At 47.6% G+C, this 137,743-nt stretch overlaps 11 protein-coding genes and 1 long non-coding RNA gene across 16 annotated transcripts; 11 read left to right on the plus strand and 1 right to left on the minus strand.

Annotated features, from left to right (window-relative positions):
* The first annotated feature begins 4,454 nt into the window (after window positions 1–4,454).
* Window positions 4,455–9,530, plus strand: LOC139682636 (keratin, type I cytoskeletal 15-like). Of its 2 annotated transcripts, none has more exons than XM_071577110.1 (9): window positions 4,455–5,148; window positions 5,238–5,320; window positions 5,921–6,077; window positions 6,319–6,480; window positions 6,797–6,922; window positions 7,128–7,354; window positions 7,653–7,915; window positions 8,312–8,413; window positions 9,209–9,530. In XM_071577110.1, exons 1-9 carry the CDS (start codon window positions 4,531–4,533, stop codon window positions 9,232–9,234), a joined length of 1,764 nt encoding a protein of 587 aa, XP_071433211.1. In that variant the 5' UTR covers window positions 4,455–4,530; the 3' UTR covers window positions 9,235–9,530. The 2 variants fall into 2 exon arrangements, with proteins under 2 accessions (XP_071433211.1, XP_071433210.1); XM_071577109.1 differs by having other exon boundaries at window positions 4,456–5,148; window positions 7,128–7,366.
* A 5,059-nt stretch (window positions 9,531–14,589) lies between these two features.
* Window positions 14,590–33,720, plus strand: LOC139682964 (keratin, type I cytoskeletal 10-like). Its single transcript, XM_071577681.1, has 15 exons — window positions 14,590–15,365; window positions 16,109–16,191; window positions 16,641–16,797; window positions 17,397–17,558; window positions 17,903–18,028; window positions 18,239–18,465; window positions 19,165–19,526; window positions 29,947–30,593; window positions 31,196–31,278; window positions 31,431–31,587; window positions 31,773–31,934; window positions 32,106–32,231; window positions 32,323–32,549; window positions 33,073–33,164; window positions 33,484–33,720. The coding sequence occupies exons 1-15, from the start codon at window positions 14,676–14,678 to the stop codon at window positions 33,501–33,503; spliced, it is 3,321 nt and encodes a 1,106-aa protein (XP_071433782.1). The 5' UTR covers window positions 14,590–14,675; the 3' UTR covers window positions 33,504–33,720.
* On the plus strand, window positions 22,287–25,862 carry LOC139682619 (keratin, type I cytoskeletal 15-like). The gene is made up of 8 exons (XM_071577088.1): window positions 22,287–22,792; window positions 23,534–23,616; window positions 23,808–23,964; window positions 24,162–24,323; window positions 24,495–24,620; window positions 24,712–24,938; window positions 25,095–25,183; window positions 25,573–25,862. Exons 1-8 carry the CDS (start codon window positions 22,373–22,375, stop codon window positions 25,590–25,592), a joined length of 1,284 nt encoding a protein of 427 aa, XP_071433189.1. The 5' UTR covers window positions 22,287–22,372; the 3' UTR covers window positions 25,593–25,862.
* An 8,252-nt stretch (window positions 33,721–41,972) lies between the features above and the next one.
* On the plus strand, window positions 41,973–46,816 carry LOC139682620 (keratin, type I cytoskeletal 19). Its single transcript, XM_071577089.1, has 8 exons — window positions 41,973–42,474; window positions 43,802–43,884; window positions 44,150–44,306; window positions 44,532–44,693; window positions 44,825–44,950; window positions 45,047–45,267; window positions 46,009–46,037; window positions 46,541–46,816. The coding sequence occupies exons 1-8, from the start codon at window positions 42,040–42,042 to the stop codon at window positions 46,576–46,578; spliced, it is 1,251 nt and encodes a 416-aa protein (XP_071433190.1). The 5' UTR covers window positions 41,973–42,039; the 3' UTR covers window positions 46,579–46,816.
* A 3,247-nt stretch (window positions 46,817–50,063) lies between these two features.
* Window positions 50,064–55,063, plus strand: LOC139682618 (keratin, type I cytoskeletal 15-like). The gene is made up of 8 exons (XM_071577087.1): window positions 50,064–50,711; window positions 51,193–51,275; window positions 52,215–52,371; window positions 52,647–52,808; window positions 52,932–53,057; window positions 53,191–53,411; window positions 54,206–54,231; window positions 54,733–55,063. The coding sequence occupies exons 1-8, from the start codon at window positions 50,133–50,135 to the stop codon at window positions 54,816–54,818; spliced, it is 1,440 nt and encodes a 479-aa protein (XP_071433188.1). The 5' UTR covers window positions 50,064–50,132; the 3' UTR covers window positions 54,819–55,063.
* A 3,363-nt stretch (window positions 55,064–58,426) lies between these two features.
* Window positions 58,427–68,520, plus strand: LOC139682617 (keratin, type I cytoskeletal 23-like). The gene is made up of 8 exons (XM_071577085.1): window positions 58,427–59,056; window positions 62,458–62,540; window positions 63,745–63,901; window positions 65,381–65,542; window positions 65,635–65,760; window positions 66,482–66,702; window positions 67,375–67,400; window positions 68,013–68,520. The coding sequence occupies exons 1-8, from the start codon at window positions 58,427–58,429 to the stop codon at window positions 68,114–68,116; spliced, it is 1,509 nt and encodes a 502-aa protein (XP_071433186.1). The 3' UTR covers window positions 68,117–68,520.
* Window positions 68,521–76,278: 7,758 nt separating this feature from the next.
* On the plus strand, window positions 76,279–80,649 carry LOC139682621 (keratin, type I cytoskeletal 20-like). 2 transcript variants are annotated; one of them, XM_071577090.1, is made up of 8 exons: window positions 76,279–76,695; window positions 77,462–77,544; window positions 77,747–77,903; window positions 78,390–78,551; window positions 78,631–78,756; window positions 78,909–79,129; window positions 79,680–79,720; window positions 80,395–80,649. In XM_071577090.1, exons 1-8 carry the CDS (start codon window positions 76,279–76,281, stop codon window positions 80,490–80,492), a joined length of 1,305 nt encoding a protein of 434 aa, XP_071433191.1. In that variant the 3' UTR covers window positions 80,493–80,649. The 2 variants fall into 2 exon arrangements, with proteins under 2 accessions (XP_071433191.1, XP_071433192.1); XM_071577091.1 differs by lacking the exon at window positions 79,680–79,720 and adding an exon at window positions 79,828–79,854 and having other exon boundaries at window positions 80,402–80,649.
* Window positions 80,650–82,338: 1,689 nt separating this feature from the next.
* Window positions 82,339–86,019, plus strand: LOC139682616 (keratin, type I cytoskeletal 12-like). Its single transcript, XM_071577084.1, has 8 exons — window positions 82,339–83,040; window positions 83,319–83,401; window positions 83,631–83,787; window positions 84,056–84,217; window positions 84,316–84,441; window positions 84,798–85,015; window positions 85,280–85,362; window positions 85,572–86,019. Exons 1-8 carry the CDS (start codon window positions 82,357–82,359, stop codon window positions 85,667–85,669), a joined length of 1,611 nt encoding a protein of 536 aa, XP_071433185.1. The 5' UTR covers window positions 82,339–82,356; the 3' UTR covers window positions 85,670–86,019.
* On the minus strand, window positions 84,021–87,989 carry LOC139682623 (uncharacterized). The gene is made up of 3 exons (XR_011699659.1): window positions 87,860–87,989; window positions 86,238–86,280; window positions 84,021–84,998 (listed from the first exon to the last, which is right to left on the minus strand). It is a non-coding gene; the product is annotated as an uncharacterized lncRNA (long non-coding RNA).
* Window positions 87,693–94,833, plus strand: KRT222 (keratin 222). The gene is made up of 6 exons (XM_071577092.1): window positions 87,693–87,834; window positions 89,966–90,094; window positions 90,825–91,045; window positions 91,321–91,397; window positions 91,573–91,678; window positions 93,014–94,833. Exons 1-6 carry the CDS (start codon window positions 87,739–87,741, stop codon window positions 93,225–93,227), a joined length of 843 nt encoding a protein of 280 aa, XP_071433193.1. The 5' UTR covers window positions 87,693–87,738; the 3' UTR covers window positions 93,228–94,833.
* A 2,646-nt stretch (window positions 94,834–97,479) lies between these two features.
* Window positions 97,480–112,537, plus strand: SMARCE1 (SWI/SNF related BAF chromatin remodeling complex subunit E1). 2 transcript variants are annotated; one of them, XM_071577278.1, is made up of 11 exons: window positions 97,480–97,692; window positions 98,353–98,403; window positions 98,918–98,961; window positions 101,740–101,844; window positions 104,065–104,145; window positions 105,247–105,378; window positions 106,884–107,055; window positions 108,694–108,866; window positions 109,858–109,959; window positions 110,466–110,676; window positions 111,309–112,537. In XM_071577278.1, exons 2-11 carry the CDS (start codon window positions 98,397–98,399, stop codon window positions 111,518–111,520), a joined length of 1,239 nt encoding a protein of 412 aa, XP_071433379.1. In that variant the 5' UTR covers window positions 97,480–97,692; window positions 98,353–98,396; the 3' UTR covers window positions 111,521–112,537. The 2 variants fall into 2 exon arrangements, with proteins under 2 accessions (XP_071433379.1, XP_071433380.1); XM_071577279.1 differs by lacking the exon at window positions 101,740–101,844 and having other exon boundaries at window positions 97,482–97,692.
* A 4,762-nt stretch (window positions 112,538–117,299) lies between these two features.
* CCR7 (C-C motif chemokine receptor 7) lies at window positions 117,300–129,021 on the plus strand. 2 transcript variants are annotated; one of them, XM_071577580.1, is made up of 4 exons: window positions 117,300–117,376; window positions 117,754–119,440; window positions 124,382–124,431; window positions 125,707–129,021. In XM_071577580.1, the coding sequence occupies exons 2-4, from the start codon at window positions 119,431–119,433 to the stop codon at window positions 126,769–126,771; spliced, it is 1,125 nt and encodes a 374-aa protein (XP_071433681.1). In that variant the 5' UTR covers window positions 117,300–117,376; window positions 117,754–119,430; the 3' UTR covers window positions 126,772–129,021. The 2 variants fall into 2 exon arrangements, with proteins under 2 accessions (XP_071433681.1, XP_071433682.1); XM_071577581.1 differs by lacking the exon at window positions 124,382–124,431.
* The last annotated feature ends 8,722 nt before the right edge of the window (window positions 129,022–137,743 follow it).

Here is a 137,743-nt window from a genome sequence, read left to right on the forward strand (position 1 = left end):
ACCCCAGGTGTCCTCCTGTTCCCCCCAGGTGTTGTCCCGTGTGGGGGTGTGTGGGGCAGATGCCAGGCTGAAACTCACTCACAGATTTGCTAATACCTGTTTATGTTTTCCAACAGCACTGGAATATTTTGCATGGTGTTGTTAGGTGGGAGCACAGCGAAACTCAGGGTCTACACAGGAGTTGTAAATGTGCTGTACTGACCCTTTGCTAAGGGTCTTGCCAGTGGAGCAGTATCATCTGAGACCCCAGAGCCAGCTGAGCCAAGGGCTGCTTAGACCCAAAATGAAGCAGTTCCCAACCAAAAGGTTTGTGCTCTGAAAGTCTTTTATGACTCTGACTCACCTAATTGCTGTTCCTATCACAACCACCATCACTTGGTTGGGTGGTGGAGCTTTTGAAGGTGCCTTTTAAGGTTTCATCACTGCTCAGCTCTGCAATAGTGAGTGAGTAACAGATCAGGCAGAAGGGAGGCAGGAATTGTCTTCTCCTAAAGGAGGGATGTGCTGGATGGGGCACTCCTGACTGCCTGCCCTGGGGGGCAGCACGTGGACTCCCCATGCTGAGTCCAGCTGTGACTGACCACTGGGAACGTGCTGTGTGTGGAGCACTGGACACAACAGGGGCAGTTCCAGGGATATTCCCTGTGCCCACACACTGTGGGGTGTGGGTGGGTGCCAGGACTTACACCCTGTGTTGCAGAAGAGAGTGAGAGAGGTGGGGACTTTCTCACTTCAAAACAGATATTTTAAAACCCTTCACTTAAAAAAAAAAAAGCCTAAATATGTTTTGGCATCAGGGAATCACAAAAGCCCTCTGAGATCCTCGAGTCCAGCCCTTCTCCAGCACTGCCAAGGCCACCACTTGCAGATGGTGTTCACAGAATTTCACTGAGCTCTAGAGCCACACTGTGGTTTGGCTTGTGGGAATGAACCAAAGCTCACTGGTGAGAAGCCCCCTGCCAGGAGAAGAACAGAGCTCCATCTTTCCACAGAATAATTTCTAATGACAAAAATGCATTTAGAGAAAATCATATATGTCACTAGAAACTGTTGGAGCTGACAACATTTTCAACCCCAAATATTTCTGGATAGAACTGCTGCCAGGCACCCTCAGCTGAGTTAGTGGGGGAAAAAGATCCAAAGCACATTCTGTCCTCACTACAGAGTGAACAATTGGGAATTGTAAGTTGGGAATTACTTTTAACTTAGAACCCTCAGCTAATCCACTTATTAAAATAATGAACACATTTGACCCCTAAATCACATTTTCCAGTTTTCAAACACTGAGCTTTTTATTAGGAAGAGGGAAAACCCCTCCTCGTTTTGATTTTAGGGGAGGGGAGAACAGTTTCGTGCTAAGTGTGGGGCAGCTGAGCCTCACTGGGAGGAAGAGCAGCGTGCAAACAAGAGCAGTGCTCACCCTGCAACAGTCACACTGCAGGGCCTGGCTTTCTTCTCCACTATGGAGAAATCCTACAGGATTATCTGGTGATAATAAAACTGTCTGATGATAATATAATGGGAGGTAGTTTACAGCATATAATTATAAGAATGAGTCATACTCCCCAGGTAGATATTTTGTAGTTTTTCCCTGTGTAGCAACACAAGCAAATTGAATTTTCGTAAGACCTGACCAGAAGGAGAAAGGATGAAAAATGATCTCTCTGAAGCCCCAGAAAGGGTGGGCACCAGCCCAGGGATGCCCCCAGATGTGCTCAGCAACCCCAGTGGTTTGTCCCAAACACATCAGTGTGGGGAGGGCATGAATGTGGAGCTGGGAAAGGTGGTGCCAGGGGGCTGAGAGGAGCCAGCTGTGCCCACCCACCCCCCAGCCTGGGCTGTCCCCCAGCCCACCACGGCCCCGTGGCAGCCTCACCCCCTCCTGCTGCCACACACCCAAAGGAAAAGGCTCCATCCTCCCCAGCTCTGCTTCAGCCAACGCACATCTGGGTTGTGTGGAGCACTCAGGAATTCTGCCATCGAAGTGCCAGGTGAGCCCTTCAGACTTAAATAGTCCACCCTCCTCCTTGGGCAGGAGCTGGGAACAGTTTCATCACAGGAAAAGGAAGAGGCCTCATTGCAAACAACTGTGGGGCCACCTGCCTCCAAGGCATCTTCCTCCTCCTCCTCTTCCTCCGCCCCCACCCCCCTATTTTGACTCTGACCAAATTTTGGCTCTGCTACACTGAGCAGTCTCAGCCCCAGATTACAGAATGTTTTGCTGTCCCATTTCACTGGGGATCCTTCCAGTTCCTGCAGAGTTTATTGCAATGCTAAGATTTCCCAGCCCTCCAGCTGCACTTCAGCAGCATCTCTAGATTTTGCTGGAAACATTATCTAAGATCACCCAGGAAGCAAAATGTGTTGCAAGGGCCTGGACGATCCTATGAGACATAAGGAAATTACCACCTCATAAACCAGCTTCTACCTTACAGCATCTCTGTACTAAAGCATTCCTTTCAGGAAGCATTTGTTCAGTAACTTCTATCTCTAATCCTGGCCAGGATTTCCAGTCATCAGGGTTCTTCAGTTTTAAGGAGCTAAGCTTCACTCCTGAGGGATGTTGCCAGCACAAATTCTAGGGGGAAAATAGCATTAAATCTTCATTTCATGTATTAAACATAAAGCTTTTAAGTTGCACACCAGCATCCTCACTGATATTCAAACCATCCAAACATGTTCTGTAAAGGGAAGATGGGAAGCTTGGCCCACCTGAAAGGAATGACTGATACAAAAGATGTAATAAACACCTTTCCAGTTAAAAAAAAAAAAAAAAAACAAAACAAAACCCTTCTGCAGAATTATACAGAGAACACAGATTTGTACCCTATGTATCAGGGCTGTCAGCAGCTGGAAGCAACAGTTAGACAGGACAGAATCAAATGGCTCCATGAGCCAGAGCAGCTGGAAGTACACAAGAGAATTTTGTTTACTCTGAGAGAAAAGGGTTTCTCACTGTAATGAGCCAAAATTACCCCCCGTACTACATCAAATGTTGTAATGAACCATGTAAATTCCTACAATCCAGGGGAGACCTTGCTCCTTGGACGTTTCAGAGATGAAGTGGAGCAGAGGATGGAACGTGAGGTGTGTCCTGCTGTGTGGGCCAGGGAGTGCTGGGAGGCGCCTTCACAAAAAGCTGTTTCCACAACCACCTGCTGTAAAGCCATAAACAAACCTCTCAATTAGCAACAACCAACAGCACAAAGGCTGAGTGAGAAAACAGTAATATCCCAAATCAATACAGGGTGTCACACAAGGAGTTCCACTCTGAGGTGTGACAGGTGGCAGACTGGGATCTGCTGAGGACACACGTGCCTGGCAGGAGGACGGGGGTGAGAGGCACCCAGGGGAGAAATGTCACTGTCTGACGTTCAGGGTGCTGGGAGACCTCACAAATATTGGGCAAAGATATGATCTTATCTTGGGCAAGATAGAAAGTATTTCCTGCTTTTGGTTATGCTGTGTCTGTGGATGGAAAATAAATCTGAAGGAAAAAATGCTATTTGATGTGGTTTATTGACTTAATCCCCAAACCAGCAACTTCACCCCTCTCCTCCAAGTTTGTTTGTATTTGCACTGCGTGGGGACAACATCCAGATGAAATTGTGAGTTCTCTTCAGGAGCGAGAACATGATCTCTGACAATCCCAGCAATGTCAGGAAAGACCAGCCCAGGGCCAGGACAATTTCCCAGGTCTCTTGACCATCCTGTACCTGCATTTGGTCCAAGCACATGAAGGGCTATTCCCTGACACAACCTGCCACACTTCCATTCTCGCAGCCTGACACAGAGCTGTTCTGCCATTGTTATAATGCCATTTTCCATAATTAAATTGTTATTTATAAAACACAGTTGTTGAGGTGTGATCAGAATAATTGCTGACACGTGACAATTGCCAATGTTCTCTGAGTTTTTATGGGATATTACAAGGAAGTCAGAGTGGTTCATTGTATTTACAACACACATCCTGTGACAGGCTTTCCAAAGGCATAAAGCAATAAAGGACTAGAAACAAGGAGCAAAGGATAAATATAAACCTATGAAAATATCAGTTAACTATAAAAAACCCAGCCAGAATTCATTGACAAATATCTGAGCATTAGAATAGAAACAGGAACATCCATCACTGCCCTGTGTTGTGGCAGAGAGTTGTTGTGTTGAGAGGGATGTGACCAGGACAAGGTGAGTGGGATGAGTTTCTTTCGGATGACTGTAAGTCAGTGCACTAGATCTGCCCAAAGATCTCCCTAATTCAGAGCCACCCAACAGAAATTACACGTTCTGCATTAATAAACAAATGGTCACAAACACTTAGAGGAAAGGTTAAGCTTCCTGACACTGCCAAGCATGTCCCTTTGGCAAATTATGGCTTGCAGGTACACATGGAAAACGGGTACTCCCTCCCATGGCGACACCCTCTGTCTCAGGTATAAATGCAGAGGAGGCCAGTGGAATGTGGAGCTCTGATTCCAGGACAACTGTAAGACCAGCCTTGAGTTTTCACCTGAGTTATCTGCTGCTGCCACCATGAGTTGTGGCTCGAAGCAGCCCCTGAAAAGCTGCCTGCGAGGGAGCGGCGGTGGCGGTGCTGGCGGAGGGGGCAGCGGAGGGGGCAGCTCACATTCCTCGGCCTCCTCGAGGGGAATCTCCTCCAGGAGCAGCGCTGGGGGCAGGTTTTCTGGCAGCAGTTGTGGCAGAGGAAGCTCCCGGAGCAGCTGTGGTGGGGGAGCTGGTGGGTATGGGAGCATCAGGCGCAGTAGCTACGGAGGAGGGATGAGCAGCCACAGCTGCGGAGGAGCGATGGGTGGGGGATACTGTGGAGCAGGAATGGGAACAGGCTTCAGGTCAGGGGGCAGTGGGTTTGGTGCTGGTTATGGAGGATGCTTTGGTGGAGGGGGTGCTGCTTTCAGCGGTGGCAGCTTTGGCTTTCATGGAGGGAACGTGGGAATCCTCTCCAACGACGAGAAGCTGACCATGCAGAGCCTCAATGAGCGCCTGGCTTCCTACATGGAGACCGTCAGGAATCTGGAAAGGGAAAATGCTCAGCTTGAACAATTGATCAGGGAGTGGTACCAGAAGCAAGGTCCTACTGGCCCAAAGGACTACAGCCAGTATTATGGACAAATTGAAGAACTCCAAAACCAGGTAGGATGTTCTTTGCTGGAGAAGTTTAAGCACTGGGAGACTGAGAGGTTCTCAGGGAATGTCTTCCCAACATGCTGTTTCTCTTCTAGATTGTGGCTGCATCTGTGGAAACCCACAAGGTGCTTTTGGACCTGGATAACACAAAGATGACTGCAGAAGACTTTAGAATAAAGTAAATATATATTCCTCTTTTCCAGACACTGACTTCCTTCCTCCTGCTTTCCTGAACTTCATAAATTTAGTCCATAAACGAAGATCCATCCACAGGGACTTGGATTCATTCTGGTTCTCAGGCTGCACAACTGAAATAATTTGTGAAACTTCAAATTTTCAAAATTTCTAGAATGCTGCCTAAAACTGCAGAGCCAGAGCTTACAAAAAGTTTTGTTTTTAAGGAAATAAGAATAGTAATTTTCTGTCACTGAAAGTGAAGCAGATAGATGGAATCTGCACAAAGTTGCAGGTAAAAGAGATGATGAAAGAGATCACAGAATACATTTTAATATTAAAGTTCAGTATTAATATTACACTTTAAATGTATTAAGTATAAAGAATAATAACTTTATGTTATTAGGTAATATTCATGTTAAATATTAAATACTGTCTGAGGATTTCCTCATTCTGCTGGTTGGGAGATGCTACATGTTCCAAAGTACAGACACAAAAGCAGACACTGATACTGGAATAGGTGAACCATTCCATAAAAAACCAGTCAGCAGGAGGACTGGGATGGCAGGAGCAGGGCTGAGCTCTCTGCACGTCCCTGGCACAGGTACGAGACCGAGTATGGGCTGCGGCAGAACGTGGAGGCTGATCTGAACAGCCTGAGGCCCCTCCTGGACAGCCTGACCCTGGGCAGGTCCGACCTAGAGATGCAGTTTGAGTCTCTGAAGGAGGAGATCATCGACCTCAAGAAGAACCACGAGGAGGTAAGAGCAAAAAAACCAACAAACCCCACAAAGTGGAGGTGTGGGGAGGTGCTGCAGGTGAAATCCTGTGCATGAAAAACCCACCCAGGGGCAGGGCCAGGCTGTGCCAGGGTGCCCTGAGCTCAGCCCCTCAACAAGCAATGACTGTAACTGCAACACAAACCCCACCAGAATATACAAATGTATGTTGTTGAAAGGCTCTGTTTGTGTCCATTGTCCTGGGCCTGGGTTTTCTCTGCAGGAAATGAAGCAGCTGCAATCCCAGTCTGGTGGGGATGTGAATGTGAAGGTGAACTCTGCTCCAGGAGAGGATCTGCTGAAAAAACTCAATGACCTGAGACAAGAATACGAAGCCATTATTCAGAAGAACCGTGCAGAGGTTGAGAAGTGGTATGAAACCAAGGTAAATTGTGGCAGTTGGAATGTTCATGTCAAAACCACCAACTTTTGGTAGGAACTTCCTGTACGGAATGAGACAGCATCCATTGCTTTTAGGAAATAATGATAGAATCCCTTTGATCAAAATGAAGAAAATCACAAGGGTGCTTGAACTGCTCTGGCAAAACTTTGAGTTTGCACCTGAGTTATTTGCTGCTGCCACTATGGGCTGTGGCTCCAAGCATGCCCCAAAAACTGTTCCAGATGGTCCCAGGATAAACTGCCATGTTGACATTGTAAGTAAAACTCAGAAACTCCAATTCTGTACATTAATTTTGCAGATGGAGGAAGTCAGTCAGCAAGTCCACTCAAGTGGCCAGGAAGTGGAATCAAGCAACAAAAAGATCTCTGAGCTGAGACGTGAATTTCAGAGCCTGGAAATTGAGATGCAGTCGCAGATCAGTCTGGTGGGTAATGATTGCTCCTGGTCCTTGGACACACAGAGAACTCAGGGGTTGCTGGAAGGGCAGGAGGTTGGCTGTGGCTGGCACAACAGCCAGTGAGGATGCTTGGTGCCCCTGACACCACGTGAGATGTTTCTCATTTGGGGCACAGGAACGATCTGATCCTGCCACTGTCCCACCAACACTGCATGTTGCTTTCCCTCTGCAGATGGAGTCTTTGCAGTCCAGCCTGGAGGACACGGAGTGCCGCTATAACGTGCAGCTGCAGCAGCTGCAGGGCATGATCGGGCCCCTGGAGGAGGAGCTGGCCAGCATCCGCTGCGAGATGGAGAGCCAGAACGAGGAGTACAAGATGCTGCTGGGCATCAAGAGCCGCCTGGAGCAGGAGATCCAGCAGTACCGGGCCCTGCTGGAGAAGGGGCAGCACGGCCTGAGGTACAGAATTAGGTAATGACATCAATTAATTAACTTGCCATTACTACAATGAGGGGAGGAGGAAAGCAGTGATGTTTATCTTAGGAACTGATGTGACTGATTAACCATCAACACATTTACTACAACCACAGGAATTCACAGGGAATCCAAATCTGAGCTGGCAGCTGCAAAGCTGTACTTTTACAAAAGTATTTAGAATTATAATTTGCCATTTCTTCCCCCAAGCATCATGAGGAAGTGCCATTATCTGGGAAAATGAAAGGTAAGAAGGAGATAACAAGACTCTTCCTCCTTACAGCCATTCAGAGGAAGGAGCTGGTGGTGGATCTTCAGGAGGAGGAGGAGGTCATGGAGGAGGAAGCAGTGGAGGAGGAAGCAGTGAAGGAAGAACTGGAGGATCCTATGGAAGATCTTCCTCTTCTGAAAGTGGAGGAGGAGGGAGTGGAGGAAGAACAGGAGGTGGAATCTGTGGTAAAACTTCAGGTGGAGGAGGTGGCAAATCCTGCCTCTCCCGCTCTTCATCCTCCCAGTCTCAGCCTGGCAACTCTTCTGAAAGCCCAGGTAAAAATGGAATAAAAAAGTACATCCTGCTATTCATGATTCTTTCTGAGTAGCAGGAAAGGATATGACAACTTCCATCCTGGAAATATTTTGCCATTTTTTCCCAGTTGTGTTTTAAGGCCACTCTGACATCTGTTCTTTGTCAGTAACAAATCGACATGGCAGTGTTTGCACAGAGACTCAGCTGAAGGGGAAGGCATGAGGGGATGTAGGGAAGTCAGTGGTTAGAAATGTAACTGGTGTTAAGGGGGGATGGTTAAAAAACAGGGTAGGACACTTGGAACAACCCAGATATTTAAAATATAAGGGGCATTGGCTGCAAAATACTCAAGTGGCAAAAGACAGGGAGTGACCAAAAGGTCTGACCCATGTGTGATTTCCTGGCTGTGGTTCCAGGAGGTGCTGAAAACATGAAGCTCTGCCTGGAAGGGAACAAAACTCTGGAGAGAGGAGCAACCATGGAGGAAGTGTCTGAAGCCATAAAACACATGAGATTGGGTAAGGTTCTGGGTCCTGACAGCACCTCAGACAAATGCCTGAAAATGGGGAAAGTTAACAGGAAGTTGGAATTTTTAGAAAGGTTCACTTCCACTTTGGATTTTTTATGAAAAGATGGAAAATGGTCCTGCTTTGAGGCCTCAGCAGTCCCCCTCAGTCAGTCTGTCTCCCAAACACACCAGACTGAGAGTCATGATGTGAGAGTTGGCTCTTGCCCAAAGGGCCTGAAGCCATCAGAGCAGACAGCAGGAACAGTGCACACACTCCTCTGATGCTGAGAGCAAAGGCAGTGAATTCAGAAGGGGTTTGTGTCATGATATTTGGGAAAACTTTATTTTAAAAAGTTGATACATGGGCTTTGCAAACTCCTCTGTAAAAATTCACTCCTCTGATCAAACATCCCATCTGACCTGCAACACTGCCATTATTAATGTTTAGTAGGCAAGATTAAAATATATTACATGTCATCTGTCTCTAACTTAGGAACACTTGTTGCAAATATCCACACACACAAATGCAGATTTTAACTTCATCTGTATTTGATTTGTACTGCTCAGTCACTCTAAATGTAAAGTGATTTGCTCTCCCACACAGAAGCAGGTCCATGTAGTTAATTGCTAAAGCTGCACACAGAGGTACAAAGATAAGCCTGAAACTGCTCAAACCTTTCTGGACAGCTGGGAACAGCCCTGGAGAACTGCCCAGGAGACACTTGTGGGGCAACACAGGGTTAAAAGTGCTGAATGAGGTAATACTTCTTCAAAGAATTTCTTGCTTCTTTCCATCTTTCAACAGGGAGTTTTAGAAAGTCTGAGGAATGATTGGCAGGACCAGAATGTTCCCTGTCAGGACCTCCCCAGTGAGGCCTTTGGACCAAGCAAGACACCACAGGCACGGCCGAACTCGGCTCTGCCACAGGCAGGAGCCAACACTTGTTCAAGTTACTCAGCACTGCCCACTCCAGGGGCTCCTCAGAGCTCTCTGCATGTCCTGTCTGCTTCTTCCACCTGTATTTCTGTTCCAAATCAGTGTTACCTGAGTTTCTCTCTGCCGTGATTGGTGCTCCTGTGCAATAAATGCTAATAAATCTTTGCTTCTCTCTGACACAACCAGAAAACTGTGTCTGGTTCAAGTTCCTTTAGCAGAGATTTTTGTTTGAATCAGTTACAAATATCAGGCCCTACCTGTAGAACACACAATTGTGTGTCAGATTATCCGTAAGACCCAAAGTTTACAGTGACATATGGACCATTTCAGACTCACTGGGCAAAGCTTTGCAGACTACACTGCTGGGAACTGCTCCGGTGGGCCCTGTGATGGGAAAACTCACAGTCAACAAACCTACTCACTTCTGCTATTGACTTCCATCAGGGATGAGAGGGTGGGAATGACTATTCCCTAGAAAACCTCTTTAAAATATGAACTCCATGTGGAATTTCACTTGAAAATAACCCAGAGGGTTTTCTCACATGACAACTGCTCACGATACATCCTTCCTCCTGTGCACTGTCCACTCATCTGCTTGAACCCAGGCAGGAATGTCACTGCTGTGAGTCTTTCTCTCTCATTTTACAATCACAAGGTTTGTTTTTTTCCCTCCAAGGAAGGCATCAGCCGTGGAAGAAGGTTGGGAAACACAGGCTGAGTGGGAGGCCGTGGGAACGGGAATCCTGAGCGCCCGAATCCGGGCAGAGCTGTGCTGGTGATTCAGCGTTGCCTACGCCAGGCTCTCAGCCATGTGATTAGAATTGGAAAATTAAGACAGTAGCAAGAATTTTTTTTTCCTGACCAGTGTCTCTGAGGGCCTGAGGGCCCAGGTCACCTGCATGAAGGACTCCTGCCCGTGCTGATGTCCCTGACCTGTCACCATGGGGGCGATCATTTGCCAGGATACCCCAACTCCCACCTGTTGCAAAATCACCTTCTTTGTTTTAACCCCTTGCCCATCACATCACTCTTGTTCCTGATTTGCTCCCTGTCCCCTGAACCTGCTTCATCCAGTTGCCCTGCTCACTTTCCACCTCTGGCAGGCAGTGACAGACCTGTCTGTCCAGGGTACTCAACTGACAGCCCAAATTAAGGAATACTCCCAATCCAGGGGCCCTGCTTCTCACACCTCCCCTCAGAGCCTGCCAGGTTAACCTCAAAAATGTTCCTGCCCAGGGCCTGCTTCCTGGCTGTCCCAGGGTGAGTGACAGGCCATCCCCTGGCCTCTGGCCCCACAGTTTCTTACAAGACCCTTGAAGAAAATGCCAGTTTAAGGTTCTTTCCTTTATCCATTTTGTATTACAAAGTCTGCAGCTGGGTTACCACTGGCACTGGCTTACTGAGAGAACAGGCTGACGTGAAGGAACAGAGCTGGAAAACCCAAACCATTGCAAAGCAGGAGTAAGAAATACAGACATTGTAGCATCAGGTGTCAAAGCTTCGGGAAGGCTCAAAGTGGGGCCGCAGCGATACTGAGGAATGAGGAGAACTTTGCACTTGTTATTTGTATGCATTTCATTTGGGATTAATCAGCATAATAAGCTTTAATTTTATGAGCACAAAGTGTTGCAATTCGGATCCTTATCTGGTGTTCCTATTAGTGCTCTGAGAAGATAATTGTGGGACGTGTTGGAACAAGACCTTCAGAGCAACCTTGGGCAAAACTCCGTGTGCTCACTCAGTGCTGCGTGTTTGGCTCCAGAGCTCCCCAGAGGTCCATGTGTCCCTTTGCAGGCACAGATGTATTTCCAAACTGCCTCTGTGTGTGCTGTGCTGACCTCTCTGTTGCTGAGCACTGTCAGACCTGTTCATTGCCAGATGCTACCCGGGTCATATTCAGGGGCTGCAGAAGGAGAACGGCGAGTTCACCATGTCACTGAGCTGGGGAGAAGGAACTGGGCACCTCCCAGAGCCCACCTGGCTCAGTATGAGGGGCCCAGTGACTTTCCCTCCCTGCCATGAGAGGCAACACTGGGCTCAGAGAGATGTTAGTTTGAAAGGTTCACCCTTACAGAAATTTCTGGTAAGTGTGATGGGAAGGGGTCGTTAAACAGATGAAAAGAATAGACTTTAGCAGTTGCCTGAGGCATCAGTGACAGTGAACTAAGGGGAAATGTTTCAGTTTGTCAAGGCACAGGCACAAAACTGAGAACACATTTCCTCCAGGTCTGTTTTGAATGCAGCAGCTCCAGCCTGCTGGAAAATCCTCCCAGTCTTGCAGCACAGGCTGCTCTGAGTTTGTCATCACTCTGGGGCTTGGGGGTCACTGCTCTGACACCAACCACGAGGCCTGATGGAAAGGGAAACAACAACAGAATGAGAGTGAAGGAAGGTCAGCTGGGCTGCCCCTTGTGCTGGGCTGAGGAGATGCTGTGCACAGGGCTGGAACATTCCAGCAGCTGAGGCTGTGCAGTGCTCGTGGCTGGGGGAAGAAACATCCTTACTCTGCTCTGACTGGGAAACAGCAGTGCTATGTAACATATGGATGCTGGATCTACACAGAAACATTCATGATTCAACTGTGCATCACGTATGGGAAAGAGAGGAGAGAAGGTCCTAAAGCTGCCGTTTGCTTTTAGGTAATTCCATAAATTCACATCCCCCCAGGCATGTTAGAGGAAAGCCCCAGAGACCAAAGGTCTCTGAAGGCCCTTTAAATGAGCTCAGAAATGAAAACTTCATCCTGTGCACAGGGTAGATCTTCTCTTGTTTGTAAATATCTGCACAGTTAAATACTTAGTAATCAATAAATTAAAATAGGCCAGGAGGGAATTCAGTGTGTGCAACTTTACAGGAGCATGAAGTACTCACAGTTCACCTGTACTTTTCAGGCACCTCAGTGTCTGACTCTGGAGAGACAGAGTGACTGTGACAGAACCCAAACATCCCAAGGGCAACTCTCAGCTGCAGGAATATTTTGGAATATGGCCCATCCTCACCTCCAGCAGGGTTTCTATAGAACCTCCAAGATGAAACCAGTAACAAAAATTAAATCATAACAGTACTAAAGACAAAACAGGAACATCCTGTGAATATGTGACTTGAGAGCTACCAAAGATCTAAAGGCAAAAACGGTGATTTGTGATCTGCCTTTGTATATAAATAGTGGTAACAATACAGAGCTACAATGAGATGTCGAGGTTAGTGAAATTCTCCACCCTCAGTGCTTTCATTTCTTTCATTGCTTTGATTTTCAAAAGCATTTTCCAAACCTGCAATAAGAAGTGCCCTTTTTCCAGTATGGACAAACCCCTTTCATGAACAGATGGAAAAAGACACTGAGAAGCAAAATAGGAAACAATGTGGGTTTTCAAAAAATACAGAAACAGAGTAAGAGACTCTTGTTTTAATAATTCCAAGGAATGTTTTGCTCACTATCACTTACAAACCTATAGACTGTTCTAGCCTGGCTATGGACAGTATCTCTAAGGATTTTTCCCAAAGTCTGTGATGGGAATTTAAATGTGATGATCCATTTTACTCACCGCAGCAGAGTTTGTGACAAAGGGCCCCACTGACAAAGTGACATTCCCCAGACTCAGAGGCAAAACAGCACCAAAAAGAAAAAACATTTTGCCCATAGGAAACTCCATTTTTCTGCACCAAAACCAGACTGTGCAGAAGCAGAAACTGTTTATGCTGCTGGGGTGTCACTACCAGCCTCCAGCTGAGAATCAGGAGAAAATTATCCCATCACTAACCTGCTCAGAATCTTTCAACATCTTTGAGCCATTGAGAGATCAATAGCAAGATAAAATCGGGGAGCTTTTGAAAGCGATTGCCTAAGAAGCAATAGAGCAACTCTGGCACAGGCACAGAGCAAAGGCCAGGACGATGGATGAGGTTAGAAAATGGGAAATAAACCTGAACTTCCTACCAAGGCAGCCTTAGGAAAGCAAGGACTGCACTGCATGCCCATCTCCAAGAGCTGTTGGGGATGCTGGGAGCAGGACAGCAGAGCACAAATGGTGGTTCTGCAGGTGTTCCCTCTGCTCCTGCAGGTTTAGGGGCGATTGCTACACCTCTTACCTCCCCTACAGGCATTAGAGACACCATAACCCCACGGGAGGAGGGAGGGAGATGAAGACATTTCAGTCCCACAGAACAGAACTGTCACAGGGATCCTGTGCCCCCTCCTCTGAGCACACTGGGACAGTTTGGGTCCATCTACAGCAAACCACAAGCACTGGTGTTTGCACTTCTGCCTTCAGACACTGGCTCAGCATCCAACCTCCCAGGGGAGGATGGAAACGCTTCACTGAGGCTACTTCTGGGGATCAGGACAACACTACAGTGTGGGACCATTTCTTTTGTGGTCTCAACAGTCTGATTTCAACTGGGTTTTTTTTCAGGATTCTATTTTAGAACCTCAAGGATGTCTGCTTTAGGAGCAGTAGATATAATTACTTTATTACCTGTAATATATGACACTTTAACAATAGAGAGTGGGAGCTGCTTTATATTAAACGACAAAAAGTCTTCCCACACAGCAGTTTTTTGATAACTGCAATAATACAGCTTTTAATTAGGCTACAGTTTGCTTTATAATATGATTAAAGTATCCTTGATCTTCCTCCTATTTTAGAACAACAGCCCTTTAGTGAAAATTGTCCAATATTTCTTACTCTCTGAGTTCTAGGACTTGGCTGGCTGTGTGCTATCCTGGTCCTTTCTTCACAAAGGAGGGAGTTTGATTTTTAAATAAGGATTCCTCTGAATTGTTTGAAATAGCCTGCTCATATCACTAAATATGTTCTCTGAGTGCTGGCAGGGACACGAGTTGGATAATCTCTAGAGACAAGTCACACAGTCCTATTAATAAAACCCTTGCACTATCACATATGGTGAGAAAAGGAATATAAGGTGTGTAGAAAATCTGAAATACACAACATAGGAAAGATCTAAAGGAAACAAACAACAGTCATTGGCAATAGCAGACACAAAATCTTAGCAAAGAAAATACCTATTCCAGGAAAACCTGAATGAAAAGAATGTCACTCAGAAGAAGTGAGATGTTCACCCTTACCCGAGCCCCACAAGCCAAGTCGTGGGCTGGATTGCCTGCGATAGCTGCACAAAAATACTGTTCAGCAAATTATTCTTGGCACAAACAACAACTTTTGTAAATGCCCTGGGAGAGGGAAACACCCTGATGGTGACACCCAATGTCAAATGTATAAATACGGAGACCTGGGGATGAAACTTTGCAGTCCTGAAGCTTATCAGGCTGTGCAGCTAAATTTGGGTTGCGGTTTGACTCTCTCCTGCTGTCGCCATGAGCTGTGGCACCAAATCTTCGAGCAGTACCATTAGAATTAGCAGTGGAGGTGGAGGAGGTGGTGGTGGTGGTGGAAGGTGCAGTGGTGGAGGTGGTGGAGGGGGTAGGTCTGGTGGATACTCCTCAGTGTCCACTAGAAGATACACCTCTGGAGGCAGCGGAGGCTTTTCTGGGAGAAGCTTTGGTGGAGGAGGCTCCAGGAGCAGCTATGGAGGGGGATTCAGTGGTGGCAGCTGTGGGAGGATCAGCCGCGGCAGCTACAGCGGGAGAATGAGTGGTGGCAGCTATGGAGGAGGAATGAGCTGTGGCAGCATGGGAGGAGGATTTGGATCAGGAGGAGGTGGATTTGGGGGAATGGGAGGTGGTTACGGAGGTGGTGGATATAGTGGAGGTGGGTTTAGTGGCTTCGGGGGTAGCGGTGGCTTTGGTGGTGGTGGCAGCTTTGGTGGAGGCAGTTTTGGTGGGATGGGGTTCGGGGAGGACTCCGGATTGCTCTCCACAAACGAGAAGCTGACCATGCAGAACCTCAATGATCGCCTGGCCTCTTACATGGATAAAGTGCGACACTTGGAGGAAGAAAATGCTCAACTCGAGCAGCTGATCAGGCAGTGGTACCAAAGTCATGGCCCCTCTCAGGGCAAGGACTACAGCCAATATTACAGGACAATCGAAGAGCTGCAAAACCAGGTATGATGTACTTTGACTGACTTTGAACAGGTTCCTGTTGGAATGGCACTTGTTCCTGCAGCACAACATTCCCATTTGAGGTGATATTCCCTGTCCTGTGCTTCAGCCAGGACACAGAGCTGTGTGGGGATCAAGCCTGGCTGCCAGTTTTCCTCTGTGTGTTCTGGCACACGTGTTTGGTGTGGGTGGCATTGCTGGGTGCACTGGCAGACCAGTTCCAGTACCCCCATCCCAGGGCCTGCCCCATGCTCCCTTCCCTGCTGTGTTGCTGCTGCTCGTTCCTCACTCTCGTGAACAGCAGCTAAAATCATTGCTTGGGTTGTGCCACTACTGCCATATTAATTGGATACTTCTGTGCCTATACAGGATGAGCAGCAGGTGCAGTTAGTCCCATTCCAGCCTTCAGCCATTTAACAGTCCCATTTGTCCTGCATGAACATGGCTGTTGCCAAAAGCAATGGCATTTTTGTTTTCCCACTGGTTTTGAATACAAGAAGTCTATTTAGTTATTCTTTCTAACAAGGTAATTTTCATGGATATTTGTAAACCAAAATTGACAGTAGGGCACTTTGTTTTGTCTGGTAGCAATAAACTCTTGCATCTCAATAGCTCCTGCAACACTAGTCAGGCTTGACATGGCCCCAAAGCTGTTCTGCAAGGTGTTTGTGCACAGGAGTCCCTTCCCTCTGTGTGACAGACTGGAAAGACAACTGATGAAATAACACCTGCCCTCTCCCTTTCAGATTGTGGGTGCAAATGTGGACCTTAACAGGATTCTTCTTGACATCGACAACACCAGAATGACTGTGGATGACTTCAGACTGAAGTGAGTGTTTCTCTTCCTGGCTCCTTCCAGCTTGCCTCTTTTTACTCCCATGAGTTCCCATTGCCAATTAATCTTTGTAGAGGTTGGAGCCTCTCGACTCTGATGTCAGAACATGGCATTGTTGAGAAAAGCATTCTGAGGATTGCTTTGGGTTTTCACAATTTTTTTATCTAGACAAGTTCTTGAAGAGACAATTTAAGGGACTCCAATTGAAGTTTCTTCATCCTTGCACGGCAATTTTAAGCATAATGCTCATGGTATAAATCTCATAGAGAGAAACTGTACTGAATTCAAACAAATCTGTGGTAGAGAGAGAGAGAATTATGTCCTTTCTTTTAAGAATTGACAAATGGGATTAGAGACCAGAGATGTAGAATGGGGACTGCCCATAACTGTAATACCAAAGAGGTCTGGCAGCACTTTCACTCTCTGCCTTGTCTGTCATTCAGGTATGAGACTGAATACTCCCTCCACCAGAGTGTGGCAAGTGATATCAATGGATTACGCCCACTTTTGGATCAGCTGACTCTGGCCAGATCTGACTTGGAGACACAGTTTGAATCCCTGAGAGAGGAAATGGTCTATCTGAGGAGGAACCATGAAGAGGTAAGTTTCTCCACACTTCAATAATTAACAACAACACAACACTCAGAGAATTTCCCATGGATTTTTTCACCAGCAGTAACCAGGTTTTGGCCATTGGCTTTGATCATCCAACTTGACACAACCTGGCTTTGATTTTGAGGAGTGTGTAGAGTCCATAACTGCCCTCAGATGCTGTAATGGAACATGTGGGTCAATATACAGCAAAATGAGACCAGAAGAGTGAATGACTTTCAGTACAAAGTACAATTTGGTTGTTGAAGTCATGGAAGCAATACTGGACAGAATATATGGAGGAATCAAAAGGCTCCTCCCTGCAGTGAGATTTCCCACTGAGAAGAAAAGATTCCCACAAAGAACAACTCCTTATGACCCTCTGGAGGAAACGTCAGGGTCCCTGTGGACACAGTGCCTGGCTGTGAGGCACTGGAGCCTCAGGAATGGCTGAACTGGTCCTTGGCAAGGGCAGATGAGGCCCCTTTGCAGGAGTCATGGGCTGTGTGAGCACCTGGGTCCCTTTCCTTCCCTGTATTTGAACCGATGCCATTTCTTCTTACCTTCACCCTGTGAGAACCTCATGGGGCTTTGTGATTTTTTTTCAGGAAATGAAAGGCCTGCAGTCACAGACTGGTGGTGATGTCAGCGTGGAGGTCAATGCTACTCCTGGCATTAACCTAATGGAGAAACTGAACGAAATGCGCTGCGAGTACGAGAAGCTCATTGAGAACAACCGCAAGGAGGTGGAAAGCTGGTATGAAACCAAGGTAAGCACAGGGGGCTTTGGTAAGTAAATCATTCACAAACTACTGGACCTCTTTACATCCAGCAGACAACAAGCAATTTATCTTGTAATACTTAAGGGACATTACATGACTTGAAGCAGTTTCCTGTAACAGGTCAGTCCTGGAGTATCAGGTTATGTGGTAACGCACATAAAGCCTTGTGTTCCAGCAGCCAGGTGAATTACACAGGGTGTTGGCACAGTGGCTTGTGGGAAATAAAGAGTCTGCATTGCTTTTTCTTTCTTATTAATTGCTTTCTCAATGCTTGATAACCATACTATGTCTTATTATCAAAAATGCCTCAATTTTGTATGTGAATTTTTCAGATGGAAGAAGTTAATCAACAAGTCCACTCAAGTGGCCAGGAGATACAATCAAGCAACCAGCAGATCTCTGAGCTGAGACGTGAATATCAGAGCCTGGAAATTGAGCTGCAGTCTCAGCTCAGCATGGTAAGGAGAGGCACTTCACGTGTGACACAGGCTGTATGTGGGAAGAAGGGTTACACCCAGTAAGTAATCCATCCGAGGAGAATGGGGCACTGGATTACTTATCTTCACAATACGCTTTTTTCTGGCTTGTGAAGATCCCCTGTTTTTCCCCCCAAATAAGTTAAAGTCGCCACCGCCCCACCAACACTGAATGTTGCTTTCCCTTTGCAGACAGACTCTTTGCAGTCCAACCTGGAGGACACGGAGCGCCGCTACAACATGCAGCTGCAGCAGATCCAGTGCATGATCGGGCCCCTGGAGGAGGAGCTGGCCAGCATCCGCTGCGAGATGGAGAGCCAGAACGAGGAGTACAAGATGCTGCTGGGCATCAAGACCCGCCTGGAGCAGGAGATCCAGCAGTACCGGGTGCTGCTGGAGGAGGGGCAGCAGGACCTCGTGTACGTACTCTGGCAGAACACGGCACCGCGATCAGTCCCAGGCAGGAAACTCACAGCTGAGATTTGCAAGTCAGATTTGGTACTGAAATGGGGCTGATGCAGCTGGCCTTGGCCAATCTCTCAAATGTGGGAGGGATTTCACATTTGAGGGATTTCATTCTGTTCAGGATATAACTCATGAGGAAAAATTAATGCAGCAATTCTGAACTACCAACTTGGGGCTGGGCAGGGAAAGCCCCGTGCAGAGCCTTCCCTTTATCCTTCTTCCAGGATAGCCAGGAAAAAGACTGTAGGAAAAAAACCAAACCCATACTTTTCCAAACTTTCATAAAAATGTCTGGAGGTTTAATCTACTTCAGTTTCCCTTATGCAATGCTTGGAAGTGGTGCCTGAAAGAGCAGCTAAATCTTCATTCTCCACTTTCCAATTTTGAGCCATACTCTGTTAAAGCAGCAGTGCCAAATATTGCAAGTCTCTTGGCAGAACGTAGGAAAAGCAAAAGCTCTTGCATCCAAGCTGACATTGAAAAAGAGGCTGATTTTTGGCACTGCATCAGTTGTCTTGCTGCTGTGCTGGGTTTAACCAAGGTACAGCCCAGAGCAGTGCCAGGTTCTGGGCAGCAGAAATAGCTCAATTGCCTTTGGAGATGAAAATGCTTTTGATTAACTCTTTTCCCCCCTTCTTTCTCTCTCTTTGCAGAATCCCTTCAGGAGGAATGGGAGGAGGCATGGGAGGTGGTAGAATAGGAGGTGGTGGCTATTCTGGAGGAGGAAGAGGAGGAGGTGGTAGCATAAGTGGTGGATATGGAGGTGGTGGCAGTGGAATGGGGGGAGGAATGGGAGGAGGAATGGGAGGAGGAAGCTGTGGAGGAATGGGAGGAGGCAGTGGTGGAGGAGGAATGGGAGGAGGAAGTGGAGGAATGGGAGGGGGAAGCGGTGGTGGATGCAGTAGCATTGGAGGAGGAGGAGGAGGAGGAAGAACCTCGGGAGGCATCAGCAGTTCCCACTCCTACTCTTCATCTTCCCAGTCCCAGTCCTGCAGGAGTGGCGGTGAAAGCCAAGGTGAGAACTGTGCTATGGGCACACTGTCCTCTCAGTCCCATCCTGACTCTTTTATGCAGTAGTTTATAGGAACACTCTTCCAGAGTCAAACAGTACTGGATAAACTCAGATTTCTGAGAAGTGTGAGATTTACTGTTGTTATCAATGCTTTCCTCTGAGTGTGAAGGATCAACTCTGCTCCCAAAGGCCAGAGTCCATTTCTATTCCATTTTGTGGGTGCCATCAGCTGATCCTGTAGTTTAACCCCAGCTGTTTTCTTCATCCCTCTCACTCTTTGCAGAACCTCATAAATTTCATGGCCTTTGTGCCATGCTGGAGTTTTCCTTTATGCTTTTGGAATGTTTATGGTCACTCCCACATAATCCTGATGTCTGGGGAATGCTGGTGGCTCAGAAGTTCAGTGCCAGCACTGATGAAGTTCACTCTTGCTTTACCTCTAAACAGGGTATGGAAGAAAATCTTTTGACTAAGAGTACACATCAAGGATCCTCCAGTGCAAGACCTTTCAAACAGAACCTGGCCCAAATCCACTGCATTTCCCGTGTTCCCAAGGAAAGATGGTGCTCTGAACAGTTCCTGGGAGCTGCAGATGCCACCTGTCCCCTGCCCTGCATGCTCTGCGCTGCTTCTGCGTGCGATGCCTCGTGGCCCTGGTCACTCCAGCTGCTGCTTTACAGACCCAACCTGGACATACCCAGGTTGTTCTGAATCAGGAAAATGCCTCTAATAAAATTTCATTTCTGCCTGATGCAACCAGAATCTCTGTGTGGGGTTTTATTTCCATTCTGTAGGACTGAAAGGAAAAGGAAAACACAAAGCCTTGCCAAGACACTCCTCCAGGTAGAGAGGCTGATGATGCACTCCAGTAGTTGATAATGACATTTACAGTTAAAGCACAATTTCTCAGCTGTCAGGGCAGATCAGAATCTTCTTGGAGCAACTTGGGCTGTGCCTTTGTTTGTTAATAATGTGCCAGATACTCTCATGAGCTGAGCACTGAGACCCAAGAGACAAATATCAGCCCAGAAGGGGCTGTAGAACCTCAGTGCCCATAAGGCTGGGCAGCACACGAGTGCCCACAAAGGAACATGAATGACTACAGAGCCAGGCTGTAAAATGAAAGGAGTGTTTCAGTGTGTGATTCACAAAACTTAACAGACTGTCTTTGGTTTAACCTGGAATGACATGAATGAGTGATCTGGTTTTGAAATGATAAGAAAAAGAAGTGAAAAGGAAATTCAATTTACAGGATCTTTACAAAGTTCTCCTCCATAAATGTTAGCACTGACAGCAGTTGCCTTTGTTTTACATCCACGGGGCACAGTACTGGGTTTGTGTGGCAGGGTTTGGGTAGCAGGGGGAAAAGGGGTTTCTGTGAGAAGCTTCTGGAAGTTTCCCCATGTGCTCTGGAGCCAGTGCCAGGACAGACCCAGGGCTGAGCCTGCCTGTGGCAGTGGCAGCACCTCGGGGATAACAGAGCTACAGGCAAACAGAAGTGCACAACTGCAGCCAGGGAGGGCAGTGAGCTTATTTCTTCTCCTGTAACATGGAATCTCTTCCTGGAACATTCCCAGGTTGAATCCATCCCCTCTCTCTGTGGTTAAGCTCATTTTGAGGGGGCAAGTCCCAGCAGGTCCCACCAGCTCCTGGTGCTTCCCTCGCACAGCCCAGTGACGCTCCTGCAGGAGATATTTAACACACAGCTGGGAACCAATGAGCTGTTTCTGTTCAAGGCTCTGCTCAGTTTCGCAGAAGCTTCATTAGCAAAGGTGGAAAAAGCAGCTCACTGCACATCCCCTATTGCACAGGCAGTGGAAAAAAGTACACAAGTGTTTCTGGCTCTGTTGGGTGGTGCAAGATGTTCTGTCATAGTTGCAAAACACTCTCCACTGTAACAAGCTCAGGTAATGATTGTATTTTGTCAGATCTAATCTGTGGCACTTTTCATCAAAAATATTTTTCACTGTATTATATAATTCAGGGACTTATTCTGAGAAATAACTATTTCAATATGGTTATGAAAATATGCAAAGTCAAATATTTCCCCTCTCAATTCCCTGAGTCCATTTAAAAAAGTTAAAATAAAATTAAGAGCTCTTTGATAGGAAAAGATTTAATATGTTTTCCCTCACACAATACTATTTTCGTGGTTGTCACCTGGTTTTCTCAACAAGAATAAGGACTGTGATCCCCATCCTGCACATTCAGAGAGAGCTGAATTGCCAGCATGACATCCCTCAATACAGTGACAAATTCAGAGTGAAGTTCTGCCCTATAAGAGACATGGGAATGCAATTTTAAAAGTTTTTACTTCAGAGAATTAAAGTAGATTTCTAAATAACTAATATATATTTGGAATAAATCAAGAATGAAGATTCCCTTGGACATTGTCTGTGGTCGCAGGAGGATGACCAAAGCTGAACTACTGAGTTTCACCGCAGAGAAGACTGAAGGAGACAGACAAGGCACAGCCTTTTCTAGCTCCCATTACCAGCAAGACATTGTCAGATCAACAAAGCTGGGAGATATTCTATTATTCTACAAAATGTCCAACAAGGAGCCACCCACATAAAATTACAGTGCAGCTTGGTGTGAATCAACACAGACATACTTGAACCAAACGGTAATGCCTCTTCCTTACCTCAGAAAAAATTACCTCGGCACATCATTTTTTGGCATGAGCACTGGGGCTGGCAAAGCCCATGGGAAGCTGGACTGCCTGGCAGGTGACACCCACCCAGCCAGCTATAAAGAGCCACCGGCGAGGACGCCCCACTGCACTTGGGTTCCCTGTCTCTCGCTGTGCACTGCTTTGCTTCTGGCTCTGGATATCTGACCCATCCACCATGAGCTGCAGCATCAAGAGAACATCCAGCACCTCGTACCGGAGCGGAGGAGGAGGAGGTGGAGGCGCCTGTGCCGGCAGTGGCCGCAGCTCCTCCGTGTCCTGCAGGCGCTACGCCTCCTCCGTCATCGGCGGGGGCAGCTACGGCGCGGCAGCGTGTGGGGGCTATGGGGGCGGCCTGGCCGGGGGCTTTGGGAGCAGCTTTGGGGCTGGGGGCGACCTGCTGCTGGGCGGCAATGAGAAGGTCACCATGCAGAACCTCAACGACCGCCTGGCCACCTACCTGGACAAGGTGCGAAGGCTGGAGGAGGAGAACGCTCAGTTCGAGCACCACATCCGCGAGTGGTACAGGAAACAAGCTCCCAATGTTTCCAAGGACTACAGCTCCTACTACCAGGCCATTGAACAACTCCAAAACCAGGTAAGATCACCCTGGCTAATGTGGCTCCATGTCCCACAAGCTCCTGTCTCCTGTGAGGCCTTTCTCCTTCATCCTTCCTCTTTCCCCTGGCACTGGGCTCTATCGCCTGCTGGTGGTACCACAGACACAAACCTGCTGAGCTGCATCTTCCACCCCTTGGGTGAGCAAACCCTTGCAGCAGCCACAGGCAAAATGGACGTGCTCCAGGGGCACAGCCCGAGGCACCAGAGAGCTCTGCCAGCCACAGACGTGCTGGCACACGGAACCGAAATCCCACACTGTGCAGGTGGCTCCAAATCAGCTGTGGCTGGTTTCCAGCACTTCCCGCTGCCCCCACCCAGCTGGATGGACCACAAAGCCAAAGCACCTGGATGGCAGGATGTGAGCTCCCTTTGTCCCTGCACACTCCTACAGACACCAGAGGGAGGACTGAGGTCTTCCCTTATGATCAGCTTACATGGTATCAAGAAAATAGAATAAATGGACTATAAAGAAGCATGACACAAAGGAAGTGCTGAACACACTCCTTGGGACACACAGGGAACTGTCTCTGATGGACAGAGGGAAGTAAAGAGCAAGGATTTGGGAGAATGGTCTGTGACAGCACAAGCTCCCTTGAAAAGTAAATTTGGAGCTTTACCCTCCCATACGGCTCTTGAATTAATGCAGGAAACAATTCCAAGACCCACAACAACACCCTATCAAATCTTTAGGTCTTCTTTCCCCATTCCCCTTTTGCAGATCATTTCTGCCACTGTGGACAATAACAGGCTGCTGCTGGACATCGACAACAGCAAGATGACTGCCGAGGATTTCCGAATGAAGTGAGTACCTCCCTGCAAACATTGCATGTCTCTCAAATCCCATTTGGCATCTCAGGAGACCAAGGCACGAATGTCCTGGGTGGTGTTACTGAGTCCTCCTGTGTTGTTGGGATGCTGACCTTGGAAGGACGTGTGCTACTGACTATCAGCATCTCATTTCCCTATTTCTCTGTCTCTCATGTGTGACACAGGTATGAGAATGAGCTGGTCATCCGTCAGACCGTGGAGGCTGATATCAATGGCTTGAGAAATCTCATGGATGACCTGACTCTGGTTAGATCTTCCCTGGAATCCGAGCTGGAGAGCCTGAAGGATGAGCTGATTGGTCTGAAGAGAAACCATGAGGAGGTAGGATCTGATAATAAATAGAAAAGCCAGGACATAATCCTTTGATTCTTCAGGGTTCCCACAGTCACATATTGAGTCAATTCCACCTTATGCCATGGGATTGTCACTCCTTTGAACCTTGGCACTGCTTTATCCACAGACCCCACCACCAGAAATGACTTGTGTGTCTCTTGTGTCTCTCTCTGGACACTCTGCAGGAACTAAGGCAGCTTCAGTCTCAGACTGGTGGTGATGTGAGTGTGGAGGTCAATGCTGCCCCTGGAGAGGACTTGACAAAGATCCTGAATGACCTGAGAAATGAATATGAGCAGATCATCGAGAAGAACCGCAGGGAGGTGGAGCAGTGGTATGAAGTCAAGGTAGGCAGCAATGCCCAGAGCAGAATCCCCTTCAGAGGGACAGCCCAGACTCGCTGGCACTGGGACAGGATGGCAGGGACAGGGTCCCTGGAGAGCTGAGCTCTCACTCAGCAGACCTGCTCCCCAAGGGGACACTGTCACTCAGAAGGTTTCCCTGGTTTGACTCCGCAGATTGAAGAGGTCAATCGCCAGGTCACTTCCAGCAGCCAGGACATGCAGAGCAGCAGCCACCAGCTCACGGAGCTGCGGCGCGAGATGCAGAACCTGGAGATCGAGCTGCAGGCACAGCTCAGCACGGTACGTGGGCAAGGCCTGGGGCCCTGCCCTGCTCGGGGTGGGCAGGGAGCACCAGAGCTCCTCTCCTCAACTGCTGTGTTTGTCCTTCCAGAAAAGCTCCCTGGAAAACTCCCTGGCAGAAACAGAGACTCGCTATGGCTGCCTCCTGCAGCAGATGCAGGCACAGATCCACACCCTGGAGGAGGAGCTGGCCAGCATCCGCTGTGAGATGGAGACCCAGAGCCAGGAGTACAAGATGCTGCTGGGCATCAAGAGCCGCCTGGAGCAGGAGATCCAGCAGTACCGGGTGCTGCTGCAGGAGGGGCAGCAGGACCTTGTGTATGTATTGCATTTTATAGTGAGGGAATAGCAAGAAATCCTTGTGTCTTCATCTGCCAATAGAGACTTCTTGTCCCTGGAGCTACATCAACTTTTTTTTTGACTGAATATCCAGTGCTAAGGGATTTTTGTGAATTAATTACTGTCCTTTTGCAGTGCCTCCCAAGGAGTTTTCCAAGGAGCTGGAAAATCCTCCCAATCATATTCTACCTCCTACTCTCATTCCCAGTGTGGGGAGATGGCAGGTAAGACAACACTTTGTTACACGTGGTTATTAGTGGGTTACATTTGCCCCAATGGCTGCAATGTATTTTTTAAGAAAAAAGTTTTGTTCATTAGCCCAGGAGTGAGAGAACCTCATTACTCTGTCACAGCAGAATCAGGCATTAAATACAGCAAATTTTGCCCTTCCCTCTACCTAGTTATAAAATAAAGATAATAATCTTTACAGGATGGGATATATTTTTTTGCTTATTGGACTAATAAAACAGTACAGTTCTGAGGAAGCACTCAGGGTGCTGCTGGGCATGGAGCCTCTGCACGTCCTGCTGTCACCTGCCAGGTGTGAGAATTCCACTCAGCAGGAATGCTCAGACTTCCCCTCAAGGCAATTGTTTGCTCTGTGTTCACACAGGGCAGTCAAGAGTGTGTTAGAGCAGCAGCAGCAGCGGCCCTGGCACCCTCCAGCTGAGACACACCGACCGTGGGCAGCCAGAGATGGATGGACCTGGGCACTTCTGCATCTCAGCTGGGGCAGTGGGAAGGGCTTGGGATGGAGCCTGGTCACCTGCCCCAGCCCCTCCCTCTGCCCTGCAATGCTTGGCTCACTCAACTTGTCTTTGGCAACTGGTTCTTTGTTTAAGGCATCACACTCTACTGGTAACTCTTCTCTAATAAACCTTTACTTCTGCAATGCAAATCACAGCCACGTGTCTGAGAAAATGAATTTAACCAGCCTCAAGTGGGTTGTTCCCCACCTCACCCATCACACACAATACATTTTGCACTAAGGAAAAGGACACGGTGCTGAGATAAAATCACCAAGCAAAGTGAAATGTCAGGAATTGTGAGCATGGCTGTGTGAGGGGTGACAGATCCCAGGCACTCCCTGAGGGAACTGCCAGGTGACACTCCCAGAACTCCCTGCTCCAAAGCAGAAGGTATAAGGTTGAAAGCAGAAATCAGGTCTTGACACAATTCTTCTCCTACCTGAGGCACTACAAACCACTTACTATTTTGATTCCTAATGGTCACTTAAGGGATTGCTTTCTGTCCCCTTGCCTTGCCACTTGTACTAAAGAGCACGAATGATGGGAGTCAAATACCAGCCCTGGGTAACTCTCAGAAGATTCTTTAATTAACTCTTAATGTACTAAAGTGTGTTCAGTGGTACTATTGTGACTCAGATATGTCAGTCCATCAGTCTCATCCCAGCTGGAGACCTGTGGGAAGGTGTGACTCGGGAGAGGTTGTTCCAGTATACAGGGGCTTCCTTACAAGTATTTCTACACCTCTGACTGTGCAGAGAATCACATATTGCTGACTTCTATTGGGAAATACAGACAATAAGGCAACCAGCCTGTTTCCTTCAGTGGGATGCACCAAAAACATTCCCATGTTTTATGATAGAAATTTCAATTTAAATACTGATTTAGTACCAAGAACCCAGTTTCTGTCAGTACACACCACTGGCTGATATTCTGCCTTAGGAGGAATCAGGGACACATTTCATTCACTGAAGGTATTTTCTATATTTTACTGCTTAAGAAGATAAAATATGCAATAAAAGTGGAGATGAGAGAGCAATACTAAGTTAGGATAGCTCTTTTATACACACTTTACTTTCTGAAGATCACAGTGAAGGTCTTTTTCAATCTATGTGCACCAGATGCCCAGAGTCAGCTGGGTGTCACTCACAGGTGCCTCTTGGTCCCTTCTCTGACTAAACCTGGTCTTGAGTATTCCCCATTTCATTTCAGATTGAGCATACTGGTCTGGTAGGGCAAAGAAATGAAAGATTTGCTCAATCAACTCACAGGAATATGATTTGGTTTAGTCTTCTTTCAGTAGCCACATGCCTTGGCTCTGCCAGCACAGCACCGTGACTGCATCCTGCAGGGAGTGTTCACAGAGAGACACTTCTACTCATTGAGCAGTCAGTCAAAAAACTGACTATTATCAGTCCAACATCTGGAATTTTTGTGAATACAAGCCTGTCTACAATGAATAAAAAGCTCATTTCAGATTTTAACATATATAAAGTGCTGTAAAAAAAATTAAGTACCACTTTGGTCTCCAAAGGTTGCCAGAACTCACTCAAGTCTCAGCTGTACTTCCTGTAGCCAAAGCAGGTGAAGGACACAACTCTTCTGAGGCAGGAGTATGGACCCTTGAACTCCAGTTAATGTATATAAGTAAGCACTGATAGTTAATGTATATAAGTGAGCTCTCATGTGACCAGGGAGTCACATAAGACAAAAATGAGCCCAGAACGTGGGGCTGTGGAAACCACTGAGCCCTGAATGAACTGAAGAAACACACAGGTGAGTGATGCTGCAGGGAGATGGGTGATGGATGAGGAAAGCATGGATGGATTTCCTGATGAAACTCCTGGGAGTAGCACTCTTCTTACCAAGAACACACTTGACTCGTTTGCTGTAGAACAATTAATTACCAGTAATTGTTTCTGAGGTTGTCCTCTCCCTCTCGTGTGACTGAAGACGTACACCCAGTAATGCATCGCAGCTTCTGTGGAAACCACAGACTACTTTTAGTTCTTTTGCCAATTCAGAGCATCTGTTTGTGGTTCCACATCCAACTTCACCAGTGCATAAACAGCGCTGGCAAAGCATTCACAGCACTCCAACTTCAAACAAACTTCTGACTTACAGAGGTCCATGGGGTGCACTATGAGCCAAAGGTCTGCCAGGGGAAGATGTGATTTCAAAGCTCTCACAGTCCCTTTGAAGGGTTAAGGAGCCTCAACACCTTCTACAGCAGAACATCTGAGCTCCTTCTGTCATTGCAAGGACTTTAGAAGGACCTGAACAGACCTGGCTCTTCTGGCTGGTGAAGCAAATCAGTCTGTCCAAACTGACTCACATCAGCCAGCTCAGGCCAAGAGCTGTGTCCACAGGATGGTGGCCAGAAACGCACATGGAGACAGGGAAGTACTCCCAAGTTCCAGAGCAGAAGGTCTGAAGTTTAAGTGTTTGGGATGAAGATATTACAGCAAGGACAGTTAGACCAGCTGTTCAAAATAAGAAGAGAGAGACAGAGAAAAGGCACCTGGTGATGGTATGAAATTACAACATTGGGAAATGTCAGAAACTGTTGGGTCTGGTGTTGTGATGCAACAATGCCGAGAAGGAGATATAAAATCCACACCTCTGGCACTAGTGCCAATCAGCAATAAACATCTCATAGGGGAGAATAAAAGTGCATTTCAACAATATAATGAGGGAAATATGACTAAGGAATCACACCCTGTGAGAAAATAATTTTTATTTTTTAATAATGTTGACTCAGTCTCAATAACATATGCAAAGCAACTGGTTCTGACGTGCAGATAATTAGAGAGCTACCAATAAAACAACAATCATAATTATGCAGATCAAAGGATTACATTATCTGCAATGCAGGGGGGTGGTGCGTCAAGAAAGAGGGTGAATGGCTTTCCATGATTCTTCAGTCAGCCATAACACGCGTTAGTGACTTTTATGGATCTCAGAAACATTGTGGCTAGGAGAGAAAATGCTGCCAAAGCCACAACTGCAGGGGGTGTGCAAGGAACGCTGTAAGTGGAGAAACCAACAATGAAACAAGTGGGGAAATTGTAACTTCCAAAGAGAGATGAATTCCCATCAAATATGAACTCTCACTTAAAGAGGTCCCATTGTGTTTCAAGCTTTATGTTTTCCAGAAGTTATTTAAAGGCAAAATTTCCTTTCCAAAGAAGGGTTCATCATACCCTGACCCTTACAGAAACAGTGCAGCTGTGCAGCACCAAGGGACAAAAGATGGAAGGTGAGGGGGGTCTGGAGGGTCATCACAGCTGCCTCTGTTACACATGGATAAAATCCCCACCATCAACTGACCAAGGTCAATCTTGAAACTCTTTCTCTCTTCCATCCAAAGGTGCTGCAGTGGAAGCACTCCCAGACCCTTCTGCTGCTCACAGGTAAAAAACTCCCCTTAGTTTCCAGCCCAAACACACTCAAACCCAGGCTGTGCCCTTTCCTACATGGACAACAAGATTGTCCTGTACTTCAAACAGCCCCAGTACCTCCCTCCTCAAGAGCTGGCTGATAACCATCTCAGCCTCCACCTGGCCAAGATGAATCCTTCCTCTCAGAGCACACAGCCAGTGAAACCCTATAGATTTCACACATCTATTTCAGTTCTAAATAATCTCTGAGTGATTGGATATTTGCATAAAATGTTTAAAAATCACAGCTTTAAAATGACATCATCTCACGCCCATTGCTCAGCGTGAGACAGAAGGATTTCCCAGAAGTGATACACCCGAGTCTGATGAGAACAGAAAGAGCATTTCTGCTTCCAAGGTCGTTCTAATGCAATTTGCCACTAAGGGCTCTGGGACACAGTATCCACAGTGAGTTTTCCTTTGGAGAGAAGGACTGGAATTCTTAGAGATTCTGTTTCCAGAAGTGGCCATTCAACAGGCAAACTGGGACCAGCCTCACCCACAAGGTACCTGAGTTCATTCTTCTCCCACTCAGAAATTAAAGCAGAGTAACTAGGCGGTGCTTTCACCACATGTTTTCAGGACAAAAAAATTACTGCAAAGAACAAAGAACTATTAAAATGAGTATCACTCATTAAGTAGCCAGCAACAGTCTATCTGCAACAAAATCTAACTCACAGCCACCCACCCAGAATTGCAGCGCAGGCTTGGGGTGAATCAGCATGCAAACACAGTACCTGGGGGGAGGGCTGACCCAAGCCCCAAAAGAAATTCCCCTTAGCACATCACTTTCAGCATGAGCACTGGGGCTGGCAAAGCCCATGGGAAGCTGGACTGCCTGGCAGGTGACACCCACCCAGCCAGTTATAAAGAGCCACTGGCGAGGACGCCCCACTGCACTTGGGTTCCCTGTCTCTCGCTGTGCACTGCTTTGCTTCTGGCTTTGGATATCTGACCCTTTCATCATGAGCTGCAGCATCAAGAGAACATCCAGCACCTCGTACCGGAGCGGAGGAGGAGGAGGTGGAGGTGCCTGTGCCGGCAGTGGCCGCGGCTCCTCCGTGTCCTGCAGGCGCTACGCCTCCTCCGTCATCGGCGGGGGCAGCTACGGCGCGGCAGCGTGTGGGGGCTATGGGGGCGGCCTGGCCGGGGGCTTTGGGGGCGGCCTCGGCGGGGGCAGCCTGGCCGGGGGCTTTGGGAGCGGCTTTGGGAGCAGCTTTGGGGGGGGCTTCGGGGCTGGGGGTGACCTGCTGCTGAGCGGCAATGAGAAGGTCACCATGCAGAACCTCAACGACCGCCTGGCCACCTACCTGGACAAGGTGCGAAGGCTGGAGGAGGAGAACGCTCAGTTCGAGCACCACATCCGCGAGTGGTACAGGAAACAAGCTCCCAATGTTTCCAAGGACTACAGCTCCTACTACCAGGCCATTGAACAACTCCAAAACCAGGTAAGATCACCCTGGCTAATGTGGCTCCATGTCCCACAAGCTCCTGTCTCCTGTGAGGCCTTTCTCCTTCATCCTTCCTCTTTCCCCTTTCCTGAAATCCCACACTGTGCAGGTGGCTCCATATCAGCCATGGCTGGTTTCCAGCGCTTCCCGCTGCTCCCACCCAGTTCAGCTGGATGGACCACAAAGCCAAAGCACCTGGCTGGCAGGATGAGAGCTCCCTTTGTCCCTGCACACTCCTACAGACACCAGAGGGAGGAGGAAGGACTCAAGTCTTCCCTCACAATCAGCCTTTTTCATAATGAGATGAGTTATAGCACCAGGGGCAAAGCCTACAGTACCCTTCTATACCCAGAGTGCAGATGTTCTATCCTTTTTCACCATCAATATACTCTTTCATCAGAACATATGCAAAGCCAAACTCTGCACACATTATTCCCAGTCACACAGCATTTCAACAATGTTCTGTGGCCCCAGCACTGCTGCAGGAAACAAAATTCCAAGACCCAAAACGATGCCCTGTCAAAGCTTTGGGTCTTCTTTCTTCTTGTCCTGGAAATCTAGAGCACAGAAAGACTTCTCTGCACCATTCTCTTTTGTAGATCATTTCTGCCACTGTGGACAACAACAAAATGATTCTGGACATCGATAACAGCAAGATGACTGCCGATGACTTCCGAATGAAGTGAGTACCTCCCTGCAAACCCTGACTCTGTCATGCCATGAATTTTACAAGACTCATGAATGCAGGTGATGATGCCCTGTCCAAAGTGGTGTGATTGAGCCTACGCATTGTAGTAAAACGAATGTGTAACACTTCTCTTTCCTTTGGGACAGGTATGAGAATGAGCTGGTCATCCGTCAGACTGTGGAAGCTGATATCAATGGCTTGAGAAACATCCTGGATGATCTCACAAGAACTCGGTCTTCCCTGGAATCCGAGCTGGAGAGCCTGAAGGATGAGCTGATGGCTCTGAAGAGAAACCATGAGGAGGTAGGATCCAATGATAAATAAATAGCACAGCCAGGACATAATCGTTTGATTCTTCAGGGTTCCCAGAGTCTTACATCGAGTCAATTCCACCTTATGCCTTTGTACCTTGGCACTGCTTTATCCACAGACCCCACCACCAGAAATGACTTGTGTGTCTCTTGTGTCTCTCTCTGGACTCTCTGCAGGAAATGAGACAGTTCCAGTCTCAGACTGGTGGTGATGTGAGTGTGGAGGTCAATGCTGCCCCTGGAGAGGACTTGACAAAGATCCTGAATGACCTGAGAAATGAATATGAGCAGGTCATCGAGAAGAACCGCAGGGAGGTGGAGCAGTGGTATGAAGTCAAGGTAGGCAGCAATGCCCAGAGCAGAGTCCCCTTCAGAGGGACAGCCCAGACTCGCTGGCACTGGGACAGGATGGCAGGGACAGGGTCCCTGGAGAGCTGAGCTCTCACTCAGCAGACCTGCTCCCCAAGGGGACACTGTCACTCAGAAGGTTTCCCTGGTTTGACTCCGCAGATCGAAGAGGTCAATCGCCAGGTCACTTCCAGCAGCCAGGACATGCAGAGCAGCAGCCACCAGCTCACGGAGCTGCGGCGCGAGATGCAGAACCTGGAGATCGAGCTGCAGGCACAGCTCAGCACGGTACGTGGGCAAGGCCTGGGGCCCTGCCCTGCTCGGGGTGGGCAGGGAGCACCAGAGCTCCTCTCCTCAACTGCTGTGTTTGTCCTTCCAGAAAAGCTCCCTGGAAAATTCCCTGTCAGAAACGGAGAATCGCTATGGCTGCCTCCTGCAGCAGATGCAGGGGCAGATCAATAGTGTGGAGCAGGAGCTGGCCGAAATCCGCTGCGAGATGGAGACCCAGAGCCAGGAGTACAAGATGCTGCTGGGCATCAAGAGCCGCCTGGAGCAGGAGATCCAGCAGTACCGGGTGCTGCTGCAGGAGGGGCAGCAGGACATTGTGTATGTATTCTGTTGGCAAATAAGGGCACAAAGTCACAGGCTTTTGTCTCTTGGCACTCATGGAAGACAGAGCAGAACTTTTTACTTGTCTGTAGCTGAAATCTAAATTCAGCAGCTTTTTATTCACAGCACCTGCATTGAAATGTGTCTATCAGAAATTTCATAAGCACATCAAACACTGAGGGAAATATGAAGCCAATTGTTACTGACAAGTTTTGAGTTTATCAGTTCCTCAACCTGTTTGAGCTGAGTGAATTCCATGAGAGGAATCACTGTGTCAGACCAAACTGTAATGAAGTTCCTGCTGTTTTGACTGTGAGAGTACAAGAATTATGCTGCAACAGTGGTTTGCTGTTTCTGCTTTTACAATTTTCTAGGAAAATACAGCCAGAGGGAAAGAAAATAAAGAAAGCTATAAAGAATTATTTGTGAAGTCCAGGAAAAGCCAAGCTGTTACACATGCTGCACATGACATCAGTATGTATTTATTGTTCACTTCATTAAAACTCCTCTCCTTTCACAGATCGTCTCAAGGAGCTCTCCAAGGAGGAGGAATGTCCTCCCACTCTTATTCTTCTAGTTCCTACTGTCATGGTCAATCTAGTGACAAGACAGGTAAGAAACATCTTCCAAAGAGGATCCAAACCTATCCTGACCACATGGCTTTAACATTTTGTGTTTCATCCCTTTTCCTGTTAATACCAGCCTTGTCCTATGACTTCCACATCTGCAATTATAGCAAGGATTAAACCATTCACAATCAAAGCTCTTAATTTCAGTGTGGTTTGGCTGCAGTTCCAGACACTGGCTAAGCTCCTTTCCCATGCTTTTGCTAACAAATGGATATTTAAATAGTGCATAAATAGAAATGTCAGTGCTGCAAGAGACTCTTGATTTCCCCATTGGAGCAATCATTTCTTCTTTCTTTCCACAGGGCAGTCAAGAGTGTGTTAAGACACCACCGACCTGTTGGGCTTCCCTGATCCACTCACTGCCATCGGAGCAGCCCAGCCCACAGCAATTTCTGGGCTTCTCCAGAAATGATCTCCCTTTTCATGCTGTCCATCACTGCAATCCCTGCACCTACACACACATTCCTGCAGTGCACTTGGTGCTCTACTGCATGACAATGCCTCCAATAAAGCTTTACCTTTCTGCAATGCAAAGAAAACTCTGTGTCCAACAGTCTATTTGGTATATTAATATTGTATTCACATTTAGGTTGAACAAGTGAGGTAAACCTTCACAGAAAAATTAAGGTTGGGTGAATTCTCTCATATGGCCCCAAAGAAATGTGTGAATACTAACTCAGATGAAATCTGGATGAAAACCTGGAGATGAATGAATGAATATATCCACATTAAACTCAAGAGTGACACCTATGGGGAAGAGAAAGGGCTGGGGGACCCCCTTTTTCATAGCGGATGTTCCAAAGGGTGTGCAAGTAGCTGAATAGTTCAGCAGGTCAACTGAAAAATCAGGATTAATTAAATCCAAAATGTCACGAAAATTCTGTCAAATCAAAACCACTTTCCTTTGAGTCACTGAACAAGAAATAAACCCTATCCAGGCAGTTGTCGTCTAGATGAGAGCTCTGTCTGACTTTGTTCAAGTAAAATAAAGGGTCAGATAAGGAAATGAGTGAGGAGTATGAAAGAAGTTCTCCTACAAACACAGCGTTCAGTTGTTGGGATTATTCCTCCTGCCACGTTGGAAAATCTCGGCTCAGGTTTTTTATCTGATACTTTCAAATGAAGGAGGGTGTTTCCTTGTCCCATGAGACCATTCCAGTTCCACAGGGGGAGGATGGCAGAGGGCAGGCAAGGTTCAGACTTCCTTACCAAAACCACACTCACCTTATTAGGACTCAACAGAGGAAAAAACTTGGCGAAATATCTCAGTGATTCCAAACCTACAAATCTGGATTTCAGTGTTTGGTTTGCAGGGCTGAGGAAGCTGCTGAACAGGGTCGGTCACATAGCAGGGGAGTGACTCCATTGCCACAGTGTGTCCAAGACCAGGGTGGGTCTCACAGAGCTCATTGTTCCCTGAGCAGCTCCCAAATCAGCGACATTTCTTATCCGGTCACAGCTTTGCACTTGGGTTTGCAAAGAGATTCAGGTCAGGTAAAATATCCTTCTGGATAACAAGGTATTTACTAGTTTAAAAGGCATCAAACTGTTCCATGTTATACTCCAAAGCTGAATTCTTGCCACAGCAGAAAAGAGATGAGACAGAGAAACTATTTCCCTGGAAAACAAAGGAGGTTTGTAAAGTCAGAGCAGAAATGCCTCTCTGTGGAGCCACGACAGGACTGTCCTGCTCCTGTGCCAGTAACGGAGACTCTGTTCTGCCCCATGCTCCCTTTTACTCCTCCTGTCAGCCACTGCTGACCATCCCTAAACCCTCAGTATTATCCAGCTTACTGGCCTTTGGGATCAGATACCTCCTTGGGCCACAGCTTAACTAGGAGGAATGTCTGCAATCCCAGAAAGAAGCCATCTGTGTTCTGGGCTGTCTGCTGGGCACATTCTCGAATCTTCCGCGCCCCTTCTGCTCTTTTCTTAGGTGAGATATGTTTGCAGTGTCGGTACAGGGAATGCTGTGGCTGAGCCCAGTTCTGCTCCACTGGTGTGTCCCAGAAGCCACAGAAACAGGTCCCACAGCTCCGTACCCGGGAGAGGGTTTACCTGTAGGAGACATACAGCGTGTTGGCTCACATGGCATCCTCTGGTGGCAATTCAGGAAACATAGACTAGGATTTGGGACAGAAACTGTTCTAAACAGTCTTAAAACTAAATTCCATGGCCTGGGACACGGTTTGGCCAAGGGAAGAACAGCTTAGACCGCAGTGAGATGGGCAGGTCTCTGTTCGCATCTCCCCGGAGGACGCGGACGTTTCGCGGGCGGGCCCGCAGGGGGCGCCGCTCCCGTTCCAGCGCCCCAATCCCGGGATGCGGCTCTGGGAGCGCCCCAATCCGGGATAAACTCTGGGAGCGCCCCAATCCCGGGATGCGGCTCTGGGAGCGCCCCAATCCCGGGATGCGGCTCTGGGAGCGCCCCAGTCCCGGGATGCGGCTCTGGGAGCGCCCCAATCCGGGATAAACTCTGGGAGCGCCCCAATCCCGGGATGCGGCTCTGGGGGCGCTCCAGGCGCTCAGCTCCGGCGGTTCGTCCTTCCCAGCTGGATAATGCAACACGCGCAGCAGGTTTGAAGATGAGGTGGGGAAATGCCACGACGCCTGAACTCCACAGACACAGTTCTCAATTGAGCCTCTTAGGGGCTTTTCAGGGGCTTCAACCCCTTTCGTTAAATAAATCTAATTTTATGAGGTTTTACTCTTTTGGTATTTTATTTCTTGGTCCTCTTTGTCATGAGTTACAGTAGTTGTGGAGAGAAGGGGAGAGGAGCAGAAGAAAGGCCGACTGTGTTTACATTAACAATATTTAAAATAAACTTGCACAGGAATATACAAGTTACAGGAGGGACTATACTCAGAGCTAACTCAGAGCTACGTTTTCACACAGTTACACACAATCTTAAAACCCACACACCCCATGCAAACTGTCTAACATCACACAGCTATAGCTAATTATCAAGTAATACATATTTCCTAAAAATTGCTAGACCTAAACTGTCTTAATGCAACTTATTTTAACTTTATAAAAGAGCTCTACTAATGTTACTCCACAGAGTTTCTGCAGGCTCCATTTCCAACTCCTCTGTGGGCCCCAGGTCTCCAAAGAGATTCCATTCTTATCTCAGAAGCTCCACCTGCAAATTCGTCCTTGGTTTGCTGGCTTGCAAATGTTTGAATCCTAACAGGGAAATGGCTGGATAGAGAGGAATCCAAGGAAAGAACCAGGAATCAGTGGGCTGAGTTCTCACAGGGGCTTCCCCCAGGTCAGGATTTAGACCCACAGCAAATGTTTCCATTTGCAAAGGCAGCTCTGGGGTATGGACAGGCATGGCAGGCACAGCTCCCGGGGCCTTTGTGCACATTCCTGCCAGGCTCTGGCACTCCTGGCCACAAGGAAAGGGGACCATGGAGGTGACAAGGCAGATTTCCCTCTCAGCCCACCAGGACTCAAGGAATGAAAAAAGAAACTCTGGCTCACTGTGCCTGTGACAAAAAAAGAGATGAGAGGAAGCTGCTCCTGTGATATTTCTCACATTTACCAGCCCACCATAACCATGAAAAATAACAGCAGCCAAGTCAACTAAATACGAGAATTCTTTCAGGAAAATGCTTTCTCTCTGTATTCCAGTTAACAATTTCTGTTGTTTCATGTCCTACATAATACTTTGGAGTGCTAATCCTGACAAACCTCAGAATTTCTCCAAGTATTTCCACATTGTGGCTGCCTCTTCCCTGGAAGTGTCCAAGGCCAGGTTGGACAGGGCTTGGAGCAACCTGGGACAGTGGGAGGTGTCCCTGCCCCTGGCATTAGGGTTAGTGAGCAGGGTTAGGGTTAGGATCAGGGTAAATTAGGGTTAGGATTAGGGTTAGGGTTAAAGTTAGGGTTAGTGAAGGTTAGAGTTACAGTCAGAGCTGTTTTAGTGCTGCCTAAAGAGAGGTTTCTGCAGGCTGCAATTACTCCTAATAGCACCGTTTGGAGCCCACGCTCCGCGGCTCTGCCAAGCCTGGCTCCAGGGAACACCTTTCCCTGGCACACCCCTGAGCTCCCAGCCCTGGCAGCCCACGCTGGGCTGGGATCAAAGGCACCCACAGCCTCAGTAATCAACATTTTCTTACAACATTCACAATGTTAGTTCAGTTCTTTCTCGTATCCCGATGTCAGTAATTATGGCAGTACCCAAAAGCTCACAGCAATCACAAACACACAAAGATTTAAAACAAATGCCAACAACCCCTTTCTGCTGAAAATGCTGCTAGAAACTGTGTCACCAGTTTTTATTAGTTATTAAAGCTGAGTCCATTAGGAAAGAGTGAAAAGGCACATTCCAGTCACTTGCTTTGGTGGCAGTGGGCTGCCCAAAATACAGACAGTGGGCACAGATCTCAGTTTTTAATGAAAAGAAGATTGAAAGCTGAATTGGGGTGTCAGAGATTGGTGGAAACCCACAGCTCTCAGTCAAGGTAACAGCCAGGACTGCCTGGGGAGGGACCTGCCTGGTACACACAAAGACAGGGGAAATGCTCCTGCAAACTGTTAAGGGTAGCCAGAAATCCCCTTCTCTTCCCCCAGAGGTGTGTGGGCAGCCAGGGCAGCCAGAGCCAGGGCTCCCAAGGGGTGTCTGTGAGCTGAGAGTTGCCACGAGAACCACGTGTTTACAAACACCTCCCTGGCAGCAGCTCCCACACCAGAGGCTCCACCACTGGCCCTCCTGGAGCAACAGCTGGATTTTCTCACGGAGCCCAACAGAGATCTGGAGACTCCAAGAATTCCTTTCAAGCAAAACTGAGTATGAAACTGCCTGTAGGATCAGGAAAGCCCAAATCCAGGGATCCATCAGCAGGTTAGTGGAAGAGCTCCTTGTTTTCAAATCCAGAACAAATGTTTAAAGCTTGCACAGTAAAATCTCAGCCCTTACTGGAGGCTGTGGCTTATCACTGTGATCATAATATATTCTTATTAAATTAATAAGAGAAATAATAATCTATAATTCTATAAATACAAATATGTGCATATAAATACAAGAGCACACAGATATAAATGACACACATACAAATGTTTTACAGACAGGAACAGAATGAAGCAGCTCAGCTCTGCCATGTCCCCCATTTCTCCCAAGTCTGGGATTCATTTTTGAGCAGGAATTTTCCATGTGGCCCATGGGCAGATCCCTGTGATAGCTCCAGGCCTCCTCCCTCGCTGTGGATGCAGCTGACGTGGCCAGTGTCCAACAGCCAGAGCTCCCCAGCCCGGGCCAGGTTTGGTCTGCTGGGCTTTGGCACTGCCTTTGCTGCTGCCTGCACAAACCTGACTTTTGGAACGCAGCCTCCTGTCCCTTGGATGTTTGATTCTTAAATAATAGTTTCCAGCCCTATCATACCTTGCTGAGATTTACCAGCCAGATAACAGGTTAAAGGAAGTGTAAAAGTACATCCAGAGAGTTGTCTTTCACTCCTCAGGGCTTGGTGCCCCAACTGAGCCTTCCTTCCCACACAATCTTTAATTACACGATAAGAAAACCTGCTTTATTTTCCTGTCTCAGGTACTTTGCTCCTTTATGTGCTTTATCCTTAGAGCTCTGTATTGATAGAGGAATCAAGAGTTTACAGCTATTTATGTTTCTAGGGTAACAGGGACAATAATGAAGCTTTTCCACACCACAGCCAGTCTCAAGGATTTGCCAAGTGTTTACACTGCTCGCAATTATTGAAGTGCTTGAGCTCTTCAGGGTCTTTTAGGTATTTTCCTCATACTAATCCATTAAAATATTCTATAAATGGCAATCACTGAGAAATTAAATTCTGTAGCACTGCAGCAGCCTGGGCAGGAATTGTTCCAGCTGAGCCCAAATCATTGATCCATCACTTCTCTTCTGCCATGAGCAAAACAGGGCCCTGGACAGAAATGGCTTGTCCTGTGCCTTGCTCTCCTAATTTCTGTTAACACAGAACCCTTACATGACCTTATTTCTCACCTCTTTTAATGCAGAAATTGTGCACTCACACATGCATTTCCCCTCAGCACATTCCCTCTATTTGCAAAAATAGTCATTTTGAGAAAGTTCCCACTGTTGCTCTGCTCTTCACTCCTCCAACCACTCCCAGCCATGTGTGTATGTGCTGGGACCTGCCCCTTCAGCACAGAAACATCCTTGTCTCTGAATCTGTTGGCACATTCAGGGAATATGGGGCAACGCCAGGTTTGTGAAGATTAAAAAGAAAAAGATTAATGATGGACTTTAAAAGCCAGACAGCTGAGAATTGTATCCTGGGCAGCTGTTCACAGGTACCTTGCTACCAGCTGCAGATCACAGCTTGTTGTCATTGGTTCTTCCCACAAGGAAGTTAAAAGAAAAGTACAAAATTGTGAGCTTGAATAGAAAAGCTCAAATATTTCATGCCTGTGGCCTTCAAAAGGGAAGAAAAACATCCCAAGTGGGGATTTAAGAGGGCCTGTGACACAGTCAGTTGGGAGGGGTGGCCACAGTTTGGATGAGCAAGAGAAGAGATGGAGACACATTTCCACTGGTGGATGCAGAGGCAGAAAGGAATAATTACCAGAAGGCACAAACAGTTAAAAATTTAAAAGATAAATTCGAAATAATAATTTGATTTTGCACATTGATCCATAGAAGCATTGCTGGAATTGCAGGCACTGAGATGGTTAAAATGTTCAGCGAGTTCATTTAATTACAATTCCATTAGCAACCCCTGGAAGCAAATACAGCAGGATGTGAGAAGAGAGATATGCCAGTATGACTCCAGGGCAAGGAAAGAGTGTTTACAGGACAGTTAATAAAACTACCTGAAACAATATGAACAATTTTATAAAGCAGCAGTGACTGGCAAGGCAGAGCTCACAAAGGTAAAGCAGAACCCGGCCTCAGCCAGGAGCTTGGGCGTGACTGGATGACTCCCCTTGAAAAAATGTGTCTCCCTTCCACTCTGATAAGGTGCAGATAAAGAAAATTCCCCGTGCTGACCATTCCTTACAGGGAAAAGCTGGCCCTACAATAAATTAGGTTTATTGCACTGGGAGAAAAAGAGACCTACACTGAATGCTAAAGGCACCTTCTTTCATCACTGCTTTAAGGACCTGACATGAGAATCCAGGGAATGCTGGAGGAGTATCTAGAGGGAAGGATGTTCCTCTCTTATTGCAGCAGGAGACAAATCCCAAAAAGAACACACTGGGATTTATTCTCCTTTCAGCTTCTTGCATTTCTGTTCAGTGAGGAAAAGCACATGGACTGCTGTTCTTTATTCTCTAACTATGGACTCAAATATTTAACAATAAAATAACAGTTCTCCTGCAGCTTCCTCTCTGTCTGCAGACAGACTGCACCTCCTGACACCACCATTTCACCTTGGAGCAGTTCCTGGCTGGGCAGGTTTGTCCCACCCTGGGAGCAGCGGCGTGTCCCTGGCAGCAGCAGTGGCCCTGTGGCTCCCAGGAAAGGCTGCACAGCTTTACTGTGCTGGTGGAGAGCTGGGCAGGGCACCAGTCCCTGCAGAGAGGAAAGAACTCGGCTCTGATGTCCAGGGCTGAAGTGTGGCACATATCCTGTGTGTATCCAGCAATTTATTCCATACCTGAGTCACTGCACAGTTCTCCTGGTATGGCCTCCTCAGTACCTGGTGATGCAGGTGCCTTGGCCGGGCTCCCGTGTGCTGTTTGTTCTTTCCCTCCCTGAATTTGCCTCGCAGTTTAACACCTCTGTACACAGGGAGTGCAGCTCTATTGTGTGGCCTGAAATATCTGGAGCACTTTACATGGGCATAGAAAGGTCTGGCTGCTCCTGAGAGCTGCAAATGCTGCAAGGACAGGACTTTGGCTTTCTTTAAAGCATTTCTGGGAATTCCCAGAGGTTTGGAAGGAGTGAGCAAAAGAGAGTGTAAGTAAAGCTGTGAGTATCCCCTCAACTATTTGAAGTACTCAGGGAGGAGTTTGCAGTAAAAAAGCTTTTGAAAATCCATTTTGTATAACAGAGGACTGGAAAACCTTAGAAATAACATTTTCACGACTTGTGAAGACCAGAAGAGTTTTTCCTCTTCACTTGTCTCTTTGAGCAGCATTCAAAGAAACTCAGTGTACAATCAGGCACGTGTTTCTGCTCACCCCTCCAGGTACTCAGGGATGTTTATGCTTCTCTTTGCTACACATGCAGCCATGGCTGCTTCAGGAAGAATTTTGTGTCTGTAGAAAACCAGATTCTCAGACATGGCACATTCTCTGCCAGCCCAAATGGAACCAAGAGCAAAGAAAGAAACAAAGAAAATGTCCCTTCTGAAAGAAGTTTTCTCAAGAGAAATGAGGAAAATGGAGGGACGGGAACAGGTTTTGTCAAGGTCTACACACATTGTTCACCATCTGGGCTCCTTTCAAGCTCCGTTATCAGGCTGAATCACTCTGTTAAAACTCTTTCACAAGATTACAGGAGAAAGCCTTTGTGTGACTCCTCTGACCCAGGGGCTGTGTGCTCCCAGCCCCTTTGTTCCATGCAGGTGATCTCTAACCAGGTTTAGGAACGTTTCCCTCAGCATGGAGACGTCTCCTCCAAATCCCACCTTGTGTTTCCAGAGGCAGCAGTCAGGGGGAGGAATTGCCTCCCTGTGTGCAGGTATTTGAGAAGGAAACAGCCCACTCCACAGCCACTGACCAATGAGGGGAATGCCGTGTTGGCAGAAGGCTTAGGGCTGATAAATTCCACGGGTCTCAGATAACACATTCTGCAGACAACTCCCACACTGCACAGCATAAAAGCCGTGGCCTGGGGGAGCAGGACACGCTCCTGCCTCGGGATCAGGAACCTGTGGGTGCAGCTTGGGTTGGGTCCTCGCTCTTCCTCCCCATGGCCAGTTACAGCTTCAGGCAAACCAGCTCGTCCATGGCGGGGGGCCCCGTGGGCTCGCTGCGTTTAGGCAGCGTCCGCGCCACCCCCAGCATCCACGGCGGGGCCGGCGGCAGGGCCGTGTCCGTGTCCTCCGCCAGGTTCGTCTCCTCTGGCCTGGGGAGCGGCCTGGGGGGAGGCTATGGGGGCAGCTTCAGCAGCAGCTTCAGCTACGGGGGTGGCCTGGGAGGAGATGGGCTCCTCTCAGGGAACGAGAAGGCGACCATGCAGGGCCTGAACGACCGCCTGGCGTCCTACCTGGAGAAGGTGCGAGCGCTGGAGGAGTCCAACGCCAACCTCGAAACCAAAATCCGGAACTGGTACCAGAAACAAGGACCAAGCCCTGCTCGGGACTACAGTGCTTATTTCAAGACTATTGAGGACCTTCGAGACAAGGTAGGTGTTAATATTTATCAAAAATCATCTTTGATTCGCACTTAGAAAGGAAACAGGAAAACCCAAAGGGCAAACCTTCCCCAGGGAGCCCCAGAAGGCTCTGCAGGGAGATGAGATGTACAGGAAGGGAGTGGGTGGGGATGAAGAAAATGCCAGTAGGGAATTATCTACTTTTTAAACTGTTAGCCAGAAGAAGGTACAAACCAGTCAGTGTGGGCTGCCCAAGTCCTTAACTCTCTGATAATGTTTGCTCTTAATACACACACACATGCTGGTCATGGACACACATATGACGAGTTAATGTATATAAATCACCAACTCATACATAAAAAGAGCCAAGCAGTGACAGCAACCTGCCTGTCTGTACCCTCCCACCTGCCATAAAGCTTGAAAACCCCCAGTGACCCAAGCACACTGATTTAACAATGAGAATAAAGAGGTGTTAAGAACAATTTCATATTTCCCATACTTAACCTCGAAATTGAGATAAGAGCACTGAAACATTTGGCATAGGGAAAAAGGAAGCAGCAGACATGAAGTAATCAAGGCCATATATAAATGCAGGATTTGCCCCAAGAGCACACGGGTACCTGATAACAGATTGCTGAGGTGATACACACCCTGCAAAACACAGGCAGTTGCTGACTAAACTATGTAAATAAATCAAAGAAAACTTGAGGTTTAGTTTTCTGAGTTCAGACTGGAGTTCATGACCACTCCCACACAGGTTTCCTTGCTGCAACCCATCCACATTCACTCCTGGTTTAGAATCTGAGCTCTGCTGAAGGCAGAACTGGCAATGAGATTTTCTACTTTTAGTTTTCTTTTCCCTCCTTTCTTTCACTCCCCTCCCTTAGAGGATGCAAAATATTCTTCCAGCTGTTTTTGTGGCTCACCTTCTGAGCTTTACAAGTTGCAGGCAAAGATATTCTTTCCAGGTAATCTGAAGAGGGATTTCTCCTAAATAAACATTTCCTTTAGAGGCTTTCATGATGCAATAAGCTAATCAATCAACACTATTTGTTCTAGAACATAAAAATGTGTTCAAAGATGTCCTCTCCCTCTGAGCCAGCCCACAGTTTTGTCTTACAGTGGAATTTCTACCTAAAGCCACTTCACACACCAGACACAGGGATGTGTCCAAAGCTGCCAATCCTGGCAGATGCCTGTGATAAACCTGTGCAATGTGTTTGGTGCAGACCATTGATTCTTCCCGACACCTCTATTTGCTGTAGCTACAGATGAAAGAGTCTTGCCTCTTATCTGCAGAGCAGGGAGGCAGATAACACTTGTTTCAGCCTCAGCAATGAGCTCTCCTTGTTTGCAGATCCTTGAGGCCACCATCGACAACGCCAGGACTGTGCTGCAGATTGACAATGCCAGGCTGGCTGCAGATGACTTCAAAACCAAGTGAGTCATTTTGGAGAGGGGAAAGGTCTCGTGAAGAGGCAAAAATCCCTGTTGAGCCAAAGGGCAGTGAAACAGGAATGGAATGCTACAAAACCCCTGTGTGAACACTGTTTGGTCCTGTCTGTGCAGTTCAGCCCTTCATGTATTTGCTAAAAGCACCATCTGCACCACATAAATCCTACAAACCCAGACACACATAAAATAATGTGTTTCTTGTGGGCTGGTTAATCAGCCAACCTGAAAGGGCTTGGTTTGCTTTTTGAAGGTTTGAAACGGAGCAGGCTCTGCGGCTGAGCGTGGAGGCCGATATCAACGGGCTGCGCCGCGTCCTGGACGAGCTGACCCTGGCCAGGGCTGACCTGGAGCTGCAGATCGAAGGACTGAAGGAGGAGCTGGCCTACCTAAAGAAGAACCACGAGGAGGTAAAACCCAGAAAACACGTTTGAAAGTGGCACTAGGGAAACAGTTTGTGGAGTTGTGCAGGCCCTCAGGATTGCCCTGGGCTCTCCACGAGTGTAGACTGGGACCCCCCTGGCAGTATTGCAGGGCAGTCAGTCAGTCTCAGCCCTTGAAGAAAGAACAGAAGGTTCATAATGTTTTCAGTTTATGATTTTATCCTCTTTTGTCTCCTCTGCCACTCCCCACAGGAGATGAGTGCCCTGGGAGGACAAGTAGCTGGCCAGGTCAGTGTCGAACTGGACTCTGCTCCAGGCATTGACCTGTCCAAGGTCCTGGCAGATATGAGAGACCAGTATGAACAAATGGCTGAGAAGAACAGGAAGGATGCCGAGGCCTGGTTCCACAGCAAGGTAAAACCCCTCCATCCTGCACAAATACCGACCAAAAAACCCCTGAATGAAACAATTATCCAAACGCACAGAAAGCTGCTGTGGCAGCCCCAGACCCCCCCACTTCTCACACCGTGTTTTCCCTGTCCCAGACCGAGGAGCTGAACAGGGAGGTTGCCATTAACACCGAACAGCTGCAGAGCAGCAAGTCCGAGGTCACCGACCTGCGGCGCAGCCTCCAAGGGCTGGAGATCGAGCTGCAGTCCCAGCTCAGCATGGTACGTCCACACTTGCCCTGCCTGAGCCCCACTGAACGGGGCTGGCATTCCCCTCCCCTGCACGTGGCACCAACCCCTCCGTGGTTGCCCCCACAGAAAGCGGCGCTGGAGAGCACCTTGGCCGACACGGAGGCGCGGTACGGGGCACAGCTGGCACAGATCCAGGGGCTGGTTGGCAGCCTCGAGGCACAGCTGGCAGAGCTCCGAACTGACATGGAGCGCCAGAACACCGAATACAAGATCCTCATGGATATCAAGACTCGGCTGGAGCAGGAGATCGCGACTTACCGACAGCTCCTGGAAGGGCAGGAGTCCCAGTAAGAACCTCTTGCTTGGCCCCACAAAGTGTGATCGTGCCACAGTGCCCCTTTGGCACAGCACCTCAGTAAACACAACTGCAAACACTCCAGGGCTTCAACAAATTGATTTTTCTGGGCCATGGTGGAAGTAGAAATGTTGTGATTCCCATTTACATGAAGTGAGACCTCAAAGAGTTTCTAAATGGGAAGGCAAACTGACAAGCAGCACAGGAGATTGTGTAACTAACAGTAAAAGTGATCAGCTGCTTCACAGTCAGGAAAAGTGCAATTAATAATGTTTTGCAGAATATAAAAATTAAGAACAATTTCCCATAAACTTCCTGTTACCAGGTAGAGAGCTTTTACCCCCCAGGAATCAGCGTGGAAGGACATACTGTGAAGAGAAGTGAAGGCAGCCAGCCTGGCACTGCTCAGCCCCTGAGTCACCCCACATGGGAGCACAGCTCTCTTTCATCTCACACAGACTCCAGGAGGGAAAAAATGAGGCAGGGGTTGAAAGGTTTTGATTTCCTCTATTCCTTCTTTTCCATAATCATGTTTTCCCAATGCAGTAGTTTAAAAATATATTTCTTAAAACAACTCCTCCCCCTCACTGAGGAGCGCAGGGAGATGGGCATCCCTGCTCTGACTGCACACACAATGGACCTGACTCACACAGCATTTGCTTCCATCCATACTCATCTCACACACCATTTGATGTGTTAACTCTCCTTTTAACTGTTCCTCTTTGTTCCACAGGATGTTTGGCTCCCTTTCAGGAACTGCTGGTAAGAATCCTTACTATTTCAGGAGAAGTTTTATTTTCTAAAAGGAAATACACATAACTCTGGTGGTTGCGTCCATTCTAGAGACTGGGGTCTGCATTGATCTACCACAGAAAAAAAATCTAAGTAGCAAATGCTGTCTCTGGCCAGAATTGAACAAATTTCAGCCATTAAAAGATGTCAGACATGAGAAAAAAATCCCAGACTCTGCTACAGTAAAGGCAAAGTAAAGCACAAAACAGTTAATCATTTCCCCAGATGAAAGGACATGGGAATTGAAACTTGGCCAGCTCAGGGAATTGCAGGAACATGCCAGTAAAACCTGCCTTGAGCTGTTAGAGGTCAGCAGTGTCATAAAGGGGATGAGTCAAATCCAGATGATGGAGAGGAAAAGTTCTGAGAGGGGAATGAGAGCCGAGGCCCAAGCCAAGCTCAGTGCCCATCAGAGTGGACCTGTGTGAGCTGGGTTTAAACTATTGCTGTTCCTTCTCTCCATGTTATTGCAGATAAAAGAGACAAGCTGGGAGATGGGAAACAGCACTGAAGGTCCTCCAAAGGTCATCTGCAAAGTGAGAAAAACCAGACAGCACACAGGGATTGAGATGGAGAGGAATCACTGAACTGCTGGAAATGACTTAAAGCACAGAAAGTTCTTGGCCACACGAAGTTTAGGCAGATTCGCACATAGTGGTGATTAAGCTGCAAATTGAATCAGCTTTGCAATTATTTTTAGGTCCTGCATGTATTGAATTGCTGCATCTACTCAAATAAAGATGATCTTTTTGCAATCCTTGCTTCTTTGGAGTTATTGTGATATTTCACTGCAGTCTGGCTTTTCCCAGGCAGGAATTACCCAGGCAACCTCCCTGAGATGTGAGTGCTCACAGTGTGGGCTGGCCTGGGCTCCATCCTGATTCCTCCTGTCTCCAGGAGCTTGGAATAAGGAAGCTACAGCATCCCCAGCCCCTCAGTGGGGGAACAAGAGTGACTTGGGTTTCTAACAACGACATGCTGTGCAAGCAGGGGCAGTGGGATGGGAGACAGTTCATTAGGGTAAAACCTAAAGCTGTTAAACTGGGCTGTAGAAATCTCCCACAGGAACAAACAGGGAGAGCAGCAGTCAGGAAAATTCTTCACTTCCTCTCCCCCTGCACACAGAGCTTCCCAACCTTTAGCACCAATTTCAGCTCCCTTCACTCTCATGTCACTGAAGGGATATTATTCCAACTTGGAATCACTTTTAGTTCCAGCCCCCAGAAATCAGTGATTTCATTTCCCATCACTCCTCTCCAAGCCAACAGCCCAGGAAGGTTTCCAGGGCTCGTGCTGAAAGCAAACCACGGCTCCAGTCCCACCAGCACCTTCCCAGCTCCATGACCACAGGCACAGTTTGCTCCTCAGCTGAGGGGCAGTGGAAGAGGGATATGTCCAGACTAAAAGTGCCCCAGCACTGCTGTCCCCCAGGGTGGATTAGTGTGCAGCCTGTGTTTCAGGGACACATCACCAGATCCTTCAGCACTTCTCTCCTTGGCCTTGAGAAATGTTCAGGATCCCTTGTTCACACCTAGATGTTCACATCAGATTAATGGAGTGTTTCCTTGGCTCGGAGCATCCCAAAGCTCTGGACCTTCTCCCTCCACAAGGGACAATCCTCTTCAGTCCCAAGGTGCTGGTGCTTGGTTTTGGTTTAGTGGTGACTCAGGTGATCTGTCAACATCAGCTGTCAGTCCTGACACCAACAATCCCAGCTCAGCTCTGGAATAAGGCAAGGTGGCATTAGGCAGTGGCTTCACTGTGACAGGGGAAAACTGCAACAGGAGAGGAAACAGTCCCATTGTTTCTGATGGAATGTTTAATATAAATCACTCAGCCACTATAATTTTAGAGTCTAGTTCAGAAAAAGAAAATTTTCTAAAGGTATGTCAAGTTCTTCTGTGAGTGATGGGTCTATCGCTCATGGACTGATCACTGAGATGACAAACAAGCTGCTGCTTGACTGGAACTTGCTGTCCTGAGAGGAGGGGCTGGAGTGTGTCAGCTCCATTAATCCCACAGCAGAGGTAACAAAAGGGTTTGTGCAGCACAGGCATGTCAGGGACTGTCTTCCAGGAAAGCTCTGTGGAAGATGACAAACCAAGGAGTTCATGCACCAGGGGTACAGTGCTGAGACTGTGGGAAGGACGAGTCTGTGTGTCAAGACTTGGATAAGGAATCTCAGAGCAAAGACAGTGAGACCAGAATAAAGGCATAAGCTTGAAATATATGATCTGTATTGGCTGCTTGATTTATTTTTAGTTTCCCAATGGTAAATATTAAGAAACAGCTTTTATCTGCTACCTCTGTTTAAGTGTCCATCTGACACTGATCCAGAGGGACATCCAGGGTGTGTTAAAAAGCAGCAAAGTCTGTTTCACCAGCAACCTGAGTTATCAAGCCTGAGTGATAGCAGACTGAATGAAAATTCCCCAAAGTTTCCTGCTAAAGTCTGGGGTGTTTTCTAGAGGTCTATTTTCTAGTTGTTTGGGGGTTTTTAAAATGGAATTTGATTTGCTTGTTGTTGCTCACTTGGTTGAACAGCCCCTGGCAGCACACACATCTCGGGGCACTGACATTACAGGGGTCTCAAAGAGACTGTTTTCATCTTTGGGAGGGTTTGTCTGAACTTGTTTCGTGAGCCACCAAGCCTTGGAGACACAGAGATCTGGCAAGGTCTGCAGAGCTATTAATCTGCCCAGCAGCAAAACTGAAGGGCTGTGGCAAAAGGCCAAGTTCAGTTTGAAACATGTTTCCAGAGCTGTCAACACCCCTGGTTTGGTGCTCGGCCAGGAGTGAGTGGCTGTGCCCAGAGCCAGCCTGCAAGGGACAGCTCAGCTGGACTTGGCCATTTTGTCCCTCCCAAGTGCACATCTCCAAGTGAAAAGGCTGCTCATCCCTGCACCTGCAGTAACATCTCAACTGGAAATGTCAGAAACACCCTCAGTTTATTCCAGCCATTGCTGTGAGCTGTGGCTGATCCAAAATCCCCATCCTGAGTTATAAACTCAGTTCTGTACCATCAAAACCTGTGTTAAAAACAACACTTTCCTTTTGATGTTGCTAGCAATCATATCAGTTTTATTCTTTAAGCTTTATTTAATTTTTTTGATTATTTTATAATAATTTTGGTGGTTGTGAAAGTCCATCTCCCTTCACTTCCCGTCCCCTTCCCTCAGGCACTCCCACACTGCAGTCCCAGTTTCACACTCCACTTTAAATCAAGGATTAAAGTGACTCTTCTTTTCCAGTATTACTCCATTTCCAAGTGCACACTGGCATTAAACACCTTTATTGCTATCACAACAGTTTCATCTTAAGCCCATTTTCTTTACATTTTCTGTTCATCTTTTGATTATTTCAATATTGTGTTACCCTTCTAGACTATTTCACAAGCATTAATAAGTTAACTGTGCCAATTGTCCCTTACACACTGATGGATGCTGATTGTTCCTCCCACAATGCCATGAATAGGTACTTTTTGAACTAAAAATTCAGATTCCAAAATCTAAATATTAATTCCAAGCAAAAATCAAGAGTAAGAACATTTCAAATTCACTTCCAAAATTTTAAAGGGAAAAATAGGGATGGCAAAGAACAAGTGAGATGAAGTGATGACTGTATGTTTTTCAAGGAAATGAGAATTTAACTTAATTTTTAGATAAAGTTGATTTTCTGAACGTAGTCATGGTGAGTGTTGTAAACGGGCAAGTGGGTGGGGCTGAACTCGCTTTGTTTTTCCATTCTTAAATGTCAGAAAAGTAAATTCCAAGTTTCAGAACTATAGCCTGAAGAAAAACACTCATCTGATTCATGCCTTTTGTTTAATTAAAAAAGAAACCCCAAGCCCAGGCCCCTGCGATGTGCTGCCAGCACTGGTTGTCAGGAATGTCATCATAATTGGCCTCACCTCCAGGGAGGAGGAATTTTGGAGGGAGGGCTGCGGTGGGTTTGTCTCCAACACCCATTGTGAGGGTATAAAAGAGGCTCCAGGGCAGTGAAGGCACAGCCTCTGCTCTCTGCCCACGCTCTCAGCTGCCCTTTGCTCCTTCTCGTGCCGCAGCCATGGCCACTTCCTTCGTGAGCTCTTCCTCCACCTACGGGGGCGGCTTTGGGGGTGCCGGGGGCAGCTCGCGGCTGTCGTCGGTGCGTGCCGGGGGCACCCTCCGTGCCCCGAGCATCCACGGCGGCTCCGGTGGCCGTGGCGTCTCCGTCTCCTCCGCCAGGTACGTCTCCTCTGCAGGAGGCGGCTACGGCAGCGGCCTGAGCTGCGGCTTTGGGGGCGGCTATGGAGGAGGCTTTGGCGGGGGGGCAGCCTGTGGCTTTGGTGGAGGTGCTGGCTTTGGAGGAGGCTCTGGCTTTGGAGGGGGCTCTGGCTTTGGAGGGGGCTCTGGCTTTGGGGGCTGCTTTGACCTCGGCGGTGGCTTCGGCGGTGGCGATGGCCTCCTCTCCGGCAATGAGAAGGTGACGATGCAGAACCTGAACGACCGGCTGGCCTCGTACCTGAACAAGGTACGAGCCCTGGAAGAGGCCAATTCAGATTTGGAAGTGAAAATCCGAGACTGGTACCAGAAACAAGCCCCCACCAGCCCCGCCCGGGACTACAGCAATTACTACAAGATCATTGAAGACCTCCGAGACAAGGTAAGACATTCACATGTAGAGGAGTTAAAAGAATGCAGAGTCATGGAACTGCATATTCCATGTCTTTAAAAGAAGCTCAAATAATCAGAAAAGAAATACTGAATTCTTCAACCCCAAATACACTGAGGTCATGAGCAGAAAAGAATAGCTTGTTTTCGGTTTAAACACCAAATGTCTTATCCTGACCATGTGATGCTTGTTGAAATTAAAATGTTCACATTAAAAGTCAGCAAAAATGACAAAATGTGTTTAGATTTATCAATATATTTATGCAGGACTCAAATAGTAAAGAATGTGACAGGTAGGCCTCCAAGGCTGGAAAGGTAATTCTCCTGGCTACAGATAAGATCAGTGTATGAACTAATTACGGTTCTAATCTGTGTTGCCCAGAGTATCTCAGCTCTCTGGTTTGCTCGTGCAATGTGGATCTGCTATTTCACCGTTACTCACAGGAACCTTCCCTGTGTTTCTCACTTGACAGATCCTTGCTGCTACCATTGACAATTCCCGGGTCATCCTGGAGATCGACAATGCCAGGCTGGCTGCCGACGACTTCAGACTGAAGTAAGTTCACCTGGGGCACGTTTCTCTTCACTCTGCTTGTCTTCACTTTGCTTCTCTCTCTCAGAACAGTATTCTGAAGTTTGGTATAAGTTTTTATGTAGAAAATAAAGTTCTTCAGTCACTGAAAGGCACATTTTGAAATTGGGGACAGGTATTTTTCCTTGGTAACTTCTGATGCAAAACCCCCTGGGAAACAGAATCAATTGATGAAGGACCAATTCACAATATAAGCCTGACAGAACAAAGCCCCCAGATCACTGAGCTGTCTGCATAATGAATTAGAGCTCATGTCTACTTTTTTTGCATGATGCTCTTAAGTATTTTTACCAGCCTGAGTCACAAGGGAAAGAAGGCAGGAATAGGTTGGGATTTTTCCTGAGAAAGAAGAGAGTGGCAGGAAGGGATTGCTGTGGGGCTAGAGCAGTTCTCTGCCAAAGAGCCCAAAATTCAGAAAATAAAGACCAAGAGCAGTGCGTGGCTTTTCCATCTCTCAGGCTCAGCAGCACATTCAGCCAGATGATAAAGGTCCCTGCACAGCTGCTTTTTCCTTGCAGCGATGCACCTGCAGGTTTTGGTTTTCCCTCTTGTGTCCCAGACAGCCCCAGGCCACCTGTGCTTTCCTCCACTTCAAATCCAAGAGGACACTGCAATCGACCTGTCCTGTTTGACAGCATTTCTCTTGATGCTGATAATCCTTATCAGGTTCTGCAAGGTGGAAAGTCACGTCCTCCTCAAGAACAAAATGAGATGGCAATGCCTGTGCTTGCATGTGCCATAGCTGGATGTTGCAAGAAAACACCTTTACTCCTTTTACACTTTTCTCAATCTGTTTGTTTTCCTTTACAGCCCATACATTCAATATAAATTGCGATCATTTCATAGCTGTACTGAACATGAACTCAGGCATGTTCCATTGCTTGCTTCTCTTTTGACCTGCAGGTATGAGAACGAGCTGTTCCTGCGCCAGAGTGTGGAGTCCGACATCAACGGGCTGCGCCGCGTCCTGGACGAGCTGACCCTGTCCAGGGCTGACCTGGAGATGCAGATCGAGACCCTGAAGGAGGAACTGGCTTATCTGAAGAAGAACCACGAGGAGGTGAGTCTGGACAGTGCAAAGGAGATCACTTCCCTTTGGAATGTATGACTCTTGACAGTGAAACATACTGTAAGTTACATGTAAACAGGTGTGTGAGTGCAGGGAGAGCAGGGAAGCCATGCAAGGAGAGAGAAATGGGATAAATGTTTCATGTGTGTTCCACCTGTGATACTTGATAGCACAGTCCTGTGTGCCATGGCAGGGATGGCTGGGGGCAGGAAGGATGTGAGAGGAGGGCACCTGATCTTTCTGTCCTCTGCCTTCTGCCCATGCAGGAAATGAAGGAGTACTCGAACCAGATGAGTGGCACAGTCAACGTGGAAATGGATGCGGCTCCTGGCATAGACCTGACCAGAGTTCTGTCCGAGATGAGGGAACAGTACGAAGCTCTGGCTGAGAAGAACCGGAAGGATGCCGAGGCCTGGTTCTTCACCCAGGTAAAGCCACACGATGCCCTGCCTCAGTGTCACTGCCCTGGCAGCTGCATCCCTCCCTTCCAAAGTCATGGAATGCTTTCTATACAGTATGTATGTGATTTTACAGTTGGTTTTTCCTTTCAGACTGATGAGCTGAACCGTGAAGTTGCCACCCACACACAGCAGATACAGACCAGCAAGTCGGAGATCACAGAGCTGCGCCGCACCATGCAGGGGCTGGAGATCGAGCTGCAGTCACAGCTCAGCATGGTACGGACCTGCCCCGGGCACACCTGCAGGCACTGCCTCGCACTGCCCCTTCCTCCTTCACTGTCCTGCCACTCCTTATCCCCCTCCGTGGCACAAGCCACACTGTAACCCGCCCTGATGTGATTCCCTTTAGAAAGCCGGGCTGGAGGCCAACCTGCGGGACACGGAGGGCCGGTACTGCGCGCAGCTGGCGCAGATCCAGGCGCTCATCACCAGCGTGGAGGAGCAGCTGGCAGAGCTGCGCTGCGACATGGAGCGCCAGAACCAGGAGTACAAGATGCTCATGGACATCAAGAGCCGCCTGGAGCAGGAGATCGCCACGTACCGGCACCTGCTGGAGGGCCAGGACGCACAGTACGTGGCCCTGCCCAGCCCCTGACGGGCAGATCAGGGCAGAGACAGGCACTGTGTGGGGAGGGAGCTGCGGCTGCCGGGCTGGCACTGCACACACAGCCTGTGGGGCACTGGCAAAGCAGGTGCCCACTGAAATCCCTGCTGCTGCCATAACTCAAGCTAAATCTGCACTTTAACAGTGCTGAGGATTTGAAAATATAAATGCCACTGATTTGACTATAATGAATTCCAGAAGGCACCAGGCACCATATGTGTGTCTCACATAACCCTCTGTTTGCACTGGAATTAGAGCCCTCAGCCTGAAACAACCTATAAAAACCTGCTCCGGGTACTTCTTTAGCTCTTGGCTTTCTACATTTGTGCAGAGGTGAAAACAGCCATCCTCACACACCAGGACCCCCAGCCAGAAAAGAGCTCAGTTCAGATCCCAGCTTATTTCAGGAAAATCTGCCTTTTTTTTTTTTTTTGTGCCCATTCCTCATATCTGATCTATACATGAATTACTTTTGATTTCTGAGGAGGAATCAGCTCCTTATATAGTTTCTAGGAGGCATTCTGAGGAGAAGAGCAGGATGGGGACACAGCAGGCCAAGAAACTGGTCTGACCACTGTTCCACTCCCTCTCAAGTACATAGGGGTGGATTTCAAAGCTGAAAGCAGCTTAACACCACCTGTAGTAACACCACACCTGAGAAACCAGCCATTGAAATCCTGGCTGTTCACACAAATTCCTAAATGGATCAATGGTTTCTGAGGGCAGGGATGATCATTAATCAAATACTTCTTTTCTACAGGTTGTCAGGAGTGAACCCCAAGGACGGTAAGAAATGTTTTTTTATTTAACAAGGGGCTGAAAGGAACAGGCAAAATAGGATTAAACAAACCTATTGTGTCTTTTGCCTTGGATTTCTTCCTACTACCTCAGATTCCATTCTCCCTGCAATGATCCCCTTCTGTGTCATGTAGAGACAAAAATATAAGACTTTACGTGCACTGTTGAAACCAGTAGCTTGCCACAATGATTGCATGAATTGCTCATGGGATTCTAAACCACTCAAATCTCCCAAAGATTCCTAAATTCCTCTGCTGATGAACACAACATACTAATACTTTCAAATCCACATGTGATGTGCCCTCCTAAGTTTTTCTGGTTAAGAGCCAGGAGGGAAAGTAGATAAGATATAAAGGCAGTTCTGCCTTTGATATGTGAAAGATCTTGTCGGGCAACAAACAAACACAACCTCACTGCTCAGCTCCTCAGGGTCTTGGCAGGGCCTTATTTTTTTTCTTCCCTATTTAATTGTTTTATTCCTCCTACCAGCATCATTTGGGAGCAGTGGAAGAGGTCGCATTAGCACAGAAGATGAGGGAAGATCCGTTTCTACCCGTGAAAGGAGATTGCCATAAAGAAATACAGAATCCCCTCTCACATGTGATGCCACATGGAACCAGTGCAGACTCTGTACTGGCTAACACTGAGAGAAAGAGCCTTTCACTTCTCCAAATCACAAGAATGTATCCAAGAATGTCTTTCCTTAGACTTGCTCTGCCTCTGTACATGAGCATTGACTCGCTGGGGCAGAGATGCCTGTTCTCTGTCAGTGCTCTGTTGTTTCCTACATAATAAAGTTTCTGTTCTGCTTCTGCAAATATATCCAGTCTAGTGGTGATTTCTGGAGTCAGTCTGGCACTGCCACACACGGCCCACACACTGTCCCAGCAGGGATAACAGCAGCGATAACAGTCATAACTTTAATAATAATAATAATGGGGATGGGGATGAATGGGCAGATAAGAAGTGCCATTAGATTGTTCCAGGAATCTGCAGCTGATATCAGTAAAAAACAGAGAAGATAACGTAACAAATCCTAAAGATCTTTGTCCTCAATTCCAAGCACACGGTGGGGCTGCAACTCATGCACAAATAAAATGCATCTCTGAAAAAACTGGTATTTTTCCATATGTATGTTTGTGTTCCTTTACTGCCTTCAGCACAAAGGGAAATTCCCTCAGCTCCTGAGGAAGCACCAGGCATGGTCCAGCTGGAATGAGCTGCCCCGAGTTTGCTGTGACTGCCTTGGTTTTCAACCATCAGGCAGACCCTCCCCGGCCCGGGGCAGTGCTGTGGCTGCTGCACTGGCCACACCACCTTCTCCCAGCTGCAAATCCACACCAGCAGAACTGAGGAGATGCTGATAGAGTTGAGACCCTGGTGAACCCCAACCTCAGAAGCACATAAGGCAGTTCCCTAAATGCTGTACTTTGCTCCCATAACCTGTTTGGAAAAGGTGTCCTTAGCCCCGCTGATGAGTATTTGCAACCACATAATGGTGTCTGCAAAAATGACACCATTTCTAGAATTACATGTTTTATTTTCCTTCCAGCCTCCCTAGAGCCACTATTTTTGTGTTTCCTATTTTCTGATTTAAAGAAAATAAATCTAAACTCCTGGCACCACCAGTCTGGCCACGAGTGAGGCTGTAGGATCACTGGTTCTGCTGGTAAGAAATGCACATCCTGCTTGTATTCCCACTGGAAAGAACTGGGAAGAGGTTCTCGCAAACTGCAGCAAAGCAACATCACAATCCACCAGAAAAGGAAAGTCAAACAGTACAAATGATCTCTTTTCCTGATCCAAACCCCAGGTAACTACTGTTTGTATCACTCAACCAGCAAGAGGGGGAATTTCCTACAGCCATTGGCAGCTTTCCACCCATGTGTGCTCCAGATGGAGGGGTTGAATCAACCAGTGATGGTTGCAGGACATTGACCTATACAACGGAGCTGCCGAAATATTCTCCTGTACTTAAACTGCAGCCTGGAGATTCAGCTCAGTTTGCTTTCTCAGGTCAGTACAACCAGCACAATTCCCAAATAGAGCAATTCCTCTTCCCCAGCACCAGCTCCCAAGGAGCATCCAAGGGTGCCATCTGCTGACAAGGGTTTGTCTCCTCACTCTGATCACCACTTCCATTCTTTGCTTTAGATTAAAGAGGTGGCTGAACCCAAGTCCCACAGTGCAGCCTTGACAAAGAGGGTTTTGAAGTAAATTGTTTGGTCTTTTTCATGGATCCACAACATGAATGAATGAAAATTGTGTGGTGTCTTCTCCCGTTTGCAAAGGCTGAGCTTCAGAGGAAGCACCTCCCATGTTCCAGACCTCCTGTTCTCTCTGTTATTTGCAAGATAAAACACAGCTCTGGTTTTCATGATGGGGTAACTCCATGAAACTTTCAGAGAGTAGGACAGAGGCTCTCTGGGCTCACACACTGCCAGCTTTGCTGCCAGGCAGCTTGGGAATGTTATGTGAAATGAAGGATTAATTTTATTTCCTGTACTATTATGTACATACATGTGCATTTCCATTTCAGTGTAACAGTTCATAGACATCAGCTTGCTGGACTGAAGTTCAGTCTGGAATTTATCTCTGGTGAGATGAACTGAAAAGCAGAATATCATCAGTTCTATCATAATTTGGGGGTTTTCTTCAAGTTAGACCCCCAGTTTTTGCCTGGTGCTTCAAGCTCCCCTCCCTGTCCAGCAGCAGGGCTGCCCCTGAACTGCAGCTCTGGACAGGGGTTGTTACCAGAGAGTTTGGGCAGAGCCGAGCCTTGCACTCACTGGAAAACCCTGTTTTCAGGGGATAATTGCCCCAAACAGTTCCAAATGGCAGCATCCCTCCACACTGAAGGGCTGAGGAAGGAGAAGGAGCATGTGCTCCACGGAAAGGGGACTGGGAAAAGGGAAGGAGCAGGTGCCGAGCAGAGCCGAGCCCGACCACAAGGAGGAGCCCAACGCCTGCTCCGTCAGGAGAGTTACCCAGGGAAGGCTGGAGTGCAGCAATTCCTGACTGCTGCGGCATTCCACATGGAACAGAGGAAAACACACCCCTCCAGGTTTCCCCCAGCACCCTGAAACTCAGCTCTGTGCAGCCGCCCTGAGCCCAGCACTCAGGATGAGCAGCACGGGCAAGGCAGACCCCGGGAAAGGGCTGAGCTTTCACCTGGGTAAGGAAAGCAGCCTCTTCCCAGATCTCCTCCATCCCATGCCATGCCATCCCATCCCATGCCATGCCATCCCATCCCATGCCATCCCATCCCATCCCATCCCATCCCATGCCATCCCATGCCATCCCATCCCATCCCATCCCTCAGCTGCACACTAGATCTACCCTTAAAGACGAGTTAATTCACTGACCCAGCGGTTGCCATGGCAACACTTCCCAGCTGAGCCCCCACCTGAGGATCGGGACCACCTGCACAGCCAGACTCGCCCTCCGTGTTTGATGGCAGCAGTTCGACAGAAAGTGACTGAGACTTCTGAGGAAGGCTATTCCTGAATGACTGCCAAGCCTATTTTTGAGGCTGGCAGCTTTAAATAATTACTTGAAGCTTTTGAGTGTTGCTACAAACTCACACTGTAAAGCTTTTCTATAGCTAAAGATACAAATATATTAGTAATATTAATGCTGGGAACGAAATCCCTTTATTGCTGCCTATTGCAACAACACCATTGAAACTGGACTGAGCCTTAAATCGTGAGGAAATGAGCAGAAAATATAAAGTATCTAATTCTCAGGTATTTCCCCCAGGAAGGGGCAGCTGAAGGGAACAGCTGGGCATTACTGACTCTGGACTGGAGTTTTTTTAGTTTAGAAGTTGGATCACTTCATTAAAGCCTCCTTTCTCCCACAGGCTGAAGCTGTTGGTCGTTAATGAGGGCTGATGGGACATGCTGTGTTTGGGGATCTACAGGTTTGAGATCCACAGGCTGCTGTAATTCTGCAGCCTGAGAATTATGACAGAAAGTATCTGCAGAGCCCAATCCCTGCCCCAGCTCCCCATTTATTCCCCTCATGAGCAGGAAAACATAACAGGCTAACTACAGGGTTAGAGAGAAGTCTGAGGCAGAGCTGATCCTGTTCCACACCTACGGATTTTGGCCACACCTCACTATTATCATATGAAAAGAAAAAGAAAAAAAAACCCAAACAAGCGAAAGGAAAGCAATCTGGTATGTGGCTGATTCCAAACAACAACAGTGTGCAGGCTCATAAATGCTTCAGAATTGACCAAGAGGAAGCACGTTTCGTGATGACACAATCTTGTTGCTGTAGTCATTCATCGAAGGGAAACTCCCACAGGAAAAGGCATAAAGCTGCCCAGGGAAGGCGAAGAGGCTGCTCAGTGCTAGGCAGCCAAAGCCGGGGTTCGGTTCACACAGAGCTAAGCATGAGCACCAGCCAAGGCCCTTTCCAGTTTTTTTCTGGGTCCCTCAGGGGTAGTCCAGGGTGTGGTTTGGCCCAGCAAGGAACTTCTTACAGAGCGTCAAGTGCAGATGGTGGTGCCAGCAGCACACATCCCTCCTGCTCCTCCGCCAGACCCCTGTGGCTGCCCACGGGAGGGGCACCCTGGGCAGGCTTCGGCGAGCACCATGGGCAAAGCATCTTCCTGGGGGGCAATGAGAAACAGACTATGCAGAACCTGAATGAGCGCTTGGCTGCCTACCTGGACAAGGTCCGTGCCTTAGAAGCAGCCAATGCTCAGCTGGAGAGCTGCATCCTAGAGTGGCACAGGACTAAGTCTCATGGAAAGAGGCATGACTTCAACCAATACGAGCAAAACGTCACTGACATGCAAAGGCAGGTAAGTCAGAGCTGGGACTGTGTCATTCTGGGCTCTTCTAAGGAATCTGGGCTGTCCTTTATGCTGGTGGCTTTCCTTTAAAGAGGTTAAATAAAACCTTTGAAATGTTGGAAATCCTCAGGAAGGTTGTCCCAGGAGCAGGGGTAGGCATTCCTTGTGCTGCCAAGGAGGAGACTGGGCACACGAGAGGCTGGAAGGGGGTGAGGGGGTTGTACAGAGACTGGCAGAATGGAGGGATACGTGTGCTGCCAAGTGCTCCTTTCTGCACTGAAACTGGGCTTTGAGTGACTGCATCTGGCAGAATTTTGGCTTTTTGACGAGCAAATTACAAAGCAGGAGGAGAGCAGAGCCTGCCCCTCTCCTGCCGCTGTCTCCAGACAGACTGGGGCATTCCAGCTCTTTGATTCCTGTGGTAGCAGACAATGAAACTACAGGAGTTTTGGGACCAATGAGCTTATGTAATCAGATGGAAAAATACTTCATTGTAATTAAGAAAATAGCAGTGACAAATTCCTTGTGGATGTTTTCACTATAATTAAAAGGAGAATTTCTGGTTCCTGCCAGTAGTTAATATTAATGTTCAACAGTAACTCTTTCAATCGCCCAAACTCACGTGTCTTCAAATTTAAGCATAATATTAATCTGTATTCATAATGAACATCCTTAGCACTGTAACCAGCTGTGTGACTAATCAGTGTAATTAACTTTACATACCCATATGGGGCAAAACTCAAAGCTCTTCCAAATGCGGCGTTGTCATTTTCCCTCCACTTTTTACAATACGATTACTTGGCATTCTCAAAACCTGGAGAAATTCTTTTCAAGAGGGCTTGGAAATGGTATTAATCCACATCTTTGCTGACTGGGGCCAGGGACTTAATCAAACTCCATGCTCACTGTTAAAAGTGTTGCCTCAAGGCAGAAGATGAGGCGCCCCGACCACAGCCTGTGCATGGAGAGCCAGAACTGTCATCACCCATTTCTGTTTTAAGGATAAAGAAAGGTCACTGTCCCCAGGACTGGCACTGGAGCACTGTCCTTTTTAAATGAAATAGAAATAAGAATGTGTTCACCAGGAACATAAATGTGTGTGGTTGATTTGGAATTAATAAATCAGAAATATTTAGAAAGACAAGCATAAAGGTATGATGCTGACTGGGGCAAAGCCCTCACTTTTGAATAGGCTATATCCAAAGCACTGATTTTTCACTCTCAACCCTTCAGCAGCTGTCCCTGGACACAGGAAGGCACCTGGAGGTTGGTGGCTGTGCTGGATGAGGCAGGAGAGCATCATTTACAGGCAACAGTTCAGTGCCTCAGCCAGAATTTTAACTTTCTCTATAAATTATTGCAATTAGCACCAAGTCTGCCAGTAAAATGAGTGAAAATATAGCATCTAATTATTCACCATAATTAAATTAATTAAACATTAATTTAAAAGGTGAAAGTAATTTAGCACCTAAAATAAAATTTAGACCAAAATTAGGATCCTATATCCAATAACCCAGAAAGTCTATTATATACTGTCTGTCTGGACTTGGAGGCATTTAATCATTTGAGTCCTACATTTTGTACGACACTCTTCCCTGGATACATGAATTTGGGATGAGCATTTCAGGTGGAGGGACAAGCTGCCTTCTCCAGCCTGACTCCACTGTAACCAGACACACAGTGAAATAGCACCTGTTCTTCAGGTAACTGTCTCATTCAAACTCCTTGTCCCACTAAATAAGCAAAGTGACCTACAGAGCATTCCAGGAGATGGGACAAAGGACACGAGACATGAAAGGAAGAAGTCAGAGCAGAAAGGCTTCTTGGAAAATCCTTGGTTTGAGAAGGAATTCGAGTGTATTTCCTATATGTGAGTTCTTAGTGAAGCTCCCTGTAAGTTTGCAGACTGGTGTGAGTGACGTGGGTATGTTCCTGAGGGAAGCAGTGAGGAATTCCATGGGATCATTAACAAGCACATGTGGGATTCCTTGCTGGCTGCTGAGCAGTGGGCAAAACACCCCAAGAGCTCAGATCTCACAGAAAGGGTCACACAGCAATTCCTTAGATGTGCCTGGTTATGAAATGGCACAAAGATGAAGAACTCGTGTTGCTTTCTCATCATCTTGTCGATCCCACAGGAGGATTCTCCAAGGCTGGATTCAGTCTCTGACACCAAATTCCAGGCAGCCACACATGCAGGGCATTGTTATAGTTCTTCTGCTGGCCTTGATTGTGTCCCAGGGCAGGATCTGTGTGCTGCTAATTGCTCAGGAATGCACAGTCTGTAACAGATTAGTTAAACATTCCACCTTCTTATTTACTACCAGAGGTGACACTTCGGGAGAATTTTGTCGTTTCCTCATTTCTTTGTGATTCATTGAGGTGTGGGAAGTTTTACTTGAAGGTGCTGAGGGCTCTGTAAATGGTGCCAGTATGGCCATGATGCCCCTTGGTTTGCTGTGGGGTGCTGAGTGAAGGCACTGGCGTGATTGTGACCACGCTCTTCTTTCCTCTCTGTTAGAAAAGGACTCGAGGCCCTACATTCATGATTTCATGGTAATTATGTGTGAGTTCCTGCTGGAATTCTTCCAGAGATTTTGCATGGAATGCTCAGCCTTTTGCATTCAGATCTACAGTTAAAAGCTACCACAGGCCTTTCCAGTGTGTGCTGGGCACACTAAAGGAATGATGAGGCTGCACTTCCTCCTGTGCCTTTTAAGGCAATTTTCAATCCCAAAGCAAAATCAGAAACGTGAATTAATCCCTCCACGCCACTGGAGTTACAGGTGGATAACTAAATGGGTCACAGCTCGATGCCAGTGGCCTTGTCCCTGTGACTCCAGGCTGAAGCCCTTGGTGGATTGAGGGCCCTTCCCTGAGTCGTTGCCACCATCCCCGTGGTGCCTCTTCACCACAGCACTGACTCAGCGAGGTGCTCCTGCACGTGCAGCTTTTTAGTATATCATTAATTCCAGCATTTGATTGTATTCAGACACAGCTTAATGGTTCTTACTGAAATTTGCCCTAAAGATGCCCAAGGCAGCTTTGTCAGCAATGCTGGACAGGATCAAAATCCGGTCACAGAACCAGAGGAAGGCAGTGACTGTTACTCTGTAATAAACCATGATGTGTAATATAATTCATGTCCTCTACCTGGCCAGGAATAAGATGACAACTCTTGGTTCATACTCAAAGGAGTAAGACTGAGAGTAAAGTAAGATTATGGACAAAAATTGCAAAACATTTAAATGAATCAGGAAACTGAATTGCTGTTATTCCTGTGCTCTCCTTTACATGGTAATTCTACTATTTAGAGGCTTCCTACAAGCACCAGGGATGCTAAACCAGCCTGTTATCCACTGTAACCCCATGGCAACACTGAGTGTCCTGTCGGATTCTCTGTTTTCCAGATTGAGGATGGCAAGATCACCAATGCCAGTATCCTTTTACAAATCGATAATGCCAACATGGCATCCGAAGACTTCAGGCTCAAGTAAGCTCTTCTTTGGTTTCCTGAGCAAGTTTGAAAGAGGAGTAAGCAGGATACTGTTTTTTTCTTGCTAATCCATTAGGGAAGTGATTTTACTGAGGTTTTCTGGTGATACTGGACGAATAAAAACAATGTAGAGCAGGGGAAAAAAACCCAAAAGTATGTAAACCCCACAAATGATTGCTGAAGGACCTTGAGTCACCCTGTTTATGATACTTAGTGCAGGTCCTGACGAGCAGGTTTGACAGCAGGCACTTGATACTTGTGACAAAGGCACTTAAAACTGTCATCTGGGATTACAAATTATCCCCTCTATGCACTGCACTTCCCAGTCCAGCCCAAATCTATTTCCTGGACTTATCACCTCTTCTGTCAGCTCCTCGGGGAATATTTGTCCTTCTGTAGCTTCAGCTGCACTTCTGGAAGTGCAGCTTCTCTGGAATCAGGAAGATTTGTCTTGTTCCCAACAGCTGATGATCAGCTATAAAAGAATCTCCCCGTTTTTGGTAATATTGTGACAAACTCGGAGACCCTGAGCACTGCTGGCCTTTCCTTAGCAGAGAGTAGGGTCACAAAAGGAACCAGTGGACCTGCTTTGAGGGATGAGTCTGATGGGGTGAGTGTAGAAACACCAACAGGGCACACAAAAGATGGAGTAAAGGGAGAGATGCTGAGGAGCAAAAGTGCTTCCCATGCCCAAGGAAAGACATGGCAGCATCTCCCAGCCTTTAGCTCACTACAGACACTGCAAGAGGTTGGAGAGGAATGGGAATAACTGGCTTCCTTCATATTTTTTCTGCTTTCTGAAGGATTGAAAAATTACCATTTTGGAAGAGCTACAGCAAACATTGATTGCTGATACTGTTTTCAGAGAATCATATTCTCAAAGCTTTCACAACCTGGTGAAAGTTAAAGTGCAAAAAAAGAAGTGAAAGAAAAAGCAATTTTTTTTCTTACTGTACAGAAGGAGTTGTGAGGGAGAAAGGAAAATGAAACACAAAAATACAGAAACCCATCTTATTGTTAAGGCTCTTCAAAAATATTCAAATAGAATACTTTGGAAACAGAATTTGTTCCCTTGGTTGTTTGTTCTCTCTGGTTCCCCACACAGAGGACTTTAGCAAGTCTGGCTTCCCTTTGATGTTCCGTATGCAAGAGCCTGAACAGCTCCCAACACGCACCCTCTGTCCTCTCTTCCCTCACAAAGGTACGAAGCAGAGAAGTGTCGCAGGCAGGGAGTGCAGCTGGATGTGGAGAACCTGCGCAAGGAGCTCGACGGCCTGACCATCATCAACACAGATCTGGAAATGGAAATTGAAGGCTTGAGAGAAGAGCACATCCTCAGGAGGAAAGACCACGAGGAGGTAGAAAAAGTTCCACTTGGTAAAATCCTATCGCACAAATCTTCACTAACGTGTAATTAACTGAGTAAGACCCACAATCTGTAAGTGGGATTGATGATTCAGGACCTACTCCTGTTTCTGAAGCAGCCAATGAGAGTCAGGTGAGGCACAAAGTCTGTGTCTGCTTTACCAATTACACCAGGGCTTCAGAGAGGACAGACCATGTAGTCTCTCCCACCCATTGGTCCTACACAGCTACTAATAACTGACATACTGGACAGAAATGTTCTCAGAAAGACTTAGATACAAATACACAAGACTTGAACAAAATGGGAAATGTTACTGGATGCCACTGAGTTTTAGTCATCACAGACTTTTTCCCCAGTCTTGGATGTATCACTCCCCAGACTCCCAGAAACACAGAGGGGGTTGAGGGTTGGGAGGGACCTCCTGAGGTCCCCTTGTCTGCCTCCCCCACTCAAGTAGGATCATGCAGAGCAGGCTGAGCTGAGCGAAACAGACCTCGAGTTCTTGAAGGATCCAAATTAAAAAAGAGTGGTTGGTGAAGTCAAGCAAAATTACTCATTCTTGCAAAATCCTAAGCACAATAATTAGATAATAATTCTCAAAAGCCACGCTGCTTTGAATCCTTCCAGAGCTACACCCAGTGCTCTCTGTTATTCCACGTTTATAACACCACTGCTTGAAACATGCTTGTTTCACTTTGCTTGATCTGGTGTTGTTTGCAGTTATTACCTAACACAGACCCAAATGTCCTCTCAGTGTGGGCTGATGAGGTGGAGAATGAAACAGGGGGTTTCACAGCAGCAGGTGAGCTGCCTTTGGCTGATCCCGAGAGCCAGGGCGAGCTCCTGGAGGCAGGAACCAGCAGAGCCCTCCGTGTGTCCAGCTGAGCCGCACTCGGTGATGTCATACCCAAAAGGCTCCTTTGCCTGGGCGCTTTGAAAGTGGTACCAGGCACAGAAGGTTGTGCTACACCAGAAGGAATGTTACTCTACCTGCCCGACTGGTCCTGTAATTATGTTGTTTACACAGTAATTATATGCTTTAATCCAATTATTCCTTTAACAATTACATAGAACTTTTACATTAGTCTCCTGTAAACTTAGTTATAGTTCCATAAATACTAACATAAAGGGTAAGAAAGATGAAATTACTGTTAGATTTTCATCAAAGGTTTTGGGTTTCTAATAGATAAATAAATAAAAAATGTCCGTGCTTCTTCATTAAGTCCATTTCTTCCAGAAACATTCTATGAAAAGATCTCACATTTTTTATCGAGTTCCGACACAGCAAATATAAGTCACTGGTTTCAGTCACATCAGAGTATTATCAATATATAAATTTTCCAAACAATGTTAACTAAATATATACATATAACAATTCCCCCACCAAACCACTCTGTGATTCTGTAGTTCTGTGAGAACTCTCCACTTTCATAAATGACTTTGCTTTTTCCCTCTGCTAACACATGAACAGGATATGGAAGCAAATCGCTCCTCACAAGACTTCAAAGTCAGCATAAAAGTAAACACAGCCCCTCCTGAGGACTTGGGCAAGATTCTGGCAGAAATAAGAGAAGATTACGAGGCCATAATTGAAAAGAATCGTCAAAGTCTGGACAACTGGTACAAAGAACAGGTAACAGCTATTCCCCCTTTGTTTCCAAGATCCTGTGGCTGTACCTGCCCGACCAGGATCAGTAAAGCTTTTCTGTTGCTTCTGCTTCACAGAGCTCAGCCCTGTCCCTGGCAGCAACCCCCAATCCCGAGGAGATCCAGCGCAACGACAACGAGATCAAGGAGCTCACACGGACCTTGCAGGCCCTGGACATCGAGCTGCAGGCACAGATTAGTAAGGTATCTGCTGCAGACATCGTGGGCTGCTCTCTCCTACCCCAAGCCAGAAGTTGCCAAGGACCAATTCTCCATTTAAATCTACAGTCTAGAATAACTTTATTGCAGCTGCTGAAGTAGGAGGGAAATTGGAATTCAGATCATGCTCGACTTTGCCAGAATATGCAAAATAGATTCAGAAACCACCACCAGGAAGTGAAAAATTCATGTCTCTCCTTAGAACAAAATATAGGGAGAAGAAGGGAAGGGATAGCTGACTCCATTGTCTAGGAAGAAAACATGTCCAGAAGACAGATAATAATGCAAAGTTCATATTTACAACCCCTATTTAATGCATGAAATATATGAACTGTTAAAAGTGTTTCCCAAACATTACTCAGCTCTGGGACAGGTTAAAGATCACATCCCAGTGACCTGGAGACTCAGGGGCCATTGTGGACAGTCCATGCAGGAGTGACAGGAGAGGCAGCAGCTGCAGGAGCAGAGCTTTGAGCAGAACGGATACAGAAGGGAGAAATGACTCAGCTTTGCCTCTCATGCACACACGACACAGCTTCGTGGTTCTGCTGCCTTCACAGGAATACTTATGCAAATGCATAAGTGTTTAAATTACCACAGCCTTAATTTTGCAATCTTCTAGCTAGAGACCAAATTTGCTGGCATTTCTGCATTATATCTACCACATAAATAATAATCATGGTCTTGGTATTATCTGCTCCACCAGAAACACATGCTGGAAGACACCTTGGCCGACACTCGGAATTACTACACTGCTGCACTCCAAAACATGCAGCAGATCATCTCCAGGTGCGAGGAGGAGCTGAGCCAGGTTCGGCACGACATGAAGCAGCAAAATAACCAATACAAGGTTCTTCTGGGGATCAAAACCCGCCTGGAGAAGGAAATTTCCACGTACCGCCTGCTGCTGGAAGGGAATGCTGACGGGTAAGGCAGAGCTGCCCCAGCTGGAACAGATGAGAGGAGAGTCCTCATATTTGGGTTATTTATTTGTTTGTTTGTTTATGCTTAAGCAAAGCTTGTGAGTTCCATACTACATCAAGGGTTGGTATTTTAATGTGATGGATCATAATAAAAAGCCAGATCCACCTGAAGTACAGAGACACTTGTATCCATGTAATTTGGATTACCTAAATTAATATAAGTTTTTATTAAAAAAAAAAATTCCACTCCCATAGCATGGCCATCTCAGCAGAGGACAGGGCTGCCCTCATCTTTGTTCTCTCATCTGGTTTGCACAAACTCAGAAAAGGAAGATTAGCAGCCTTTAGAACCACAGCTCTGGGGCAGGCAGGACAGTGTGGGCCCTTGGGCAGGGGTCTGTCCCAAGCCAAACTGGGATCAACCTGAGCCACTCAGAATAGACAAGAGCCAACGCACCTTCCCCAGGAGCAACACTGAATGTGCACAGGGACAGTGCCAGGTGAGAGTACCTACCAAAGGGAAAGCTCATGTGGTATAGAAGCATCTTTTTTTTTTGTTTTGCTTTTTAAATTTTCTCTCCTAGTGGGATGAGGTCTCCTTAAAATCAGTGAGAAGAATAGGAAGGAAAAACTTGGAATTGGTATAACCATTACTTTCTCTCTGTTATCTTTACAGGACAGCAAGAATATCTGAAGATAAAGGTAAATGTCCTGTACTTTGTTCTCTGTAGTGACTCTTAATTACTGTCATTTCCAATCAAATTTTCCTCAGAGTAATTTTAACCTCACCTGACTGAGCTGTGGAAGGTGTGAGTGGCAGGAAAGGCTCATGCAGGCTGTATTTGAGAACCATTTCAGTGGTTCCTGCTGCTCCCAGGCTGCCTCAGCCCCAGCTCCATCAGTCACACACGTGGCCACAGCTCAGGCTCCAGACTAAAGCTTTCCTGGGATATGAGGAGGCACAGACACTCACTGGGTGACTAAAACAGCATTAGGGCTTGAGAGCAAACCAAAAATCTGCATGTCTGGGAACTCTTATTCTGGCATGAGCATGACCTGCAGACATTCTGGATTATCTGCTGGATTTGCATTGGCTGGGCTGTCTCTGTGTTATTCATTTGCCCTGACCTGGACCAGACCCAGGGTGACTCTGGCAGCACATTTCACACAGAGCAATAACAAATATTGACTTAAAGGGAAACATGTAAAGATATCTCAATTAAGAGGCAGGTAAATGACTGTAAATGAAGCTTTCCCTGCATGGCCTTGTCTCATCATTGCCCCTTGGCTAAAGAAACTTCCCTTCCCTTCCAGAACACGCCGGGCTGAGCAAACAGAAGCTCAGAGCGATCGTCCACGACAGCGTGAACGGGGAGGTGGTGGCCTCCACCATCAATGAGATCCCCCCACAAGCCTGAAGGGAACTTCCTTCTGCCAACCAGTGGCTTTCCCAGCAGCAGCTCCCACAGCCCCCCAGGGACGGGGTGCTTGGGCTGGCTCTGTGTGTGGGACAGGGACACTGCAGTGAACCTGCTCCTGAAATGATCTGCAGTCTGACACTGGAAAGTGCCACACAGAGCTGGGCGTAGCTGATATTGGTAGCTTAAAGAGCTTTTAGTCACCAAAATGCTGAAGAGAAGCAGGTCCATGAGCCGGTGACAGATGGACGGTGCACATCTCCCCGGGGCAGGAATCTTCAGCTGGGATTCAGTTATCGCTCTGCAAATTAACTGTAATTTAAAGGGAATGATCTCTCAACTTTTTCCTGGTCTTATGCCTCTTATCATATACCTCACTGCAGCAAATAAATTTTTATCCATTACTTGTTCTGGTCCTTGTAATTTCTGATTTTGCTTTCCCTTACACGTCCCAGCCCGTTGTGGCAGTGCCACCAACACGGGTCAGGAGTGCCAAAGCCTTGTTGTTTCAGGAGGGACAAAACTGGCACGACACATAACAGAAGAGGTGCCACAAGTTACAAATGACATTCACATGAGCAAACTATTCAATTCCCTATACACAACTTTTCCATGTCACTGCTGAAAACAGCATTATGAGTAGGAGTGTTGCAAAGTCACTTTACTAAAATAGTCACGTAGAAACATTTCTTTATTCCTCATCTTAAGAGCCATTTTCTTGTCCTGTCTTTACACACTTTCCTTCAGAGCCTGTAAGTGCTTCTTCAGATACTCCCAATCCTTCTCAGTGACCCAGGTAATTAAAAATCCATCTCAGTTATTTAGTCTGATATTAATGTTCACTGTATATGTCAGATTAATGTCCCCTGTCCCTGTTGATGGGCTCTGCAGTCAGGACAGAATGGTGTTTGTGCTGGGTGCTGACATCAGGGACACCCCACGAGCCCCAGTCAAATCTCGGCTTCCTCCTCCTGCTCAGCTCAGACCCCAACAACAACAGAGCTCTGCAAAGCTGAAATATCATTAAGATGTTTAGATGAGGAAGGCTGTAAGGGAGAAGGAAGAGAGACAAAATGGAGCATAATAAGCGTGTTAATGATTTGCACTCCAAAGTGCTTGTCTGTGTGTCCAGGGCAGGCTCACCCTCATGGTGACATTGCCATCATGCCCTTTCATCCACACTCAGGAGGGACTCACAAAGGGACTCTCCTGTTACCTGCCTTGCTTTGAAACAGGGCTAACAAAGGAAAGGGAAAAATTCAAAGAAAATGCAGATTAAACTGAACAAAGTCCACCTCTGTGATAGTGTTCTGCTACTGGCATGTTCAGGCCAGTTCCTGACCCCCCTTTGCCCGCCGCCCCCCAATCCCCACCCTTGTTGCACAAAGAGATCCCCAAAGCATCAGATGGATTACCTAATGGTTTCTTTAAACTGGGTAAAACTTGTAATACAGGATTAGTAACTGCTGGCTAATTAACAGTGTCCTTCCTTATGGCTTACCAGATCCAACGAGCCAGACCTGGTGTTTTTAGCATCTGGACAAAATGTGCTGAGGTTTTCTTGAACAATTTTCTGTGTTATTTAAAGATACATCAATTTACCAGATATACAGGGCAGAACCACATTGCTGTGACACAAATAATTATAAAAACTTCTAAGTAGCCCCTTATTTCTACATCAAAGGAAAGTATCTGCTTTGTGTTGGGTTATTGTGCTGAACTACAAGGAAAGAAGAAGGAAAAGCAAGCAATTGAAGGCTTTGTGGAACACGCCTGTCCTTATTTCACACTCCAGAGCACTGCTCAGGCTTTGCTCTGCCCTGTAAAGGCATCCCCCGTGCAGAGGTGGGACCTGCTCCCCGTGCCCATGTCCCACTCGGCCATGGTCCCAGCAGTTCTGGGCAAGAGGCAGCCCATTCCCACTCTCCCCTGCTAGGAGACAGCACGATTCCCCTTCCACTCCACTGCTCTGGTGATTTGAACCTTCTCTTACCCCCATGCCACTGCACTCCATACTGGTCAGACTGGTACAGGCCAGCACAGCTCACAGCTCAACCGCTCAGCTCACCCCGTTACTGCCACCACCACCCACCCACAGCTCCAACAGCCATTTAAGTGTCTTCTACTGAGTGGAGTAAACCAGTTAGTCCTTAAACACACAAGTGTTTGTCACACCACATTCTGTTCTCCAAACGAAAGCAAATATTCTGTGGCAAAAATTGCTGATTTCTGGAGAACCTTCCATGGCTCCAGAACACTCTGCACAACTGCAGATTTCCCCTGAGCTGCACAGCTCGTGTCACCTGCCATGTGTGTCCTGTGTCTCGTGGTTACTCATTACCTCTGAATCTGTGCTCTGGCAGATAAGTTATGCATTTCTAAATGTATTTAGGGTGGGTCTGCACCTTAAATAATAAATAATGATGCTAATATTTACCACTCGCATGCACTGTTAACATCGTATTCTCACACCACGCTGAGAGATGAAGTCAGGCAGATAATGAACGGGGGCAGTATTATCATTCCCATTTTATTGCTTGAGAAATTGAAAAAAGAGATGACACAACTTGCTCAAGGCTGCAAAGAAAGTCACTGATAGACACTAAATTAGAATTCATCACTTCACAGCTTCTACTTAGCCCAGCTTAAGATAATACAACTTCCTGAAGAGCCATTTCCCACTCACAGCAACCTTGTCTGTGTCTGATTGTTTGGAAGAGATAATTCCATTGATTCATTCCAAGTGTTTACGGCCGGTCAGGACCCTGCACATACTCTGATGATGCTCTTCAGTGCACCTGTGTCAGCAGCCTGACTGAAATGAGCCCTGTGCAGAACACAGCGCCGGTGTCTTTGGTGGCTTTGTAGTATTTGGGAGAGTTTAAGAGGTGGCACAAGTGGTGCTCCTTTAATCTCAGGGCAGTGGCTTGAAGGGAAACAAATCTTCAGGAGTGTGATGCTGTATGGTTAGAAAAATTACTATATTAATTCATTATATTGAAATTGATGGAACTCTGCCAGCTGGTATTTGTGTCTTTCAGTGTTCCATACACACAGAAGTGCCATTTTGATACCAAAGAAATGAAAGACTCAGGGCCAAAGCAAGTGAAATTTGAAAAATTTAAAGTATAAAAAATAACCCCCTGGAAGTGAATAAATTCAATTTCCCATAAATGGATAACAAAGAAATATCAGCAAGAAGTAACAGCATTCCTCAGTCTAAGCAAATGATGCAATAATACTTCTGCAAACCAACAAGACACAGGAACTCAGCCTATAAAAGGAGGCTGAAACCATCAGCCCTCACAGCTGGCTCCTCGCAGTTTCACCTGCCATTTAAGGCAGTCCTGCATGGAATAATCCTCAGCGTGATTTCCAAGAGCCTTGACTGCTCTCCAGCCTGGGCATGAGTCACAGCTCATTTCACTTGTAGAAATGTTAAAACTTATTAAGGTGTATTACAATAGGCATCTCTGGTAAGTGAAGTGTTGATCCCCTGGAAGAGGAGTGCGATGAGGTAATGCAGCCTCGGTTTGTGCTGTTAATCACACATTCCTCTGGGGAGCTGGCCCCACACTGCCAGGGCTTGGCCTTATTTATCAACTGTCATTTCTGCAGAATGCAAGATTTTTGCTTTCTGTTCCTTGTTGATGCAGATGCAAAATGAAGAGAGTCATTTCCAAGGGAGAAGGAAAGAAGCCTTGTCTTTAGAGCACTGCTGAACCCACGGGTGCCCTGGGTTGTTGAAGCAGAGAGAATAGGTAGAAGAGCCAGTAAAACATTTCACAATGTCCACACCCTGACCTATAAAGGTTTCTAAAGTTTTGCTGGGAGATGCCTATTCCTGTGTATGAATCACTTAGAAAAAAAGGAAGGATCTATAAACAGGGAAGCAAGAAAAGAAAAATGCTGGAGAGGTTGTACCCCCTGCCCCACCATGTCCTGCATTATACAGCAAAAGCCTCTTAATTATTGACTCTACCAGGACATTTGGCTTTGAGAAATCACAACTAATGGTTTACTATTGTGTCACTTCCTCATCATTCCTCCCTCTGTAAAATTTTTGTTTCTTTTCAAGTTGCATTTTTATGATATCTTTAATTGTGTGACTATGCTGAAATGACCTACTTGAGCCCCAGGCCCAGGGCTGGCATGAACCAACTCTGTGCAAAAACATGCCATGAAACAGAAGCATCAGGACTGTCCCTATGGCAGGAGCTCCCTGTGCAAGACATGACCTAATGGTGAGGCAGGTGCATGGCTGCCTCTCCTGGACACCTTAATTTGCCTTTTGAATGTCTGAATATGCATCAGAAGCTTAAAGGCATAAAATCATAACACCAGCTGTGGTGAAGGCCCTTTCAGTAACTATCTAGACTTTGGGGGTAAGTTTTTTGGCTTGCCAATATCCTAAGGACAAGCCCAAAGGAGTCAATGGGACTGGCTGTTATTAGGCTCTATAGAAAGCAACAAAAATGAGGAATATAATTTGAGAAAAATGTATTTTAATTAGGAGGAATAATTAGTTGAAACAGGAAGGGGAAAGGAGAAACAAACAGGCTGAAGTAGCTACAAACTACAGTTCCTCCTTAGAACAGAAGTCCATGGTGTTCTGCCTTCGGAGAAGTACCAGCTTGGGCTCAGCTCTGCACCCCCAAACCACCCACACCAGAAAAGAAAACATCAATGCATCAAACAAACACAGTGGGAGCGACTCTTGGCAGAGCAATTTCAAAGCAGGAAATCTGCAATGTTGCTGGGAGCAGACAGGAATTGTGATTGTGGAGTGAAATTACCAGTGCAGGGAAAAAATACTTTTTCATTCTTTATTAGTAGGACAAATGACTGATTTTTGGGAGCTTCCAGGTTAATCTCACCAGAGACAGTCTCAAACCAGTCACCAAGACATTCTGGGAATGATCCACTCAAAATAACAGCACTACTGTGCAGAACAAAATCCATAAAAACACAACCAAAGTAACCTCTTCTTTAATGCCCAGAGTTTTTCACAGCCTAAAAACTGAGATACTCAAACATCATCATAATGAAGGGTGTAATTCGAAGGGATAATGAACATTCCTGTCCCCAAACATTCAGCTGTCAAGGTTTAGAACGACAGCTCATACTTCTTGCCACTGCTTCCAGACCCATCCTTACAAAGCTCTGAACTCCTTCGTTACTGGTGGCTCTGAAGAGAAATACTCCTTTAAATGTTTGGCCACGAGTGATGCGAAAACACTTCTCTAGATCCAGGACCAGGGGAGTGGGTAATGCGAGACACTTGGTGGTGTCACCGGTGAGTTCCGTGGCTCTCCCGGGCGCTCAGCACGGGGAGGGTGGAGAGCTCCGTTCCAAAGGCCGGTGGTGGCCTCTAGTGCCAGCCTGGCAGATCGGCACTGCCGGCAGTGCCAAACCTCCTCCACGGCAGTAAGAACACGGGTTTTCAGCCTGTGTCCTTTATTTTGATTGGGTTTTATACCTGATCCCGATGCTGGGATGATGCTGGGGGTTCCAAGCATTCCATAGCTGGTGGTACAAACCCTGGGAGGGAGGATGCCAGTGGGCACTGAAAGGATGATTTTCCAGAGCGGTTCCAAACAAGAAGCTGCAGCTGTGCCTCTGCCCAGGCACCTCCTGGCAGTGCAATTACACCCTGGGGAAAAACTGAGTTTTTCTTCTGATTTGGGGGCTCCAAGAGGGACAGAGGTCAGGTCCCCAAAAGCACAAGGGTTTTCTGCTTTTTTTCTCAGGTGTGAACATATGCTCTGCAGAGTGTTTGCACATATTCTTTACAGTGTACAATCAGTGTGTGCATGTATTTGCACAGGGCCAATAAAGTTGTATTTGCCTCCTGAATCATATAAATATGTAATATTTTCTCAAACTAATTTCCACTCTAGCATTAGGGAACTGAGAAAACCAGTAAGCTGAAACTCTCTCCAGTTCACTGGTTCTCTCCTTCCACTGACACCTCAGTTGCACAGGGTTTTTACAAGGCAGAGAGATCTGCCTGCAGTCCTGTGCTAGAGCTGACCTTAATGGCACTTTTGGGGGAGAGAAAAGAGAAGGTTCGTTTGTGTGGCCTGGAGCTGTTTTTGCTGGCACTGAGATCTGATTCTGTTGGAGGAGAGCAGCTGAGACAGGAAAGGCAACTCCTGACTTTCATTTTCCACCTGTGGCTGGGGAAGGATGGAACCCACACACTGCCTCCTGCACCACTCCAAGAGCTGCAACACCTCTCTTAGCACCATAAATATTTAAAGTAACGTTTTAACTTACCCCTCTGGTCAAAGCTCCAAGCAGAAAGAAATAAGGTGCAGTGGTTTGATGACTGAGGTGTTTTCACTGGACAAAAGATAAAAAGGAGAGGGAAATGAGGAAAAAATATATGTGAGGCAGACAGTGTAAGATCTCAGGCTGCAAAGGTTCAGGGCTCAAGTGAATCCTTTCTCTTGTCTGATCCCATTCAGCAAAGTACAAAACACGTTGCTTTGCTCTTTGGAGAGAGGGGAACTTCCAGGGTGCAGCATTGGCATTCACAAGTGCTGCAAAGGCAGTTAAGAGAAGGAGGGAATTTCTCAGACCCAGAAATATTGAATACTGGAATAGAGCTGCAATATTGAACAAGGAATATCTGTCCCTTTGTTATGGGTTCACAGTCCAAAGTCATAGCCAGTGTACTTTGGTTTCACATCTCATAAATGTTTTTTACTGTCAGTTACACCCAAAGACGTTCAAGGTCCAGTGATAATCCTTGAAAAAAGCCCTGCTCTGGACACTCATCACTTTGGTTTGGAAGCCGTGTGCAAGAAGGACAGTTTAACTCTCTGCCTTCAGCCAAAACCAGTTAGACAAGTCCCTAACACAGCAGCTTAAAAAACTTGGCAGTTCTGATTCCCTAATACCCCAGGTGAGTGTTCTCAGAACATGAAGGTGCCCGCAATACACAGTCTGATGCCCCCAAAGCTCAGTGTCTCACCCATCTCCCTGCCCCAGGGTGGGAGATCAGCACCCACATCAGCCTCTCCCTGACACCAGCCACGTGTGCTCAGCTCACTGTTCTGCCTCACTGTCCCAGCCCACACCAGCCACCTGCTCTGCCACAGCACCAACACCCCCTCAGCAATCAGGTTCTTCCCTTGCTTTCCCCGTTCTCCCTGTGCTTTCTGTACCAAAGGTGTGCATGACAGTCAGCTCAGAAGCCCCCACACCATCAGCAGCAGGACTGCTGGGTTTCTTCATGCCCTGCAAAGGCAGCTGTGACCTGTCAACAGACCCCCCAGCACAGCACTCGTTAGCTGGTGGTCTCTGGAGTACTGATGAGACAGGAGGGCTGGAGGCTCATTCTGCTGGGAACTGGAGCTCGGCACCTCCTGCCACTCTGTGGCCCTCAGCATCTCACATGTGAAACACAGTGGGAAGTGAAGGCCTCCAATATTCCTATTCCTCTTACTTCATTTAGGGACAAAGAATTACTCTTCCTGCTTCATTTTCAACTGTACTGAAAGCCCAAGTTCCACTCGAAAAGGTTTGCTGATACCAAACCAATGCATCTTCAAAGCGAGCAGACAGCAGCCTCCACTCTCCACTGGCAAGGTAGATGTTGGTTTGTGCTTACTCTGAAATGAATTCACGTGGTGGTACAGCTGCCTCCTTTCTAGTAATTTATACACTGTTCTAGACTGTCCTGAGGCCCAAATTATTGTTTCATCAACAGAAATACATACTTGATTGTAAATATAAATATTATGTTTCTTGCAAATACAGGAAACTCTCATTTTAAATTCATGCACTGCATAAGGGGGTAAGAACCTACTCATTTGTTCCAAAGGGTTATAGGTACACAGTTATAAATGATTCAGAAGATCATTTGGGCTTTATCTTTTATTCAAAACACTAATAAAGCAATCCAAATTACCTGGGGAGTGTTCCTCAAACACAGATGAACAGACGAGAACCCCTTTACACGATGGGGAGGGGGGGCAATATCCTGTCTGCTCTTTGTGCTGACACCAGGGACATTCTGTGTCAACAGGGGTGGGGTTACAGCCACTGCTTCCTCCTGGACCTGGTATAAAGGTGCACAGCACGCACTCAGCTCCTCACTGCCCATCTCCATCCGTGTTGATTTACCTGCTTCCCTCCAGCAGACAAAGAGCACAATGGCATTTTCCACCCACAGCATCCAGCGGGCTGTGAGCACCCACCTCCAACCCTCTGCACCCAGCGTCAGTGGGTTCGCCCCCAGGAAAATGTCCTTCCACAAGATCCAGGCCCCCAGTGTCTACGGGGGCGCCGGGGGCTACGGCACCCGCATATCCACCAGCAGCAGCTACAGCCAAGGGGGCAGCCTCCAGCTCAGCATCACTGGCAGCGACGTGCTGCTCGCTGGCAACGAGAAATCCACCATGCAGAACCTCAACGACCGCTTGGCCGCGTACCTGGAGAGGGTGCGCGCGCTGGAGAAGGCAAACTCCCGGATCGAGATGCAGATCAAGGAGTGGTATGAGAAGAACACCATAAGCACAGGGCAGGACTACAGCTCCTACTTCAAAACCATTGAAGAACTCCGAAGTAAAGTAAGAGATCAGAGCCCTCTACAAATATAGGAATTGCAGTTACTGGGTAGACGGAGAATAATCTATTGTAGAAAATGTACTTTTCAAATCTGCAGTTGTCTCAGCTAAGAAAAATAAATGCTTAATTTTGATGAACAACAAACTAGTGACAGATTTTACATCATCTGTAATATCAGATATATGCCTGTAGATGTGAGTAATCTTATACATGACAAACCTTTGACTCAAAATTAACTACTTCTATGAGATTTGCCTTAGGTGATTTTAATTAGAGAAAGTACTGATGGTAATCTACATATTTAAATATAGTTTAGCAACTGTCTATTTCAAAGTGGTTTTTTTAGAAAAGAAGCGCAAATGCTCAGAAAAAAATAATAGATCACTACTTAAAATAGTAAATTACCATTGGAAACTATTAAATATTCTCAGCAATCAGCTGAGAGGTTTGTCAAATCATGTTTCCAGAACATCCTTCAATCTTTCTCCTCTTATTTCGTTCTAGTTCTATTTCCCAGTCTTTAAAAGCAGAACCCTTCAGAGAGCAGTTCATCCCAAGTATTTGATTACACTTATTGTAAGACAGGACAATTTGCCTTTTGGAGATCCCTAACTCCTTTCATGCTCTTCAGTGGGAACTTAGCTTAGACCCAGCTGACTGACAGACAGCCCAAGTGGGAAGAAGCCCACCAGCAGCACTCACTCCCAGGAAAGGATCAAGAGTGCATTTCTGTGCAAAGTTTCACTGCTTGCTCACCATTCCCTTTAGATTGCTGCTGCTCAGCTGGAAAATGCCAGGCTTGCCCTGCAGATTGACAATGCCAAGCTGGCTGCTGATGACTTTAGACTGAAGTAAGTTCCATGATTTTATATCAACTCTCTTTCCTGCTCCTCTTACTTAGGAAAGTTTCCAGGTACTGGTATCAGTCCTGAGAAGGGAACATTTTCCAACTTAAAGTTTAATGCAAATTTCACGACTGTGGTAGTTACCAATTCCAACATTTACACCAACCTGTTGCATTGCAATGATGACAAAAGACATGTTATTGCACAGGTTTGAGAACGAGCACCTGCTCAAGAAGAGCGCGGAGAGCGACACTGCAGGGCTGCTCCGCGTCCGCGACGACCTGACCCTGATCAAAGCCGACCTGGAGGCCCAGATCGAGAGTGTCAACGAGGAACTCATCTTCCTTAAGAAGAACCATGAGGAGGTGAGAGCAGCTGGGCACTGCCAGGGAGAGGGCTTTGAAGTGGCAAACATAAACAGCTCCTGGAAGCAGCATAACTGTGTGTGGCACTAAGGGACATCCAGGCTGTGAGGGATCAAAGGCTGAACACTCCTCCATTCCAGCAATGAAGGAGTAAAGGTCTTCTCAAATAACAATTTACAAATTAGGACTTGCTACACCATGAAGTACACAAATGGGAGCCATGAATTCTACCCTCATTCCATAGATCCATTCCTGAAGAAATCATCTTTTTATAAAATATTCACCTATGATACAGCATTTATTGCTACAAAATAGGTAAAGTGTTCTAACATCATGTGCACTAAACAGTATTTACAAGGCATTAAGTTGTCTTGTCCTGAGGTGCTAGTTAAGGATTACTGCTCTGTGTGTAGCTTTTGAGTCTGGTTCCAGTGCTGGGCAGTGAGAGCTCCCTGCAGCTGGTGCTGACACAGTCCCCTCACACAGGACTGCAGCCGCCTGCGCAAGGAGGTGAGCGGCTCCGTGAACGTGGACATGGATGCTGCTCCCGGCACTGACCTGGTAGCTGTTATGGAAAACATGAGAAAGCAGTATGAAGAAATGGCAGAAAAGAACCGCCAAGAAGCCAAGGAACATTTTGAAAAGCAGGTAAGGTCAACTGCTTAAACATCAGCAGGAACCTCAGTCATGCCTGTGCAGTTCACAGTCCCTCCATTCCTCATTCCAGACAGCAGAACTGAACAAGGTGGTTGCCATCAACATTGAACAGCTCCAGGTCCAAAGGAAAGAGATCACGGAACGGAGACAGATCTTCCAGAGCCTGGAGCTGGAATTACAGTCCCAGCTGAACATGGTAAATAACAAAGAGCATTGAAATAAGGAATGCAGATAGCAGCCAGTTACAAGGATAAACATAGAAATGAGGGGCTTTGCAATCAAAAGGTGACCTTAACACAAAAATGTATGCTCTGAGTAAAACGCCTTTCTTGTTCCCGTGGGCTGCAGAGACAGACCCTGGAAGGCTCAGTGGCTGAGACGGAGGCGCGGTACAACTCCCAGCTCGCCCAGATCCAGGGAAGCATCGCCACGCTGTCGGCTCAGCTGAGGCAGATCCGAGCCGACATGGAGGCCCAGAACCACGAGTACAGCATCCTGCTGGACATCAAGACTCGCCTGGAGATGGAGATCGCCACGTACCGGCGGCTGCTGGAGGGCGAGGAGAGCGGGTGAGCACACCCGGCCCTGCGTGTCCCTTGGGGTTCCCTGGGACTCTGCCGCTCTCCAGCTGGGTTAGGCTGGGGAGGGTCCATTACCCAGGTCTCAGCCACAGCACCACAGCAGGCTGCAGTTCCAGCTGGGTTGCTGAAGCTGCTGTGAATTTTGAGGGGTGCTCTCCCAGCCTACAGACTGGTTCTCTGTGAACTGGGTAACCAGGCACATTCACACACCAGGAACATCAGTAATTCAGTTTGGGATCAACTTGTCCATGGGGGGCAAGCAGAGAGTGGATTTTCCCCTCAAATCCTGCCTGTTCAGTTGTTCTGGCTCAGGAACTAGACTGGGCATGAGCTGAAGCCCTGGAATTACAGAGTCTGCAGATTAATAGCACCTACAGCTTATGCTTAGCAAGTTTTACTTTAACAGAGAGAACTCATTTTAATGTCTTGATGAAAGGGCATTACTTGTCCTGATCAAACACATGGGAACTGTACAAGGATGTTTCTTCCATACATTAGGTGCCATATATTTATATTTTCTATTTTATTATTTGAACAGGCATTTAGAACTGGAAGTATCAACGTTAGAGCATGAAAAAGGTATGTCCACCAACTTCCTTCTGCTTTGACAGCTGCCTGATGAAATGTTATGGAATGAAACAGCCTGATATAAAACAACAGCTTCAGAGCAAATAATCAGCCAGTAGAATCTCACACCAAGAAAGCAATCAAATGTATGAATAGTTACCCTACAGGGACTATACAAAGCCTGGGTTTATGTATATAATTCAGGTGCCCAATGTGAAACCACAGTCACCTCACCCATTCCATGATTCTATGACTCCTCTCAGAGCCAAGAGAACAAGACAATTAGTGAATTGCCCTCTGGAGAACTGCAGCAGCACCTGCCTCTCAGCACTGACTGCACATGGAGACTGAGGCTCCCAAATAACATATCCAGGTTAATTGCCAAAATATCCATTTTGCTGTAAGACTATTCCAAGGTTTTAGGTCTACAGGTCTGTGCTAAACTGAAGCAAAACTATCAGGAGGGATAGAGAGTTATTGAACTCAGTGTCCACTGTAGTCTATGGACAACATACTGAATGTCCAAAGGAAGAGAAACCACATCCTGCACTCCCCAAAACTGACCTCAGGTACCTGTGGATTGAAGATGTTTTTCACTACTTTCTTATTGGCCACCAGTACTGCAGCAACATGACTCTTCAATGAACATTGCATTTAATTAGTTCTCTTTTTCATTTCCTTAACAGAAATAAGTAAAACAAAGAAGATCAAGACAATAGTTGAGGAAGTGGTTGATGGCAAGATTGTCTCCTCTCAGGTCGAAGAGATCGAAGAGAAGATGTAAATGGCACCAGCAGAGGAGAGACCTCTGAGCTTCCTGGAGCTGATGCCAAAACTAAAATATTTATAAAGAATCCAATCTAATTCTCCCCAAACCCCAGCAGGGTTGAAAAATATCAAACAATTAAATCTCAAATAATTTTGTTGTTGTTGCTGTTGTTGTGGGGGAGTTGTAATAAAAATCAATAAGTTACAACATACAAGACTTTGGGTGACAAAGTACCTTGATTTAAAATATCCAATCAGCCTGATATAAATGTGTAATTTCTTCCAAGACAGATAGAAATGGAAGTATTACATTTTAAAAGTCCATTAAAACAACCATTCAGCACACCTTTTCTGAACATGACCTCCCACTCACACTGCAGCTTCACTAAACCCTGATTGTCAAATAAATAAGAAGAGTCAATTTGCTTTTCATAATAAATTAATGTGAATAAATAAATTGAAGTAGCCTATTTAATATTTTTCACTCTCTGTGAATGATTATGTACCAGGGACTACAACAAGATATTTCATCAAGAAGAATCTATTTGCAACAACCCCCACTTCTGTCAAACCTTCCTGTGCCAATAATGTTCCCTATCCCCCAGGGAGGCCCCTGTGCCACACCTGGATCCTCAGTCCCAGGAGTTTACATTTTCCCCTTGAGAACATAAACACAAAAAGCTCTTCCCTTTGAAACCTCACCTGTCTGGTGTCATTGACTGAACATAAACAGCTGCCAAAGAACTAATCCTCTGCTCTCACTGCCCCGAGTCACTGAGACCAGGCTATCAGCTCATTTCCACAGAAGTGCTTTACCTGCACCTTTGATCTTCCACTCCTTTCTGCCCCAAAAGCAGCCTTGCCCCTGGGTGCAGAGAAATCAAAAATTAACTCATTTCAGTTGACAAATCCAATGAATTAATTAAGCTAGGACAAAGTAAAAACAATTTTCCATTTGCCAAAATAACTTCAAAAGAAAAATACACTGGTTTGGAAGGGCTCCCATGCCCAAACCTGCTCCCAGAAGCGCTACATTTGATCTTTAGATTTGTATTATCAAAAGCACAAAATACAGAAATCAGATTTCTTATTTTGAGATAACAGCAAACTATTTACCAGAAACAATGGTCAGTTTTCAGCTCCCAAGTACAAAGTGTTACATGCTATATGCTACAGACTATATGCATATCACACAGAGGAATTTCAAGGATAAAAGGGTTAGGGCAGAAAACCCTGTTCCAAATCCTCTTGGGTATAATCCAGTATGTTTTCCTATTAATCACCCTGCAGCTCTTGAATGCCCACATGCCTGTGGACACCTGATGGTCACTTTTTTACTTCCTATCAAGCACCCAGGAGCGCTAATCTGGCAAAGGCTCCTGCCAGAAGAGCATTATGAAAAGAAAGACATTCCTGCCGTGCACAGTGGGAAGCAGGGATCAAAGGGATTGCTCTGCTGACTGAAGCAAACTCCTGCACTAACAGCCCCAAAGCCAGGAAGCACCGAATAGGCAATGCCAAAACGATTATTGAGGAGGGATTTAAATGCAAAAAGCACTTTTTGTACTCCGTTGCACATGGCAGAACATCACCGTGATGTCTCAGCTCCACTCCACCCATTTCCCCTCATACAAATACCTGGAGGGCACCAGGTTTCCACGCCCGTTGGCAATTTCGGTTGGCACATATCATTTAGGTTGGTCAGGACACACTAAACTGACATCCCCTCCGAACAGCAGGGAGAGGATGGAGGCTCTCCCCAGGAGGTGGGACTCCTTGTGAAACACCCCCTGCCATCCCTTTATAAGGCTGCCCCTGCTCCTGCTCTGCCCTGCTCCCTGCTGTGCCCCACGTGGAGCAGAGCCGGCTCCTCCAGCGCCATGGCCCTCTCCGTGCGCACCAGCAGCGGGTCCCGGCAGTTCTCCTCCCGGAGTGGACTTCCCGGGGCATCTCTGAGGATGTCCAGTTCTAGTGGTGGAGGGGGCTTTGGTGGCAGTGGGCTTGGGTTTGGTGGAGGGTCTGGGGGAGGTTTCGGTGCTGCTTCTCTGCTGGGTTCAGGCTCTGGCTTCGGTGGGGGCTTTGGGAGCAGCTCTGGCACAGGCTTTGGGAGCAGCTTAAGCAGTGGCTTTGGTGGAGGCTTTGGGGGTGGTTTAGGTGGTGGTTTAGGTGGTGGTTTAGGTGGTGGTTTAGGGGGTGGTAGCTATGGAAGTGGCTTAGGCAGTGCTTTTGGGGGAGGTTTGGGAAGTGGTTTTGTCAGCAGTTCAGGTGCTGGGTTTGGAAGTGGCTTTGGAGGTGGCTCAGGGCCTGGGTATGGAGGTGGGTTTGGCCCTGCCGGTCCTGGGGATGGTGGCCTTCTTTCTGGCTCAAAAAAAGAAACTATGCAGAACCTCAATGACCGTCTGGCCGCGTATCTGGACAAGGTGAGATCTCTGGAGGATTCCAACACTGAGCTGGAGCGCAAAATCCGTGAGTGGTACGAGAAAAGTGGCCCTGGCACTGGCACCCCTGGATCTGGGAACGACTACAGTAAATTCTACCCTCTCATTGAAGATCTTCGAAACAAGGTACGTCATCCAAAGTACGAAATTCCTCTCAGAAACCAAGAGCACATTTATCCTGCAGAGCCGACCCTTGCAGTGACCTCTGTCACCTTGCACTGTGACACATGCTGAGTTTTTCCTGTACACTAAAGCAATTCTGTAGCTGTGCCACACAGAGTGACTTGTCTAATCTGAATAAAGAGAAGGCAGTGATGGAATCAGATTCTACAAACTCTTGTCATTACAAAGCTGTCAAGCCTTTGGGCTGTAAAATGATCCTCTGATCAGTGTTTGTATTCCAGATCATCAATGCCACCATTGACAATGCAAGGATCATTCTGCAGGTCGATAATGCCAGACTGGCTGCTGATGACTTCAGGCTGAAGTAAGGAAATCTTAATACTACAAAAACTCTTACTAATATTTTAAGGAAAATGTTCTTCTTCATTAAAAATCTCTTTCCTTGTAGAACACATGTAATATAATTATTAAGCAACATTACAAGAATTATGTGTATTAAGATTTCATATTAAAAGCTAGAATAAAGCACATTAATAGTTTTCATTTGACCTCATTAGCCATGTGAAAAACAATATTTACTTCCTTGTGCACAGATATGAGAATGAAGTGGCTCTTCGGCAGAGTGTGGAGGCCGATATCAACGGCCTGCGCAGAGTCCTGGACGAGCTGACCCTGACCAGGGCGGACCTGGAGATGCAGATTGAAAGCCTGAATGAGGAACTGGCTTATCTCAAGAAGAATCATGAAGAGGTACTTTTTTCCTTTGTGAATTCATAACAAGGCGGATGGAATTGTGAAACACCAAATTATTCCCCTATTTAAGCCAGTGGGACTTCCCGAGTTTCATTATTTGTTTTATTTGCTGTTACTTTTTACCAAGTAAAAGATTGCAAGCAATATGCACAGGAGATTCTTGTTGAAACAGAATTTGTATCACACATATTTCTTTACATGTATTTTTGGTAGAACTACTTTGCCTTTTATTAACAGAACCTTTCCTTATTTTCAATCCCTGCAGGAGCTTCAGGGTATCCAAAGCAGTGAATTGGGCCAAGTCAGCGTGGAAATGGATGCTGCTCCAGGGACTGACCTGACCAAGCTCCTGAATGACATGAGGGGACAGTACGAAGTCATTGCTGAGCAAAACCGTAAAGAGGCCGAGGCGTGGTTCAATGAAAAGGTAACAACCAGAGAGAGCAAACTCAGCAAAATGGAAGCAAAAATTAGTTCAGTGCTTGGAACAGTAAAATTACACCCTATTCTTACCTGTCATTTCAGAGTGGGGAGCTGAAAAGGGAAATCTCCACCAATACTGAGCAGCTCCAGTCAGGAAAGAGCGAGATCACGGATTTAAAACGGACTCTGCAGAGCCTGGAAATAGAGCTGCAGTCCCAGCTCGCCATGGTACGTTCCAGGGAAGCTGCTGGCTGCTCAGGGGCAATTCAGCAGCTTCAAAAGTCTTGTTAGATCTTATACTAGTCCACAGGATTTAAGATTTGCATTTATTTTCTAGTAAATCCTACATTCTTTTAGTTCATAAATAGCAGTTACATATCCAACTGAACTGCAAGGAACATGTCACAAAGTAGATGAGCTTTTATGTTCATGTTCAGGGAAGCAGCAAGGGCCAGTTTTCACACTGGTATTTCAAGAAGAAAACAAAACCATCTAAGTAATGAGGCTGTACTCACTCCCTTAAACTATTTCAGTTGGTTTTGAGTTTGTTACTTAATCAGAGATTATTCAATATCCTTACACAGAAAAAATCCCTGGAAGACACTCTGGCAGAGACAGAAGGCGGTTACTGCGCTCAGCTGTCGCAAATCCAGCTGCAGATCGGGAACCTGGAGAGCCAACTCTTCCAGGTCAGGGCTGACATGGAGCGCCAGAACGCCGAGTACCAACAGCTCCTGGACATCAAGACTCGCCTGGAAATGGAGATTGAGACCTACCGGCGCCTGCTGGATGGAGAATTCGTGTAAGGACCTGATTGACACAAAATATCTCCCTGCGTGTTTTGTGTAGCAAAATCCTTTCCAGGAAAAAAAAAGAGATGAAAACAAGCAGAGCTTTCTCCAAAGGACAGTAAGGCACACCCAGTGGTCTGAAATAACTCTGGCCAAGCAGAGTGACCTGTTCTGCTCAGTATTTAAATAATTTCTCAGTTGCCACCATGAAAAGGGAACTCATCCTGATCCTACTGAATATCCTGCAATCACACCTGTCTCTGATTCACTTCCAGGGGCGCAGGACAGGCAGTTACATTTGAAAGCTCATCCCTGACAGGGTCCAAATCTCAAACACAATCACTGGATTCTTCTCAGGGTAGGTAGAACTTGATTGATAAAGTTTTGTTTCTAAAGTTATTCTTATAAATAAAATAATACATGTTATCTTGTTTAACTAAATCATACAGCTCATTATAACCAGAAGCCAATTTGAAAGGAAAAGGAGGTATCTGGTCAATGTATGCCCTGCTTGGGTTTATCTTTTTTAACAAGCTGATAAAGACTTTTTGTTTTGTTTATGCTTAGATCCAAGCAAAACTAGAAAGATCAAGACAATTGTCGAAGAAGTGGTAGATGGAAAAGTTGTTGCATCCCATGTTAAGGAAGTTGAAGAGAAAATATGAGGCACAATCTGATGTGGCAAAGGATCCATTCACTCCAGGCCAAAATGGATAAATAATTTTAATCCTTTGTATGAAGCAATAAAAAGTTTGGCTTTGTACTAAGATTCTCTTACATCAAACACAGTCGGCACTTCCATTCCCAGCAGTCATGCAATGTATTTCCTGCTTCACTCCATTGGCATTACCTGTATGATTTCCATGGTGTTCTTCAAATATATCATCAGTTCTGTGCTCAATAACTAAAATACAGATTACACTTCTAATCAGGTCTGCTTTTTTATAATCTTTTAGTAATCAATAGATAAAATAATTTTGCTGTTCTAACCTCATTTTCCAATTTTCTTGACTAATAAAAAGGACTCAACAAGCTTTAAGGCATCAGTGTCCCTTCATTCTCCACGAGCCCCACTGAGTCCCAAGAGTCTGCAACCACATCACTGTTACCTGCATCACAAACAGTGTCTGAACTATAAACTGAAATTCAACAATAAAATATGAACATTGAAAGCAGCTAGAATTCAGACTTCTATAAATCCAATGCAAGACACAATTGCTTACACCTGCCTACCTTTAGCCTTCAGGGATCTCATAGCCAGGTGTTCCCTTTACACCTGAAAAAAGGATGGAAAAAGAAAGCTTTAGTTAATACTGTCCTAAGTACCATGTCTTCTGTTTGATGGTTGGATTCCTAATGGTTTTCTTATGTGACTGTTCTCATCCCATCAGTGACAACACAGCCAATATTTTGGCTTTAGAACTACAGAGAATGAGATAATTTAGACCCTTGTAGAAAAGAGTGTGGACAACAAAACCTTCCCATCTCAGTCCAGGTCAGCTGGAAGACAGCCAGCTATGGAAAATAAAATCCAAACACAGGATCCTTTCAGACATGCCAGCAGACAGAGCCAAGAACAGGGAAGCCTCATGCACACCAAGAGACTTTTAATTGTACAATACTTTGACTTCTAAAACGATGAGTGTCTTGGAAAAGTTTATGGCCTGTTTTATCATTTCACTGATGTATATTCTTATTTAGAGCCTAAAATGCATTCTGTCGGATACATTTATTTTTTTATTGAAATCTGAAAATTTTTACTGCTTATCTGGTATTGTGCAGTACTGAAATAACTGGAATAGGTAAGAGCTGTTATTAGCAGACAAGATCACTGGGATCATACAGTGCTCCAGTGAGCCAGGAAATAAAGAATCACCTGTAGAAAACACAGCACAGCAGACAACCTGTGCTGGACCTGCTGGGGAGCTGTCGGGAAATGGGTAAGAACCCCACACACCAACTGAACACACCAACACCTGGCTCAGGTACTGAAACACCTTCAAAGACAGCCCAGCCCCTTTTTCTGACAGCACTGAGGTGTCTGGAGTGTTCATTCACCAGAGCTTTGCCCTCTGCAGAAGAGCAGTCAAAGCCCTCACCATGGCACACACCAGCCCTGCTCACCAGTGCTGGCTCCTCTCCCTCCCTGGGGGTTCCTGCCTATAAAGCCCCCCCCAGTGCTGGGTGCCAGGCTGTCCAGGAGCTCAGCTCTTCCTGAAACGGGACAGTCCTCAGCACTGGGTCAGGTGAGACACCTCAGGCTCCATCTCGCTGAATCCCAAATACCTTCAGAGACAGAAATTCTGTGCCAACCCTCACAGTGGTGGAGGCCCCTGCCAGCAGCACTGCCAGCAATCCAGCTGTGCTGCGGGGATGCCCTGCCCTTCCCTGCCCTTCCCTGCCCCTCTTGCCAGTGCACCTCATGGTGGGCAGCTGCAATTTTGCCCTTTGCTTTGTATCTCCTCCCCTCCCATTTCCGAGGTTATAAACCCCCAGTTTCAGCGCACCAAAAACATCAAGACAGACACTGCCATACTCATTTCGGCCCCTGGTTCAGGACCCGCAGTTGCAGTGCCATGTCCTTTCAGCTTCCCCCGGGCCAGGTCGGGCTGGCAGGCTCTGACCCCGCCGCGCTCCCGAAATGCGCCGCTGCCGCTTTAACGGCCCCGCGGCCGCGTCGCTGCCGAGCCGGGGAGGATGGGATGGGAGCGGGAGCAGGAGCAGGAGCAGGAGGATGGAGCCGGCCCGGCTCCGCCGAGAGAGCAGGGCAAAGTATGACTCGCACATCACCCGCAATCAGATAAAGACCGTCAGCTCAGCAAGGACGCAGGTAATGCCTCCCCACAGCCACACACCTTGCAGGGTACGGAGCCGTTCCCTGGCCGTACAGTTCCTCCCGCAGCCTCTATGAGGTACAGGAATTCCTTTCAATGCAGCAGATTTTCGGGGAAGGGATTTGGGTTTTACCGCAGTAAGGTGCGAACTAGAAGCTTCGGAAGTAGGTTTTGTTTAGGGTGTGGATTCACAAGGAATGAATGCTGTGTAATTGGTCGGGCTGTGTTTCTGTCCCTGCAGCAGGGCTATTGCTGGGATTTAAGGGATGATGACATAGGATGTAACATGGTAACCTCCAGCACCACGTAGTTTCCCAGAGGAAAAGAGAATCCTGAAGACAATCCATTTATATACAGCAAGCTTTGCCATTTTTAGCACCTCTAGTAAAGAAAACTGTACCTTTGCAGGAACTGTTTTCTGTGGCTCACAGTAAAACTGTGTTCTGCTCTCCAGCAAATATCAGTTGTTCTGTCATACAGTTCAGCTGACTGTCACCAACACACAGTGCTGCTCTTGGGGATTTGTAATCAAACAGCCCTGACCCAATGAAAATCAAATGGCAGAACAATTCTGGGCCATCAAATGTAAAGAAATTCAGGGGGAATCAGGTGTTCTGTCACCTTGTACTCAGGTGTTGCAGGAATGCTGGAGGTCTGTGCTGAGGACAGGCCAGATCTGCTGCAGCCTGGCTGCCCCACAGCAGTGCCAGACCCACGGCAGTGCCAGACCCACGGCAGTGCCACACACACGGCAATGCCACACACACGGCAGTGCCACACACAGCAGTGCCAGACCCACAGCAGTGCCAGACCCACGGCAGTGCCAGACCCACAGCAGTGCCAGACCCACGGCAGTGCCACACACACGGCAGTGCCAGACCCACGGCAGTGCCACACACACGGCAGTGCCAGACCCACGGCAGTGCCAGACCCACGGCAGTGCCAGACCCACGGCAGTGCCACACACACGGCAGTGCCAGACCCACGGCAGTGCCAGACCCACGGCAGTGCCACACACACGGCAGTGCCAGACCCACGGCAGTGCCACACACACGGCAGTGCCAGACCCACGGCAGTGCCAGACCCACGGCAGTGCCACACACACGGCAGTGCCAGACCCACGGCAGTGCCACACACAGCAGTGCCAGACCCACGGCAGTGCCAGACCCACAGCAGTGCCACACACACGGCAGTGCCAGACCCACAGCAGTGCCAGACCCACAGCAGCTGCACACCCTACAGGGAAGCCAAGTTTGTCTTTGCACTGGCACAAAGCAGCCAATGCACACTGCTTTGATCCTGTCACACAAATTCTGCAGTCCCCTGGCAACAAAGGGGAAGCAAAGAACATTGGGGAGTCACTTGTGGGTGAGCCAAATCTAGATTTGTCACCAAAACAGCGGCCTGGTAAAATGGCAATAGGTCAGTATGTATGGGGGAACAAAGAACTTCTTTTCCTTGGTCCATAAGACCTGGATTACAGAGTCTCTTTTCTTAGAATTGATGTCATCATAAGAACCTGCATAAAAAGCAGTAAAATATGCAAAATAGCAGGTGCTGTTTCAAGGGCTTTGGCACCTTCAGCACTTGCAGGGAAACTCAGAATCAAAAAGGAAAAATAACTTCCATAAGCCGAACAATCATTCTGGAAGTTACATGCAGGAACATAGTACCAAATCAAAGGTGAGCCCAAACCTAAAATGGCCCCACATGTGCTCAGGACTGGCTTAAAAGAATTACTTTTAACACAATAAAAGGGGAAAAAAACAAATTAAATAAAAATACATTAAAACACAAAGTACCTTGTTCAAACCTGGAAACTTGAACCGCCTGCAATTCCTCTAAACCCATCTGCTCCAGGGGTGAGTAAGCTCTCAGTACAACTGGGTAATTTGTTTGGGAATTCCTCCAGGACAAGGATGCCAGGGAACAGAGACGTGGCCAACCTCTTCCCATCAAACACAGTGGGCCAAGGGCTTCCCCTCTACACAGCAAAAAAAAATTAACTCTTTACTTTGAGCTGTCACACATTTATACCACTCTTAACAAAACTTGCAACTAGATATTTTTTATGTGGCCACTTATTTTCATTTTTAAATACTGTTACATTTTGTCTGTCCCCTGCAGGTAGAAGAGGGTGCAAGTAAAAGAATGGACAAAGAAGCAGAAGCTCTGAAGGCAGCGAGAGCAGAACTGTGCGAGGCCAGACGGCAGTGGCACCACATGCAGATCGAAATCGAGTCTCTCCACGCTGTGGTAAGAGCCAGAAGTGAGACCTGAAATCTCCTGGCAAAAAGAAATGTTGCCCTTGATGTAAATTATCCCAGTTAGTTTCTGTGACAGCCACACAGCAGAAATCCAGCACAGAACACTGAGCTTTGGGGGCTCCAGCTCTGCACAGAGCCCTCACCCACTGGCACTGACCCGGCACATGTTCTGGTGCAGGGGCTGCCCCTCAGCACACTCGTGTTCTCCTGTTTCACACCTGCCAAACGTGTATTTGCATGATGCTCCCTCACCAAGCTCCTGGTCATTCTGTCTAACCAATCCACAGCAGGTTTGTAACTTTTATTGACTGTGTGGACCAAAGTTATCAATTCATTCAGGACAAAATACAAAATATATTCAGCAGTTTGCTGAATCCCACACTACAGAAAAGCTCCAGGAGAACACAGAGTGTTCACACAGCACTGAGATGGACAACATTTAATTCTACAGGTAAAATCAGAGACCTGTAAACTCAAGGGAATGGATTTCTGTGCAAGAGGGGGCTCCAGTTTCATCATGGTGTAAATTATCACAGATTTTACTTCAAAATCTCTCAGCCAAAGTATTACCTTGGAACATTTACTCCTGTTTTTAATGAATAATCTTATAAGCACTGATGAAAAAATACAGAGTTTTTTTAAGAAACTCTTAATGTATATGTATAACATCTTTACACACATCATCTTCCAAATCTTAAAATTCTAGTTAAATTTCACAGGAAAAGGGTTTGGAACGTTCACTGCGGGCCACGGAGCAGCAGTACCACATGCAACTACAAAACTTAGAAGGTGAGATTGAATGTTTGGAGAAAGAGCTGCTGGAAGTGAGAAGGGGAATTGAGAAACAGCTTCGAGAGCACGAAATTCTCCTGAACACGAGGATGAAGCTGGAGGAGGAGATAGCGACGTATCGCAGTCTGCTGGAGCAGGAAGAGAGCAGGTACTCACTGCTTAGAGGAAAAGCTTTGACCTCAAATGCATCTTCCATTTCTGAACATCTCATTTAAATGATCAGAATGGTAAATACATGAACCAGCCATTAAAAAATTCAAGTATAAAATCCTTAAAATGGTATCACTGCAGCAAAGCTTCCCTGACTGCAGTTCCTGGTGCCCAGTGTGACACACACATGGCAGAGCAGCACTCACTGCACCCAGACTGGGATCAAAGGAATTCAGTATTATCAGCTGCCTGTAATCATTTTGATTTTTGCAGGTTCCGTTGCTCCATACCTGCCCAGAAGGATGACAAAAAGCCCAGCACCAGCAAGATCACCTTCACCCTGCCTGCAGGTGAGTTCCACACACCTTCCCCACGGGGGATTTTGGCCCTAAAGGAGGTTCATAACTACTGACCAGTTCCTGGATATTACAAAAGTACCTTTTCCAATGCAGCAGGAGGGGAAATACCTCCAGGTCCTGCCCTTGCCCCTCTGCATGCTCAGTATACCTGCATCTTCTCTTACAGATAGTGTAAAGAAGCACAAACCAAAGAAGGTGGAACTGATGACAAAACAAGCAATCCTAGATGGAAATATCATGAAGGAAAGTGCTGAAGCTCATGGCACTGTACAGTAAGATAAACAGGAGTTTCACAAAATAACAGTTGGAAGCCAATGGGGGGGGTTCTCTTTCATAGCTTTGAGTTTCCCGTTACGTGGTACCTGTTTCAGCACATCCATAGAGCCCAGGAGCTCCAGGACAGCAGTGGGAGCTCCTGAAGGTGCACTGAATGGCAGGGCTTAACAACATATTACATTTGAAAGTTCTTTTTATTAGCCTTGGCTTCATAAGCAAATAATACCATGATGGTGCTTCTGATTTGTAATTTCTATTTCTGTTAAGAATGAAATTATGAATAATTCATCTTGCTAAGGCTGAAAGCAAAGAGCCCAGACCACATTGGGGAAGTCCCTTTGGGGCATAGTTATGTACATAAATTCAGGCTCAGCTGCTCTAACTTGCTCCTTAGAAACTCCTACATTTGCCCAACAGGGGAGGGAGAGCCTGGCTCCCAAGAAGGCATTTGAAAGTCTGTTGGGATGTGTTATTCACCTGAAATTACTTCAACACTATTGGATTGTCTCATTTTAATTTTTTTCTGCTGCTCTTTAAGGGTTTTTGTAGACTAATTTATGGCTACCTTTAGACACACTGTAGTGGACCACATCCCTAACACTGAACTGGAATTGGCTGCTGAAAACATGTAGGAATTTGGATTCAAAATTAATGCCATCACAAGGTCCACCATACACACCCCACACCTGAGGCCTGTCCTTGTACATGAGCTCTGTTGATCACACACAGTCACTCAGAACTTCACGGGGCTCCTCAGGCAGTGCCGTTTCCTCGCCCAGTTTCCCCATCCAGACCCTGACACACACACAGAGGGCTAAATCAGCACGAGTTTGGTCCCTAAATATTCCTGAATCAACTGGCTTTTCAATTCTCCCTGTTTTTCTCCTGCCCTTTTTTATCTTTAATGTAATGCAGCTCTAAATTCTGAGGTTTGGACCTGAGCTAGAGTTTCTCCTCCCTGTTCTGAAGGCTTTCAGATGCAGGAATTCTGTCCTGCCCACTACAGCACTGAGACTTCTTGCTGAGTTTTTGAGCCTGGATTCCAAACTTTCTCCTTGGAAACAAATTGCCTGATGTGTTTGGAGCAGTGGTTTTGTAGCCATGTCTACCTAAAAGTACAAACACGAGACCATAATGAACCCTCACCCTTTATTTAGCTTTTCTGGCAAATAAACCTGTGAAAAAAAAAGAAAACCTCCAGTGTCTCAGCACTACCTAAAATAACTTGGCACTTTATTATGCAATTTCTCCCTCTGTTTTAAAAGCAGTCCTGAAAATAAATAACTCATTTTGCCTAAAAAATCATAAATACATCTGCTTTATTGTTTCAGGACAGAAAAAGTGGATGAAGTCATTAAGGAATGGGAAGGTTCTTTCTTTAAGGACAACCCTCGCTTAAGGAAAAAGTCCGTCTCGCTGCGGTTTGACCTGCACTTGGCAGCCACAGAGGAGGGGTGTCTACACACAAAGAACAAAACCTTCCCTGACATTGAAGTCAGGCTGGTGATGAGGAGATCCTGCAGCATCCCCTCCATCAAACCTTAACCTCGGCCAGTTCCCCCAGAGAGCAGCTCCAAGGGGCTCCGAAAATAAACTGGAGATGGACTCCACTGTCCGCTGCAATCACACCTTACCAGGCACCTGGATTGATACAACAAAACCACACAAGTCCTCTGAGAGAAAGGGAAAACAGCAAGGGAGTTCAGAGTCCACCCAACTTCTACTGGATTTATACTCTGGGTACAGCCCTTTCATTTTCTCATTGTTGTTGTTTTGTAGAATTTCACTAAATATTACAAAAATTAAACTAGAACTTTATAGTTTGACATATTCTGCCTTTGTAAAGGAGAACTTGTCTTCTCTTTCTGAAATAAGAAATGCATATTTCATTCTCTTAAATAATCAATATTGCAGATATATAATGACTGGGGAATCCTTGCAATAATTTATATCACATCTGTCATTCTTCTGGAAATATATTTTCAAATAATACTTTCTAACAGCAAAAATTACATACAAAGGTGTTCTTAAAACTACAGGAACTATGAAGAAATAACTTCCTTTTAAAAGTGGCTGGTATTTTTAAATTCATTTTTTTAAGGCAACAACTGAGCAAAAATGTCTTTGGCTTTCATCCTTATACACCCATTTTTAAAAGTGTTGTTACAATCCAGTAACATCTTAGCCATGTTGTTCCACTGATTTTGGAGTAATTTCCCCTGAACAATCAATCATTCTCTAATGTGTCCTCACACACCTGTACTGAACTCTCTTAGCCAGGCCAAGTGAAATTACCCTCTGTTGTTCAAATGTCAACCAACCATTTTAATGCTGGCATTCTGTTAATTTTGTTTATTGCAACAATCTGCATTAAAATGTCAACAAATTCCTCTTCTGACAAATCTTTAGGGATGCTCTTGGTCTATTACATGTGACAAGTCACTATTTGACCAGGAAACAACAGTTACTCCTTCAAATTAACGGGCAAAACAAGGGCTAAAAATTCAAAGAGCAATTGGAGCAGACCCCTCAAGAAGCCCCCAGTGCTGCTGGGAGTAGCCAGGGGCAAACACAGAGCCCAGCAGGTGACCTTGCACTGGCACACAGAGGAAAAGCCATCTGGAACATCATGGGACAGACTTCAAACCAGCCTCAAACCAGACTGCACGAAGACAAAAATGATTGTGAGGATTCTGAAGAGGATGGACCCCTCAGCTCCCACCAGAGCTCCTGGATTGAGGGGCTGAGTACAGAAAACCCACGCACCAGAGGGACTGATTTTGATATCAGTACCTGCCTTATTACTTATGGCATGTGCACAAAACTGGCCCTACAGATTCCTTCAGTTAATTTATGCTTCTGTCATTTGTTCATGGTAAGGACAATGCCTTGATATTGCCCCGTCCTGTCTGTACTGTACCAAGCTGGCTAATTATCCTTAACCTGAATCCCGAGCTGGTGGTGTTACCACTTGAGTACTTGGCATCCTGAATGTATCAGCCTGCTCCAGTATTTCCACTATGCAGCTTTTTTTTGTGCTTAGACTGTATATTTTACAATACTTGAATTTAAACTAAGTTTTAATTGCTTTAAGGCACTTTAAACAGGGATATCAACTTACCAAAGTAAATGATAGTACTACAATAATAAAAAGGTGTTTAAATGGAGTTTGCCTGTGCATATTTTTGTGTGTGTCAATGTGTACATATTAAAAGGAAAGGAGTCAGAGAAATGCAAAAGAAAAGCTGTGGATAGATAATCTGTAGTGCTGTAGTCAAGTGTTTCAAAGATGTCCTCTGCAATTAGAAAGAGACAAATTCCCTCAGAATCTTTGCTATAACATGTGAGTGTCCTCCTGCTACAAAACTTACTCTTTTTTCAGGGTAAATCCAGTCACCCTGGCTATTTCCTTCATGTGGGACTTCTTGATGCTGACTTTGGTAGCTCCTGCTACTGCAGGCCTGGTTCAAGTGAGCATCCTGGTTTGATCTGTTCTCTCCCCTTTCAGTCCAGACCTATCTGTGCATTATTCACAACTTCCCTCTCTTCATATGAAAGGAACTCACTCTTTTGTTCATAAAACCACTTGAACTTCCATGAGTGCAGCGTGAACGTCACATGGGCATCAAAACTTTAATAATCACAGTAACAGCTCACCCTCATTTTAAAGCTGAATTAAAAAATACAACACTGAAGCTCGATACTATGGCAGAGAATTCTTCATTTCTGTGCTGCTAATTAAATCCAGACCAGCTGAGCCTCTGCCAAAGAGCACCTGCAAAGGGCTGACGCTAAAAACAAGTTTCATTGTCTCAACCTGCTTCCCAATGAATGTCTGTCCTCGTTCCAGAGCTTATGAAACTGATGGTAATTAAAACAGTTGGGTAAGAATAAGATTTTACATCCTCTCCCCCCTCCACCCCAGTGAGCACAGTGCAGGATGAACAGCTCCATTAAATCAGTGAAGCTGCTCATACAGTGTACAGGGTATTAAAAAGTGTACACAGGCAAAACCTTTCACTACCACAACATGGAATTGAGGCAAAGAGCACAGTAAAAAAAAAAAAAGACTAAAACAAAGTAGGCAATACATTGGTGGCTTTGAAAACATGTAATTATTCAGAACTATTAGCATGGAATTTGAGCTTCAGTAAATGAACACCATAACAAATATTTCAATAAGCTGTGCAAATTTATAACATAACATTAAATGTAGTTTACACTATCAACAAAACTGCTATTAATAAACTAGAGATGAATTCATCAAACCAGGGGGAAACCTGGTCAAAACCACGGGGAAAACCAGGTTATTTTTCACCTCTTAACAAGTATTTTCTCACCTTTTCTTTACAAACACTCTGCCCCAGTGAAGCTGGTGGGTTAGGGCGGTGTATGAGGCTGGCTGAGGAACCTTTTCAATCCTCACTTTCTTTCAGTATCAAGTTGAAGTCACAGATTATTCTGCATGTCAACAAATGTCCACTGTGAGCACAGACAGCACAGTCTGAGCAGATGAGGGCAGAGCTCTTGTCTCTTTATTTATTCATGAGTTTATTTAAGAATGAAAGCAAACTGGATAGTGCAGGTGTAGGCACCAAAAGAAAATGGGCCCACCTTGCAGCAACACATCATCATGTTTGGATTTCCTTCTTTTCGCTTTCTCCAGTCCTTTGGGTCAGGCAGGCACCATCCCCTGGGCTTTCCTTCAGATGCACCTTCACAATCCTCCTTCCCAAATGCCTAGAGATGATCCTTATTGGCCATGGCAGAGCATTTCAAGGCTAAACTTTCAATGGCAAACTTCCAATTTCAAGCATTCAAGTTTCATTGCCAAAGTTTTCAGATGTAGTTCAGTCACTTTGACAACTTCCAGTGTGAAAGGCTCCTGTGCTGAATGCTGAGCCCTTAATCCTCCTCACACCCCAGAACCAGAAGGTTCACCGTGTCTGTTACTTGTGGGTTTCACCCCTGTGTGTGGTACCTTTGTCAATTTCTGCAAAAAATTGTGGACAATTTCACTATTCCCAGACTCTCGAGTAGTTTACAGTCCTGTGTGATTCAGCAGCAGAAAGTTTTGAGTCGGTCACGCTGATTTAGCTCACAATTATCACACATTATGTGTTTATAAGGCAGGGTCGATGCTGCTGCCCGGCCCAGCCATCCCTCACTCCATCCCCTTCCTTGGGCCTTGTCCCGTCACGGCCACTCCAGCACGTTCTGCCGTGCCCGGGGCTCGTCCTGCTCAGCCCACGCCACAACCTGGGCTCCTGTTCGGCCGACCCCATCCCGGCCCGTGGGATTTATTTGGGCTCGGACACGACACCGGAGCGCGCGCGGGCCCCCCCTCGGGGGAGCGCGCGCGGGGCCCCCCCTCGGGGGAGCGCGCGCGGGGCCCCCCTCGGGGGAGCGCGCGCGGGGCCCCCCCTCGGGGGAGCGCGCGCGGGGCCCCCCTCGGGGGGAGCGCGCGCGGGGCCCCCCCTCGGGGGAGCGCGCGCGGGGCCCCCCTCGGGGGGAGCGCGCGCGGGGCCAGGCGGGAAAAGGCGCCAAAAAGCCACGTGCGCTCCCCCGAGGTGGGAAAAGGGCGACAAAGCGTCCCCCGCTCTGCGCCGCAGATTCGCCACCGAGAGCCACCGCCCGGGGCACCAGCACCGGCACCGGGACACAGGACGAGCCCTGCGCTGGGCACTGCGGGGCCGGGACAACTCAGTCACACCCCACCCTGGGCGCAGCGAGGCGGTGCCTCCGTGCCGGTAATGGCGGGCAGGGCCGCCCCGCGCGCAGCACCCGCAGATTCGCCACGGCCCCGCTGTCACCGCCGCCGCTGTCCCGGGGAGAGCTCCAGGGGCAGCCCCGGCCCCTCGGGGGGCTCCGAGGGCGGTGGGATTACCCCAGCGGGGCGGGCTGTGCGGGGCGGGCGCGGCGGGCGCGGTGCCGAAAGTGCGGGGCGGGTGCGCAGGCGCGGCCCGGCCCGGCCCCGGCGGAACAAAGGCGAGCGCGGCCGCGGTGGGCGGTGAGTCCGGGCCGGGCCTGCCGGGCTGCGGGAGGGCCCTGCGGGGGCTGAGGGGCGCGGGAGGGCCCTCCCGGGGTGCGGGGGTTGCGGGAGGATCGCCTTGAGCCGTGGGGGCCGAGGGGCCGGGCCCCCCAGTCCCGGGCCGGGCCCCGAGGGGGCTGCGGCGGCCGCGGCCTCACCTGGAGGCGAAGGCAAACCCTGTGCGTTGTTCCAGCGCTTTTGTTTGCGCTCCGCGGTGAAGCCTCGCTGGTAAAAGGTTAAACGCTGCCTGTGAGGCCGCAGCTGCCGGGCTTGGTGGTTGGTTGTGTGCCCTGTAAAGCAGATACATAATTTGGTCGTCTGTACATTAATACCTGATTTCTGAAAGAGTCGGTGTGAAATAGTTCCCTTTATTCCTTAAGGGAAAAATATATTTACTTAACATTTTTAATATGCTGATCACCTAAGCCTACGTGTACTTGCACAGCTATTTAAGGCCCGATTCTTTGGAAAGTCCATTAATCTTTCGAAGAAATAACACCCAAGGTTCTTACTCTCTTTTGTCCTTATTCCAAAGTTGGGAGAGCCTTTGGGAATCGATGGTAACAATAATCGAGGCTTCAAAGATCTGGGGGAGCAGAGGCCCAACACTCACTAGCCTGATCTTCTTTTGTCTTGCAGAAGTACAAATATAATGTCAGGTGGCTGAAAATTTGACTATCAAAATGTCAAGTAAGTTTTTTTTTTTAGATTTTTCTTCCTTTAACTTGATGAATTAGAGACCTGGTTGAGCAGAACCTGTTTGTGAGATAATCCCATTCTTCCTGGCATTAAAGGGAAAATAGGAAGTGTAGTGATTCCTGACCAAACTCTTGGCCTTGAATCGTGTTGTGGCTGATTCCTGGCAGAGTTTTTGTAGGAAATTCAGATATCTCAGCTTCTGAATCCTGTTTGACTGCGGTTTTGCTTTCCCTCCTGTAACTGCTGTGCAAATAAATGCACTTATAAATTCTCCAGCCTTCTGCCTGAGTAAAAGCCTGGGATTAGAGCAAATGGAGGGGCTTCAGTTTTTCTTTCTTTTCTTACTCTTATGTTGCTTTTCACTCTTCAGTGACAAAATGCAGAGTCTTTCAAAGTAAAATTTCTGTCTTGTTTTTGTAAATTGCTTTAAAAATGTTGGCCACCTTATAAAGAATTTGTTCAGATTTTCAAGAAAAAAAATGTGCTTACATTTCTATCTTAACAGAAAGGCCATCCTATGCCCCACCTCCCACCCCAGCTCCTGCAACCGTAAGTATAGTGATTTTTCTCATTAACACAGAGCCTTTAGTAACTTCCCAGAGCAATAATTATGGAGTTACCTCCCTGTGTTGGAAACACAACACTAATTAATGTGATATGAATTGTGTTAATTAATCTCATTCTTTTTTTTAAGCACTTTGTGAAAGAGAAGCTGAATAAACTTTATTTCATTTTTGAGGGTGGCTCTTGCAGTCAGTGAATTTTCTGTGAGCTGTCACTTGTCTGGAATGATTCACAGGGGGTTGCAGCAGTACTGGAGTAATTAAGAAACAACTGATATATTTAATTCTAAAACTTCCCACTGAGCCTGTGCCCAAATCATGGGCAGACAGAGCATATTTTTTATGTTTTACTGAACTGCATTGCAGTGGAATATGGAAAACCCTCTTATATTGGGTCAGAATAATGGAACACTCCTGATGCCAGCCTTGCATGCCTTGAAATCCCTGGTATTTTGAGTCTAGGGCATGGGAAATATTTTACTTTCTAGGAAATTGGTGTGGAATGACACTGAGGAAAACATGAATGGGAGCTTTGAATCCTGCCCAGTGACATTCCTGGGTGTGCAGAGGTGCTGCAGTCCCAGTGGGCAGGGAACTGTCTGAAAGCAAATGCTCCTCTTTGGTCACACTTCTGAATAGTTGGGATTTTGTGATAAATCCTTTATACAGAAGAGTGAGCAAATATGCTATAGTGAATTTTTTTTAACCAAAGAAAATTGGAAAACTGTTCCCCAAAGGTGTGTCCCTGATCTCTGCAGGATGGAATTTAGATGGAATGTGATCCTTGAGATTGGTTGTGCCATACTTTGCAAGTAAAGAGGCTTGAAAACGATAAAATGCATAAATACAAGCTATGTTTTCATAAGTTTACATAAATAAAACTTGATTTGCATAGTTTGTTCAGAGTTTTCATTTTGCACACAGTGAAACAGGTCTGTGCCAGAGTTCCAGGAACATGATGGATCCCCTCAGAGCCCTGGATTCCTGCACACACACGTGATCCTTTGGGATGTAACATGGACACAGATGTGAAATGTTCTTGGGTCTGTGGTGCAGCCCTTCAGAAGGGTCAGAACTGCAGCCAGGGACGTGCATTGCGTGTCTAAGGAGCTTCTTCTCTTGTATTTATATTGTATTTTACACCCTCCTTCAGGTGGTGGTCTGTGCAAGTCACAAAGTAGCCAAATAACCTCCTTTGTTCTTCCACAGCCAGTTCCAGGTGCTACAACAGTGAGCAAAGTCCCAGCAGTTCTGTAACTGCAGGACTGTAGCTGAAATAAAGTCTCCATGTGTTGCAAGGTAGTTCCCTGGTAACATTTAAATCCTGTCTTGCAGAAATAAAGAATTAAGCAGACGGAGATTACAATTGTCACCTGGTTTTATTGAAGAGGTGTAGTTCAACATATTCAAAACCTGTTGTTATGGTAATACAAAAAACTACAGTAAAATGGTGTCTTATGAAGTAGTGAGTGTGGATGTCATGAGCCCAGGCATAGAGATGAGCATGTCAGCTGCTGTGGCTGAGCTGAAAAGCTTGGGAATAAAATCTCTGTTGAAGGCTGACTGTTAAAGGATCATTCTCCTCACACTTGTATGTTTAGAAATAAACTGCAGTGTGTCTGCATTTCCCTGATACCATCACAGTTCAGTTCATAGGGCACTTGTGTTCAGTGTCTGTGGCACACTTTGGTTCTTGGAGTCCTGAACCAATCTGTAAAATTTTTATAACTGGTCTAGAACAGGTCAGTGAATCCCTGTGCAAAACTGCAGGAATGTTTATTAGGGCTATTGGAGAGAGGGACACTGTGGGGATGGCACTTAAATGTCTAGAAACACTCCAGGCTCTCATGAATTCTAATGGAATGATAGGACCACCACAGTCAGGACTTAATCACAGTTACTGTTAAATAGCTGATCCATTCTTTCCAGCAAAATTTGCCTGGGAAGTGGGGGATAAAGGAAAAAGCAAAGATTTATGTGAGGAGGGGAATACAGAGAACCCAGTGCCACTTGAGTGTCTGTAGATAAGTGAGAAGGGAACGTGAAGAACTCTTATTTTTCTCTACATGACTGAGGTGAGAACAAATTGATCACTTCATGGATGAATGATGTATTGATTATCTTCTGATTCATCTTGGATTGGGTGGTCTGTTCAGACTAGTGTGTAGTTTCTAACCTGTAGATCTTATTGCAGATTTAGAGTTCCTCAGTCCTGTGACCAAGGGATGTCCCTTGGAATTGTCTTCAGCCACTGGTGGTGGTGCAGAGATGGTGCTTTGAGATATTTCCTCCCCCCCACCTGTTTGTTGGGAAGGCAGAATGCTGGGAAGAAAATCAGGCAGGGATTTTCATTGGTGTAAATGTGGGTACTGTGGATTTCTGCCCCATCACTGAGTGCTGTGACCTTCACCCTTTGGATATAAGAGTCTTCTGAGTTCCCTGGTGGCTTATGTTGGAAAATTTTGTTAGCAATGAGCTGGATTTACAGAATACTTGTTTAAACAAGTTACACAGTTAATAGAAATAAAATCACCAACTTCAGACAGAAATTTGTAGTGACACATTTGCTTAAAAGTCCTGTTTCCTTACTAGGTTTATCCTGGAGTAAGTTGTGCGTGTTGGGAAGACACCAACTGCTACACCTCATTGCTTGTTTGAATTCTGGTTGCTTTTGCATGCCATATTGCAGTTCATTTTCATTTCTGTGTTCTCCTCGTTTGAGCTCATTTCTCATTCGTGTTTTTGTCTCATTTGTTTCCATCAGCAAATGCCCAGCACCCCAGGGTTTGTGGGATACAATCCATACAGCCATCTGGCCTACAACAACTACAGGCTGGGAGGGAACCCGGGCACCAACAGCCGGGTCACGGTAGGAGAATCAACTATTACATCCTCCAGCAAACACCAGGAGCTGACCAGAAATGGCTTTAGGGTTAGGTTCTTTGGAGTCTTGGCTGCTGCCACTTCTTTATTAAAAAAACCCAAACTTACTTCTGATTCTTATTCCTCACCCTCCTCCCCTTCCCCTTCACTCTGGAACCTCTTGCAGGAAAATGGGCTTCTACTCAGCAGGGAAAACTGGTAATGGTTTATGATGCAAAACTCCAAAAAGACAGACTTTGTGGTCTTCAGTGACCACTGCATGTGTAGAGAAAAGAGCTGTGGCTGGGTATAAATTGTTGGAGGGAGGGAACTGCTCGTTTTGCTGAGGTTCATTGGCGCAAAAATAAGGAAGAACATTTTGCAAACTGGAGATCATTGATAGTTGTTGCATCATCCTGTTGTGCCATATGAGAGGTGCAAGCCTTTATTTTTCTTTCCAGGCTTAGTCTGGTAATAACTGCACAGTCCCAAGTTCAGTCATTATTTTTTCAACGAAAGTGTGATGATAATAAAATAGAATCCTTTCAGCTCTTATATATGTCAGTGTGTGGGAAATGGATGTTACATTCATTTTTCATGGAGTAACCACAGTGAGATGGAGGCAAGTGATGAGGCAGGTGACAGCTTCTGTCAAACACAGATCAAGTCCTGAGCCCTGGATGCAGTTAGGAAAGAAAAACAGACTGGAGAAATTAACATTTTCATAACAACAGAAATTGAGTAAATCCCTGGTATTTTCTTTAATATATCACAACTTTAAGGTTTTTTCATATAAAACTTTGTACCTCAAACCATCTGATGAGTCTGGAATGCAATACAAAGATTTCTCAAGGACCAAATACACGGTGCTTTTAATGAAGTGTCCTCTTTTTATGCCTGTCATATAAACCTTCTTTCAGACTTCATATATGAAGTTCATCCTGTTTGTTAAAGCATTTACAGAAAGGACCTTCCCCTCCAAGCTGGAATTGACTGAAGGGATGCTATTTCCTTATACAAGAATAAGTCAGGTTTTGTCTGAGAACTTCCATTGTTTCTGTATGTCACAAACATACACAGCCTGCTCTGCCATGCATATCCCAGTATATGGATGGTGTCTGTAAATCCCTCTTAATTTAAAAGCATTGAACAGTTTCCGTTAATGTTTTTCCAACCCATCTGTATGTGTATCTGTGTATACATTTTGGTAATGCATATACCTCATGCACATTACTTATACACAGTTCTGTATGCATTGTTCATAGAGCTCCATAAATTCAGCAATTCAAGATATTATCAGGAGTTAAAATTTGAAAACTGAATGTTGAAGCTGGGCCCATACACACAAGTATTGATCGTGGGCCACAGTCCTGAAAGATCTTGAACCTTTATATTGTTATCTAAATTATCCCACCTAATATAACAGAACTCCTGGCATGTGGAAGTGCTGGAAGAGTAGAGGGTTACAGAGCTTGCAGTTGACAGGGCTGTGATGTCACTGCACTGTTGTAGGAGGAGACCCTGTTTGGGTGTTCTGTGGGTTGAGGGGACACGAGGTGAGGCAGCAGTTGGTGCTCAGTGTCCTTCAGTGTCACGCCAGCAGTGCCTGACAGCGTCAGAGCCAAGGGAAGATGGAGCACAGGGGCATGTTGCAGGCTAATTGGGACAATTAATTACAGCTTGGCTACAAATAGACACACATTTACAGCTCAGCTGCATAGAGTTGTTTTCTTTTTATAATGGGCCTTTTAATTGGCTCCAAATTACCATTGACAAATTTTGCAGGCAAATAATTGCTAAAATTATTTGATATGTCTCTAAGTTAATCCTTTTTAAACTTGCTGCATATCTTTTTTCACCTGTACAGTAGCCACATTAAATTTATCAAAACAGGTAAAATAAATTGTCAGAAGTGAGAAAAACCAGCCAGCTGGGATTGGTGTCTCCATGTGCACTCCTAAGCTGTGTAGTTCAGTTTTAAGAACATGGAGCCCTTCTGAGGATTTCTCTAGTTACAGAGAAAAGGGCAAACTTACACTGGAAGTTACTGCTGTGAGGCCCAGCTGTAGTTAGTGGCTGTCTCAGGCTGGGTAATGCTTTTGGTGATGGTGTTTGCTTCTCCTGTGGGGTGTGTGAGTGCACAAGAGCGAGTGTTTTCCAAAACTGGAGTGTGTCAAGGCTGTCCAGCCATCCCATTAACGAATGGATTTATCCGGTTCTTTTATAGGCTTCCTCTGGTATTACCATTCCCAAGCCCCCCAAACCCCCAGACAAGCCCCTGATGCCCTACATGCGGTACAGCCGGAAGGTGGGTATTACAGTGTCCGTCAGTAATAAAGTCAGTGTTCGTTTGTGCTAACGATTAATTGCTATGATCTTAGTTTCAGCTTCTAAACGTTGACTCCTAACAGCCTGCGCTCTCTTAAGGGGATGCAAAGTCCAGAGTCTGCCCTGCAGAACAAAGGCAGCAGTAGTCTGGTCACACAGTTGCCAATTTCTGGGGGGAAAATTGCTAAAATGCTAATTCCTACCACTGTCTGCTGACAAGGATCCACCCCGCCACATTCAGAAGTTCCTGTGACTTACTGACAGAACTTTTTTATATAAAGGAAGTATTCCTTGCGTTTTCTGGGCTTGGTGCAGTGCTGTAGCTGGACTGAAGAGTAGCAATGAGTGGACTTTGCATGTTCTCCTTCACCACCCTAGCCCGTGGCAACGTTGGCTTCGCTATTCTGTGAACTGTGTGACAGAAAGTAGGAGAGAGACTCTTGTGGAGTCTGGAGTCTGATGGGGCATGGGGAGGGCATGGCAGCCTGGCTGAAGCAGGTGAGCCAGAAGGCATTTCTTCCACTTCTGGTAAAGTATCTTTACCAGCCTGTCTGTCTTAGGCCAAAAAACATCAACACAAAAAAAAAAAAAAAAGTCAAGTGGTGCAGCAAGAAATTACACTGGCAGCTCTCCTTTTTTTTTTCCCTGTAAAGTTAGAAACCTTTTTGGTGGAGTCAGAACTTGTTGGAACTCAGATTGATCAGCAAGACTGAAATATTGTGAAATGTTACATTCTGATCTGAAAAGCTCAGTCTCTTTGTCATAATCTACTGCTGGATGTGTTTACTCAGTAGCAATTTTTTCCCCGAGATGCAGCGATGTGCATTTAAGAAGAGAATTGAGAGGGTTAAAGGCAATATTCCCATGAGACCAAAGCCACTCAGCAATTGCCTGGTTCAGTAGCTGGCTTCCTACTGACTTCCTGCCCCAGAAAATAATCCAGATAGTTTAGCCAGACTCATTCCTAACTTAATCCTGTTTTTCATGGTGATTCCAGAAAGAACACTGAGATGACAATATAAAATGTTTAATTTGGAAGTATTTAGATATCATTAGTAAAGCTCCAGCTGTTTCTGTTAAGGTCTGGGACCAAGTGAAGGCGTCCAATCCTGATTTGAAGTTATGGGAAATTGGCAAGATTATTGGAGGAATGTGGCGAGATCTCACTGATGAAGAGAAGCAAGAGTATTTGAATGAATATGAAGCTGAAAAGGTAAATGGAAGAAATCTGGGATGTTTATTACAGCTGATTCTTCTAGGAACTGGTCTGAGAAGAAAAATTCATCTTCCCCATGCAGGGGTGTTTGAGGCATTCACGAGAGCCCTGTATGTAACTTAAGTGGAAGTTTGTCCTGACACATCTCTTAGATTTTTTTTTAATAACTGTGCATCAACTGTGACTGGTCAGTTTTTAGACCTAATTCAAAATGAAGTATTTATAATTGAGTGTCGATTTTAACTGTTTAATGAATGGATTTGATTATACTACATCAGTATTGAAAAGATTGTCTCAACACCAAAATCCTCTTTCAAAACTGGTGCTCTGCAACTACTGCTGTTGTCATGAACGTGTTCATAAGAGACTTCCAGTCACGTGGGGTTTGGTTTTCCTGGTGTAACCTGGTGGAACTCCACACTGTGGCATTAGTGTCTTGTTTCTTAATAGAAAATGCTACCACTTGTAGGATTTTCCTGTGCTTTTGTTTTGGTTTTATATTGATCTTAATGACAAGAGATGAGAGCTACTGGTGTCTGGGTTGGTAAGTGTTGAGCACCTGTACAAGACTGTTCTTGTGATTCTCAGGTACAAAGGGAGAACTGTCCAGCTGATGTGTTGTGTTTACACCTGGCAGGCACCTGAGGCTGTGGATACCTGGTCAAATCTCAGCTGGTTCTATTCCAAGGCAATAGAGAAGTACTGCAAACTGGGTGCTCTTAGCTGGTAACCTTGGTAACCATGTTTAGATTGTAAGCTCCTTGGGGCAGGGGCCAGCTGGTTTCTATTTGTGCAGTGCCCAGGCAGGAGGATTCTGGTCCTGATCATAAAGCAAACAAGATTTTTAGGTACCTTTAACAATATTGTAGATATCTCATTTTTTATTGGAAATACCTCAAATCACTATAAAAAATCTTAGAAGTGAGACAAAAGAAAGCAATTCAAAGGGAAAAGGTATTTCAAAGAAGGTGAAGATAGTACTGCCATCCTGCTGCAGGAGGAGACAGGAGTCTGGCTGCAGCTTTCTGTGTCATCCCAGTGCAGGGATGGGGCAAAGAACGGACAAACCGTAAGTGATTTTGCAAACTGGTTCATGACATACTGGAATAAGGAAAGAGAAGAAATCAGAGTCACAGATCTAGTTAGAACTCCAGAGAATTACTGAGATTATCTTATGTTTGCTAATTTTGTCTTAACCAGAGGTTGGTGACAAATGCCTTGCTCTGAGGTGTTTTGAGTTTGAAATCTCAGAAAGCAAAGCTATGGTAAGACTTTCAGGTTGTAAAACTGAAGTGGACCTGAAAGCCCAGCTGTGTTTTTAAAACATGAACGACTATGGAAGAAGTTCTAACTTGTAAAACAGAAAGGCTGAGAGGATCTGGTCCCTGGTGTCTCAGCTGAGAACAGCTCTGTGTGACTGCAGAGTGAGTCGCACAGGGCTCGGTTGTGTCGAGGTGGGAGTCGCCCCGTGGTGCGATCAAACCGTGTTGGTCACGTTTCAGATCGAGTACAACGAGTCCATGAAGGCCTACCACAACTCCCCTGCCTACCTGGCCTACATCAACGCCAAGAGCCGCGCCGAGGCCGCGCTGGAGGAGGAGAGCCGGCAGAGACAGTCGCGCATGGAGAAGGGGGAGCCCTACATGAGCATCCAGCCCGCCGAGGACCCCGATGGTAAGGGAGCAGGGCCTGTGTGCACCCCAGTGGGACAGTCCTGTTCCAGCACCAGCACAGAGATACAGCAAACCACCCCTGCACACTGCACAACACTTAACGTGGCTGCATTTCTCATCTGGTGCCTTCGGTACTGATTTCTTTATCCCATTTTACTCCGTTCGACTGACTTTGTTCCCAAACATAAGGTGGCACTGGTGGCAGAAGTTAAGCCAACCCTTCTTAATTAAGTGTGAAGTAATGCTTACAGTTCAAACCAAATCAGTCTCTTCCGGCTTTAGCACATGCATTAGAAAAGGCTTAGATGCCTGATTTAATCCAGCTTGGGTGGAATGTTGTGCTTTATTATCAGAAGCACATAAATCTGACAGGCAGAGTTCTGCTGCGATTAAGAGCACCTGAACTTCAATGTGCTCAACAACTGTCGTTTGAGATTGTTGAGGGAGTGAGGTGCCCTTGCTGCTGACAAGTTGATGAGAAAATTCTGAAAGTTTATTTGACTGCAAGGAAATGCACCCCACCCAGTGGGAAAAGTCAGCCTCACACACCTCATGGCTGCTTTTAAATTCATCACCTAAAACTTGTTGAAACCTGAGGGTGAAAAATGTGCTCAGTTACACCCTTTTTTTTTCCTTCCCCCTTGTAAAAGCACACCCCTGAGATAAAGCTCATGGCAAACAGCACTTTCCCCTGTGTGAGGTAATTGCAACATTTATGTAAATACATTTAGTGTTGGACTGGCTGGAACTTGGGGACTTGAGGTTCTGTTCTGTGCTGCCTGGGCCAGGTGAAGTCCAACAGAAACAGCCATTGTCTCTTTCTGCTTTGTTTAATCAGATACCTCAGTGAGAAACTGAACAAAAAACTTCAAAATAAAGGAGACAGAACCTTTGATTTGACTGGTTCTCTTCTCTGGTGGCATCTCCCAGCATAATGTTAGGCTGCTTCTTAAAATCTCTGTGAGTAGTTGGAGTGTCATCTCCATTAGAAAGATTTGATGAAAATTAATTCAACTTTTGAGCTTTTCTGCATGACATTGTTCTGGGAGATAATTCATAGTTGTTGCTGAACTCAGTTCTCTTTAGAGAAATGCATTTACTAATAAACAGATAGAACAGAATACTAATAACCAGAGTAAATAAATAGAATACTCAGTACATTCCTATCAGTTTTTTAGTGATGAGTAAACATACATCACTTCTTCATGCTTTCAGTCCTCAGGATTTCAAAAAAAAAAGTAGTTTTGATCTGTGCTGCAAAGGTTATTTATAGAGCAGTCACTGTCCTGCTGGCATTTTGCTCTGGTGACATGATTTATCAGGGATAGTTCTTTTATTCTGTGCATTGATGGTCCCTCTTACCGTGGAAACATGGAAAGCAAGGCAGTCAATAACTAGGTCAGCCCAATTTCAGCTGTGGGAGATGCTGTGAGAGCTGTGCCACATGAATGCTGCCCTGGCCTCACTCTCTCAGTTTCCTGATCCCTGGTGCTCTGTGTGTGTTCTGTGACCTTTGTGGCGTGGCAGCACCTGGTGCTGGGGGCCGTGCTGTGGCTTTAAGGAGCAGTGCTGTGGGTGTGGTGCCCTGGCCCGGGTGCTGCCATGGGGCTAAGGCAGTGCTGTGGCCCCGGTGTTGCAGATTACGACGATGGGTTCTCCATGAAGCACACGGCCACGGCGCGCTTCCAGCGCAACCACCGGCTCATCAGCGAGATCCTCAGCGAGAGCGTCGTGCCCGACGTGCGCTCCGTGGTCACCACCGCCAGGATGCAAGTCCTGAAGCGCCAGGTTCAGTCCTTGATGGTTCACCAGGTAAAGAGAAAGGATGTGGATGCAGCTAAAATGTGATGGTGTTGGGCTGGTCTCCAAGTCTCGGGTCATTCCATCACTTGCATGACTGTTCTTCCTGGGTGTGATGGTCTGTGCACTCCAAGAGCTAATCCCTGGGTTTACTTGGGAGCTGCAGGATGTGAGACTTCACCACATGTGCTGCTCTGTTACTGAGGGTCCTGTTAAACTGTATTTTGTTCTAAGGGTATCCTACATATTAATTCCGTATCTTTTCATTATTACATACAGCCCTCTATATTACAGTGTAAGTCTGCTGGGTGATAGGTGGGGTTGTGATTTCAGGTACCTGACAACTTTGTTTGTAGATATTCCCTATTGCAACATTCTTAACTGAAAGTTAAATTCATACAAGGAAATCTGCACAAGGTCACACCTGCAGGGTTCACCCAGCTTTGACTGGGACATGCCTGTGTTTTCAAAACACTCATGTTACCAAAAGAACCCTGTCCATGGTCATTGTGCATGTGGGTGAAGAGAGACCAGAATTACATAGAGATGTGTTGGGATTTTTTTAATTAACAGAAGATTTGGGGGGTGGAGGGAGTGGTTTCCCTTCTTTCCTTTGAGTTGTGGTCTTTCCATGTTACGAGAACATAATTGATGTGGAGGTGTCTGTACCCCTGGGCTGTGTATATCCAGACCTGTAGGCACCTGAGGGGTGCAGAATAGGAAAGGAAACATGCAGATTTGGTGCTGGAAGCTTCACCTCAGGTACACACTGTGTTTCATTTACAATATGCCTGAACTGCTGCACAGACCCATTTACTGCTCATACTTTGCAGGATAAACTTCTGAGCTGTTGGCTATCAGATCAAGGCAGGCAGAAGGATGTTTATGTATTAGAGCAGTATTTAAAAATAAACCCATACAAGTATTTTTGTGCATGGCTGTAGCTTTGCCCAGTTCTCAGGTGGCTGCACAATGATGTTCTTGCCATTTGTTTCACTTCCAGCGCAAACTCGAAGCTGAGCTGCTGCAAATTGAGGAGCGTCACCAGGAAAAGAAGAGGAAGTTTCTGGAAAGCACAGAGTCCTTCAACAATGAGCTCAAAAGGGTACGATTCATTCTTCTAAACTTACTCTGAGGAAGCTGCTGGTTCCACACTGGTACAAGTGCGTCAGTTCTGTGTTCATTTCTGTGCCATTGCCCAGCTGCTGGGGCCGTGCCCTGGTGTGGGTGTCACAGAGCACAGCATCATTTCCTGCTCCTTCAGTGACCTGTAGTGGTGACATTGGGCCAGTACAGTTTAGAGTTCCTCCAGGCTGGACTGGGTCAGTTCACTCAGAGCAGCTGGAGGAAGATGCCCTAAAGCCACTGTGAGGACACACTCTTCTCCTTGGCTGTGTTCAGATAACAAGCTTTAGGTTGTTTACTTATCCCCTCCCCCTTTATTTTTGTTAATATGCCTGTATCTCCCTAATGACTCAAGATTTTCATGTAAATTTTGTCAAGTCAAAATTACGTTGCACGCAGAAATACTGAACTCATCATTGGGGTTTACACAAGTTTTGTTTTTCAGTCTGAGGTAGTAAAAGCTTTCCTTTTCATTTTAATTTCTAGTTATGCAGCTTGAAGGTGGAAGTGGATATGGAAAAAATTGCAGCTGAAATTGCTCAAGCTGAGGAACAGGCTCGCAAGAGGCAGGAGGAAAGGGAAAAGGAAGCAGCTGAGCAAGCAGAGCGCAGTCAGAACAGCCTGGCAGCTGAGGAGGAGCAGGCAGCCAGCAAGGGGGAGGAGAAGAAGGAAGAGGAGAGCACCCCAATGGAGACAGGTAACTGCACCTGAACATCCAGGGATCTCAGAGGGTCCCTGAGGAGGCTCAGCTTAGCCAGGAGAACACTTCACTGCATCGTGCTGAACACAGGCATTTGATTTCTTACTAAATCACTCATTTTTAAGAGGGGAGAGGATAAGAACCCACAAAGCCCCTTGCCATGTTTTGTGTGTGATGTACCCAAGGGAAAAAATGCTTTCTAAACCTAAGTTAGACATTGGTTAACTGGGAGCAACTGGGAGTGTTTCCTTGTCCCAGTGTCAGTGACTAGCAAGGAGGCTGGAACAGCTGCTGGATTCAGGGGACTGAGTGGCTGGGACCTCAGTGAGCCACTGCTGCAACAGCAGGAGCATAAGGAAAGGGGACCAAGGAGTTTGAATTCCAGTGCTTCTGCTTTAACAAGGCACATGGCTTTCTGGTGGCTGGAATTCTGAGGTCAGGTAGCTGTGGGTGACATCAGGGTGCTGTGGCAGGACCACATGCATCTCCATCACCAGAAGTCCCTGAGCTGTGCCTGTCACTGCACATTCTGTGACAGAAATAACTGCTGCTGTTTCTTCCAAAATCCAACTGTATAACCTCAATAAATGTACGGCCCGTGAGTGACACTGAGAAATATGTTATTGCAGAGGAGTCCCACCCGGAAGAGAGCACAGAGAACCAGCAGAACGGTGAAGAGGGAACCTCCACCCCTGAGGACAAGGAGAGTGGGCAGGAAGGGGTGGACAGCACGGCCGAGGAGGGGACCAGTGACAGCAACACAGGCTCGGAGAGCAACAGTGCGACAGTGGAGGAGCCTCCTGCAGACCCCACGGCCGAGGAGGGCGACAAGAAGGAGTAGACACTGGCTCAGCTCAGGTGTCTGCAATGACGTACTGTTTGGTTTCAGAACGTGCTCCGCGGCTGTTGTACCTTCCCTGCCTCTGTCACTTGTCTCCAAAGGGTCCCGGGGGTTACTGGCACGTCAGGTTATCAGTGTAGTGATGTGAGGGGGCCCTCAGAGGCACAGCTGTCCTGCAGCAGGCAGAAAAGGAACCTCATGTGTCCAAACACGGCTGTTACGGTGTGGAGAGGGGTTTATATCACTTTGAATTCTTCCCTAGAAAGACACATTTGGTTTTGGTTATAAATGAGAAAATCAGGCCACCTCTCTCCTCTGGTTCCACGGCCACAGTGACTGGCAGTTTTTCCAAAGGCCCTTCCTGTTGCTGTGTGGCAGCAGTGAGGTGCAGGTGTGTCTCACCTGTGCTGCAGCCCTGCCTTGTCTGCATGAGGCCTGCTCCTGGCAATGGCACTGGCTCTCTGGAGAGGCTGGAATGCAACTGAGGCATTTAAAGTTCCAAAGAACTCTCTAGTCTCGCAGTAAAATGACACATCTTGAGGGATTTTTTCTGTGATGCAGGATTCCTTTCAACAAGCCTTTGCTTTTCTTTACTGGTTACTCCTTTATTTGCTACCAAGAGACCCTGGTGTGGCCTCAGCCAGAGCCCTGGCACAGTACAGAGCAGGAGAGCGTTTAAACAGGCACATGTTCTCTGAGCAGACAGTCACTGATACGGCACAAATGGTAAAAAATAGTAGGTTTGCTTGTCATGAGCTTTCAGAACCTCTGGGCACTACAAGAACACAGTTTGCCCTATATAAGCAAAAGCCCTAAAAAATGAAAAAAAAACCTTAATTGCAACAACAGCCACAGGCAACTTCTTGACTTTACAACTGAGAGAACACGTGATGCTTCAGTGAATCGATGTGTTTTTACAGACTAGTTGGTCTGTGAGATGTTTTTTAAACCCTTTTGGTCTTTTTTTTAAATGGTCTAAAAAAATAAAATTCAACATGTTTGGTTTTTTTAAACTCACAGTGGTCTGTTCTTGTCTTTTAAGGTAATGCCAGTGTTTGGTTCAGAGCTTTCATCAGCTGTTCTCCATCTCAGGCCAGAAGAGAATAAACACCTGGGATTTGATTTGTAACATGATAGGAGCAGCTGCCTGGACTGGGGGCCGACCCCCACAGGGCTCAGGTGAGACTGCACACCTGAGGTGCTGCAAACCCCTGTGGTGCAACAGCTTTTATCTGCAGCAGCCCTGGGTTCTGCTGGCTGGGGGTGCTTTTCATCTGCTCCAAATTCCCAAGGTGTATGTAAATAAGTAATTATTGGCAAAGACGGGTGTGTGCAGCTCAGGGTGTGTACCTGGGGGAGTGGAGTAGGTCTCGTCTTCACGGGTGAAATAACTTCCCCAAGCACATGAGAACCTGAAGGAATGCCCGTGGGCAGTGCTGGAGCACTGACCAGCCCTGTGGTGCCTGGCAGAGTGACCATGAGGGACTGGAGCATCAGGGACCTGGTGCAGGAGAGGGACTGGCCTTGGGAGAAGCCCAGCTCCTTTGCTGTGCTCCTGCACCAGCCCTTCCTCAGAGCAGCCACCTGGAGCTCCTGATGGGCCCTGTGCCCACCTGCAGGTCCTCAGCAGGGCCAGGAACCCCCAGGAGGAAGAGCCCTCGTGCTTTGCTGCTGGGCTCACTGGAGGAGCTGTGTCTTGGGTGCCCTGTGGCAGGGGGTGGGTGCGGGCTGGACATCTGGGGTGCAGCTGTGCCACACAGGGTGCTGAGAGCTGGCACATCCTTCACACCCGGGGGCACTGAGAGGGAAGCGAAGAGGCAGATCCAAAATCTTGCATCACAGGAGGGAGTTGTTTTCTTCAGCTTGTTTTTGAGAAAAACCAGGGGCTTCTGAGTCCAACTTGGGTGTTGTGACCTCTGACATCACCGCGGTGCTGCTGCTCGTTTGTTCCGCGGGCAAAGGTTCTGGTCTGTGGTGGGCCATTCTCAGAAATATGCTTTTGTCTCACCACAAATGTTATTGCCAGGCCTGGGTTAAAAAAAGAACTGTTCTTAAAGGGGGTTGGAGTTTTGGGTTTTTTGCCTTAATGTAATAATTGGATTTTATCACCCCAAAAAGCTTCTGACCTACAAAGCTGGAATACAGCAAGGGGTACATAGCACGAAGCAGGTCCCAAAGGGTAAACATGGAAAGAGATTTGGATGTTGAAATATGAACCAGGCACCTTGTGAGGTTGTTCAGAAGGGACTCACCAGGCAAAGTTAACCCAGATCCTGGGCCTCCAGGAGCTTTGTGCACCCCAATCCCTTCCAAACCCCTCACCTACATGTGAGGCTGAGCTTGGCTTCCCAGGAAAGAAACTTTTGTCTCATGTTTGTTCAGCAGCTGAACTTTCAGAGGAGAAAAAAAGGCTTCTGGAGAAACAAGGGTTTAAAAAGAAAGGTAGAAAATCACTCATGTATCACCTGGGCAAGTCTTGCCAAGCTCCTCTGCCTGGAGCCAAATGAGCTGCAGACGCTGCTTACAGAGAGGATTATGCTGGTGACAGAAAGAAATAAAACAGATTAAGGGAGCTTTACAGGGATAGAATATCAAAGCCAGCCGGAACACCAGCACAGAGGGGTGGCTGGAGCAGCTCGTGTGTCAGAATCAGCCCATTCAGGGTGTTCTGGGGCAGCTCAGGGCAGGAGCAGAGACACCTCATCACCCCACCCTGGGGGCTCAGGGAGCAGGTCCAGAGCCTCTGAGAGGGGGGAGATGTGGATGGAGAGCATGTGGGGAGCAGGGTTGGACCTCCACTCTGCTCAGGTCTTGCCAAGGTTCCACCTCTATCCCAGGATGTTTTCCCATTTCCCACCAGCTCCAAGTGCAGCCTCTGTGCCTGCCCTGTCCAGGGAGCCTGGGATGGTTTATTTCTCCTTTTCTTCCCCCAGATTTTGTCCTTAACCCCCAGACAGGCAAGTTTTGCTGTTTATCTTTTTTTAAAGCTATTTTTAGCTTCAATTTATCAAAAGCCACTCAAAGTAAATGTCCCACTGGCCAGCAATCCAACCCCTCGTGCTGCCACTGCCACTTAACCAGCACTGTCCTTGTCCCCGTGCTGACCTCCCTTCATCTCTTAACTGACAAGTGTTCCCAGCAATCCCAACTGCTGGAATATTGAGGAAAAACACCCCTCACAGCCCACTGGAGGTGGAATTGGTGCAGTGTGTTTGCTGGGAGGGGTGTGTGAGCTGGAGCAGCAGCTGCCACCAGGAGTCCCCATTAACCTGCCCAGAGAGGGAACGCACAGTCCTGCCCGCAGTCGTAAACTGTGAGTAGCTCTTACTCTTTCCTTGTACAGAATCCTCGGTGCCAGCCAGGACCAAGAGTGGTTGTGGCAGCACATCCATCTTCTGTGGGACTGCTCAGGGCTTGAAACAACACAGCTCTCCCAGGTGTGAGTTCAGCTGCCCCCACCCTGCCAGCTGCTGGTTGTAGCAGGTCATGGTGTGATGCTCATGGGTTGCTCACCTGCAGCAGCCCTGGGCTCTCCAGGCACCTGGACACAAACCTGGGGGTGCTGTGCTGAACAACTGGGGGTTCAGTCACATGAGGCAGACAGAGGGGCTGGAATTCCATGTTTTTCCAGACAGGCACCCAGCGAGTCCCGGTTTAATCCTGGACCATGGCAGCCAGGACTGTTTGTGCCTGCCTGGAGCTGCAACACCTGGTCAGGACTTGGAATGCTCCATCCAGGGCTTGGATCCCTGGGTTTGAAAGCCCCCCTGTGTTTGCAGAGTGTTCCTGACAGTGACTGGCAAACCTCTCCCTGTGGGACCAGGCACTGGGCTCTAAGCCTGGATCCTGCTTCAGGCCTCTCACTGTTTGTACTCTCAGTTCCTTTCTTTCACTCTGACGTTTCTTTTTCCCCGACCTTCGAGGGGTTTTTTGAAGTGGTTTTGCACATATCAGGCTGATGCCTTATTTTTTTGTAAGTCATCACGTACAGCTTCACTTGTAACTTCCAGAAGTCTGTAATTTCTGTCAACAACCAGTTTCAATTTGCTTTGTTCACTCAATTCTGTTAAAAAGGCAAGAAAAAACCATTTTAGTTCTGGCACCAGTTTCAGGGTGGGGGAAGCCAAACAAGAAACAGAGACAGTAACAACAACAGATTTTTTTATTATTATTACTCTTTTTTAACCCCAGGGATGAGAAATTCCATTATCTGTGACAAAGAGGGCTGGATGAGCTCTTTCTGGAGAAACCACTTGAGGGGATTATTCCCAGATTCTATATCCAGTTTTCTTCCAGAGACAGCAGTAGTTTTAAACATTCCATCTTTTGAGCAAGGTAACAATTCCTGGGCTCCAGGATGAGAGACCTGCTTTCATGGAATAGAAAATCATAGAATCATGGAATCATCAAGGTTGGAAAGGACCTTCAAGACCATCAAGTCCAACCTTTGACCAATCACCACCTTCTCACCCAGACCACCGAGTGCCACATCCAGTCATTCCTTGAATGGATCCAGGGATGGGGACTCCAATACCATTCCAATGCCTGACAACACTTTCTGTGAAGAAATTCCTCCTTGATGTTCATGCTTTAGTGCAGGGTAGATGCCAATTTGGTAAATCTTTTTATTAAAAAATGAACTGGAGATCAAGGCCATCACCTGGGACATGATATGGGCACAAGTGGGTGAATTCTCGGTGACACCAGGTATGCCCTTCCCTGCCATGGTGACCACTGTGGGCAGCTGCACATCCCAACAGAGCCAGTGCTGCACAGATTTCTTCCTCCCCCCAGAGGATAAGGATCTGTTAATAACCTTGTGGTGAGATCACAATCATGAGATGTTTGTCAGGGCATCCCCTACACCCGCCCGGAGAACTCTGCGGGCTGAGGAATCCCAGCTCGGTGCCCCTCTGAAGGTCAGGAATTTACTCATGATTTCACTTCTGCTATTTTTGTTTGTTGAGGAGCAATGACCTCAAACACTCCGCTGGAGAGACCCCTCTGACCTGCACCACAAACCTCTCAGAGCATCAGAGAGGGTGGTCTGTCACGGGTCCCTCGGGCTGGCACTGCTGGGCAGAGGCAGCAGCGGGGCAGACGTCAGAGTCCCTCCCTGACATCAGTACTGGGATGTGACTGGGAAGTGCAGCTGGGAAAGGTTCTCCCTGAGCTCACCAACTCTTCTGTCTGGGCACCTCCAGCTTCCTCCAGCGAAAGGGGCAAACCTTCCCATGGCTCAGAACAGGGAGGGAGCTGGAGTTTCCATCTCAATTCACCTACAGCAAAATTGGTGGGAAATACCAGAAAGTTTTGACTGCAGGACGTAAGAACATCCCATGTTGTGCTTTTCTCAGACCAAATTCCACCTCCTGAGGCAGAGCCCTGAGTTCTGCTTTCCAAGATCCCCCAGCCTGTGTGTGCTGCCCAGGGACGATCTGGAGCACTGGGATCCTTCCTGCCTCGGGATGTCCATGACGCATAGTTAGGACAAGCTGCAGGAATTCCAGTTTGACACACAGCCCATGGCTGTGAAACACAGACCTTGACTCCCTTGTGATATTCCATTGCTGAGTGAGTTGCAATTTAATGTCAGATCAGTTCAAGCTTACACAGCTCAGTTCGGTTCAAACTCAACGTTTCAATTCAAGTGGAACCAACCCAAACTGAACTGAGATCTCTCTTTCTGAGCAACTTCCTGGGGAATTTATCAGGAAATGCATCTTCGTTGAGAAGCTGATTGATGAAAGCTGCCACCCAGCTCTGGCTGTGGCCTGGGCAGCAGGTTTGAATCACTGACTTCCACTCTTCTGGCACTGGAGGGGAGCAGAGGGACCCAAGGACTGGAAATACCTGGTAACTTGATTCTTTTTCTATAGTTAATTAGCTCTGGGGTAACGAAGGGGTTCTAGAGACACTGCACTAAGGCTTTCCTGGGCACAGCTCAGGCCTGGCACTGTTGAAGTTTGGTCTGTTTGCTCACACAGGATCACGTTTCTGTGAAAAGCTGCTCATGGGGCATTCTGGTTCAGGGAATGTGTCAAAGAGATGGAATCACTAATCACGATTACTGAAATAGGCATGAAATAGGCTGAAAATATACACAATTGAATTAAGCAAAGCTTTAATAACTGTTCTGAGAACTCCCTGGGGATAAAATGTGACTGCAAAGAAGTTCAGTGTCACACACACAGAGCTAATTGTTTATTTTAAATGTTCCCATTCTTTTCAAGAAAAACAATTTGCTTCAATGGGCTCTGACAACACAGAACTTGGCATGTACCAAAACTTTGAAGGTGAAGATTGGGAGCATGTGCAGAAAACAAACTGCAAACCACCTGCCTGCATCCCCTCCTTGTCTTTGGCTTCAACTTGGGGATGGACACGGGGATGGATCACCAAGACACTGCCTGGTGCCTCTCCCTGGAGCAGAGGGGGCACAGAGCACCCCGAGGGGCCCATGCCCCTCTCTGCACACCCACTGCTCCCCGGGCAGGGCCGTGCCCACGTGCGAATCCTTCACACCCCGTTACACCCCCCGATTCTGGGTATTCTGCCTGCACCGAGGGAAGTCTTTCATCTCCATGGCGGAAGTGGTTACGAGCTGAAGCTCTCGAGGTACCTGCCTGGATACCTGGTGAGCAAAGGCAAACAGACAAGAAAGAGCTGCACACACTGAACGGCTCCTGCTGACCGAGATAAGTGCCAGGCGAGGTGCGGAGGCGCCGGCCCCGCGCGCTCAGAGCGCGCCAGGGGAAGGGAGGGTCACCTTGTGCGAGCAGGGAAAAACCCTGAGAGTCCCCAGGAACCCTGCCCTGAGCACCCCAGAATGGGCTCAGAACCACAGCAGAGGTTCTGAGAGGGAAGAACTGGGAAGGATCTTTAATAACAGCTGGGCTGGCACTGTGTCTAAGAAGGGTCTGAAACTGGATCTGAGTCTTTACACAGAACCCAGAACCATCCACAGGATCCTCAAGACTGTCCTCAGCTTCAGATACATTTAATTGGGGCTGGGATTCCATCCTGTGATGCTCTATTTTTCCACCTGGCTGCAATAACAGCACTGACACAGCATGAGAAGATGGGGAGAACACAATGCCAAAGGCAGTACTAAGTGACCCTGGCCTGAGAGGAAAGTGAGTTTGTGAGGAGCTGGAGATGTTTCTGCCTGTTAAAGGGGTCTGTTCCAAGAGTGGCCCCCCCTTAAACACCCACCAAACAAAAGCCTCTGATTTGCCTTGGGGAAAAGAATGGGATTGCCAAAGTGCAGAAGCTTTTGGGGAAGATGATGCAGATGGGAAAACAAAAATACCCAGAAGTAGAAAGAGGAGAAGTCACTGAGCAGCTGCCAATCTAGTGAGGGAGAAGGGTGAAGGGCTGCTGGCCATGTGCACTGAGACTTTTCATCCCAAACACCCTTCCCAGGATGGCTCTGGTAGACAGGATGGATCCTCCCCTTTCCCTCCAGCACTGGAGTCTGCAGGTGCTCCACAGATGAAGCAGGACCTGCTGCAGAGGGGAGGTCAGAGGGAGCCTCCCCCTCGTTCCTTCACCACAGACCATTTCTCACGTTTGGGGCAGAAGCAGAGCCCACTTCACTCCCTGAGTGTCAGTAACAGCCCTGGGTGTGTGGAACCCACTCTGGTGTGAGGCAGCACCTGAGCACCCCAAGCACCTGCCTGAGAGCGGCACCACATGGCTCTGAACACACGAGGAAGAGGAGGAGGAAGAGGAGGAGGAGAAGGAGGAGGAGGATCTACTGAATGTCAGTGACACAAGAGTGGCCCTGAGCAACTCTCAGGGGTGCAAGGAGTATAAAAGCAGAGTTCCCCAAGGAGGGGCCCTGGCAGGAGCTGGAGCCTGTGATGCTCTCACTGATGCTGTGACCAGATCCCTGCTGGAACCACACCATGGATGGGGGTGAGTACCTGGGCTGAGCCCCTGCCTGTGTTTTCAGCTTTACTAATGATGCTCAAACTCCTGCCCTGTGACAGAGGAGTAGGGCACTTTTAGCAGAGTATTTAAACAGTAAAAAAGACTTTCATCTTCCTCATTTTTACTATTTTTTTTAAAAATGCACAGTTCTCTTTTAGAAGCTCAAAACCTCAAATGACTTCAGAAACAAGCACACAAAAAACAAGCGTGGAGGCAAAGTTAGGGAGCTCTTTTGTCCCAAAGCAAATGGGCTCTTCTTGCATAATTCACACATTCTCTTCTGTGTTCTTAATTAAAAATAAAAAAAGAGAGAACACTCTCCTTGGCAACATTATAATTCAGTGAATAAATTGAGGAATTAGGAGCAAGTTAAGTGGAAGTTGTTCACTAAGTCCATCCAGTCTTTTGCAAATTATTTCTATTAATGAATATCTGCAGGGACACTGGGGGTTGCAAGAGGCTCTGGGGATGCAGGATGCTCAGGAGGATGTAGGATGCTTTGGGGAGTGCAGGATGCTCTGGGGGTTGAAGAAGGGTCAGAAAGATAGAGGATGCTCCAGGGGTGCAGGATGGTCAGGAGGATGCAGGATGATGCTCAGGAGGATGCAGGATGCTCTGGGGATGGAGGATGCTCTGGGGATGCAGGATGCTCTGGGGATGCAGAAAGATGCTCCAGGGATGCAGGAAGATGCTCTGGGGGTGCAGGATGCTCTGGGGATGCAGGAGCAGGCAGGAGGTGCCAGGTCCCACAGGACCCTCCAGGCAGGAGCAAGGAAGGGGCCAAGGGAATCTTGTCTTGGATGCCTCCTTACATCTTCTAGCAATCAATGGCTTAGGAAATTCCTAGATTTTAGAATCCCTGCATCCAAACCAATGCATCAGAACCCATCTGGACCTGCCCACCACACATCACTCTTTGCATCATCCTGTGGGCACTTTGTGGATGCTTGTCCTAAGGAGTTTGGTGTTTAGAGGCAGCTGAACTCAAGCTTAGCTCCTGGGAAAGGCTAATCATGACAGGGAAAAGAAAAAATCAATCAGAATCTGACGAGAAGAGTATGATAATGTTTCTGCCTTGCCTTTCTTTTCCTACTGTTGTACTTCAGAGGAATATTCCCTTCCTCTGGAAGATGCCCAGCCATGGTGCTGTCTTTGAAACACTCCTGGCTCACTTCAGCATGAGGTTTTTAACTTGCTTATCCCTGCTTATCTTGTGCTTTGATTCAGTTTCCTGAAAGGAGTGGAGGCAGATAATTATTAACTTTCTTCAGTAACAGATCAGTGAACACACAAAATAAGAGCATGACTGGGTTTCTCCGGGTCCGCTCACTCCCAGAATGAGTGTCTTTCCTCTGCCCGTTGTGAGGAGGGGAGGGGGGGCAGCAGGAGCTGGTAACTGCCAGTAGCCAGTAGATCACTTAAGTATGAGTAACTTTTCTCAGAAATATCTGGTTCTTTCCCCAAAAGCCTCTGTACTGCTGGTGAAGAGGCACCAGAAACTGGTACAAGTATAAAGACACCGAGTAAGTTACTGCTGACACGTGTGCTGAGGCTGAAACCTTTGCTTTGCAGTTCCAGCTGTCCAAGAAATGTTCATCAGGAGAGTGTGGCCAGGGCAGGTTTGCTCAGCTTTGCCAATGCTCCCTAAAGCATTTCCAGTACTCCCTAAAGCATTCCCAACTCTCACTAAAGCCTTCCCAACTCCTGCTTTGCTCTTGTGCATCCCTTGGCGGCGGCTGCTCCTCTGGCATGAGCCAGACCTGTGTGGGCAGGAATTGCCCTGGTTCTTTGTCCAGTGTGTTTTAACCACCCTCAGGGCCGTGTCTCTGCTCCTCTCTCCTCCTCAGGGCAGATATTCTGCTACCAAATATTTCTCACTGTCAGAAGCTTTTCCAGGTGTACCTGGGGGGATTTGCTGCCCTGCAGCTGCTCTTGCCTTGCCTACAATTAGCTGCTGATGCTGAGGGGGGTTCAGATAAACTGGGGGGGATTCACCTGCCAAACTCACCCACCCTTCTACCACAGCACCCCCAGTGCCCAGTCCAGGACACCCAAACCAAGGTTTAAAAACAGCTATTTCCTTCCCTTTGCTATTGAGGGAGCCTGAACAGCTCACCAGGTGTCAAGGGATGAATCCCACCCCCTGAGCTTAGTCTGTGGAGGAAGAAGGTCAAAACTGGTGGGTTGCAATCACCTGCCATCAACAGACCCCTTCCCTCCTTCATTCCCATGGAGCAATTCCCCTTTCCACCTGCTCCCAGGTCCTGCAGGACAGGGACAGCAGCAAAGCAGCACCTCCCACACCAAGGGCCGTGGGGGCTGACACGAGGCTTTAGGGCCAAGCTGACTCATTTGCTGCTGTGGGGTTTTGGTATCTTTTCATAAACAAGGTTTCTAGTGCAACTGGTTTTGGGGATTTTGAGGTGGGTTTTTTTCCCTTGATATTTTGAGGAACAAAACTTTAAGAAAATACCAAGAACAGCCAAATGCCAGGGGATGCGAAAAAGGAAAGAAAAAGCACAGAAATGTACCCAGGCTGCCTGATAAACTGCAGAGCACAGCTCATGTCTTCTCATTTGCTTCTGCCCAGTGCCCCAGACCCCAAGAGAACTGAGGGGAGGTCCAGGTCCTGTCCAGTCTGACTGAAACCAGCAACACAGCCATGCTGGAACTGGTGTGGGAGGAGCAGGAAGCTGCAGAGACTCTCTGGTTGTGCCCTTGCAAAGGTGTAACCTGAGGTGGGGGCACAGCCAGAGGGGAGAAACAACAGAGACTTTCTTCATATAGAAAAGTCGTTTGACATTTAAGACACTTGAAACAGCAACTGAAAGGAGGGGGGGAAACTTGTGATGATCTTCAAAGGAATGATGTCGGCTGAACTGTTCCAGGAGTTGGTTGAGTCACGTTTTCAGTCGTGTTTTGTTAGACCTTCACAGGGCAATAAGACAACAGAACACAACAGAGCAGAGCAACCCTCACCAGGGCTGGGCACTGGCACTGGTCAGGTCAAACCAGGGCTGGGCTGGGGTTTGCAAACCCAGCCATTGAGAGCAGCTGGTGGACTCGGGTTTAGGTCAGTGCTTTCCTCCATGCAGTGAGGGTGGTTCTCCTCTGCCTCCCTTTATCCAGCTGCCAGGGAGGAAGTTGCATTTGAGGCCTCAGTCTTGGGGCTCTGGTGGGGCTGAGCTGGGCCAGCACAGTTATCACCCACCCACAGGGAGTTATCATCCATCCACACAGAATTATCACCCATCCAGGCAGGCACAGCACCAACTCCAGGAGTCCCCAAGGTCCCCAGGAACAAGGCTGTTTAGAAGGTGCAAGAGAAGACTGAAGGCTCCAGTGGCAGGGGTTTTGCAGAGATCACAGACCCCATGCCTGTGTCCCAGGCAGGGAGGGCAGTGACAGTCTGGGCTTGCTTAAATCCACCCAGTGGGTCTCAGTCCTTGGGGCTCTCGGTGTATTTCCTGTGTAATATGCAAAGTTGGAGCAGCAGCATAAAGGGGAGATGACCACACCAGACGTCAAACCTCTTCCTGCAGTCTGGGACTGGTCAGAGTGAAAGCCACTGGCCAGAGAGAACAGGCAGACAGAATCTCCCCCATCACCTCCCAGGCCCAGCCTTGCTCTCCTCCCTCCTGGCTAACCCACACTAAGGGTGCCCTGGTGAACCCCTCAGATCCCCCAGGAGGGTTTGGAGAGGGCTGGGTGAACACAACCAAGCTGCATGAGTACAAAAGATGAAAATAAGGGGGGGAGGTGAGACACAACTGTGAGGCCTCGGGGGAGGCTGTTACACAAGCCTGGGGATGAGCAGGATGGGTTTTCACACGTGGCCAAGGATCTCTCACCCACAAGTGGCCTTCGTGTATAAACAAACAGCCCCAGACACAGAGAGCAGGGTAACTGTGTCTGCTCTTAGTGATGCTGTTGCAAGTGATTCAACAGGGGACATGACAGTGGGTGCAGGCACCTGAAGCAGTGGAGGTTTATCATCCTGGTCTGGTGCAACACTTGAGCAGGAGCCTGGCAGAGCAGGGAAGGACAAAAAGGAGATCTAAAACAGAACAGGGCTGTGTCCAGCAGACACCAAGCATGAGAGGGGCACAGGAAGCAGTCCCATTCATGAACACCCAGGCCATGAGGAGCAAGGCACATGCTGGTAGGAGCTTTAAATAGAGCAAGGAGAAAGCTCTCCCTGGCCCCTGCCCTGCAAACCACAGCAGGAAAAGCTGCTCGGCTGAGATTGCTCTCACCACCATCACACCTGGCTCTGAATTCAATTTTTCCTCCCAGCTGTCAGCATCCTGCATCTCCACATCTCCACATCCTGAAGCAGCAGGAGCCAACTGTGACATTTAGAGAGGAGCAATAAATTTCAGCTAGTTCCAGTTCTGTCTGTCCCATGGGGAGCTGAGTTCTCCTCTCCACAGCCCAGGCACCGCATGGGCACAGCTGGGCTGGATTTATGGCCCTGCTATGGCAGCTGCCTGTTTTCCCTCAGGGGACAGGCTGTTGGCTGCCTGCAGGGAAAGGCAATGGATGAAATCAAAATGGGTGCACTGAGCCCCAGATAAGTGTCCTCAGTGCTCACTGGACAGGGCTCTGAGCAACCTGGTCTAGTTGAGGCCATCCCTGCTCACTGCAGGGGGTTGGACTGAACGACCTTTAAAGGTCTTTTCCAGTTCTAACTGTTCTATGATTCTGTGAAGCCGGAGGGACCTGGGACTTCACCCATGCTCTGACAGTAACTCGTGGGAGCCCAGCTTATCCCATTGGCACACTCACCAGCCTCTGGTTTTTCCAGCTGCAGGGTCTCTGCAGGGTTCATAGTGCCGTGGTCAATGTGACCCACTGCTTTTTCAAAGTGAGAGCCACGTGGAAACCCCCACTCAGCCACTAACACAGCATCTCCTTCTTTCCTAGGCAAGCAGCTAAAGGTCACCCTTGTTTTCAGCCTGCCGCTCGTTTTTCAGGTGAGATGTTTTTAACAACATTGTTGAAATCCAGATGCTCTGTGTGGTGGCTAAAGAGAGATCTCAAAAACAGTCCTGGAGGTGTGTGGGGACAGCACTGCTCCCCCAGGATCCAGCCATGGCAGGTGGGAGGTGAGAGCAGAGCCCTGCCAGAGAAAACAAACAAGAGGAGCAAAACCACTGAGAAAAAACCAGTGACAAACGCTGTGATTTGCAGGTGGCCTGGGCTGTGAGAGTCCCCTGCTAGCCCCAAAATGAGCATTTCCAGGACACATAGTGGGGAGCAGCCAGTTCCCTGCTCTCTGCAAGTCCCTGGGCAGGATGCCAGGCTCTGACCAGTGGCTGTGCTGGAGAGGGACATGCCCAGGGAGGGAAAGTCCAGCACCTTCCTCTGCCCATTCCTGCCCAGAGTCACCCTGACTTGGAACCCCAAGCACTGTGCTGTGCCATGACCTGCTCCCAGACCAGGGCCTGGCCCCGGTGCCAACTGTGCCATGGCAGCACCAGCCACCCCCAGCCCATGGGACTCCCCAAGGCTCAGGCAGAGCCAAGCAGCCTGTTCTTTTCCCTTTCACTGCTGGCAGCCTGGCAGGATGTGGTGAAAGCCAAACCTGCCGAGATGGCGAGCACCGAGATGCTCGTGATAACGGGCGGGGTATCCAGGGGAAACCTTTCATCTCTGTGCGATGGGGAGAAGGTTCTGGAGACTAATAAGTCACAAAAAGCAGGGCACAGATACCACAGGCTCCCCCTGCCCCGCAGGTTGTGGCAGCGTAGGAAGATGAAACAAGAATAATCAGAACTGAAATCAGGGCCTGAGTGAGACGGTGGCACCACGTTCTCATGGGCAGGGAGCAGCTTCCTGCTGCCCTCCTGCCTTCCCTCACGGTCTCACTGCCACCTCCAGCAATTCTGGATTCAGCTGAAGGACATTTTATTTCTCATTTTATCCGCCAGCCAGCTGTGTACACACAGCTGGAGGTGGGTCCTGGAACACTCTGGAAAGCTGCCACACGTCTGAGTGTTCGCAGGTGTTCCTTTGGCTGAGCACTAAACATTTCTGGTGGAATTCCCACTTGGAGTCCCCCAAAAAGCCCCAAACCCCACAGACTTGTGGGAAACATTTTCAGCCCCCAGGTGATGCCGTTGGTGATGTTGGCGTGAGCCACAACTTGGGAACCCCCTGGGGCTTCTCTCCAGGCTCCTTCCCAGCACAGCCATGCAGGTGTGTGGTCCCTGTCCCAGCACACTCTTCCCTTTTCTTTCCTGCTCCAGTTCGGTGCCGGGAACAACGTCACTGATGACTACGACTCCAACACCACCATCGACTACAACATGTTTGAGACCCTGTGTGAGAAGAAGGAGGTTCGTACGTTCCGCGCCGCCTTCCTCCCGGCCATGTACAGCCTCATCTGCTTCACGGGGCTGCTGGGCAACGGGCTGGTCATGCTCACCTACATCTACTTCAAGAGGCTGAAGACCATGACGGACATCTACCTGCTGAACCTGGCTCTGGCAGACATCCTCTTCCTGCTGACCCTCCCCTTCTGGGCCACGAGTGCGGCCACGCACTGGCTTTTTGGGAAGTTTGCCTGCAAAGCCGTTTACTGCATCTGCAAGATGAGTTTCTTCAGTGGGATGCTGCTCCTCCTGTCCATCAGCATCGACAGGTACTTTGCCATTGTCCAGGCGGCCTCGGCCCACCGCCTGCGGCCCCGGATGATTTTCATCAGCAAGGTGACCTGCATCATCATCTGGCTCCTGGCCTTCATCCTCTCCATCCCCGAGCTGGTTCACAGTGGTGTGAACAACTTGGAGACCCATCCACGCTGTTCCATCATTGCTCATGACTTGCAGACCTTCAACACTGGCATCAAAGTGTCACAAATGGTGTTTGGCTTTTTAATTCCCCTCCTGGTCATGTCTTTCTGCTACCTCATCATCATCAAAACGCTACTCCAGGCCCGCAACTTTGAGAAGAACAAAGCCATCAAGGTCATCATCGCTGTGGTCATCGTCTTCATCGTCTTCCAGCTGCCCTACAACGGTGTCATGCTGGCCAAGACCATCTCAGCCTTCAATGAGACCAGCTCATGTGAGGAGAGCAAGAAGCTGGACGTGGCAGATGACGTGACCTACACCCTTGCCTGCTTCCGCTGCTGCCTCAACCCCTTCCTCTACGCCTTCATCGGCGTCAAATTCCGCACCGACCTCTTCAAGCTGCTGAAGGAGCTGGGCTGCCTGAGCCAGGAGCGCCTCTGGCAGCTCACCAGCTGCCGTGAGAACAAGAGGTTCTCCTACGCCATGGAGACAGAGACAACCACCACCTTCTCCCCATGAGCCCAGCTCCGGACACGCTTTGGCCGAGCTGGACTGGTTTTGAACACTTCCTCTATTCTGAACTCTTGGCAGAGCAAGACCTGCCAAACTGGAGGGGAGGCAAGAGGAAAACCCAGGAGCCTCCCCATATTTCAGGCAGTGAGGACTGCTGGCCAATATCCTATGGATGTAGAGACTCTGATAGAATTGTCACTAACAGCAAAACAAGGGAGAGGTGGTGAGTCTACAATTTCTCCTGTTGTTTCAGCTTTAGTTTAGTCTTTCCCAGTCAAAATGAGAAATGCTCAAAATAGAACATTTTCCCTAGAAGTGATAAATACTGAGAGAAACAGGCACTGGTGAAGCGGAACTGTTTGGTTTGGAGCTGAACTTCCAGGAGCATCACCCTTGCTTTGGATGTTGCTTTTAACAAGACAACCCACTGCTCTGCAGCCCTACAGAAATGCCCCTTGCACTGAGTCAGTCCAAGAGGAACCAGCACTCGCAGCCTCAGGCTCACACTCGATCCAACACACAGCACCAGCTGTGAAGCATCCGAGCACACAACTCTGCTCTGCCTTCTCCCATCAAAACCCAAAAATGTCTATAGCTGGTATTAAATCCATGTAATTTCAATTACTTTATATAATATTGTGGCCACTTGTAGGTTTGTCAGGAAAAGTACAAATTCCACCTCACTTCTGCCTGTGTCCTGTTTCTGTGCTATCACCTGCTGACACCAAGAGGTAAATATGAATGTGGGTTTTCTCCTCCCCTCCCAAACAATGTGTCCTTCTAGCAGGACTCCAGCTGCCTTTGAAGTCAGATCTGGGTTTCAGTCATAAGCTACTGGGACGTGTTTTGCCTCGGTGCTGTCGGCACCAACTAAGACGCTGCTCGCTGGAGCCTGATCTAAATGTCACGTGTGGAAAATCACTGCCAGGGCCACAGCAGCTGAACAGCAGATCATTGTCATGGAAAGTCAGACCTTGGAGGAGCTCAGACTGTAATTCCAGTTGGCGCTTTTGTGGGGTGAGCGAAGATTCCTGCTGACAGATGAGCACCCTGGGAACCGCCGCCGTGGGACAGCTGCACGTCAGCTGGGGGAGCTGCTGCAGGGCTGGAGCTGCTGCAGTGCCTGTGCAGCTGCTCTGTCCCCATCCCCTGTGCCCTGACCCTGCAGCTCTCCCGGGGCCATCCCCAGCAGAGAGAGCTCCCAGCCAGGAGCCGCTCCCAGGGCTGGCAGGGGAGGCATGTCCATGTTCCCCCAGACACACAGATCCATGTGCAGCAAAACACTCACTAAACAGACATTTATCCTGCTTTTCAACACGTGGATCCACCGGCAGTGACACAGGGAACTCCCCGGATCACAGGTTGGAAAGCATTGCTTTAGAGACACGAGGAGTAAAATCAGCCTTCCAGGGCAGAATTCAGCTGGCTGGGTTAGAGGTGGGGCTGCCACCATAACTAAATCCACTCCTCATAAACCATTTGGATCTGGGGTATGGCATTTTGCCAGGGGCTGAGATGTGAGAAGAAAGTGCATTCTGCTCCATGTTACCTGTCAGTGCTGAACTGTTGAACTCCTTTTCTTTTACAGTGCTCAGGTAACTGCACAGAAGTGCTTCTTGTCTGTCACATGGAATGGGGACTGAACAGTCATTTGTCCTTGGTTTGTTCCTTGTCCTTACCTGGGCAAGACACAGCTACTGAGAGCTTGGCCAGGGCAAGGGACATCCCCAGGACAGGGTCTTTGCAGTTTTCCTCATCGATAACAATATATTCCTAATGTATATTCAATATGTAAAGCTGCTTTACACAGACAAAGTTCAACCTGCTCATGAATGTCCCCTGAGAACACACTGCTGTGATGGAACCTTTTCATGCAGAACCCATTCACCTTGTCCCAGCAAGGAAACTGCTCCACTGGCACATGGAGCTGGACTGGGCTCCTGTTGATCAAAGCCATTCCCATCCTGCAAATGGAGAGGGCTCCAGGTCTTTATAGACCATAGGACAACAAGCAGCTGCTTCCATAAATGAGACCCAAGGGCACCATGTGGGACAGCTGCAGGTGGTGCCTCAGTGAGGCAGTGGTGATGTCAGTGAGCAGCTCTCCTCGTTTAAATTTAATGGACAGAACAAATTTGCATCCAATTTAGATGAGTCATGTTAACATTGGCCTAAGATCCCAACTTGAGGTTCCCCACTGATGTCTGAAAACTGACTGTATTTTGCTACTCGTGAAAAATAAATGATGATTTAAGCAAAGTATCTTTGGTTTTCCACTGCGCTTTCTCCATCCTTGTACAGGCCCTGTCACCTCCTTCTGTCCTGTCAGGAGCTGTTTGGTCAGCCCAGCTTCATACCCGTCCTGCCCTGCGAGAAAGGGAGCACGTAAAATAAGCCAAGTACTAAAAAGTTGTTTCACCTCATCTGCTGATGGCTTATACTGGAAATGCCACCAGCAGGTTAAGGAGTCTTTACATTAACTGTTAACCCACCTGCCTTAACGCTGCTCCACAGCTGGGGTGGATGTGATGGCTGCTCCTCACCAATCCAGGGAAAAGCCTTCGTGCTGTAGCGTTTTATTGTTCACTGTTACATTAAAATTCAGTAATAAACCACCACCTTACTGTGGGAATTGCTCACAGGGAGAGGCAGCGACCACAGCTCTGGGGCTACAACCCCCACATGCAGGGTGAGAGTAGGAACTGCAACTGAACAGAGCAGTGTGGCACCATCAACATGCACACGATGTTCCTTCCTGACCCCCCAGTCCACTTGTGCCTCAAGGCACGCAGGGATGACCCAAAAAGTGTCTTGTAACTGCAACCACAGAGTCAAAGAGGAAGAAGCTCAAAGAACATGAGCAGACACGAAGCCTGAGAGCCAAGTGCCAGAGCTGAGGTCGTTTCTGCTTTCACTCAGTGATGAAACACTCACGGTTTCTCCAGAAAGAGAAAGCACAAGGTGAGTTTCAGCGTCTGGCCCAGAGGTTCAAGAAGCATCTCCAGACCATGGCACCACAACACAACTTCAGACACAGCACCAAAGCCAGGGGTCTCCCCATAGCCTGGTCCTCACTGCCCCGAGCAGTGCCAGGAACTCATTTGTGCATGAGGTGCTGTTGGCTGAGCAGGGCTTGGAGCCAGAACTGGGGATCTGCAGAGACCACAGCACTTTTAACCTTTCCCCTGCTCCTCTGAGGTGACTGTGAGCCAAGCTTTTAATATTCAGGAACTTTCCTATTTAAAAATACAGAGACTCCAACTTACAGCCCTAACTTAAACCAGCAGAACTTACCCTACTAAGCAACTGTGCAAGGTCACAACTTAGGCCACAAATATTCCAGCCAAAACACACAGAACCTGTTACAGAAAACAAAGTGCATTTCTAGGATGGATTTAGCCCATTTTAGTAGCTTTTACCAGCAAGAGCTGCATAATTTCTTTCAGAGTTTCAAATCTGCTTTAGAAAGCCAATTAAAAAACCCGACCCTCATTAGAGAAAGGGGTCACAGGTTTGCCATAAACTAGATAAAAACAAGAGAAACAGCAGCCACCCAGTCACAGCTGTGTGGAGTCTGGGTGGTTCCTGCAGGCTCTTTTCCACGTTATTGTGGGAAACCATCACTCAGCAGCCCTGGACTCCTTGGTGCTCTGGGTGAGTGTAGCTGCTGATCATTTCTCCTTCCCTGACAGTTCTCTATCTATGCTCATGTATGTTTTTCAGTTCAGGTTTGAAAGCCCTTCATGCCAGATGGATCTGGGCTGGGTGAAGGTGCACTGGAGTGAGGAGGAAGAGAACTGAGGAGTCACAGTTGTTCCCATCCATCCCAGAGCAGGTACTGGTGTGTCTCCCTGCTCTTTGTGCTGTCCCAGGTGCTGCTCCCCATCATTTGATGGTGAATGACCTGATTGATGGGAAAGGGAAGGGAGAAGCTCTCCAGGCAGGGCTGTGGTTTCTGATGTGCCCCCTGGGCAGCTGCAGGAGGGAAATCCTTGTCACCCTAAGAAGGAGTGAGCTGGAGCTGATGAGGCAAACAAACCCTAAAAATACTGCCCATGGGTGCTGAGGAAGGGTGGTGGCAGGGCTGCAGCATCAGAATAGCTGAGAGCAGCCCTGGCTTCCTCCCCAGCACTTCTTTCATATGGAAAAATAACCCAAACTCCTCTTCAGGGGGGAAAGATGTCACACATCAGGGGAGAACTTGTACAGTCATCTGTCCTCCTCCCCAGCTGGCAGAGCTGCCTTGCCCAGGGCCACCTCCCCCAGAGGGGACAATGGTGGGGGGGTTCTGTCCATCCCAGGGCCACTGTAAGATGAGTCTGAAGAAACTGAAGCCAACTGAGACCTCACCTGCCCCTTCTTTGTGTCATCAAAAACCACTTCATGACTCAAAGCAAATAAATCAAGGGGTCTGACCAGGATCTTTTATGGACTAGAAGTGGCAGGATCAGCTCAGAGCCAACTGTTGGCAAGAACACACAGTCAGAATATAAGGAAAAATAACTAGAAATAACAGCATCATGCTGCAAGTCATGCCCGTGGCACAATCCACTCCTAGTCCACCTTACAGCCCCCTGAGTGGGGTTGTGTCCCCACCCTGCCCCCCAGTGACCCCAGCCCATCCTGCTCCTTCCCCAAGCACTAACACAAGGTGAATGTCCCTTTGCAGCGGTGACAGCCATGCCTGGCTCTATGTTCATACCACCTGTGGGAGCCTCTCACTGAAATGAAACACAATTTCACATGTTGAGACTTAGTAGAAATTGCCAGTTTTCAAGCCCAGTTGTGGCAGTTGCTCTCCTGCCTTCCATGAGAGTCGTTTTTCACTTTCACTGAGACCCCAGTTCTGCACAGGTGAGTGTTACCCAAGCAGGGAGTCAAATCTCGATATTAAACCCCCACCTGTCACTGCCACAGCTTGTTCCAAAAACCTGATTCAGGTCTTAACAGGTACAGAGCCTTTGGGCTCATCTGCTCCACGTGCAGGGCAGCTGCAGAGCCACCCCAGGCAGGAGCTCGGGCATCTGTCACTGCTGCAGCTTCTCCGTGTGCAGGAACCGAAACTTCCCTTCCTGCTGCTTTGTTTTTAATTCAATTGTCTAAAATAAGACAACAAGCAGAGTTACTTTCCTTTCTGTGCTGCTGGGCACTGGCACAAACCCAGTTGTTGAGTGACTATGGGCTTTATTGGGAAACTTCTGTGACTGAAGGACAATTCTGCAGGAGAAACATCCTGCAGGAGAGGAAAAGGCCAAGTGTATTCAGTGAGACAGACAAAAAGGCCCTCCAGGTTTTGGAGTCTGCCCCACACCAAAATCAGAACTTCTACAGATTCCAGTCCCTGCATCCTGCAGGTTTTACCCACAGCTCTGTGTTTTCTCATGGGGGAATCTCCCATCTCCACGTGAAGCCCGGGGAGCACACACATGTCCAGGTGTGCACACGTGGCCCAGCAGCCCCAGTTTCAGACTCTGGGGCTACACCAGCAGAATCCAACCCTGCCGGGGCAAAGCCCAACCGCCAGAGCTGCACAAATAGAAACTCGTGTTTTCAGGGGAGAGTTGACTGATTCCCTGGGAGATAACATGTTTCTTCTAAGTTTTGGCCACACCAAGCGGTGAGAAAGAGCCTCAGCCCCTGTGCCAGGGCGGGGAGGGGGAGAGGAAAACAAAGCTCTTTGTGGATGACTAACCCAGGCAGCAGCAATCGCTCAGCTCCTCGGGCGTTGCACAAGCCCCTTTGAAGAGGTTCACACCTTCACAGGTGGGTCCTGGTGGGTCACAGGAGATCAGCCCACAAGGCTCCTGCTCAAACTTCACCCCCTGACTTCGTGCAGAGGGTGGGAGTTGTGGAGCTGGAGCCCCAGAGGTGTGGCTTCTACCCTAGTTTGGGGGATTGCAGCAGATCTGGAAAGGCACCAGATCCATAGAAGACTCATCCCACTGTGCTGCCAGCAGCTCCTGACGGGCCTCCACACCCCTCCCCTCACGTGCCAGCGCTGCCTGCACAGCCCAAACAGCCAGAGGCGTGAGGCTGTTTTGGAGCTGCACAGAGCAACCAACAGAAAAGGTCTCCCCACCACCACAAACAAGCCCTGAGAGGCTGCCAGACCCTCCTGTCTCCTCTGGGCAGCCTGTCCAGGGCACTGCATGGGCTGTGACTGTTGGATGTGCCAGAGAAGGTCCATCATGGAATCACCAAATGGCTTGGAGTGGAAGGAACCCCAGGATGGGGGAGCATCATCCTGCCCCGGGGTGTCCCAGGCACTGAGGTGATCCCTCAGGGAGACAGTGGCTCTGCAGAAGAGCTGCTTCCCCTGGGAGACTTCTGGTACCTGCCCACCCCGGGGACCTCCTCCTGAGCTCCAGCAGGGAAATCAACCTCCTTTATCATATGCAGAGCAAGAAGAGCCTTTTGGGTGACCTGTAATCCATGGTCACCACCCCTTTTGGATGTGGCCAGCCCAGCCCTGGTAACCAGCAGAGACAGAGAGCTGGGCTCTGTCAGGAGAGCAGGGACATGATCTCATCCATGTCCTTCCCTCAGAGCCACTCTCCTCCTCTCTTGCCTTCTGTCACAAGTTCCCTCCTCTTGGGAGAAGAATCCCAAGCAAAGCCCTGATCTCTCCACAGGTGACTCGGACAGACCACAGTGCTTTCCTTGAGAGCTGCTGACACCATGTGGGAATGGCTGGGAAGTGATTCACCAGACATTCCCCCTGCCCTCCAAGCCAGGACTTCGGGAAAAACTTGGGAAATTTTATCCCTGAAGCAAAGGTGTGGGTTCAGATCATATCAATGGAATCAGAATTAAACCCTCCATGAGCAATCGGGTTAAACAGAGCAGTTGTTTTACTCTGGTTTAATTTAAATCTACTGGAAGTGATTTGAAAATGGCTTTGATTCGCTTGATTTTTCCCTCTGGATCAGCCCCTGCCTTTTCCATGTGATTCCAATAATCCATTCTCAATACTAAACTTTGTTTCTTACATCTTCTCATAAAAATGACATCTCCCATGGATCATCTTCCCCTGGCTTTGTGCCCAGACTACCTATAGAACTCTGAAAAACATAAATGGCCTTTTCCATCCACCTCCCACCACATGGGACCCTGTGGGAAACTCCAGCACAGCTGCTCTGGAAAAGTCCCAGCCAGAAAAATGGGATTTGAAGATGCTTTTTCCAAGCAAATTTTACAAACAGACATTTTTCCCCACGAGGCCTCATTGTGCCTTTCAATCCCACTCTCACCATGTGGCAGTGAGTGCCTTCAGCTTCCAGGCTTGAACGGAGGAAAACACCATCATTTCAGCCCAGGCCTGGCTCAGTTGGTGACTCAAAGGTTTGTCACTGATGTGCAGGTGAGAACGAACGTTGCAGAGGTGTGAATTTCATACCCTGGGGAAGCCACAGCTGGCAGAGGTTGGGGCAGAAACTCCCACAGCAGATGGTCCTCCAAGGCTGCCAGAGCTCAAGGAGTATTTGCACGGTGCTCTCAGGCACAGGGTGGGATTTTGGGGCGTCCTGTGCAGTGCCAGCAGTTGGACTCAATGGTCCTTGGGGGCACTCCCAGCTCGGGATATTCCACAATTCTGTATTTGTCAGAAAAGATGCACATGAAAACTTACAGAATTTAGTGCAGAAACACATTTATTTCTGGGGGCAGGGTGGCCAAACCCCTCAGACACTCTCCCTGCACCTCTGTACTCCTCCCATGCGTGTGAGGTACAACTGAACTCACCCCAGCTCAGCCCCAAACCTGCTCACTGCAAACTGAAACCTCCCCAGCTCCACGCGGGTTTATCTGCTTGGGTTCTGCATCTTTCCCCTTGTTTGCATAATAAAAAAAAGTCCTTTTTTGTGGCTTCTGCTGAAGACAAATGAACAAAAACAACCCAGCTCACCCCATCTATGCCAGCAGCTCTTACCTGCGAGGGCCAGAGCCCACAGCCCACCCCCGGCCTTACGGAGATGAACACTCAGTGACATCAAATGTGTTATCAAGGAAAGGTTTCCCACACCCCCAGACCAAAACACTTCGATGTTTTGTTCCCTGAGATGCTGCCCACGGGTCTCCACACACACCACAGCATCAGCCATGGAACCCACACACCTTTCTGTCCTTAAGGTGCTTTACCAGAGATTTCCCAAAGACCACTGGAAACTGGGATGCATTCAAGGAGCAAGGAATTCCTGCTGTTTTCTAAAAAACATCCAAGCAGACCCCAAAAATTCAGGGAGTGGATGAGAAGTAGATGACTGCTGGGTTTTGCCCTTCCAGGCTGGGCCAGGTGTGCCCAGAGCAGCCGAGGAGCAGTTTCCTCCCAGCGTCTCCCGCAGGGCGGCAGTGCCACACTCAGGTGTGCCCTCACCTGACTCACCTGCGGGGGCTCCGCTGCGCCCCCTGGCGGCCCCCGCGCCCACCGCGGCTCCCGCCGCCGCTGGAGGGACCCGGAGACCGGAACATCCATCGGGGCACCGGAGCCATCGGGGCACCCGCACTGTCTCGGGCTGCCTGGAGAGGCTGCGCCTGCCCCATCCCTGGAAGTGCCCAAGGCCAGGTTGGACGGTGCTCGAAGCAACCTGGGCTGGTGAAAGGTGACCCTGCCCATGGCAGAGGGTGGGATTGGAAGGGCTTTAAGGTCCCTTCCCACCCAAACAATTCCATGATTCCATGAACCCAACTGCCTACGAAAGGCAGTGCTGCCAGGAGTGAAGCTGCAGCAGATGCAGGAGCCGCAGCTGTCGCCGGGATCAAGCCCTGATTAACCTTTTATGTGCTTTCGTCCCTGCACTGTTCTCCAATAAAGTTTCTGCATCTGTCTGGGGGCTCCAGACTGTGTCGCTCTGGGGTGAGCAGAGCAGTTGGTGCCTTTTTGTTAAGGGTCTTAAAGCTGCGTTTGGTGCTCAGATCTCTTCATGCCTCCCAAGCAGACACTGTCTCCTCTCACCACTGCCACAGGAAGGAGGGAATGCCCAGGAAATCCACAAAGAACATTCTTGGCAGCAGTTGGCAGCTTCCTCTTCAAACACAGCCTTTACCAGGTAAATCTGGTGCCTCGTGGTTTGCAGTGGCCATGGACAATTGCCATTCCCGCAATCATGAACGACACAGTGGGAAAGCCCAGCAGGAAACCAGGAGAGACAACAGCGCTTTTCATTGCTGTGGTACTTCCTGAGAGTCTCGGGGACCCTTGGAAACGGGAGCCAAGCTCCAGGGGTGTGTTACAGAGGGAGAGAAACAAGTCCGAGGTGATGCTCGGGATGTGAGCAGAGCCTGGAGCTGGGCAGCTCTTTCCAGTGTCACGAGCTCGCTCCCATCCCTGCTTTGCTGGCACAGCCCGTGGCACTGGAATTCGCAGGGATGGAAGAAGCAGCTCTGCAGCACTCGGGTATGGAAATGAGCCGATAAATAGAGCATGACCCGCCCGCGGAGTGCGGAAAGGGCACTGCGGTGTCGGTCCCTGGGAGCTGATCCCTTCCTGGTGTCGAGCTGGAACACCGCGGGTGATCCCGGGGGAGACAGGGGGGACAAGTGCTAATTCACAAACACGCGGGGAAACAGCTGGGAGTGGGACAGGGAGGTGCCAGGGGTGCAGCTCCCTCCCTGCAGGGCCAGGCACACGCACATTCCCACCTTCCAATGGCTCAGCCCCACGGAATCTGCAGCAGCCTTGGAGGGACTGAGGACCAACATTCTCCCAGAAGCTGCTCTCGGATTTTCCCATGCCACGTCCTGGCCATTCCAGCCAGGGAACCCTTTGCATCCCTGAGCCAAGGGCAAAGCCTGGAAAGGAAGACTTGCAGGACTGCATGGGGCAGAAATGGGAGAGCTTGGGGCAGGATGAAGAGCCCCTTTGCCTCTTTCCTGGGAAAGTGGCCCAGCTGGAGCACGTGAGGGGATCAAGGGCAGTGCAGGGCAGGCCGAGGGCAGAGAACACACCGAGCCCTTGGCCCTGCTCTGCCCCACGCTGTGGGTGTGAACAGCCACCCATAAATCCTGCAGCCTCCAGCCAGGCTCCCAGTGTCCCGGGATGCCCTGGAATGTGAGCCCACCCCAGCACACCCCTGGGCTGCAGAACAGCACCTTGTGATTCCCAGGCCACAGGGATCCGAGGGGAAATGCCACTTCCCAGGAAGCACTGGAGTGCTTTGTGCATGGCCAGCGTGGGGTTCAGTGTGGCAAATGGATACTGAGAGCACATCCCAGCTCTTGTGCCAGGGAAAATCTGGGAACAGCTGCTGGGAAATTGCTTGATCCTTGGTCCCTCCAAGGTTGCTGCAGATTTCCATGGGGCTGAGCTGCTGGAAGATGGAAATGTGCTGCACCCCTCAGCTCCTCCCTGTTCCACTCACAGCCCCTGGCAGACTCCAGCACCAAATGATCCCCACCTATCTCACCATCCCTGCCTACCCTATTCCAGTAAACCCAGAATAATCAGCCTATTCTTCTCGGGCCCTTTGTTGCTGCACCCATCCGGAGGCCCCCAGTGCACCTTGGCTCTGCCTCTCCCCTTCCTGCACTGTCCCTGCTCTGTTCCTCCTCACCCCTGTGATTGGCATTTAGAGCCATAATTAACTTCCTGGCTGTGCCCAGAATCCTCTCCCTTCCCTCCTCTCAGGGTTTAGTTGCACAAATATGGGAGCAATTCCCCTGAATTGCCAATCCCTATCAGTGCTGGCATGAGGCACCTCAGCAAGAGCAAACAGAGCTGATTGTGGAGGGGGAAAGTGAGTGTGGAAAACAATTGTTCTCCTTGAGTTCACCTTGATAACAGAGACGCCAGCTCCAAGACAAAAGCTGTTTCACGGTTCCGTGCCCTGGGGTTGCAGGAGTCTCATTCCTGGAAAAGGAAAATTGGTGATAGTTCAAAATGCAGCTCTGAGGTGCAAAGGACAGCCCAGGCAGCAGGAAGAGCTGGGTTTCATTCCCTTTTCTTCTTCCACCTACCATGAAACCTCAGGCAACTCTCCTCCCC

Source organism: Pithys albifrons, chromosome 25 (genome assembly GCF_047495875.1).
Source record: "Pithys albifrons albifrons isolate INPA30051 chromosome 25, PitAlb_v1, whole genome shotgun sequence".
Taxonomy (NCBI): Eukaryota; Metazoa; Chordata; class Aves; order Passeriformes; family Thamnophilidae; genus Pithys; species Pithys albifrons.

Bases quoted from the DNA above. Each gene is read 5' to 3' on its own strand.
- LOC139682964 (XM_071577681.1), top strand. From the start codon at position 14,676: ATGAGCTGTGGCACCAAATCTTCGAGCAGTACCATTAGAATTAGCAGT. The intron at 16,192-16,640 runs GTGAGTGTTTCT...TCTGTCATTCAG, and splicing joins GTGGATGACTTCAGACTGAA to GTATGAGACTGAATACTCCC. The intron at 19,527-29,946 runs GTGAGAACTGTG...TTTCAGCATGAG, and splicing joins GAGTGGCGGTGAAAGCCAAG to CACTGGGGCTGGCAAAGCCC.
- LOC139682620 (XM_071577089.1), top strand. From the start codon at position 42,040: ATGGCCAGTTACAGCTTCAGGCAAACCAGCTCGTCCATGGCGGGGGGC. The intron at 43,885-44,149 runs GTGAGTCATTTT...TGCTTTTTGAAG, and splicing joins GCAGATGACTTCAAAACCAA to GTTTGAAACGGAGCAGGCTC. The intron at 44,951-45,046 runs GTACGTCCACAC...TTGCCCCCACAG, and splicing joins TGCAGTCCCAGCTCAGCATG to AAAGCGGCGCTGGAGAGCAC.
- CCR7 (XM_071577580.1), top strand. The intron at 124,432-125,706 runs GTGAGATGTTTT...TTCCTGCTCCAG, and splicing joins GCCTGCCGCTCGTTTTTCAG to TTCGGTGCCGGGAACAACGT.
- LOC139682636 (XM_071577109.1), top strand. From the start codon at position 4,531: ATGAGTTGTGGCTCGAAGCAGCCCCTGAAAAGCTGCCTGCGAGGGAGC. The intron at 5,149-5,237 runs GTAGGATGTTCT...TTTCTCTTCTAG, and splicing joins TTGAAGAACTCCAAAACCAG to ATTGTGGCTGCATCTGTGGA. The intron at 6,923-7,127 runs GTGGGTAATGAT...TTCCCTCTGCAG, and splicing joins TGCAGTCGCAGATCAGTCTG to ATGGAGTCTTTGCAGTCCAG.
- LOC139682616 (XM_071577084.1), top strand. From the start codon at position 82,357: ATGGCCCTCTCCGTGCGCACCAGCAGCGGGTCCCGGCAGTTCTCCTCC. The intron at 83,041-83,318 runs GTACGTCATCCA...TTTGTATTCCAG, and splicing joins TTGAAGATCTTCGAAACAAG to ATCATCAATGCCACCATTGA. The intron at 83,788-84,055 runs GTACTTTTTTCC...CAATCCCTGCAG, and splicing joins TCAAGAAGAATCATGAAGAG to GAGCTTCAGGGTATCCAAAG.
- LOC139682619 (XM_071577088.1), top strand. From the start codon at position 22,373: ATGAGCTGCAGCATCAAGAGAACATCCAGCACCTCGTACCGGAGCGGA. The intron at 24,324-24,494 runs GTAGGCAGCAAT...TTGACTCCGCAG, and splicing joins AGCAGTGGTATGAAGTCAAG to ATTGAAGAGGTCAATCGCCA. The intron at 24,939-25,094 runs GTATGTATTGCA...GTCCTTTTGCAG, and splicing joins GAGGGGCAGCAGGACCTTGT to TGCCTCCCAAGGAGTTTTCC.
- LOC139682618 (XM_071577087.1), top strand. From the start codon at position 50,133: ATGGCCACTTCCTTCGTGAGCTCTTCCTCCACCTACGGGGGCGGCTTT. The intron at 52,809-52,931 runs GTAAAGCCACAC...TTTTCCTTTCAG, and splicing joins AGGCCTGGTTCTTCACCCAG to ACTGATGAGCTGAACCGTGA. The intron at 54,232-54,732 runs GTAAGAAATGTT...TCCTCCTACCAG, and splicing joins AGGAGTGAACCCCAAGGACG to CATCATTTGGGAGCAGTGGA.
- LOC139682621 (XM_071577090.1), top strand. From the start codon at position 76,279: ATGGCATTTTCCACCCACAGCATCCAGCGGGCTGTGAGCACCCACCTC. The intron at 77,545-77,746 runs GTAAGTTCCATG...GTTATTGCACAG, and splicing joins GCTGATGACTTTAGACTGAA to GTTTGAGAACGAGCACCTGC. The intron at 78,552-78,630 runs GTAAGGTCAACT...TCCTCATTCCAG, and splicing joins AGGAACATTTTGAAAAGCAG to ACAGCAGAACTGAACAAGGT.
- KRT222 (XM_071577092.1), top strand. From the start codon at position 87,739: ATGGAGCCGGCCCGGCTCCGCCGAGAGAGCAGGGCAAAGTATGACTCG. The intron at 91,046-91,320 runs GTACTCACTGCT...TGATTTTTGCAG, and splicing joins CTGGAGCAGGAAGAGAGCAG to GTTCCGTTGCTCCATACCTG. The intron at 91,679-93,013 runs GTAAGATAAACA...TTATTGTTTCAG, and splicing joins GAAGCTCATGGCACTGTACA to GACAGAAAAAGTGGATGAAG.
- SMARCE1 (XM_071577278.1), top strand. The intron at 98,962-101,739 runs GTAAGTATAGTG...TGTTTCCATCAG, and splicing joins CCACCCCAGCTCCTGCAACC to CAAATGCCCAGCACCCCAGG. The intron at 107,056-108,693 runs GTAAGGGAGCAG...CCGGTGTTGCAG, and splicing joins GCCCGCCGAGGACCCCGATG to ATTACGACGATGGGTTCTCC.
- LOC139682617 (XM_071577085.1), top strand. From the start codon at position 58,427: ATGTGGCTGATTCCAAACAACAACAGTGTGCAGGCTCATAAATGCTTC. The intron at 63,902-65,380 runs GTAGAAAAAGTT...ACACATGAACAG, and splicing joins GGAGGAAAGACCACGAGGAG to GATATGGAAGCAAATCGCTC. The intron at 67,401-68,012 runs GTAAATGTCCTG...CTTCCCTTCCAG, and splicing joins AAGAATATCTGAAGATAAAG to AACACGCCGGGCTGAGCAAA.